General features: G+C 33.0%; 12 protein-coding genes, 4 long non-coding RNA genes and 2 other non-coding genes across 25 annotated transcripts in view; 13 read left to right on the top strand and 5 right to left on the bottom strand.

Annotated features, from left to right (window-relative positions):
• The first annotated feature begins 51,663 nt into the window (after positions 1 to 51,663).
• On the top strand, positions 51,664 to 51,770 carry LOC133035248 (small nucleolar RNA R71). Its single transcript, XR_009686525.1, has one exon. It is a non-coding gene; the product is annotated as a small nucleolar RNA R71 (small nucleolar RNA).
• A 5,995-nt stretch (positions 51,771 to 57,765) lies between these two features.
• On the top strand, positions 57,766 to 59,237 carry LOC115719329 (delta(12)-oleate desaturase). The gene has a single exon (XM_030648317.2). It carries the CDS (start codon positions 57,980 to 57,982, stop codon positions 59,111 to 59,113), a length of 1,134 nt encoding a protein of 377 aa, XP_030504177.2. The 5' UTR covers positions 57,766 to 57,979; the 3' UTR covers positions 59,114 to 59,237.
• Positions 59,238 to 65,837: 6,600 nt separating this feature from the next.
• On the bottom strand, positions 65,838 to 67,900 carry LOC133034992 (uncharacterized). Its single transcript, XR_009686277.1, has 2 exons — positions 67,140 to 67,900; positions 65,838 to 66,066 (listed from the first exon to the last, which is right to left on the bottom strand). It is a non-coding gene; the product is annotated as an uncharacterized LOC133034992 (long non-coding RNA).
• A 2,474-nt stretch (positions 67,901 to 70,374) lies between these two features.
• On the top strand, positions 70,375 to 71,831 carry LOC115719251 (bifunctional desaturase/conjugase FADX). Its single transcript, XM_030648212.2, has one exon. The coding sequence runs from the start codon at positions 70,476 to 70,478 to the stop codon at positions 71,607 to 71,609; it is 1,134 nt and encodes a 377-aa protein (XP_030504072.2). The 5' UTR covers positions 70,375 to 70,475; the 3' UTR covers positions 71,610 to 71,831.
• A 5,002-nt stretch (positions 71,832 to 76,833) lies between these two features.
• On the top strand, positions 76,834 to 76,906 carry TRNAR-CCU (transfer RNA arginine (anticodon CCU)). Its single transcript has one exon. It is a non-coding gene; the product is annotated as a tRNA-Arg (tRNA).
• A 461-nt stretch (positions 76,907 to 77,367) lies between these two features.
• Positions 77,368 to 79,573, top strand: LOC133033850 (uncharacterized). The gene is made up of 2 exons (XR_009685908.1): positions 77,368 to 77,986; positions 78,092 to 79,573. It is a non-coding gene; the product is annotated as an uncharacterized LOC133033850 (long non-coding RNA).
• Positions 78,682 to 83,114, bottom strand: LOC115721361 (protein NETWORKED 4A). Of its 6 annotated transcripts, none has more exons than XM_061108870.1 (5): positions 82,734 to 83,060; positions 82,064 to 82,318; positions 81,808 to 81,891; positions 81,200 to 81,311; positions 78,682 to 80,700 (listed from the first exon to the last, which is right to left on the bottom strand). In XM_061108870.1, exons 3-5 carry the CDS (start codon positions 81,820 to 81,822, stop codon positions 78,962 to 78,964), a joined length of 1,866 nt encoding a protein of 621 aa, XP_060964853.1. In that variant the 5' UTR covers positions 81,823 to 81,891; positions 82,064 to 82,318; positions 82,734 to 83,060; the 3' UTR covers positions 78,682 to 78,961. The 6 variants fall into 6 exon arrangements, with proteins under 6 accessions (XP_060964853.1, XP_030506505.1, XP_030506504.1 ...); XM_030650645.2 differs by having other exon boundaries at positions 82,064 to 82,156; XM_030650644.2 differs by having other exon boundaries at positions 82,064 to 82,152.
• Positions 83,115 to 92,448: 9,334 nt separating this feature from the next.
• On the top strand, positions 92,449 to 94,659 carry LOC133034356 (uncharacterized). Its single transcript, XM_061109424.1, has 2 exons — positions 92,449 to 92,948; positions 94,231 to 94,659. The coding sequence occupies exons 1-2, from the start codon at positions 92,841 to 92,843 to the stop codon at positions 94,657 to 94,659; spliced, it is 537 nt and encodes a 178-aa protein (XP_060965407.1). The 5' UTR covers positions 92,449 to 92,840.
• A 46-nt stretch (positions 94,660 to 94,705) lies between these two features.
• On the top strand, positions 94,706 to 96,040 carry LOC133034355 (uncharacterized). The gene is made up of 2 exons (XM_061109423.1): positions 94,706 to 95,130; positions 95,474 to 96,040. The coding sequence occupies exons 1-2, from the start codon at positions 94,759 to 94,761 to the stop codon at positions 96,038 to 96,040; spliced, it is 939 nt and encodes a 312-aa protein (XP_060965406.1). The 5' UTR covers positions 94,706 to 94,758.
• An 814-nt stretch (positions 96,041 to 96,854) lies between these two features.
• On the top strand, positions 96,855 to 97,638 carry LOC115725570 (uncharacterized). The gene is made up of 2 exons (XM_061109026.1): positions 96,855 to 97,265; positions 97,370 to 97,638. The coding sequence occupies exons 1-2, from the start codon at positions 96,859 to 96,861 to the stop codon at positions 97,509 to 97,511; spliced, it is 549 nt and encodes a 182-aa protein (XP_060965009.1). The 5' UTR covers positions 96,855 to 96,858; the 3' UTR covers positions 97,512 to 97,638.
• Positions 97,639 to 98,087: 449 nt separating this feature from the next.
• On the bottom strand, positions 98,088 to 99,662 carry LOC115713453 (uncharacterized). The gene is made up of 3 exons (XM_061109422.1): positions 99,390 to 99,662; positions 99,194 to 99,333; positions 98,088 to 99,111 (listed from the first exon to the last, which is right to left on the bottom strand). Exons 1-3 carry the CDS (start codon positions 99,660 to 99,662, stop codon positions 98,088 to 98,090), a joined length of 1,437 nt encoding a protein of 478 aa, XP_060965405.1.
• Positions 99,663 to 99,855: 193 nt separating this feature from the next.
• Positions 99,856 to 101,438, bottom strand: LOC133034354 (uncharacterized). Its single transcript, XM_061109421.1, has 3 exons — positions 101,099 to 101,438; positions 100,226 to 100,594; positions 99,856 to 100,118 (listed from the first exon to the last, which is right to left on the bottom strand). The coding sequence occupies exons 1-3, from the start codon at positions 101,100 to 101,102 to the stop codon at positions 99,856 to 99,858; spliced, it is 636 nt and encodes a 211-aa protein (XP_060965404.1). The 5' UTR covers positions 101,103 to 101,438.
• Positions 101,439 to 102,417: 979 nt separating this feature from the next.
• On the top strand, positions 102,418 to 110,516 carry LOC115718669 (methylesterase 17-like). The gene is made up of 4 exons (XM_030647492.2): positions 102,418 to 102,786; positions 103,003 to 103,143; positions 104,980 to 105,114; positions 110,024 to 110,516. Exons 1-4 carry the CDS (start codon positions 102,508 to 102,510, stop codon positions 110,294 to 110,296), a joined length of 828 nt encoding a protein of 275 aa, XP_030503352.2. The 5' UTR covers positions 102,418 to 102,507; the 3' UTR covers positions 110,297 to 110,516.
• Positions 110,517 to 117,264: 6,748 nt separating this feature from the next.
• Positions 117,265 to 118,415, bottom strand: LOC115718956 (uncharacterized). The gene is made up of 2 exons (XR_004012101.2): positions 117,561 to 118,415; positions 117,265 to 117,478 (listed from the first exon to the last, which is right to left on the bottom strand). It is a non-coding gene; the product is annotated as an uncharacterized LOC115718956 (long non-coding RNA).
• A 720-nt stretch (positions 118,416 to 119,135) lies between these two features.
• Positions 119,136 to 119,877, top strand: LOC133028963 (methylesterase 18-like). The gene is made up of 2 exons (XM_061108868.1): positions 119,136 to 119,539; positions 119,612 to 119,877. Exons 1-2 carry the CDS (start codon positions 119,261 to 119,263, stop codon positions 119,651 to 119,653), a joined length of 321 nt encoding a protein of 106 aa, XP_060964851.1. The 5' UTR covers positions 119,136 to 119,260; the 3' UTR covers positions 119,654 to 119,877.
• Positions 119,878 to 120,425: 548 nt separating this feature from the next.
• Positions 120,426 to 131,433, top strand: LOC115718955 (pheophorbidase). 3 transcript variants are annotated; one of them, XM_030647787.2, is made up of 4 exons: positions 120,426 to 120,890; positions 120,963 to 121,112; positions 121,927 to 122,046; positions 123,741 to 124,235. In XM_030647787.2, exons 1-4 carry the CDS (start codon positions 120,612 to 120,614, stop codon positions 124,020 to 124,022), a joined length of 831 nt encoding a protein of 276 aa, XP_030503647.2. In that variant the 5' UTR covers positions 120,426 to 120,611; the 3' UTR covers positions 124,023 to 124,235. The 3 variants fall into 3 exon arrangements, with proteins under 3 accessions (XP_030503647.2, XP_060964850.1, XP_030503644.2); XM_061108867.1 differs by lacking the exons at positions 120,963 to 121,112; positions 121,927 to 122,046; positions 123,741 to 124,235 and adding exons at positions 130,158 to 130,283; positions 130,513 to 130,632; positions 131,088 to 131,433 and having other exon boundaries at positions 120,506 to 120,890; XM_030647784.2 differs by lacking the exons at positions 120,426 to 120,890; positions 120,963 to 121,112; positions 121,927 to 122,046; positions 123,741 to 124,235 and adding exons at positions 129,581 to 129,981; positions 130,158 to 130,283; positions 130,513 to 130,632; positions 131,088 to 131,433.
• LOC115712347 (uncharacterized) lies at positions 125,599 to 127,512 on the top strand. Its single transcript, XR_009685978.1, has 3 exons — positions 125,599 to 125,937; positions 126,367 to 126,413; positions 127,221 to 127,512. It is a non-coding gene; the product is annotated as an uncharacterized LOC115712347 (long non-coding RNA).
• Positions 131,434 to 135,444: 4,011 nt separating the features above from the next.
• The window catches only part of LOC115718806 (methylesterase 18-like), an 8,867-nt gene continuing 132 nt past the window's right edge, over positions 135,445 to 144,179 (top strand). The window contains exons 1-5 of the mRNA XM_030647627.2: positions 135,445 to 135,878; positions 135,979 to 136,125; positions 143,250 to 143,378; positions 143,716 to 143,850; positions 143,939 to 144,179. The exon at positions 143,939 to 144,179 is cut by the window's right edge and continues 132 nt beyond it. Coding sequence (XP_030503487.2) covers positions 135,603 to 135,878; positions 135,979 to 136,125; positions 143,250 to 143,378; positions 143,716 to 143,850; positions 143,939 to 144,179 — 928 coding nt within the window. The 5' untranslated portion in view covers positions 135,445 to 135,602. The remainder of the gene's footprint in view (positions 135,879 to 135,978; positions 136,126 to 143,249; positions 143,379 to 143,715; positions 143,851 to 143,938) is intronic.

The following is a 144,179-nucleotide window of genomic DNA, read 5'->3' as shown; positions in this document are numbered from 1 at the left end:
ATGGCTTAAATGGATTGATTGGTACTACCTATGTCAACAAGGTGCATCTTGTTTTTCGGTAGCCCATCTCGAAAGAACTCCACAGTTAAGCGTGCTTGGCCTGGAGCAATTTCAAGGATGGGTGACCTCCTGGGAAGTTTTCCCAGGATGCGTGTGAGTGAGGACAAAGCACGCTGAAAACACTCGTGTTGGTCTGTAAGGTCAGTCATCAGTCCATGAAGCAGCCAGAGTGGCGTACTCGTGTATAAGAGCCATTAGTCTGTGGGTGTAAGGACCCAATGGAGGCTTGAAGCGGGGACGTTACAAATGGTATCAGATCTGCCAAAAGTTAAAGTTGTCAAGAGCTAAGAATTCAGACAAATATTTGAAACTTTCTCGACTTAGAGGGCTAGTAATGGAGTAATATCCTAGAGGAACATACTAAGATGGAATAAGACAATAGCCATTGTTTGGAAAATAACTAAAGTTTATCTAATTGGAAGTGAGGAACTTATAAGGAAAGAGAAAAGGATGTATATATTGATAACATGATTGCATTCAGATATGGAATGAAGATGCTTAAGTGAAGTATGGACTTATTTTTAAAGGTAGGTTAGGAAGTACGAGTCAAAGAGCCCTGGCTAAATAATTATAAAAAGTGAGTCTCTAGTAGCAAATCAGATACAAGTGGGGTGTAGGAGGTATAGTAACGATGAACAGAGTAAGGTCTGTTCAGCATGATTTGCCAATTATGTATATAGTATCCTTACCCCGACAACTTGGTTGATTGATATATTATGAGATTACATGATTAACCTATGGTTAAATAGTAAATGATAAATAAATAATTGGGCTACCTAACCTATGTTAAGGTTGAACTCGTTTTAAAGGGTTACTAATGCACTTACAATATTTTAGCATATATGATCTTACTTAACTAAAAGTAGATGGTCTGTACTCGAATGTAAGCTGGTTTTAGATTTTGGAGGTCTTAACAGTGCAATTAAGAAGTTGAGATTTATTTTGTGAACTATAGAGGTCTACAATATGTAAGACATAAATATGGTTAGAAAAATATATGGTAGTATAAATATGAAAGTGATGTGATACCCAAAAGGTTAGTATAATAGAAGAAACAATCATTGAACACAATTACACAAATCTATCAGCATTGCAGATTTAGACTTCATCAGTATAGCAATGGAACACCACCTGATGAAATGTGGAGGAAAGTAGGACAGATGGCCGATACTACTGGAAGGATTCCTCTTTGGATAATAGGTACTGTAACTGGTGTTCTGGTGATCGGTTTACTTGGTATTTTCTTTTATGGTTCATATTCTGGATTAGGTTCATCTCTTAGTTAATATTTAGTTAATAAATGATAAAATGAAATTTAGATGCTTATGGGCGATATCTAATAAAACTGTCGCTGGAATTGAGATCTCATTCAAAGAGAAGGATACAAAATATCTGGAGTTTCTTTTTGTATATTATATGGATGATCTGATCCGCGAGGACCATGATTGGGAATTGTTTGATCGTCTTTCTCTGAGGAAGAGGCGAAACATAATCAACTTGAGTTCGACATAGCTATTTGAAATCTTAGTGAAAGACTGAATTTGTTATCTCATGTTCGCCTAGCAGACAAAAGTTAATGGGGAAAACTAGATAATCTCATAATCAAGTCAACTTGATTGAAAGGAGTAATGGAGGACCAAGCACCATAGGAGAGATTAGCGAAGAAAATACAATAGAGTGATACAAGAAAGTGACTACAAAAGAAACCAACAGCAGTTACCTAGGAAAATGGGAAGGCGTGACAAGTGCAATGAATACATGGATAAAGGATATCAAGAAGTGAATGTTAGACAAAAAAGTGGTCGAAATGGATCATTAAAATATTTATATATAGAAGACTTTTTTTAAGAGCTTACATGTTTATTTCCAAGTGTCATGGAACAAGTGTTTATCGATGAGTGAGTAACATCTATGAAATTGAAAGAATGACACTGTAGCCTTACAGTAGAAAATCAAGTAGAGAAGTAAGATTTTTTATACGTAATAACATTTAACTAAAGAGTGGGAATGATTAAAGAGAAGTTTGCATAAGGTCTTCTACCCTACTCCTTGTGTTTATTATTTTGTATTGTATAATGTGTTCTCAAGTGACATGTAAGGATGTTCATTTAGAGAATAAATAGTTTTACTCTTAATGGCATGTAAGGATGCTCATAGAAGAATAAATAGTTTCACTCTTAATGTCATGTAAGGATGGTCATAAGAGAAGAATTTTTTTTATATATTACGAGCATGCTATTGCAAAACTTATATATTTAAAGCATGTATATGTAATTTATTATGATAGAGTACGTTTTGATATTTAAGTAATGTATAGAGAAATAATAATGCTTAATTAATAAGTTATTTGTATTATATGTGTTATCGATTGATCGACAAGATATAGGTTAAATGCATATTTGTTGGCTCCATATAGTAGATAAGGAGGTAATGCGGTAAGTGGTGAAAGACATGAAGACTCAACACCCCGAGTGTTGGTAAGTTAAATTTCGAGGACGAAATTTCTTTTAAGGAGGGTAGAATGTAATATCCAGTTTAAAATAGTATTTAATTTTTCGTTTGGATATTAATTGTGCGAGGATAATTAATTCATTTATTTGTGTTGTTACTGAGTTGATATTATTGCTTAGAGTAGTTGTACCATTTTTTTTTAAAGAAAGTTAAAGTTGTATTAACTACGAAAGTAAGATATTATGATATTTTCATAAGTAGGTAATCGTTTAATTAAAGCCCGATATGAAAGTCCATTAGGTTTTTATAATATATTTATTAGATTTAATTAATTGTATAAGTGGTATTAAATAATATTATTATTTGATTAATGTTAGAAAAATCGTAAGTTTAGAGAAATTCGCAGGTTTAGAAACTGTTTTACAAAAATGACCATATCTGGAGTTTTATAACTCCGATTGAGGTGATTCCTGTAAAGTTCTTTTTTGGCAAGTTAGGTGACAAAATAATTTTTCCTTTTTATGGTAAGATTGCTATGCATTCATTTTCGAATTCTTACCTCTTTTATTCGGTTTTTAGTTGCCATTTTCCTTATTTGGAAAGTTGCACTTTCAGCTGAACTTTCCTTTGTTGAAAACTTCTCAAAAGAGAAGGAATTCTCTTTTGGAAAGTTGTCTTTTTTAGGGAAACTTTGTTTATTGCCTTTTCTTTATTGATTTCGATTGTATCTTGATACAATCAGAATATCTAATCTGTTTTTGGCAGGATTCAAGCATTAAAAGAAGATCGGACCCGATTTTAGTAAGTTTCCCGTTTCTGGGCAGATCTGCTGCGTTAGCATCCGAATCTGATGTAGCAGATCGTGTTTCTTTTGGAAAGTTTTTGTACAGCTGCTAATTCGAACTTGTGGTTGCCTCTTTGGTTTCTATGGTCTATAAATAGAGCCTAGAGAGCAACCATTCGAATTACCTCTTCCATTATTCATTTTCTACATTTATCTTTTGAGAGAAGAGAGTCTTTCTTTGTTTTGTGAGAGCCTAGTTGTTCACCTAGGTTCTTGTTGTTCTATTTCTGTTCTTACTCTATCCTAGAGGTTGTGAAGAACTACTTGACTGAACAAGAGATTGGTCTTCAGGAGAAGACTTGATAAAGCCTTACTTCGGGAAGAAGTAAGCACTTGGTCTTCGGGAGAAGACTTGTTAAAGCCTTACTTCAGGAGGAAGAAAGCACTCACGCTTCAAAGACGAAGGGAGTTCGGGCTTGAAGGTGTTTCAAGAAGTCAGATTCATAAAGTGGATTACAAAGGATTGCGGCAATACTTTAGAGGGAGTCTAAACTTGTTTAAGTCAATTGTCTTTGTAATTTTGATACTTTATTAATTGATTTCATTCTCTGGGCGTGGTCCCGTGGACTAGGAGTGTTCGGGAGAACACTGATACCATGTATAAATCTCTTGTGTCAAGTTATTTATTTTTCTGCAAATATTTTATATTCTGCCTGTTCAGTTTTGCTGTAGCAGAATTACTTTCTGCTGCTGCAAACGCGTACAGTTTTTATATCTTCTTATATACAACTAACATTTGCAAAAACACAGTTTTTCATTTGGTATCAGAGCGGGACACTAAACTCTTAGTGTGGTCCTATAACGTTTTTGTTAGAATGTCATTTTTTTACAGAAGGAAGTTCTATTTCTAGACCACCGTTGCTTAATGACTCTAACTATCCTTATTGAAAAGTTAGAATGAGGGCCTTCATCAAATCTCAAGATGAGAAGGCGTGGAGAATGGTTCTATCAGGTTGGTCTCCTCCAGTTGAGACAGATTCTTCAGGTAATACTACTATAAAATCTGAACTGGAATGGTCTATTGAAGATGATAAACTATCTGCCTACAATAGCAAAGCCTTGCATGCTATCTTTAATGGTGTAGGTGAGGGTTACATTAAACTTATATCATCTTGTGTTTCTGCTAAGGAAGCTTGGGAGATTCTTCAAACTCAGTTTGAAGGAACTTCTGATGTGAAAAGATCTAGATTTATCATGCTTCAAACTAAATTTGATGAGCTTAGAATGTCTGATAATGAAACTTTAACTGAATTCTATGAAAAATTATCTGACATTGCTAATGAATATTTTGCTCTTGGAGAAAAGCTTGATGATTCTGTTCTTGTGAGAAAAATTGTTAGAGTTCTTCCAGAAAGGTTTGATACTAAACTTTTGGCAATGGAGGAAGCTAAAGATTTTAGCACTATGAAAGTGGAAGAATTGATGGGTTCCTTACGTACTTTTGAATTAAATCAACAGATTAAACAAAAGGACAAACCCAAATCCATTGCTGATAAAGGTAAAAGTATTGCTTTGAAAGTTGCTGATAATGAAAATTCTGATAGTGAATGTGATGATGAGATTGCTTTATTAACTAAGAATTTTCAGAAATATATGAAAAAGATGGGAAATAAAAAGAATATTTCGAAAGGTTCAAAAGGTAATACTTTCATTAAACCATCTGTCTCTAACAAAAAGGGAATTCAGTGCAGGGAATGTGAAGGTTTTGGGCATATTCAAGCTGAGTGTGCAAACACTTTGAAAAAGAATAAGAAAAGTTTCAATGTCACTTGGAGTGATGATGAAACCGAAAGTGATGAAGATATTGCTGAAAATGTTGCCCTAACCTCTGTTATGACTAATGTGTTGTGTGATTCACAGGTGAAAGCTAGATTGGTATGTCTGAATAATACCACCAAACAAGAGGAATCAGATTCAGATGAGTCTGAAATCTGTGAAGAATCTCTTGCTGAATCATACAAAGTCATGTATGAAAAATGGATTCAGGTTGCTTCTGAAAATAGAGAGTTGAATAAATTGAATAAAAAATTGTCTCATCAGATTGAAATGTGTAATTTGAAAATAAAAGAATATGAGACAAGTTTTTGTGATAAAGATGAAAAAATCTCTCTATTAAAGAAGGAACTTGAAAACTTTAAGAAAAATGTTCAAATGCTTAATCCTGGATCTTCTATTTTTGAAAAAGCTCAGAATGCAGGTCAGAGAGGTTTCGCAGGCCTTGGTTCTAATGGAATGGAAAGTTCTGGAGTCACGAAGTTTGTAAAATCTAGTGTTCCAACGAATCACCTTGAGGCTACAAACTCTGCCGTAACAGTTTCACAGCCTGTTGCAGCAAGAACAGCTTCTGATGCTGCAAAATCTCCAGGATTTTCGAAAAGGGTAAGATCTCAGGTAAAAAGATTTGTTCCCATTTGTCATTTTTGTGGTAGAAAAGGACATATCAGACCTAAATGTTTCACGTTGAACAATCTGTTTAAAACAAATTATTTTGATAATTTGAAAAAATCTCAAAAGAAACATAAAGGTTTGAAACAAATATGGGTGAAAAAGAAGTGTCTAGCTGGTTTTTCTGATAAAACTGTTGTATCTCAAATGTGGTATTTTGACAGTGGTTGCTCTAGACATATGACAGGTGACAAGGATTTTTTGACTAACACTCGGCCTATGCAATGTGGAGAAGTCACTTTTGGTAATGGCCTATCTGGAAAAGTTGTTGGTATGGGAACTCTAAATTTTGAAGGGTTACTGGGCGAAAAATGTGATGTTAGTTGAAGGAGCGAGGGCTAATTTACTTAGCATCGGTCAAATCCGTGATCAAGGGTTCTTGTTTCTTTTGATAGTGATCATTGTTATGTTCTGAATAATGTCAATGAATGTATCTTGCAAGGATTTCGATCCAATGATAACTGTTACACTCTAACCCCTGTGTTTACTTGTCATTCAGCTATCAACAACACCACAGATCTGTGGCATGCCAAGCTTGGGCATATTAATTTTAAAAACCTGAAAAAATTATCAAATGCAGGTATTGTTCGAGGTCTTCCCAAGCTTGGTAAGGAAAGTGAAGGTAAGTGTGAACCGTGTCAACTTGGGAAGTAATTAAAAATCACTCACAAGCTCAGAAACCGATATCAATACCTCAAAGGTATTGGAATTGCTTCACATGGATCTTATGGGTCCAATCCAAGTTGAAAGTTTGAATGGTAAACGATATATCTTTGTGTGTGTTGATGATTTCTCTCGTTTTACTTGGGTAGATTTCTTAAGAGAAAAATCTGACACTTTTGATGCCTTTAAAACTCTTTGTCTGAGATTAAGAGTTGAGAAAGGTTGTAATATTGGGAAAATTGTTCGAATTCGAAGTGATCATGGTAAGGAGTTTGAAAATTCTGTGTATGATGATTTTTGCAAGTCTACATGTATAACTCATGAATTTTCAGCTCCCAAAACTCCTCAACAAAATGGAGTTGTTGAGAGGAAGAATCGAACTTTGCAGGAAATGGCAAGAGTGATGTTAAATAGCAAGAAGTTGACAAAGCGCTTATGGGCTGAAGCTATTAACACAGCTTGTTACATAATAAACAGAGTGTTTATTCGTCCAGGTACCTCAAAAACATCTTATGAAATCTGGAAAGGTAAGCGCCCCAATGTAAGTCATTTTCATGTTTTTAGATGTGTGTGTTATGTCTATAGAGATCGTGAGCATATTGGTAAATTTGATGCTAAAAGTGATGTTGGTGTGTTTATTGGATATTCCTTAAACAGTAGAGCTTATCGTGTTTATAACATGAGAACTCAAACTGTTTTGGAATCAGCTAATGTGGTTGTTGATGATTTTAGAGATTTTTCAGAGTTTTCCACAGAAGCCAAGATAGATAGTCTCATGGATACTCCTTCAGAAGTTGTAACAGCAGATCCTGATGCAGCAGAACCCATTGCTGATGCTGCAAATGACGAATCTGCTGCTGCAACTGAAACTGGAGAACCAGAACCGTCTATCTTGACTCATCCAAACATCATCACTGACTCTATTCAGAAAGAACCAAGCACCAGAGTCAAACTGAATCATCCAAAAGATCTCATCCTTGGAAATCCTGAAGAAAGCATGGTAACTCGCAGAAGGTATATTAATTTAATCAGCTTTCTTTGCTTTGTTTCCCAATATGAACCGAAAAATGTGAAGGAAGCCATGACCTTTAAGGAATGGCTCAATGCAATGCAAGAGGAACTCAACCAATTTGTTCGCAACAAGGTATAGATTTTGGTCCGAAGACCAAAAGGTATAAATGTTATTGGAACAAAGTGGTTGTTTAAAAATAAAAGTGATGAGTTCGGTACAATTGTGAGAAACAAGGCTCGTTTGGTGGCACAAGGGTACACACAGGTAGAAGGTATTGATTTTGATGAAACTTTTGCTCCTGTTGCAAGATTAGAATCAATTCGTTTACTTTTGTGTATTGCTTGTATTCTGAATATTAAATTGTTTCAAATGGATGTGAAATCTGCCTTCCTAAATGGTATTTTGAATGAGGAAGTTTATGTTGAGCAACCAAAAGGATTCGAAGATCCTCAATTTCCAGACCATGTATACAAACTTGAAAAAGCTTTCTATGGTCTGAAACAAGCTCCTCGAGCTTGGTATGAAAGGTTGACTCAATTTTTACTTTCTCATGGCTATCACAGAGGTAGTGTGGATAAAACTCTTTTCATCAAACGTATAAAATCTGATTTTATCATTGCTCAAATTTATGTTGATGATATAGTTTTTGGTTCTACATCTAACCATGAAGTGCAGGTATTTGTTGATCAAATGAAAAGTGAATTTGAAATGAGCATGATTGGCGAGCTTAATTTCTTTCTGGGTCTTCAAGTGAGACAAATGGAAGGAGGTACATTTGTATCTCAAAGCAAGTATGTTAAGAACCTTGTCAAGAAATTTGGCCTTGAATCGGCTAAGCAGGTAAGTACTCCTATGAGCACCACACTGAAATTAACAAAAGATGAGAATGGAGTAAAGGTAGACACTACACTCTATCGTAGCATGATTGGAAGTCTTTTGTATTTAACTGCTAGTCGTCCTGATATCTGTTACAGTGTGGGAGTGTGTGCTAGATATCAAAGTAATCCTATGGAATCTCCTGTATCAGCTGTAAAAAGGATTATTAGATATGTTAATAGCACTCCTGATTATGGAATTGGGTACTCGAAAGATACCAATTCAAATCTTGCTTGTTTTAGTGATGCAGATTGGGCAGGAAATGCTGATGATCGAAAGAGCACAAGTGGAGGATGTTTCTTTCTTGGGAATAATCTAGTATCTTGGCATAGCAAGAAACAGAATTCCATCTCCTTATCCACTGCCGAAGCTGAGTACATCGCAGCTGGCAGTTGTTGTACTCAACTATTGTGGTTGAAACAAATGTTGATTGATTATGGGTTTGAATTGGGTGTTTTGACTATTTTTTGTGACAATACTAATGCCATAAATATTTCCAAAAATCCTGTTCAACATTCTAGAACAAAGCACATTGACATAAGACACCACTTTATCAGGGAACTTGTTGAAAATAAATCATTGCAATTAGAATATGTTGATACTGAAAAACAATTAGCTGATATTTTCACAAAGGCCCTAGATGCAAGTCGCTTTGACTCCATCAGAAAGTCTTTGGGAGTTTGCATTGTTTAATTTTATTTGTTCATAATTCTTGTACAATAGTGTTATGTGATTCATCTCTAGCTCTTAATCTTTCATCATTGTATTTTGACAAATCATGTTTATGCTTTTGGAATATAATTAGTTAGGATCTCAGTCTGATCATACTTTGTGATGTTGTGTTAAAAGGTTCATGTTACTCTTTATTTGTGTCTAGGATTAAATAATGTTCTTATACAGAGTTGAGCAATTTTTGTTTCAGTCTTGTCAGACCTCTTGCTGGAATAGAGCTACCCATACTGAGGTGTGAAAGCCATCTGATGAGTAAGCTGGAACATTGTAATTAGCAACTATGATGAGGATGCACTACCATAGAAAAGGGCTACCTTCAGTATGGTGTGAAAGCATCCAGTTGCGGGATCAAATTGAAAAAGGCGAAAATGAAAAATCTTGCCAATGACAATGATCCTATTTTCACTGCAGACACTTATGTCTGACAAGTGTGTTCAAATCTGTAAGTCTCCTCTATTAAAATTAAATTGATAATCCTGGTTCACAATTTTCAGTAACATGCATATCTTTTTCCTCAACATCAATTAAGTATGATTATTTCATGAGATACCAATTAGTTATTTTCTTTAAAAGCATAACATGTATTTTATTTTGTCAATTGTCAATGATATTCGATTTCTTTGCTTGATTCGAATCACATATATTTATTGTGCACATTGTATTTTATTTTCGGTTTTAATTTATAAAAAAAATAAAAATAAAAAAAGGGAGGCGTGTAACTTGCTTCATGGGTTAAGAAAATCTTGTGCATAAATGGTAAGTATCAACATTCATTCTTCTTTGATTTATTTTGATATTTTTTCCAAGTAAAGATTAATCTTTATATGATAATGTGCATTTATTCTTGAAAGATTGATATATTTTTGGAAAAAGTTTTGGCTTTTCTAGTTTCCTTTTATTTTTTTTAAAAAAAAGGAAAGGGGAAAGGAGTTGAGAAGTGGGCGGTTTCCTCTTTTGGTTCATGGGCTGGCGGTTACCATTTGAACTTTCAAAATTGGTTTCCTTTTTCTTGTTTTGATTCCAAGGTTATATAAACCAAATTTTGACACTTATTTCACCACCTACCCGAACCCTCTTTCTTGTTTCTTTGTCTGTCACTATTCATCTTCTCTTTCAGTTCCAAAATGGTGAGAACCAAGAATCTAGGGCACACTAAAAAGTTAGAAGAAACCGTTCCAACTCCTTCTAGTGCACCCCCTGCTGCCTCAGTTCCTCCCCCTGCTGTTGCAAAGCCTGGAGATTCATCGCTTCCCCAGCGTGAATCTCAAACCGAGAAACCAAAACGTCCACCCAATCAAGTTGCTCGCGAATCGGTAAGGCCCTATCGCACCTGGACTTCCTCATCTGAATCCTCTAAGGAATCTCCACCTCCATTGGCTGTTCCACCTCCTACTGCATCAATGGTTGGCACCACTCCAACAGGCCCTTCCACTCGAACTCGAGCCCAGCAAGCCTCGGCTGAGAAAGAACTTCGAGCCTCTCAATCTCGAGAGAAGTCTGTCCCTCCAGCCAAGAAGAAACTCAAGACTAATCCTCCTTCGGCTTCATCGAGTTCCAGTTCAGAAGAAGAGGATCCAATGGAAGTGTCTTTAGACAAATCAGTATCTCTGCATACTGAGAAGGACAGTGAAGACACAGAACTCGAGCCAGAGCCTCCTCGTTCAAAAACTGCTTCTGCAGCAAAGGCCTCTGCTGCTGCCAAAGGCAAGCAGCCCATGGAAGATCCTACATCTGGTAATATCCCTTCCTCTCTTTCTGGGTGTCCTACTTTTTATTATCGAGACAATGAGCGTGACTGGAATCTATATGCAACCCGTAAGTTTGAAAGTGAGAGGAATTATGATTTGCATGCCCATCGTGTTTATGGTATTGTAAAGTACATTCAATTTCATCAATGGGAAAAAACTCTTACTGGTTTCATTGGATTCATTGCAAACATTATTAAGGAGTTTTATGCTAATCTTAGTGATGATTTCCTTGATGAGAACTCTAGACTTTATCGGAGAGTTTATGTTAGGGGTCATTGGTTCTCGTTTTCTGAAAAGGACATTGCTCAGGCTCTGCAATTGCCTGAGAATGTATCCAATGTTGTGATGTCCATGGATCGTGAGTTGATGCACTCTGAACTCACTGGTGCTCGTTCAGAATTGAAACCAGGGGAGAGTCTTCGAATCACTCACCTCACTTTTGCTCATGCTTCCCTTATGCGGTTTGCACTAAGCAATTGGGTTCCAAATTCTAACAAGACCGTGGTGTCTCAAGAAGTGGCTACACTCCTATACCGCATCACTTCTGGAACTTCCATTGATCTAGCCTCACATATTCTAAACCAGATTGTCTCCTTCCAAAGAGGTAAAAAGCCAACCTTCAAACTTGTATTTCCAAATCTAATCTATAAGGTTTTATCTTCTCAGAAGAATGTGGCCCAAGCACATGAAACACTTGAGCCTCCCATCACTGGTCCTACATTCAAACCCTCTGAATACTTTGATGGTGTGTTTCAAAAACGGCCAAAGGCTGGTGCTGCTGCTGCTTTTGCTGGTGCAAGTTCAGGCTCTGCTGCAGCAGAACTCCTGGAGGTCAAGTCTGAACTTCAGAATGTGTATACTCGTCTTGAAGCAATGGCAGATGTCCAGCATAGCATGTCCAGGCAACTGTCCACTTTGGTTAAACTTGTAACGTCCCCGCTTCAAGCCTCCATTGGGCCCTTACACCCACGGACTAATGGCTCTTATACACGAGTACGTCACTCTGGCTGCTTCCCGGATTGATGGCTGACCCTACAAACCAACACGAGTGTTTTCAGCGTGCTTTGTCCTCACTTGCACGCATCCTGGGAAAACTTCCCAGGAGGTCACCCATCCTTGAAATTGCTCCCAAGCCAAGCACGCTTAACTGTGGAGTTCTTTCGTGATGGGCTACCGAAAAACAAGATGCACCTTGTTTTTCGGTAGCCCATCACGAAAGAACTCCACAGTTAAGCGAGCTTGACCTGGGAGTAATTTCAGGATGGGTGACCTCCTGGGAAGTTTTCCCAGGAAGCGTGCGAGTGAGGACAAAGCATGCTGAAAACACTCGGGTTGGTCTGGAGGGTCAGTCATCAATCCAGGAAGCAGCCAGAGTGGCGTACTCGTGTATAAGAGCCATTAGTCCGTGGGTGTAAGGGCCCAATGGAGGCTTGAAGCGGGGACGTTACAATAGGTATCAGAGCCATCTTGTTTTTCGGTAGCCCATCACGAAAGAACTCCACAGTTAAGCGTGCTTGGCTTGGGAGCAATTTCAAGGATGGGTGACCTCCTGGGAAGTTTTCCCAGGATGCGTGCAAGTGAGGACAAAGCACGCTGAAAACACTCGTGTTGGTTTGTAGGGTCAGTCATCAATCCGGGAAGCAGCCAGAGTGACGTACTCGTGTATAAGAGCCATTAGTCCGTGGGTGTAAGGGCCCAATGGAGGCTTGAAGCGGGGACGTTACAAAACTCTACAAAGATTAAAGTGTTTTTCGTTTGTCCCTTTTTAATTAAACTTTAGTCTATTTTTTGTTCTTTGTTTACTTTGGCACTCCGATAAATAAAAAGGGGGAGAGATATTTATTTTGTGGTTTGTTAGTACTTGTGAACTTAATGTTTAAAGTTAGCATGTTCTTGGTTTTATTGTGATATTCAATTGTGTTACTCAGGGGGAGTAGTATCTTTTGCTCTTGCTAACTTTGCATTGCAGGTACTTTATGGTAAAAATTATTTTGTTCATCTAAAGTGCCAAAGGGGGAGATTGTAAAGTCCTTTTTTGGCAAGTTAGGTGACAAAATAATTTTTCCTTTTTATGGTAAGATTGCTATGCATTCATTTTCGAATTCTTACCTCTTTTATTCGGTTTTTAGTTGCCATTTTCCTTGTTTGGAAAGTTGCACTTTCAGCTGAACTTTCCTTTGTTGAAAACTTCTCAAAAGAGAATGAATTCTCTTTTGGAAAGTTGTCTTTTTTAGGGAAACTTTGTTTATTGCCTTTTCCTTATTGATTTCGATTGTATCTTGATACAATCAGAATATCTAATCTGTTTTTGGCAGGATTCAAGCATTGAAAGAAGATCGGACCCGATTTTAGTAAGTTTCCCGTTTCTGGGCAGATCTGCTGCGTCAGCATCTGAATCTGATGTAGCAGATCGTGTTTCTTTTGGAAAGTTTTTGTACAGCTGCTAATTCGAACTTGTGGTTGCCTCTTTGGTTTCTATAGTCTATAAATAGAGCCTAGAGAGCAACCATTCGAATTACCTCTTCCATTATTCATTTTCTACATTTATCTTTTGAGAGAAGAGAGTCTTTCTTTGTTTTGTGAGAGCCTAGTCGTTCACCTAGGTTCTAGTTGTTCTATTTCTGTTCTTACTCTATCCTAGAGGTTGTGAAGAACTACTTGACTGAACAAGAGATTGGTCTTCGGGAGAAGACTTGATAAAGCCTTACTTCGGGAGGAAGTAAGCACTTGGTCTTCGGGAGAAGACTTGTTAAAGCCTTACTTCAGGAGGAAGTAAGCACTCACGCTTCAAAGACGAAGGGAGTTCGGGCTTGAAGGTGTTTCAAGAAGTCAGATTCATAAAGTGGATTACAAAGGATTGCGGCAATACTTTAGAGGGAGTCTAAACTTGTTTAAGTCAATTGTCTTTGTAATTTTGATACTTTATTAATTGATTTCATTCTCTGGGCGTGGCCCCGTGGACTAGGAGTGTTCGGGAGAACACTGATACCACGTATAAATCTCTTGTGTCAAGTTATTTATTTTTCTGCAAATATTTTATATTCTGCCTGTTCAGTTTTGCTGTAGCAGAATTACTTTCTGCTGCTGCAAACGCGTACAGTTTTTATATCTTCTTATATACAACTGACATTTGCAAAAACTCGGTTTTTCAATTCCAGTGGCGTTGGAAAGATAATTCAAAGATCTATAAATTTTGTAGAAATAACCATATCATAATTCGTAATTTTTTTAGGTGAAAACTAAGCCCTAAAGTTACGAGATTTAGAGGTTACAATTTAAATTTAAAAGCAAGATATTTGTTTATTTAATAATTTATTTATTGTTATTATGTTAATATTATTATTATTCATAAAACTAAACCTAATAAGAGTCAGAATAGTATAGGTTTCATTAACCCTAAAATTATATCGTTCTATTCTTCCCACCTATCTGAGCAAGACTAACCCTAAAATTTTCAAATCATCTTTCCATTACATCCTTAGCCAAATCTATACTACTCTTCACTCTCATCTTTGATCACCATCATCTTATGTCTATCGATCCAGGCAGCTCGATGTATTTGAGGTAAGAAACTCTACATTTACTTATTTATTGATCACAATAGGAGAATATTCGTAGGTCTCCTTTTCTTATTTTTCAGAATGAAACATGTCTCAGTAAAACTGTCATATCTCTTTAAATACTCATCCGATTCTCGCAATCTTGGTGCCTATAGAAAGCTTATTGAATTTCCCATAATTATTATGAAGAAAGGTTTTACTGAATCGAAATTTATCTATGTCAAAAATTAGTATTTTGTAAAATAAGGTAAAATATTGGGGCGTTACAGATTCTATGGACTCCGGTACGCTTCCGCTAATCTATATTCTATTGTTTGATTCTCATGAATTAATTAGAGCTATATTCAGAGTTTACAGTATTCTAACATGTGGTATCAAGAGCCTCCCTAAATTAATTCTTGAGAATATATGGTAGTGTTGGTCTTCCATTAAATGATTGTTTTTGCACTGGAATATTTGGTTAATTATTATACCGTTTTTGCACTGGAATATTTGGTTAATTATTATACCGCATATGTATATGTGCCACCGCTGGAAATTTATTCTTGTTTGAATTGTTTGTATATATATAGCATGCGATTGAAGTTTTTCAATTTAATGTAATATATATAAAGTGTAAAGTAATTTATTGTTGCTGCGATCATATACGTGATGCATGTATATTGTTTCTTTTTTATTTTACTGATGCGAGAATGCATCACATGCTAAATGGTCAACGTTCTGATTTTTTTCAATCAATCGCATATAAGAATTTACAGTATTTTTATTTATACATATGCGATTATTTATATATGTTTGTCCTTTGGTCTGTTATTAGAGAATGCAATGCATTCTGTTCAATTTTCTTTCCTTTTGTTTTTTTATTATTATTATTATTATTATTATTATTATTATTTTTATTTTGTTAAAATATATAATAGTTTAAAATAATAATAATAAAAATAATTCAGTGACAATTAAATTTAAATTTTGGTTTAAAGTTTATTAAGGATATCTAATATTTAATTAAATTAATTGAAACAAAATATCACCAAAGTGATCTATTTTTTGTAGATTAATTTTATGAAAATATTATGATAATTGTGTGTATGTGATTCATAAATTTATTAACTAACCCAAAGGTGAGTTAATATTTGGTTGAATTTCATGCATGTTTGTGGTGATAAATGTGTGACAATTATGAAAAACCGTATTTTTGCAAATGTCAGTTGTATATAAGAAAATATAAAAACTGTAAGCGTTTGTAGCAGCAGAAAGTAATTCTGCTACAGCAAAACTGAACAGGCAGAATATAAAATATTTGCAGAAAAATAAATAACTTGACACAAGAGATTTATACGTGGTATCAGTGTTCTCACGAACACTCCTAGTCCACGGGGCCACGCCCAGAGAATGAAATCAATTAATAAAGTATCAAAATTACAAAGACAATTGACTTAAACAAGTTTAGACTCCCTCTAAAGTATTGTCGCAATCCTTTGTAATCCACTTTATGAATCTGACTTCTTGAAACACCTTCAAGCCCGAACTCCCTTCGTCTTTGAAGTGTGAGTGCTTACTTCCTCCCGAAGTAAGACTTCAACAAGTCTTCTCCCGAAGACCAAGTGCTTACTTCCTCCCGAAGTAAGGCTTTATCAAGTCTTCTCCCGAAGTAAGGCTTTATCAAGTCTTCTCCCGAAGACCAATCTCTTGTTCAGTCAAGTAGTTCTTTAAAACCTCTAGGACAGAGTAAGAACAGAAATAGAACAACTAGAACCTAGATGAACAACTAGGCTCTCACAAAACAAAGAAACACTCTCTTCTCTCAAAAGATAAATGTAAAAAATGAATAATGGAAGAGGTAATTCGAATGGTTGCTCTCTAGGCTCTATTTATAGAACATAGAAACCAAAGAGGCAGCAACAAGTTCGAATCTACAGCTGTACAAAAACTTTCCAAAGAAAACACGATCTGCAGCATCAGATTCGGATGCTGACGCAGCAGATCAGACCAGAAACGGGAAACTTGCTATAATCGGGTCCGATCCTCTATTAATGCTTGATTCCTGCCAAAAACAGATTAGATATTCTGATTGTATCAAGATACAATCGAAATCAATAAGGAAAAGGCAATAATCAAAGTTTCCCTAAAAAAGACAACTTTCCAAAAGAGAATTGCTTCTCTTTTAAGAAGTTTCCAAATAAAAGAAAGTCCAGCTGAAAAGTGCAACTTTCCTAACAAGGAAAAGAGCAACTACAATCCGAATAAATAAGGTAAGAAATCGGTTTTGAATGCACAGGAATCGTACCATAAAAGAAAAAATATTTTGTCAACTAACTTGCCAAAAAAAGACTTTACAATCTCCCCATTTGGCACTTTAGATGAACAAAATATTTTTTAACACAAAGTACCTGCAAATTAAAGTTAGCAAGAACAAATAACAACTCCCCCTGAGTAACACACTCGAAATTGTAAAACAACAAAACAACATGCTAACTTTTAATCCAAATAAGTTCACAAGTACCAAACACAACTCCCCCTGGAAAAATGGTCTAGAGTTGATAAAAACAAATTGAATGCTCAATAAAATGCACATTAATTAAAAAATATTTTGACAACTAAATTGCCAAAAAAGAATCTCCCCCTTTGGCACTTTAGATAATCAAAATATTATTAATTAAAAAAACCTGCTAAACAAAGTTAGCGAAACAAACATAAAAACTCCCCATAAGAAGCACAACATTAAACCAAAATAAAAAGCTAACTTTGACCAAAGACAAAGACAAAGACAAACACAAACCTCAACTCCCCCTAGACAGTTGAGTATACAATTAAAAACCCAATTACTCCCCCTTTTTGTTTAACTATAAGAGCCAAAGACAAAAAGAAATAAAAATATAGAAACATGTCCAACAAAAACAAAAAAAAAGAAAACTTATGCCCCATAAAGCTTGATCAATGAGGACAGCTGCTTGGACATCTCTTGCTGAACCTCCTCCATGGCAGCAAGAAGATTGGAGCAGCAAGAAGAGCATTTGAGGGGGCTTGTTCGGATTCCACCAACATTTTGGGATGCCCTAGGTTCTTTGTTCTCACCATTTTGATCTAAAAGAGACAATGAACAGCAACAAGCAAGAGAGACAAATAAATAGAATCGGGTAGGTGGTGAGAGTAAATGACAAAAATTGGATTAAATAAACATGGGAGAGTTGAGCAAAAAGGAAACCAATTTCAAAATATTTGAGAAACCACCAGCCCACGACTACAAAAGGAAACCGCCCACTCCTTGCAACTTCTTTCCCCTTTTTTTTGTTTTTTGTTTTTTTTTTAAAAAGGAATAAAAGGAAACTAGAATTACCAACAATATTTCCAAAAATAAGTCAATCTTTCAAGATTAAAGACACATTACCATATAAAAGATCAATCTTTAAATGAAAACATATCAAAAATAAATCAAGGAAGAATAAATGTTGATACTTACCATTTAAGCACAAAATTTCCTTAGCCCATGAATCAAGACACACGACTCCCTCTCTCTCTTTTTTTTTTTTTTTTAATATTTTTAAGAAACCGAAAATAAAATAAAATGTGTACAATACATATATGAAATTCTAAACAAGCAATGTAATCAAATATCATTGAAAAATGACAAAATAAAATACATGTTATGCTTTTAAAGAAAATAACTAATCAGTATCTCAGGAACAAATCATACTTAATTGATGTTGAGGAAAAAGATATGCATGTTACTAAAGATTGTGACCAAGGATTATCAATTTAATTTAGTAGAGGAGACTTACAAATTTGAACACACTTGTCAGACATAAGTGTGTGCAGTGAAAATAGGATCATTGTCCTTGGCAAGATTTTTCATTTTCGCCTTTTTCAATTTGATCTCGCAACTGGATGCTATCACACCATACTGAAGGTAGCCCTTTTCTATGGTAGTGCATCCTCATCATAGTTGCTAATTACAATGTTCCAGCTTACTCAAAAGATGGCTTTCACACCTCAGTATGGGTAGCTCTATTCCAGCAAGGGGCCTGCTCAACTCTGTATAAGTACATTAGTTAATCCTAGACACAAATAAAGAGTAACATGAACCTTTTAACAACATCACAAAGTATGATAAGAATGAGATCCTAACTAATTATAATCCAAAAGCATAAACATGATTTGTCAAAATACAATGAAAGAAGATTAAAAGCTAGAGAAGAATCACATAACAATATTGTACAAAAATATGAACAAGAGAGATTTAGACAATGCAAACTCCCAAAGACTTTCTGAGGGAGTCAAAGCGACTTGAATCTAGGGCCTTTGTGAAAATATCTGCTAATTGTTTTTCAGTATCAACATATTCTAATTGCAAAGATTTATTTTCAACAAGTTCCCTGATAAAGTGATGCCTTATATCAATGTGCTTTGTTCTAGAATGTTGAACAGGATTTTTGGAAATATTTATGGCACTAGTGTTATCACAAAAGATAGTTAAAACACCCAATTTAAATCCATAATCAATCAACATTTGTTTCAACCACAATAGTTGAGTACAACAACTGCCAGCAGCTATGTACTCAGCTTCGGCAGTGGACAAGGAGATGGAATTCTGTTTCTTGCTATGCCAAGATACTAGATTATTCCCAAGAAAGAAACACCCTCCACTTGTGCTCTTTCGATCATCAGCATTGCCTGCCCAATCTGCATCACTAAAACAAGCAAGATTTGAATTAGTATCTTTCGAGTACCAAATTCCATAATCAGGGGTGCTATTAACATATCTAATAATCCTTTTTACAGCTGATACATGAGATTCCATAGGATTACTTTGATATCTAGCACACACTCCCACACTGTAACAGATATCAGGACGACTAGCAGTTAAATACAAAAGACTTCCAATCATGCTACGATAGAGTGTAGTGTCTACCTTTACTCCATTCTCATCTTTTGTTAATTTCAGTGTGGTGCTCATTGGAGTACTTACCTGCTTAGCCGATTCAAGGCCAAATTTCTTGACAAGGTTCTTAGCATACTTACTTTGAGATACAAATGTACCTCATTCCATTTGTCTCACTTGAAGACCTAAAAAGAAATTAAGCTCACCAACCATGCTCATTTCAAATTCACTTTTCATTTGATCAACAAATACCTGCACTTCATGGTTAGATGTAGAACCCAAAACTATATCATCAACATAAATTTGAGCAATGATAAAATCAGATTTTATATGCTTGATGAAAAGAGTTTTATCCACACTACCTCAGTGATAGTCATGAGAAAGTAAAAATTGAGTCAACCTTTCATACCAAGCTCGAGGAGCTTGTTTCAGACCATACAAAGCTTTTTCAAGCTTGTATACATGGTCTGGAAATTGAGGATCTTCGAATCCATTTGGTTGCTCAACATAAACTTCCTCATTCAAAATACCATTTAGGAAGGCAGATTTCACATCCATTTGAAACAATTTAATATTCAAAATACAAGCAATACACAAAAGTAAACGAATTGATTCTAATCTTGCAACAGGAGCAAAAGTTTCATCAAAATCAATACCTTCTACCTGTGTGTACCCTTGTGCCACCAAACGAGCCTTGTTTCTCACAATTGTACCGAACTCATCACTTTTATTTTTAAATAACCACTTTGTTCCAATTACATTTATACCTTTTGGTCTTCGGACCAAAATCCATACCTTGTTGCGAACAAATTGGTTGAGTTCCTCTTGCATTGCATTGAGCCATTCCTCAAAGGTCATGGCTTCCTTCACATTTTTCGGTTCATATTGAGAAACAAAACAAAGAAAGCTGATTAAATTAACATACCTTCTGCGAGTTACCATGCTTTCTTCAGGATTTCCAAGAATGAGATCTTTTGGATGATTCAATTTGACTCTGGTGCTTCGTTCTTTCTGAATAGAATCAGTGATGATGTTTGGATGAGTCAAGATAGACGGTTCTGGGTCTCCAGTTTCAGTTGCAGTAGCAGATTCGTCATTTGCAGCATCAGAAATGGGTTCTGCTGCATCAGGATCTGCTTTTGCTGCTTCTGGAGGAGCATCCATGAGACTATCTATCTTGGCTTCTGTGGAAAACTCTGAAAAATCTCTAAAATCATCAACAACCACATTAGCTGATTCCAAAACAGTTTGAGTTCTCATGTTATAAACACGATAAGCTCTACTGTTTAAGGAATATCCAATAAACACACCAACATCACTTTTAGCATCAAATTTACCAATATACTCACGATCTCTATAGACATAACACACACATCCAAAAACATGAAAATGACTTACATTGGGGCGCTTACCTTTCCAGATTTCATAAGATGTTTTTGAGGTACCTGGACGAATAAACACTCTGTTTATTATGTAGCAAGCTGTGTTAATAGCTTTAGCCCATAAACGCTTTGTCAACTTCTTGCTATTTAACATCACTCTTGCCATTTCCTGCAATGTTCGATTCTTCCTCTCAACAACTCCATTTTGTTGAGGAGTTTTGGGAGCTGAAAATTCATGAGTTATACCTGTAGACTTGCAAAAATCATCATACACAGAATTTTCAAACTCCTTACCATGATCACTTCGAATTCGAACAATTTTCCCAATATTACAACCTTTCTCAACTCTTAATCTCAAACAAAGAGTTTTAAAGGCATCAAAAGTGTCAGATTTTTCTCTTAAGAAATCTACCCAAGTAAAACGAGAGAAATCATCAACACACACAAACATATATCGTTTACCATTCAAACTTTCAACTTGGATTGGACCCATAAGATCCATGTGAAGAAATTCCAATACTTTTGAGGTATTGATATCAGACACAGGCTTGTGAGTGATTTTTAATTGCTTCCCAAGTTGACACGGTTCACACTTACCTTCACTTTCCTTACCAAGCTTGGGAAGTCCTCGAACAATACCTGCATTTGACAATTTTTTCAGGTTTTTAAAATTAATATGCCCAAGCTTGGCATGCCACAGATCTGTGGTGTTGTTGATAGCTGAATGACAAGTAAGGACAGGGGTTAGAGTGTAACAGTTATCATTGGATCGAAATCCTTGCAAGATACATTCATTGTCATCATTCAGAACATAACAATGATCACTATCAAAAGAAACAGTAAACCCTTGATCACAAATTTGACTGATGCTAAGTAAATTAGCCCTCAGTCCTTCAACTAACATCACATTTTTCAGTCTAGGTAACCCTTCAAAATTTAGAGTTCCCATACCAACAACTTTTCCAGATAGGCCATTACCAAAAGTGACTTCTCCACATTGCATAGGCCGAATGTTAGTCAAAAAGTCATTGTCACCTGTCATATGTCTAGAGCAACCACTGTCAAAATACCACATTTGAGATGCAGCAGTTTTATCAGAAAAACCAGCTAGACAATTCTTTTTCACCCATATTTGTTTCAAACCTTTATGTTTCTTTTGAGATTTTTCCAAATTATCAAAATAATTTGTTTTAAACAGATTTTTCAACGTGAAACATTTAGGTCTGAGATGTCTTTTTCTACCACAAAAATGACAAGTGGGAACAAATCTTTTACCTGAGATCTTACTCTTTTCGATAATCCTGGAGATTTTGCAGCATCAGAAACTGCTCTTGCTGTAACAGACTGTGAAATTGTTACAGCAGACTTTGTAGGCTCAAAGTGATTCGTTGGAACACTAGATTTTACAAACTTCGTGACTCCAAAACTTTCCATTCCACTTGAACCAAGGCCTGCGAACCCTCTTTGACCTGCATTCTGAGCTTTTTCAAAAATAGAAGATCCAGGGTTAAGCATTTGAACATTTTTCTTAAAATTTTCAAGTTCCTTCTTTAAGAGAGTGATTTTTTCATTTTTATCACAAAAACTTGTCTCATACTCTTTTATTTTCAAATCACACATTTCAATCTGATGAGACAATTTTTTATTCAATTTATTCAACTCTCTATTTTCAGAAGCAACCTGAATCCATTTTTCATACATGACTTTGTATGATTCAGCAAGAGACTCTTCACAGATTTCAGACTCATCTGAATCTGATTCCTCTTGTTCGGTGGTATTATTCAGACATACCAATCTAGCTTTCACCTGTGAATCACACAACACATTAGACATAACAGAGGTTAGGGCAACATTTTCAGAATTATCTTCATCACTTTCGGTTTCATCATCACTCCAAGTGACATTGAAACTTTTCTTATTCTTTTTCAAAGTGTTTGCACACTCAGCTTGAATATGCCCAAAACCTTCACATTCCCTGCACTGAATTCCCTTTTTGTTAGAAACAGATGGTTTAATAAAAGTATTACCTTTTGAACCTTTCGAAATATTCTTTTTATTTCCCATCTTTTTCATATATTTCTGAAAATTCTTAGTTAATAAAGCAATCTCATCATCACATTCACTATCAGAATTTTCATTATCAGCAACTTTCAAAGCAATACTTTTACCTTTATCAGCAATGGATTTGGGTTTGTCCTTTTGCTTAATCTGTTGATTTAATTCAAAAGTACGTAAGGAACCCATCAATTCTTCCACCTTCATAGTGCTAAAATCTTTAGCTTCCTCCATTGCCAAAAGTTTAGTATCAAACCTTTCTGGAAGTACTCTAACAATTTTTCTCACAAGAACAGAATCATCAAGCTTTTCTCCAAGAGCAAAATATTCATTAGAAATGTCAGATAATTTTTCATAAAATTCAGTTAAAGTTTCATTATCAGACATTCTAAGCTCATCAAATTTAGTTTGAAGCATGATAAATCTAGATCTTTTCACATCAGAAGTTCCTTCAAACTGAGTTTGAAGGATCTCCCAAGCTTCCTTAGCAGAAACACAAGATGATATAAGTTTAATGTAACCCTCACCTACACCATTAAAGATAGCATGCAAGGCTTTGCTATTGTAGGCAGAAAGTTTATCATCTTCAATAGACCATTCCAGTTCAGATTTTATAGTAGTATTACCTGACGAATCTGTCTCAACTGGAAGAGACCAACCTGAAAGAACCATTCTCCAAGCTTTCTCATCTTGAGATTTGATGAAGGCCCTCATTCTAACTTTCCAATAAGGATAGTTAGAGTCATTAAGCAACGGTGGTCTAGAAATAGAACTTCCTTCTGCAAAAAAATGACATTTTAACACAAAAACGTTATAGGACCACACTAAGAGTTTAGTGTCCCGCTCTGATACCAATTGAAAAACCGTGTTTTTGCAAATGTCAGTTGTATATAAGAAAATATAAAAACTGTAAGCGTTTGTAGCAGCAGAAAGTAATTCTGCTACAGCAAAACTGAACAGGCAGAATATAAAATATTTGCAGAAAAATATATAACTTGACACAAGAGATTTATACGTGGTATCAGTGTTCTCACGAACACTCCTAGTCCACGGGGCCACGCCCAGAGAATGAAATCAATTAATAAAGTATCAAAATTACAAAGACAATTGACTTAAACAAGTTTAGACTCCCTCTAAAGTATTGCCGCAATCCTTTGTAATCCACTTTATGAATCTGACTTCTTGAAACACCTTCAAGCCCGAACTCCCTTCGTCTTTGAAGTGTGAGTGCTTACTTCCTCCCGAAGTAAGGCTTCAACAAGTCTTCTCCCGAAGACCAAGTGCTTACTTCCTCCCGAAGTAAGGCTTTATCAAGTCTTCTCCCGAAGACCAATCTCTTGTTCAGTCAAGTAGTTCTTTACAACCTCTAGGACAGAGTAAGAACAGAAATAGAACAACTAGAACCTAGATGAACAACTAGGCTCTCACAAAACAAAGAAACACTCTCTTCTCTCAAAAGATAAATGTAAAAAATGAATAATGGAAGAGGTAATTCGAATGGTTGCTCTCTAGGCTCTATTTATAGAACATAGAAACCAAAGAGGCAACCACAAGTTCGAATCTACAGCTGTACAAAAACTTTCCAAAGAAAACACGATCTGCAGCATCAGATTCGGATGCTGACGCAGCAGATCAGACCAGAAACGGGAAACTTGCTATAATCGGGTCCGATCCTCTATTAATGCTTGATTCCTGCCAAAAACAGATTAGATATTCTGATTGTATCAAGATACAATCGAAATCAATAAGGAAAAGGCAATAATCAAAGTTTCCCTAAAAAAGATAACTTTCCAAAAGAGAATTGCTTCTCTTTTAAGAAGTTTCCAAATAAAAGAAAGTCCAGCTGAAAAGTGCAACTTTCCTAACAAGGAAAAGAGCAACTACAATCCGAATAAATAAGGTAAGAAATCGGTTTTGAATGCACAGGAATCTTACCATAAAAGAAAAAATATTTTGTCAACTAACTTGCCAAAAAAAGACTTTACAAATTATAAGGTATTTTGTGTGAGCAATGTGTTAGTCCAAAGATTGCATATTGTTTGACATAATTTATTGTCAATGTTTGATCACTACAATAAGAGTACCACTTACAATTAATATTACTGTCCAAAGACTTAATATTAATGTTGTGTTTGGTATCTTGAGATAAGATTAACCAATATTTGAATTTATTGTTTTATTTGGATTCTTATATGAGCATGTTATTTATGTAATTGTATTGTTCTTTTCAGCTGTTGCTAGTGTATCTGCTAACCTTAATTCGGTACCAGTCCTTAATGGTAATAACTTTAAGGACTCAAAAGAGAACATTTTTATTGTTCTTGGCTGCATGGATCTTGACCTTGCATTAAGGATGGATCGTCCTGCTCCTCTTACGGATACTAGTACCTCCGAGCAACGGAGGATATATGAAAAGTGGGACCGTTCAAACTGCATGAGTCTTATGATCATTAAGCGCGGCATACCTGAGGCTTTTAGGGGTGCGGTGTCCGAGGAGGTCACCGATGCCACAACTTTCCTTGCTGAAATTGAGAAACGCTTTGCAAAAAGCGATAAGGCGGAAACAAGTACTCTTTTAAAGAAACTTATTTCCATGAAGTTTAAGGGCAAGGAAAATATAAGGGAGTACATTATGGAAATGTCTCACCTTGCTTCAAAGTTGAAGGCACTAAAGCTTGAGCTTTCGAATGACTTGCTTGTGCATTTAGTGCTTATCTCTCTTCCTTCACAATTCAGTCAATTCAAGGTCAGTTACAACTGCCAAAGGGAGAAATGGACTCTTAATGAGCTCATTTCATTTTGTGTTCAAGAGGAAGAAAGATTGAAGCAAGAAAAGACTGAAAGTGCTCATTTGGCAAGCACCTCTAAAGATAAGGGCAAGAAAAGAACAAATGAGGCTGCTAAGGATAAAGGTCCTGCACATAAGAAACAAACTCAAGCTAGCAATGGTGATGCTTGTTTCTTTTGCAACATGAAAGGACACATGAAGAAGGAATGTGCTAAGTATATTGCATGGCGAGCAAAGAAAGGTACATTTCTTACTTTGGTCTGTTCTGAGGTAAATTTAGCTTCAGTACCAAGAAACACTTGGTGGTTAGATTTCGGTGCTACTACTAACATCAGTGTTTCTATGCAGGGTTGCCTGAGTTACTGAAAGCCAAATGATGCTGAAAGAGCATTTATGTGGGAGATGGGAAGTCGGTAAATGTGGAAGCAATAAGGCATTTTAGGTTGTTGTTAAGTACTGGTTACTATTTGGACTTAATAGATACTTTTGTTGTACCGTCATTTAGACGGAATTTGGTTTCTGTTTCTTGTTTGGACAAATTGGGTTATTGTTGTTCATTTGGAAACAACTGTTTCAGTTTATCTATTAATTCAAATACTGTTGGAACTGGTTCACTTATGGTTTATGACAACTTATATTTGCTTGACACTGTTGCTTCTTATAATGAAACCTTGAATGTGGAATCACGTGGTACTAAGCGTAAAATGGATAATGAAAAATCAAGTTCCTTATGGCACAAACGGTTAGGTCACATCTCTAGAAATAGAGTTGAGCGACTTGTGTCTGATGGAATTTTAGATTCAATTAATTTTTCAGACTTTGATGTTTGAATTGAATGCATCAAAGGCAAATAGACCAAAACAAAGAAATTGGGTGCGAAAAGAGCTATAGATGTCTTAGAGTTGATACATACAGATATTTGTGGGCCATTTCCTACACCTTCTTGGAATGGTCAACGATATTTTGTATCATTCATAGATGATTACTCAAGATATGCGTACCTATTTCTACTTCATGAAAAGTCTCAAGTCTTGGATGTGTTCAAATCTTTTAGGGCATGATTGTCATGATTTTAATATGTGGATACCAATTAGACAATTTCTATTTTGATGAGGGGCCAAATAGAAATAGTCAATAAATATTACCAACAGGTTTGTCTGTTGGTAATATAACGGGTAATGGTCCCCATTTGCATCGTATCTTTTCACTCTTGTATCCCCATCACCAAGAGAAAAACTACAGAGAAAGGTTTTGATGCAAATTGGAAGATCATACCAATTAAAGGTCATTACAAAATCGATTCTATGGACTCCGGTACGCTTCCGCTAATCTATATTCTATTGTTTAATTCTCATGAATTAATTAGGGCTATATTCAGAGTTTCCAGTATTCTAACAGTGTATAGTCACCCTTCATTTGAGCATATTCTAGATTCAACTTTCCTAAGGTAACCAGTAACCACATCATTTACACTAGGAATTTTTTTATTATATAAAAATTCATTTCAAGGTCACCAAATAATCCAACAAATCACCTCTACCATAACTTGTTGTTCTTTACCCACCTAAGCTCCCACCTATTAGCGCTGGCCAAAGATTGGGCATCAAACAAACAGAGAATTAGTGCATGTTTGGCAATGTTTTCTGTTTTTGTTTTTAAAATTTTGTTCTCAAAACAGAAAATAAAAACAGTTTTCTGTAGTTTTTAAAAAGTGGAGTTGTTTGGCTAATGTTTTTAAATACAGTTTTCCAAAAACAAAACACAAAAATCATGTTTGGATGATGTAAAATAATTTGTTTTTTGAAAACAATTTTTTAATTTTAATTTTATTAGGTTTTTTTTTTATATAATAGCGTTCTAAAATATTTTTTTATTATTCAATTTTATATAATTAAAAAAATAAACATATCCTTACAAAAAAAAAATAACATCTATATAGTTTTAATTTTTTTTAAAAAAAACAATAGTTAATCTAAAATTGTCATTAAGTACAACATGTCTAAAACGATAATTTTAATACTAAAATTATTCTCCCATATTGAAATATAGTAAACTAATTTCTGTTTGTATAAGCACTCCACATAGCTTGAGCAATACGATCCCGACAGCGTGCCATAGTTGCAGCAGATTCATCTGATAAATTCACTTCAGATCTTGATACACTGGTGCTAGCTCTTTCGGTGTTGTCTTCTTCCTCAAATTCCTTTTCTTTCCATTCTCTAAACATATGATCATGATGTGTTCGTTGACAAATAAAATTATGAAGAGCGCAACAAGCAATAACTATCAAAGTTTGTCGACTCAATTTGTAACGTGGCATCATCTTCAGTATAGGAAAACGTGCTTTCAACACACCAAAACATCGTTCAATCACATTCCTTAATGAAGAATGTGTTGGGTTTTATGCCCTAAATAAAACTCATTTCAATATAATCAGATTTGCTTATTAATATAGATCAGAAATAACATTTAATGTTGCATGGTTCACATGATTTATTTCATGATTATATGTACATAATGTATAAATTCATCTGAAACCCTTTTCACATACTTGATCCTGTTTATTGTGCCGTCAACACATTGGAAAGTAAACATGACTATGTGAATAAAGTTTCCTAGATTTATCAGACACAGGGATTTACTGATATGATAATCTACAACAAGAGTTTACTTGTATTTGGAGAAATACTATGTTCTTTCCAGAACATTGGTTAAAGTAAAGCTCAGGTTGGATGCATGGAGTATGCATCGAAAGGGACTGATATTGAACTTTGACTTAGATTTAATTAAACTTACCGTAAAATCTATTCAAGTCAATATCGCCTTGTTGATCCTAGATCAAATGATCTTAATCCTGATATGATTAGGCTCAATCTCGAGAGGCTATTCGTGTTCTTTGATTTGTTAGTTAAGCCTACTTTTAGGTCAGGGTGATACGTACATTTTGGGAACACGGTAGTGCAATTGAGTTGGAGCGCTAGCATAAACATGGAATCTATAGCTTCTATCTGGCAAATAGTAAGCAAAGGATGATCTCCTTCGAGCTTGACCAAACGAACATAAATGGTGGAGTACTCATTTCACATAAGCTGAAATATCATTTATACGGGGTCAAGTGTTTTAAGGAATAAATACATTGTAGGGTGTAACGGTAATTTAATCCCTTTACAGTGTAGATCATTCATATAGAGGATCATTGATCACATTAGGATTATAACAATGGATAACTAATGATGTGTCTATATGGTGGAACATATAGAGCATTCTATATACTGAGAGTGCAATTCTAAGTTCTATGCGTGGATTCAATGAAGAATTAATAAGTTAGTGAATTTTAGTGCTAAATTCTTGATCTACTTATTGGAAGCTCGGTTATATAGACCCATGGTCCCCCCACTAGTTGAGATAATATTGCTTGTAAGACTCATGTAATTGGTTTTGATTAATCAATTATAATTCACGAATTAGACTATGTCTATTTGTGAAATTTTCACTAAGTAAGGGCGAAATTGTAAAGAAAGAGTTTATAGGGGCATATTTGTTAATTATGATACTTTGTATGGTTCAATTAATAAATATGATAAATGACAATATTATTTAATAATTATTTATAGTTATTAAATAGTTAGAATTGGCATTTAAATGGTTGAATTAGGAAATTGGCATTTTTGAGAAAATCAGATACAAAAGGTGTTAAAATTGCAAAATTGCAAAAAGCAAGGCCCAATCCATTAGTGTATGGCCGGCCACCTTTGTAGCTATTTTAAGTTGATTTTTTCATTATTTTAATGTCATATAATTCAAATCTAACCCTAGTGGAATGCTATAAATAGATAGTGAAGGCTTCAGAAAAATAAGACTTTTCTTCTGACTTCTTCTGATTCAGAAAACCTGAGCTTTCTCTCTCCCTATCTTTAGCTGACCACTCCCTCTCTTCTTCTTCAATATTTCGAAATCCTTAGTGATTAGAGTAGTGCCCACACACATCAAGTGATACCTCAATCATAGTGAGGAAGATCGTGAAGAAAGATCATCAGCAAAGGAGATTCAGCATCAAGGATTCAGAGAAAGAGATCCAGGTTCAGATATTGATAATTCTCTGCTACAGAAAGGAGTCAAGGGCTAGATATCTGAACGGAAGGAGTCATTATATTCCGCTGCACCCAATGTAAGGTTTCTTTAACTTTATATGTGTTTATTTCATCGTTTTAGAAAGTTCATATTTAGGATGTTAATAAACATACTTGTGAGTAGATCTAAGATCCTGGTAAAATAATTTCCAACAACTGGCCTCAGAGCCATGGTAATTGATTTACTTGCAAGAAATTTGGTCTTTAAAACGATTGTTTGTATGTTCTTTGGATGGTATCATGTTGTATTGAGTGTTATTTGATGATTGATTGATGTTTGTAAAATTTTCGTGAAAAATAATTGCGATTTTATCTCTGGAATTATTTTTATTGGATAGTATGGAAAAAATTAAGCAAGTTAGCCTTTTACAGAACTTAATTTGGATTTTATTTGAATTAGTTATGATTTTTTGAAGATTTGAAAAATATCGGGGCTGTGCTGATATTTTCCTGCGATCGCAAATCTGTTTTCGAAATTTTTTGTTTTTTTTCAATTTTTCATGCTTTTTCATGGAATTAACTTCCAATTTTTTTTTATAGTTTTGTATTTATACTATTACTATTCCTAATTCAATTATAATTATCATTTTGAATTAATTTAATATTTTTTAAATTTAATTCAAGATATTAGTGTAATTTGAATTTGAATAGAATTAGTATCTATCTTCTTGCTTAAAAATCTATCTTATTTTTAAATTTGATTATATCTTATTTTTTTAAAATTTAAGGTCAGATTTTATAAGATATTTATAAAATCTTTTAAGATATTTTTAAGATATCTTATCTTTTAAGATATTTTTAATTATATCTTATCTTTTAAGATTTTTTTTTAAATCTTTTTAGATATTTTGACCTTATTTAAATTTAAAATAAAATATTTATAATCATGTAATTTTAAATAGATGTAAGATATTTTGCTAACTTTTAAATTTTGTTATTTTATTTATTTAAATTAAATTTAAAATCTGAAAAGATATTTCATTTATCTTTTCTAATTTTTATTTAATTTTTATTTATAAAATAACATTTAAAATTTAAAAGTAGTTAGCAATTTTTTTTGAAATGAAATTTAGGTTGGTTGAAACTTATTTTTTCAAAAATTGTAGGTTTAATTTTAAATTTAAATTTTTTGAATTTTCGAATTTTTTTTTATTATTATATTTTTTAATTTTCAAAAAATAAATATTTTATTTATTTAATTAATTATTTCGAAATTAATTATTTAATTTAAAATTAAATAAATCCTACATCCAACTATCCAGCTAACCTTGTTGCAGGAGTATGTGTTTTAGCTTATGTGTAAGTTTTTAAAACCTATTATTACTTGATTGCAAATAGCCATGGTTACCTTTTGCCAGATCTAATGATCTGATGGCTCCCTTGGTCAAGATAATAATTTGTAACAGGTATATTTACAATCTTCTTTCATCTGTGTATGACCTAGCAACATGATAGGACCCATCCAAAGTGTGTCTGTGTGAGCCTATGTGTTTAATTTGATTATAGATACATATAGGTTGTTGTTGCTAAAATAAATTATCATAGTTATTGATAGAATTTATTTAGGCCCATTTAGTTTTTGGGCCTATTCAATTAATAACAGTTGTTCTTATTAAGGTTAAATTCCTCTCTTTTGGGCCTTGTGTGAGAGTTGGGAGCCATAGAAGTGGGTACGACATACTGAACCCAGCACCCTCTCACACAAACCACGCCAATTGTGAAGGCCCATTTGCCTGATTTGAACAACTGTACTAGGTTAATTACACTAGTTTAACCTAATAAAATTGATTAGCAACATAATTAATTTCATTTATTTTGAAATTAATTTAAGAAAATTATAGTTTAAAGAATTCTTTATTCTAAGCTAAACTATATGTATTTTCTTGTATTTAATTAAATATAGAATTATAACCATCTAGATTCTTTCTGGAACTTAATTTAAATTTTTCATTAAATATTCCTATTTAAGTTGATATTTAGTTATCTTCAACTAACCAACTTAAATCTGAATATCTTTTGAATTTCAAATTTCAAAATTAAGTTGAGGAATTTTAGGCATTGGTTATTAAGATTCTTTAGATATTTTTTAAGTTAATATCTTTTCGAATATTAACTTAAAATGGAATATTTTTAAATTAAGTGGTTACAACTTAATTTTTGATATTTAATTAAATTTAAATTTGAAAAATATTTAAGTTCTAGATTTTTTCTAATACAACTTAAATTAGATATTTATTTTCAAATTTTGTGGAAAAGATACTTAGTCAAATAAGATATTTTCTAGATAGTTATTTCTAGACTACTTATTATTTCTAATATTAAATAGGAAAATATTATAAATTGTGAAATTAATTATTTAATTAATTTTGGTACAATTTATTTTAAGTATATTTTTCCTAGTATTAAACTAGAAATTAATAATTAAGCCTTCTCTACACTTAATTATTTATTTCTTGAATTTAATACATTTAATTAATTTGAAAATTAAATATCTAAGTTGATTTTTATCATCATACTTAAATATTTCTTTTTCATGACATTTAATTAAATAGAAAATTATTTTTAGTTGAAATTTATTTTTTCAACTAAATTTAAATAATTTTCAAAATATATTTTTTTCTTTATTTTATTAATCAATTTTCGAAATTGCATTTCTTAAATGCTAGAATTTCGAATTTTATCTTGAAAAATAGATTAAGTTGTAAATTAATTATTTATTTTAATTAATTCTTGGATCAACTTAAATCAATGATTTTTTCATTTATTGATTAATTTAAAATAAATTGAATTAAAGTATATTATTAGAAATTGAATTAATTAGTCAAAGAAAAATCTAGATAGATGATATTTTTGCTTGAAGTATTTTTCTAGTGTATTTAATTAAATAGAAAATTAATATTTAAGTTGATTTTCATCATCATACTTAAATATTTGAAATTTTTCTTATATATTTAATTAAATAGGAAAATTATATTTTTTGTTGTAAATTAATTTTATTAATTAATTTTGGGCCAACATTAAATTAGAATAATTTTTTCAGGATTAATTTTTTATTTTAACATGCATTTTCGAAAATTGTATTCTTAAATACTTTAATTTTTCGAAATGCAATATATATTTATAGAAAATTAAATTTGAGTTGTAAATTAATTTATATTAATTTTGTAACAACTTAAATTGAATATTTTTCTAAATATTTATTGGAAATTATTACTAAGATGGAAATAATTCATGTTATTTTCATATCCATCTAAGTAAAATTTATAAATATTAAATTAAAATTTATATTTAGAATTTTTCATTCTAAATTGGAAATTTTAAATAAATATATATTTAAAATAAATAAATTAAATAAAGAGAATCAAAGAAAATACAACTCACTTTAAATAATGAGCTTGATTATTATTAAGATATTCGATCTCCATTGTTGGTCTTACAAAAGTTAAATGTTTTAAATATAACCTCGAGACGCTAGACTTCGTCCCCCTATGGATGGTTATTCGTTGAACGCATTTAACACCGTAAGATTTCATTCGATAAGTGTTTTGTAAGTTTTCGTCTCTATTAGACTCTCCCCTACGGTGACTACTTAGAGATAAACTTATGAAACATGAAACAATGGTAGAGGCTCATGAAATGAGAATAACCTTGACTCTCGCCTACCGGGACAACGTTGGATTCTTATTTTGATCGAATAAAAGGTTGCTAGAAGGGTTTCTATTTTAGATGAGCTGACAACTCTATTCAATAAATGATGCTTTGACTCTCGCCTCTTAGGGACCTTTGTATCAGTTTGTTGAAAACCTTGGAAATTATTAAGGATTGTATGTTTTAGTATTTTCACTAGTCATTCCTACTTGCTATATGTTTATAATTTCTGAATTGTGTATGAATTTATATTGAACCATGTTATTTTCATTTATTAAGTTGTAGTTTAATTTCGAATCTTCATTGTTGGTCTAACATGTTTGTTTTTCTAATGAGATAAATCCCTAATGGATTTTTACCATTAGACATACATAATAGTGTAAGATCTCGAAAGATAAGTATTGTATATGCGACATCTAGCTGTTCATCAATTGATGACACCTTAGACTAGTATTTTTACAATATGAAACAAGAAGATTACATAAATAAGATTACTTTGTCTTTCGCTAATCGAAGCATCGTTGGATTCTTATTTATAAACGAAATTATCCTAATTCCTCTTAGCTTATTCATTTCGAATTAGCTTCAAAACATATCATTGGATGAATGGTCTATAAATCATTTCATGTCATTATATTTTCTCTTAAGAAATTAAATGACGCATATGATTATAATCCCGAAATTCTATTCCCAATTGATATAAATCCTCAATCTTAGAAATCTCCTACTTGTATGGGCAAATCTGACTTAGAGTTTGTATTAGTAGTGGTGGTCCAAGAAAGAATTACTCATTATATTTGGTTGAATTTAAGTCTTTGACTTTAATTTTAGAATCCAAACAGAAATTTTCTTATATTTCTAATTCCAGATACAATACAGTTACACTTTCTCAAGTGTTTAAATATCCATCTTTTATTAATGGATTCAAACTGTATGGAATATGAGTTAGGTATTCTGTGACCAGGATCCACTTGCACTATTCTAAGAACTCTTTGATGTAACTAAACCTATGTCATCAAAAGACACTACCACATTTTTTTTAATCTATGGCATTTGTATCTTGTTCATAGTGAATTTGACATGATCAATCTCTGCAAAGAGATAATATGCCTATATCCACTGAAAGTAGTTCATCTCATTCGCAGATGGATGTACATTCAGGGGTGGATATGAGTTTTTCGTTGTATTCTTAAAACGATAACTCTAGATTATACCTTTTAGCAAAGAAATTTGAAATGTTTGAAAAATTTCATTAATTTCTAGCAATGGTTAAAACCATTAAGGTAAGTGGTTAAAGATCTTGCGAACTGATAGGGGTGGAGAAATAGTTAGTAGATATGCAGTTCAAAGATCATTAAATTGATTTTTGAATTATATCCAAACTTACCTCCCCAGAAATTTCGAGTTGCATGTTGATGATTAGTTACTAGTCGTTGCCTAATTCCTTCTATGGTAATACAATTTCAGAATGATGTAATGGTTGTATACTTAATGTAAATCATTACTAGATTCATGGATGACCTAATCAAAATCTTAAGAAAAGCTAGAACCATTAACCATGGTTTGTTAGCTATTCTAAGTGATTAGGGGTGGACCATCCCATTGTCAATAGATAAGAAAGTGTTTGTTCAAACAAATACTACTTTTCTAAGATAATGACTAAGTCTGAAAACAAGTAGCAAATAAAGGAGATATTTAATTCTTGATTCCAAAAGTGTTCTATCATCTTATATAACATATGATGATCCCACTGCCTCTGTTGTCTTGTCACAACCGAAGAGATCAATACCATTTAGTTTTCTTAGACATAATTCACGGTGCCTTGTCGTAGTGGGAGAGTTTCTAGGAACTCACCTTCTTATGACTTGGGAGACACTAGTGATTTAAATCCATTGTGAGTTTAAACAAGTAATGGATTGTCAAGATAAGAAACTAAGAAGAAAGCCAATAGAACTATGGTTTAATCCATTCACATGGAATAACCTAAAGTTTTCTATTACAAGGACATAAAAGGAAATTTTAGTTAATAAGTCTATTCTATAGACTTAACAAAACTTCCTGTTCCTAGTATTATAGGTTTGAGTTTATCTAAACCTATGGCTTGTGGTATACCTGGTAATTACTTACTCTAATGCAAGCAACTTACTTTAGTAAGATGCTGAAGCATTTTCTTTCTAATGGCAATCTATAGAAGCTTCACAACTTCTTAGGTATAGATTTTATTTATCTAAGGAAAAGTCTTAACTATTCCAGAAAAGATAAAGCCATGAAAGAATTTCTTATATCAACAGTGAGAGGTCTTAGATATGCTTTTGTATGCCTTAGACCAGACACCTGCTGTTGAGTGGGAGTAATGAGTAGATATCATATTAATCTAGGAGAAGAACATTGGAAGACAATCAAGTAAATCTTAAGATAAAGAAGAGGAACTATATGTTAGTCTATAAGGGTGTGTTTAAAACTCTTAGACTGCACCATATCAGATTTCGAAATTTGCCTTTGTGCTAGTAAATCTTTCTGATAAGATGGTGATTACTCTGGGGGTGGAATAGTGATTTTGGAGAAGTGTAAAAACCTATCTGAAGTCTCTAGGTCTACCAGAGAGGGACTGAATGTTAAGGTTGCAGGAAAGGTACTTATTCAGTCTAAGGAAAGTTCTATACATTTTTGGCATCATTCCAAATTGCCTTAAACTACTAGTGTTAATTTCCTGATTAACCAAAAGTAGTTGCCAAAGATATAGAATCCAGTATCCCAAGAGAGTAAACATATAGAGAGGAATTTCACATTATCAATGATTTTGTGATTAAGGAAGAGTAATAGTGGAGAAAAGGTTGTGGTTAATTCAACCTTTCAGATCCTATTACGAGGAGTTTACTACTACTACACTTGATTTGCATATCAAGGTGTTGAGATTATTTGAAACGCACTTTTTGTTTTATATTAGTGCAAGTGGGAGTTTGTTGGGTTTTATGCCCTAAATAAAACTCATTTCAATATAATCAGATTTGCTTATTAATATAGATCAGAAATAACATTTAATGTTGCATGGTTCACATGATTTATTTCATAATTATATGTAAATAATGTATAAATTCATCTGAAACCCTTTTCACATACTTGATCCTATTTATTGTGCCGTCAACACATTGGAAAGTAAACATGACTATGTGAATAAAGTTTCCTAGATTTATCAGACACATGGATTTACTGATATGATAATCTACAACAAGAGTTTACTTGTATTTGGAGAAATACTATGTTCTTTCCAGAACATTGGTTAAAGTAAAGCTCAGGTTGGATGCATGGAGTATGCATCGGAAGGGACCGATATTGAACTTTGACTTAGATTTAATTAAACTTACCGTAAAATCTATTCAAGTCAATATCGCCTTGTTGATCCTAGATCAAATGATCTTAATCCTGATATGATTAGGCTCAATCTCGAGAGGCTATTCGTGTTCTTTGATTTGTTAGTTAAGCCTACTTTTAGGTCGGGGTGATACATACATTTTGGGAACACGGTAGTGCAATTGAGTGGGAGCGCTAGCATAAACATGGAATCTATAGCTTCTATCTGGCAAGTAGTAAGCAAAGGATGATCTCCTTCGAGCTTGACCAAACGAACATAAATGGTGGAGTACTCATTTCACATAAGCTGAAATATCATTTATACGGGGTCAAGTGTTTTAAGGAATAAATACATTGTAGGGTGTAACGGTAATTTAATCCCTTTACAGTGTAGATCATTCATATAGAGGATCATTGATCACATTAGGATTATAACAATGGATAACTAATGATGTGTCTATATGGTGGAACATATAGAGCATTCTATATATTGAGAGTGCAATTCTAAGTTCTATGCGTGGATTCAACGAAGAATTAATAAGTTAGTGAATTTTAGTGCTAAATTCTTGATCTACTTATTGGAAGCTCGGTTATATAGACCCATGGTCCCCCCACTAGTTGAGATAATATTGCTTGTAAGACTCATGTAATTGGTTTTGATTAATCAATTATAATTCACGAATTAGACTATGTCTATTTGTGAAATTTTCACTAAGTAAGGGCGAAATTGTAAAGAAAGAATTTATAGGGGCATATTTGTTAATTATGATACTTTGTATGGTTCAATTAATAAATATGATAAATGACAATATTATTTAATAATTATTTATAGTTATTAAATAGTTAGAATTGACATTTAAATGGTTGAATTAGGAAATTGGCATTTTTGAGAAAATCAGATACAAAAGGTGTTAAAATTGCAAAATTGCAAAAAGCAAGGCCCAATCCATTAGTGTATGGCCGGCCACCTTTGTAGCTATTTTAAGTTGATTTTTTCATTATTTTAATGCCATATAATTCAAATCTAACCCTAGTGGAATGCTATAAATAGATAGTGAAGGCTTCAGAAAAATAAGACTTTTCTTCTGACTTCTTCTGATTCAGAAAACCTGAGCTTTCTCTCTTCCTATCTTTAGCTGACCACTCCCTCTCTTCTTCTTCAATATTTCGAAATCCTTAGTGATTAGAGTAGTGCCCACACACATCAAGTGATACCTCAATCATAGTAAGGAAGATCGTGAAGAAAGATCATCAGCAAAGGAAATTCAGCATCAAGGATTCAGAGAAAGAGATCCAGGTTCAGATATTGATAATGCTCTGCTACAGAAAGGAATCAAGGGCTAGATATCTGAACGGAAGGAGTCATTATATTCCGCTGCACCCAATGTAAGGTTTCTTTAACTTTATATGTGTTTATTTCATCGTTTTAGAAAGTTCATATTTAGGATGTTAATAAACATACTTGTGAGTAGATCTAAGATCCTGGTAAAATAATTTCCAACAGAATGCCTATAATTGAACAGTTCCTTCTTACCACGTGGTCGATTACCTCCATTATTATATTCTTGCAAGTGATATCTTTTGCCACGATATGGTGGAAGAAAACCTTTTGTACATGGGAATCCAGAATCCACAACGTAATATTCACCTAATATGCCAAAAAGAATAATTAGTATATGCATCATCACATAAAAAAAAAATCTATATTAGGCTTTCAATACCTTCTTTGGGCAGTGGAAATCTGTATTCTAGTTTTGTAATTGCATCTATAAATATGCTGGAGTCATTTGCGGTACCTTCCCAACCGACAGATACAAAAGTAAAAAACATGTCAAAATTACAAGCACACAAGACATTTTGTGTTACTACACCTTTCCGACCTCTATAGCTGACTTGCTTATCTTGAGGGACACATGCACTCACATGAGTTCCATCAATTGCACCAATACAATTCTGACAATACAAAGCTATTAATTACCGATAAATATTTATACACAAATAATATAAGAAAATGTGAAGGTATATTATAATGAATTTAGTGAATTACCTGGAACCATGGATAATATTTTGAAGAATTGATAATACGTGAAGAAAGAGGAGTTTGAGTTGGGCGAATGATATCCTTTCCTAATTTACATATTGCCTTCAATATTGAATGGAAGTGCCTATCAATAGTTTCAAGTGAATGTTGAAATCGGTCAGCTATAAATCTCATGCCCATATTTTGCCCAACAATTATAAAAAAGATAGCCATTGCCTCTTCAACTTTAATCTCTCGCGTGTCTTTAATGTAATTTTTCTGTTTTAGACAAGTACACAATTCATTAAATACATTTTTATCCATCCGCAATAATTCATAACATGTTCTCTCGTGACCACCTAATAACTCTTTGACAAAATCTTCACCACTTAACACAGATGTTCTTTGAGGCACTTTTTCATTAAATGTCTCATTGTAATCATTTAAAAAGTAAAACATTAAGAAATCTGTGAAGTCATCAAAATCGCTATCTGAAGAAGAAGATGAGCTAGAGTCATCCATTTGATTGGTCCTGCAAAAATTATATTGACATACATAATTACTTAGAAAAACGAAGAAGAACTTATATATGAAAATTATAACAAAGTCTTTACTAGATTATCTTGGTATAACATATTGAAATAATATCAATCACACATAAAACTAGAACGAACTCAACTCCATTATCAAATATCCTATTATGAATTATTAAACTAATCTATCTAGCCAAGCTCTCCTTCTAAGAGTAGACATATTAATAAAGGTCTCTCTCCAAACAGAATTCTGCAACTTTTCCACAGCTTTCATGTAGACATCATCACTAACTCCCTCTATTCCTTCAAGTACTTGCATACATTTGGTGACAGAAAATTCATCATTTCCACTTCCCCCTTCAATTGCATTTTTATTTTTTTCAGCTTTAGCTAAAGTTGTCTCAACTCTTACTTTAGCTACTTCCGTCCAAGCAGCAATTGCAGCACTCATTTGTTCTGATCTTTGTCTTTTAGCTTTTCGCTCTATACTTGTTACAGAAGTTTTTGCTTCACTTCTAAAAACTTCATCAACAAGCCAAGTGCCCATACAACTAGCACTATCATCAATGTCATTCAGGCCTATGCGCTCAGAGTCATTTTCAATTTCTTTTTCATCATCGGTGTTTGGTGGACCTAAAGCAGCAGACCGATGGAATTTACCACTAGCAGTAGACTTACTAAAAATTAGTTCCAACAATACATAATGATCACATCCTTTCTTGCGATAGATTGCCGCCTTTGGCTGTGCCTATAATAAAAAAAACTATTTTTATCAACTTTATTTAAGACTAATTTCTAAATAAAAAATTAACTAAATTAATTCTTACCCTCAAATAATTCTCCCATATTTCATCTAGAGCAACCACAGTTTGTGTTGGACCATCCCATCCAAATCTGGTGTGTTTTCGTAGCTCATTAAACTCGCGATACTTAGTACGTAACCTATTAAACTTTTGCTTAACTTGTTTCATTGAGTAATTCCGCTTACTTTTGCATTGCAAGTCCTCAAGAATTTTCTTCCATAAATTTGAGCTAAATTGACCATTTTTCATATTCCCTTTATTCACTTCATCAACCATAATATCTATAAAAATCTTTTCTATAGTTGATCCCCATAAACAAGCATCATCAATCTCTACACTTTCACTGGCCATATTTCAAATCTAGCACAAAATTAAATGACCCTTTTATTTTTTCTATAACTAGATTATCATAATTGCATCAAATAACTTTTTAACATCAAACCATAACATGTAAAAGTAACTGAATTAATTTAAAAAAAAACACGTCATTGGTAAGAAATCTATGAACCAAGAGAAACCACTTAATACAATAATATATAAGAAATTATCAAAGCACATGTCAAAGAAAAAAGAAACGATTAAGGGCTCGTTTGGAACGCCGTATTAGGTCGTATTGTATTGTATTGTATTATATTGAATTGGATTATATATCATATTTTTATATAATACTATGTTAAACTTTAATTTATACTAAAATATTATGTATTTAGGTGTCCATAAAAGTTATTACCACATATAGTTTTACATAAAAATATTTTATAAAATACAATTCAATATAATACAATACAATACAATACGACCTAATACGGCGTTCCAAACGAGCCCTAAAAAAGTTACTAAGGAAAATCATAAGAAAAGAGAGTTGTTTTGAAGTAAAATTTAGACCAGAGTTGTTGTATAATCGTTTAAGAGCTTGAGACCGTCTATGTCGAACGCAATACCAAACGAAGCTCTATCAAATAAATCAAACCCTAACAATAGTTCAGATTCAAGGGAGAAAGAAAAACAATGAAAAGCAAAGAATGCAAGGAAGGAAGAAATACGAACCTGGCTCAATCTTCAATGTAGCAGCCGAAACCCTAGCCGCCCAATAGGTAGCCGCTCAATGTTCTCTGCATCTTCCTTTGAAAGAGAAAAGTAGAAAATAAAAACAAAAAACGAAAAATTGTTTTCTAAAAACAAGTTAGGGGTGTTTTTATAATTTTTGTTTTTTTTAACTCTGTTTTCAAAAAATTGATTTTAAAATTTTTGGCCAAACATGTATCTTGTTTTTAAAAATAGTTTTTTGTTTTAAAACACAAAAAACTGTTTTTTAGTATGCATGCCAAACATGCTCTTAGGCTATGAACAATAGTCTCATTATAACGCAATTAAAGAGAATAGATATTTTTTTTTTCTTATTTTCAATTAACTATCTAAATTTGTTAGATATTGGAATGAATGTGAGTGTATGGTAAAGTGCAAAGAGTAATATCTCAAAACTAATTGGTAATGAGAAGAATAACTCACAAATCTTATTATATTTCCACACATTATTAATGTGAGACGATTTTTAATAAAACTAATCATAGAAACTCAAATTTCTATTTTATTAATTACCATTGGATCAAAATCTAATAGCTAATATTTATAGCATTTATAATGGAATATTAGCGGTAACACTTCCTAAACTTTATGGTTTGTAATCCTTAACCTTTAAATTCATTTTTTGACGGTAAAATCTACTGAACTGTCATTTTATTTTGGTTTTTACACTTCCATCTAAAAACTTCTATCAGGTGTCATAGTAGACTGTCAACGTGTAAATTTTTAGTGGTGTAAATATTATTAATTATTAAAATATTATAAAAAATCAATAATATTTTTTTCTTGGCTAATTAGGATTTTTGCCCCCTAAACTTTGACATGTACCAAATCATGCCCCCTAAACTTTTAAGGCTATTGAAAATGTCCCCTGAACTATTGAGATTGTTGGATTTAAGGACTTTTGTCTAATTTTATTCAATTTTACTATTTCAATGATTGTTTATGTACTAAACCATGTTCCCCAGACTTTGATATCTACAAAATCATACCCTTCGAACTTTGACATGTACTAAGTTATGCCCCCTGAACTTTCATCCATGTTAGACTTTTTTACTAAAATTAGAAAAAAGTCCTTGAATCCAACAATCTCAATAGTTCAGGGGGCATTTTCAATGACCTTAAAAGTTCAGGGGGCATGATTTGGTACATGTCAAAGTTCAGGGGCAAAAATCCTAATTAGCCTTTTTTTCTTTTCTAAAAAATATTTTAAATTAAAAGAAAAAAGTTATTTTTCCCTCAACTTCTTCACTCCCTCTTTTTTCTGTTACACCACAACCATTACACGATCACCATAAAACTACCCTCACCAAAACCACACCACTGAAATCACATCACCACCACAATGACAAGACCACCACCATTGCATGCACCACCATTATATTTTCCACATTCAAATCAACACTTACAAAATACAAAATAAAAATAATATTAAAAAAATTACAAATCAGATCTATCAAACAAATAATGAACAAACCAGAGAGAGATTTTGAATTTCCTAATGATGATTTGAAGGTCTTGAACAAAATCTAGAAACTCAAAATAGAGCATTTTCGTTGAACCACCACGTAAGGTGACTGTCCAAGTTTAACAGTGACGAAACAGGTTTTGGATCATGGGATCGAGAAGCCCATGCCAAGAAGAACACAGATCTGGAGACTATTTGTCGAAAGGAGGTTCAGAGGCCACCAGATCGGAGTCAGACATCTCAAAACTTCATGGATTCTGGCAAACATCAACACCCAATTTCGACGATATTTCAAGCCTAGTACATTAAGGAATTTTGCTCTCCTATACCTCCCGAGTTTAACTGTACAATTCACTGTCCAAAATGGTGTCGAGATCTCAGCGAAAAATTGATTGAAGGTTTTAGGGACCGCGACTTGAACCGAATCGTTCTCCTCGTTGGTGTCTCCAGTCAGGCAGGGCTTGCACAGGTGGAGGTTTCAAAGGATGGTTGTTCTCTTTGTACATGCAATGCGTGTCACTAGTCGGTGATGGAAGACCGACGTCGGGTCTGGAGGATAAACCACCGAGAGTGAAAAGGGTGAGAGGAGAGAGAAGGTCTGAATAATTTTTGAGGTTAATAATTATTTATTAGTTTATTTTTTTATTTTAAAAAATTATTTATTTATGTTTTGAAATAAGTATATTACATTTTAAAATGAGTAATTTGCGGCATAATCTTCTTTTTGGTGGTAAAACCTCCTAAATCCAGTTCTGTTAGCACTTACTCCTTTTCGTCCATTTTTTTTTTTTGGTGTTGTTAGGCTATTTTTAGCCTATGTTTTGGATCCAATTTATGTGCATTCTTAGCTGTGTTGGGACGGAATTACGCTTGTTTTCTATGTTTTCAGGTTCTTTGGAGTAAAAGAGGTCTCGGGTGCAGAAATCACTGAAAGACGTGCTGAGCCGAAGAAAAAATGAAGTTTTTCTTCTCGGCCAAAGACGTCTTTCGTGATTTCTCGCACCCGAGACCTCTTTTACTCCAAAGAACCTGAAAACATAGAAAACAAGCGTAATTCCGTCCCAACACAGCTAAGAATGCACATAAATTGGATCCAAAACATAGGCTAAAAATAGCCTAACAAACTCCCCCAAACTGACTCTTTACTCGTCCCCGAGTAAACTAAGACTAAACTAAAAAAAAAAACTAAAAATGATAGCTGAACTTTCCAACAATTAAATTGTTACCACCACCTGCACAACTTCAATCCCTCAATAACCAGAATTTCAACGTGCCAACTCTAAGAACTAAGTTGAATGTGCAGTTTACAAGTAAGTAATTCATACAAACATAAAGCATCGCAATTCCCATCAATATCACAACTGTTCTAACTTTCCAACATCCCACTAACACATGATCAATAAGTTTGAATGACATACCTCTCTCCACTAATGTTGACAAATTTCTATCTGGAATCAATAGGTCTTTTTCGGTTAAAATCACATGGCTTAGGTACATGGGTAGATGAGAAGTCATTTAGGCTATACTATACCATAAGCACTATTAACCAAGCAAGCCTAGACATTTATTTTGCTTTCTTTCCATATATCCAAAAAAACAGAAATAAGAGATTGTAATTTGTTCTTGTGTGTGCACCTCATAATTTTCTTAACTTTTTTTTTTTTCAAGAAGACACATTTTTTTCTTTTTTTTTTTTTTTTTTTTTTCATAGGCACAACACACAATATTCTTATTATTTTTTTCAATCTCTCATTCCTACAATTTATATTTTTTTTCACTTACAGCACTTTTTCCCCCCCCAAACTTGCTTTAAGGCTCATGGCATAACACAATATGTTCAGGGTGAAAAGAGTTTAGAATAACGAATTCAGCTCCGTGAAGTAGTGAAAAATTTTAAAACAGGCTAAGGCTCAACTTTGGGTATACTAAGGAAAATTTTTTTTCAGGTAGGCTTGAAAGGCTCAATCGATCCAAAGAAAATTTGCCTAAATCATTTTCCAAACAAAAATCATCAAGGATTTCGCTTCAAGAGAGTATGTCAAACAAATTCTATTTCATGTTCAATCAATCATTCCACAATCCAAATAGAACACAAGTGATATGTGAGAATAGCAAATGTTTTAAACCTACATGAATCACTTCCTAGCACACATCCAATTTAATTCAAACAGTTGCAAGTCAAGCACACAGTTATGTTTCAATCCATTGCACAAGTGAATAACAACAATTCAATCCATTTTTCAATTTAGCTATCACGCAAGACTAAAAAAAACTAAACTAAAACAAATAAGCGCTAAAAAATAAATTAAGTTTCCCCCCCCAAACTAAAATACACATTGTCCCCAATGTGTGACAATAAACCAGGGTGAGAGAAACTTACCTGAGCCCCTTAAAAGGGGTTTGGCGGCGGTGGCTGGTCATACGGGTTGAAACGGGGTGGCATGGGAAAATAGTTTGGATCATCCACACCGATGTTCATCCTCGTGACAAGGGTGTTCAATTGAGCCACCTGCTGCTCATCGAAGATACTCCTCTGGGCCATGTAATTTTGCATATGAATGTTCTGCTGAATCAGATAATTCAGCTGATTGTGAGTGTATTGCATGGCAGGGTCAAGAGGCCCGACAAGACGTGGTGGTTCGATGTCCTCACGTTCTTCTTCTTCTCTTGCCGGAGGAACTCCTTGAACTGGCGGTTGACCATGAGGATGAGGAGGTTTGAAGCGCAGAACAGTCGCCAAAGTAATAGGGCGTTGGGGCGGTACCTTTGTATCATATGAGTACTGTGGTACTCCATGTTTCTCACAGAGGTCAGTGATTATTCCAGCCAACCCCAGTCCTCCACCGGAAGATCCCTCAACCATAATATCAAAGGTTGTTCGAACAATATCCCCCACATTCAGATTATACCCTTTCATAATACCGTAAACCCATTTAAGTCTGTCCATTTGAGCATCAGAAAAATGCTTGTTGGGGAGCATCCTTGCACTAACAAAGTATAGCCAAGCCTTGGCCACTGGATTGAGTTCACATCGGTACAATTGGTATGGTACTCCACTAAGCTCATGGAACCTAAGGCCAGGATACCCTAGAGTCTCAGCCATATCCACATAATTCGTACTTCTATTATAGAATTGTTGTTTCAATTGTTGTTCTTCATAAGTGAAAGTTCGGAGATCATAAAGGGCATGAATAGCGTCTACGGTAGCAGGCACTCTAACCCCCCTAACTCTAACTTTGCCCTCTTCTCTTTCAGGCCAGTTGGCTAAAAACTCCAAAGCTAGAGTTTGATTACCACGCTCAGTGACATCGACGAACTTAGTCCACTGCCTCTGTAGGATTTGATCCCTAATAGATGCAAAAGCAGGGGGAATATTGGCAGTTTGGCTTAGGTTGACTATGTCTATCCCTCTATCTTCAATGAACGCCCTATCTTTCAATTTTAAAAACCTCTCTTGAGCCTCCACGTTAGCAAACCTAACTCTATCAAGGTTAGGGCGTCCCCTAGATGGGTTGGATGATGAAGCTCCCTCTTCATTGACCCTTGACCTCTTTGGACCCATGACTCCCAAATTTTTTTCTAACTTTCAAGATTTTTCAAAATTTTGACAGCACTTCCCCTTAAAAATTGACTTCCCGGGATTAAAATCCCTTTCAATTTAACCCAATTCTATTCACACACTCAATTTCAACAATGTATATAGCAAAAATCCCAAATATCCACCAAATAATTCAAAACTATCCAACAAATTCAGAAATTTTTCAATAAAAATTGGAATGGAAGTCTTAGAATCAATACCTCAATGAAAATCACTCTTTAGTCAACCTCCATTGATGAGAACCTTGAAGCTTTAGGGAAGAAGAAGATGAATAGTGATTTTTCTGAAATTTGGGTGAGGTTTAGGGATTTTGGAATGGATTTTTAAGTGGGAAATAGTGTTTAATGTGAGAAAGAAGGGTTTAGGATGATTGTTGATGAAAGTTTATGGTTAGATTTGATGAAAAAGGAGTTTGAATGGGATTAGATGAAGAAAAAATGGTGAGGAATGATGTTTTCGGCTGGGAGAAGTTAGGGTTTGAGTGTGGGGTTTGATTTGAAATGTTAGGAAATTGGGGTTTAAAAAGGCCATCTGACCATTCTCGCCGCGGCGACCATGTAGCCTCGCCGCGGCGAGAATCCGTGAATTTATGGGTCATTCTGGAAGTCTTATCTCGCCGCGGCGACCTGTAGCCTCGCCGCGGCGAGAATCCTCCAAAATACTCTTCTTTCTGTAAAACAATTCTGGCCGCGGCCAGACATTTCATGGCCGCGGCCACTGACCAAAAACCAAAAAAAATAATTTTTTTTTTTTTTTTTTTTTTTTTTTTTCAGTAACGAAACAGAATGAACATTAAGAAAAATAAAAGTAAACTTAAAGAGAGTTCAACTAAATCAAAAGAACACTTGGGTTGCCTCCCAATTAGCGCTAACTTTATCGTCGCTCAGCTAGACGTTGATTAAGATCTTCAAAGTGGCGCCAGAATCATGGCGGACTTGGTTTGATCAAATTGACCTCCCAAGTAGAGCTTTAATCGTTGTCCATTCACCTTGAAAGTATTAGGACTTTCACCTTTTAGTTCCACTGCTCCGTAGGGAAACACTTTGATCACCGTAAATGGCCCTGACCACCTTGATTTTAATTTACCAGGAAACAACTTTAGCCTTGAGTTAAAGAGTAGAACTTGTTGACCAGGTTGAAACTCTTTTCTGACTAGATTTCTGTCATGCCATCTCTTAGTTCTTTCCTTGTAAATCTTGGCGTTCTCATATGCTTCATTTCGAAATTCTTCCAACTCATCCAACTGTAGTAGTCTTTTCTGCCCAGCAGCTTTTAAGTCCATGTTCAGAGTTCTCATTGCCCAATACGCCTTGTGTTCTAGCTCTACCGGTAGATGACAAGCCTTTCCAAACACCAACCGATATGGTGACATCCCGATTGGCGTCTTGAACGCTGTTCTATAAGCCCACAATGCGTCATCCAACTTTCTTGACCAATCTTTCCTTGATCTCTGCACCGTTTTCTCCAGAATCATCTTTATTTCCCTGTTAGAAATCTCAGCTTGGCCATTACTTTGCGGATGATAAGGTAGAGCTGTTCTATGACGAACACCATATCTCGAAAGGAGTGCTTCGAATTGTTTGTTGCAAAAGTGACTCCCTTCATCGCTTATGATTGCTCGGGGAGTTCCAAACCGAGTGAATATGTTCTTTTGAAGGAACCGAAGGACTGTTTTACCATCATTAGCTGGTGTGGCTGCAGCTTCCACCCATTTTGACACATAATCCACAGCTAATAGGATGTATAAATTGCTAAACGATGAAGGAAAAGGACCCATAAAATCTATCCCCCATACATCAAACAATTCTACTTCCAAGATTCCTGTCAAAGGCATTTCGTTTCTCCTTGAGATGTTTCCTGTACGCTGACAACGATCACATGCCTTCACAAAAGTACTAGCATCTTTGAAAAGCGTTGGCCAAAAGAATCCACTTTGCAACACCTTGGCGGTACATTCTAGTTCCACTGAAGTGTCCCCCACATGGTAAAGCATGACAGTGATTAAGAATAGAGTACATCTCCTCTTCAGGCACACACCTTCTTATTATCTGATCTGCACAGTGCTTGTAGAGGATTGGCTCTTCCCAATAATAATGTTTCACCTCCGAAAAGAACTTCTTTAGTTGTTGACGAGATAGCTCAGGAGGAGTGATATTGGCAGCCAAGAAGTTAACATAATCAGCATACCATGGTACCATCAGACTTTCCCTCACACTAAAGAGTTGTTCATCGGGAAATTGTTCATTTATTTGTACCTCTTTTGTATTCTGACTTTCTTCCAGCTCTAGTCTTGACAAGTGATCTGCCACCAAGTTCTCAGTACCCTTCTTGTCTTTTATATCTAGATCAAATTCTTGCAAAAGAAGAACCCATCGAATCAGTCGTGGTTTGGCATCCTTCTTAGTCATCAAGTATTTGATTGCTGAATGATCTGTATACACTATCACTTTATTACCAATTAAGTAGGGTCGAAATTTGTCACATGCAAATACTATGGCCAGCATCTCTTTTTCTGTAGTAGCGTAATTTAGTTGGGCATCATTCAAGGTTTTGCTTGCATAATAAATGGTTCTGAATACCTTGTCAACCCGTTGTCCCAAGACTGCTCCAATAGCATAATCACTTGCATCGCACATGATTTCAAAAGGTAATTCCCAGTTTGGTGTAGTCACAATCGGTGCTGAGATTAACTTCTCCTTGAGAATTTGGAATGCTTCAAGACAATCTTTTCCAAATTCAAAAGGAACTCCACTAGCAAGAAGATTGGATAGCGGTTTGGCCACTTTGGAGAAATCTTTGATAAATCTTCTATAAAACCCGGCATGACCCAAAAAGCTTCGGACTCCCTTCACTGAGTTTGGAGGAGGCAAGTTCTCAATTGTAGATACTTTGGCTCTGTCAACCTCAATACCTTCTTTTGAGATTTTATGTCCCAGCACTATTCCTTCTGTAACCATGAAATGGCACTTTTCCCAGTTCAGCACCAAATTAGAGTCTTCACATCTTGCTAAAACCAACTCCAAGTTACTCAGACATTGGTCAAACGATGAGCCAAACACTGAAAAATCATCCATGAACACCTCGATGCACTTTTCTATCAAATCAGAAAATATAGCCATCATACACCTCTGAAATGTTGCTGGAGCATTACATAGCCCAAATGGCATTCGTCGAAAAGCAAAAGTACCATATGGACATGTGAATGTTGTTTTCTCTTGATCCTCACTAAGTGCTATAGCTATTTGGTGATACCCTGAGTACCCATCAAGGAAACAATAGTACTCTTGTCCTGCCAACTTGTCTAACATCTGATCAATGAATGGGAGTGGAAAGTGATCTTTTCTTGTGGCCTTGTTGAGTTTTCGGTAGTCAATGCAAATTCTCCATCCCGTGACAGTTCTAGTTGGGATGAGTTCATTCTTCTCATTCTTCACCACCGTCATCCCTCCTTTCTTTGGAACAACTTGGACTGGGCTCACCCATTTACTGTCTGAAATAGGATACGCTACCCCTGCATCTAACCACTTCAAAACTTCTTTTCTGACAACCTCCTTCATTGGTGGATTTAATCTACGTTGTGCATCAATGGTTGGTTTCACTCCTTCCTCCATTAAGATTCTATGCATTACAGTTGAAGGGCTGATCCCTTTAATATCTGCTAAAGTCCATCCAATGGCTTTTGAATGCTTCCTTAGAACCCGTAATAGCTTATCTGTCTCTACAGAAGATAGGGAAGAAGCCACAATAACAGGAAGTGTCTTATTTTCACCCAAATATTCATACCTGAGATGCTCTGGTAGGACTTTTAACTCTAGTTGAGGAGGCTTTTCAGTAGATGGGGTAGGCTTTGTTGGTATGACTCCTAACTCTTCATAATACTTTCTATTCAGCGGTCCATAAGAATCGAGCCACATAGCATATTCAAAAGCTTCCTTACCATCTTGTTCTACCACCTCTTCTTGTACCAAAGTCAGATTAAGAGGATCTTCAGCATGTGTCTTTGTCTCCACCAACTGATCCACCACATCAATTGCAAAACAGTTGTCACTAGCTGTAGGATAGGTCATTGCTTTGAGTACATTAAATACAACTTCATCTCCTTGTACCCTTAGCTTTAACTCTCCTTTACGAACATCAATTAGTGCTTTCCACTGTTGCCAAGAAAGGTCTCCCCGAATGATAGGAACATTCCTGTCTTCTTCCATATCCAGAACAATGAAATCACTCGGGAAGATGAACTTGTCCACCTTTACTAACACATCCTCAATGACTCCTCTAGGGTGAGCTCGCGATCGATACGCCAATTGAAGAGTTACAGTAGTTGGCTTTGCTTCACCTAGCTGCAATCTTTTGAACACTGACAAGGGCATTAAGTTAATACTGGCTCCCAAATCACATAGTGCATTTATCCCTTCAATTTTACCAATAGTACAAGGAATAGTGAAACTCCCTGGATCTCTGAGTTTTGGAGGGAGTTTCTTCTGTAGAATAGCGCTACACTCTTCAGTTAGAGCCACTGTCTCATAGTCTTCCATCTTCCTCTTCTTTGACAAAATTTCCTTCATAAACTTCACATAACTTGGCATCTGCTCTAGAGCTTCAGCAAAAGGAATGTTAATGTGAAGTCTTTTGAAGACTTCTAGAAACTTGGTGAACTGCTTGTCTAAGCTTGACTTTCTCAGCCTCTGAGGATATGGTATCTTTACATGATGATCAATACTAATCGGTGGAGACTGTTGTGGTGGTGTTGGGCTATCAGTAGCCTTCTCTGCTGTCGGTGTTGGTACTGGTTGAGCATTTATTTCTACATCTACCTCAACTGGTTGTGGTAACTCAGGCCCATTATACTTCTTACCGCTCCTCAGGGTAATTGCCTTGCAGTTTTCTTTAGGATTAACTTCAGTGGTGCTAGGCAAATTTCCTTGAGGGCGGGTTGCTACCTGAGTTGCTACCGGCCCATCCGAGTCCGCAGGTCTTTAATTGAAGATCTAGTTTCGGTCATGAATTGGAGCAAGAATCTGTCCGCAAACTAGAACTTCCACCGCAGGATTGTTGCCGATTAAACTGTTGGTTCTGATTTCTTTGTTGATAGAACCCACTATTTCTTCGGTTGTTATTCTGGTTGAACCCATAATTGTTGTTGTTGTTGTTCTGTGAAAAATTCCCAATGGCCTTAGCTTCATCCATTGGCAAATCATCCACATCTGCTTGGCACTCCGAAAAGTGATGACTTCCTCCACATAACTCACAAACAATTTGGGCTTGCTTAGCTTGCCCTGCAATGATTTTAGTCAATGCCTCAACTCCGAGCCGTTAACTTTGTGATGGCATCGACTTCTAACACACCAGCTACTTTCTTGGATTGACTCCTTTCAGTTGGCCACTGCTGGTTGTTTAGAGCCATCTCCTCCAATAGATCATATGCCTCATTAGCACTCTTTCTCATAAAAGCTCCACCAGCTGCTGCATCTATTAGAGTTCTAGTATTACCAACCAACCCGTTGTAGAAGTTGTGAACCAGCATCCACTTCTCTATACCATGATGGGGACACCTCCTGATCAGATCTTTAAACCTCTCCCAAGCCTCATGGAGAGATTCATTATCTTGTTGGCAGAAATTATTAATTTCTCCTCTTAGCTTTGCAGACTTCGCTGGAGGAAAGAACTTTGACAAGAATTTTGTTGCCAGATCATTCCATGTAGCAATAGAATTTGGTGGCAAAGAATTCAACCAACTCTTGGCTCGTTCTCTGAGAGAGAATGGAAACAACCTCAATCTAATGGCATCGTCGCTAACTCCATTAACTTTAAAAGTTTCACAAAGTTCCATGAAGTTAGAGAGATGCAAATTAGGATCTTCGAAGGGAGACCACCAACCGAATCGAAGACTGCACCATTTGAAGGATGGCAGGTTTGATCTCGAAGTTGTTTGCATCCACTGCCGGTGGCCTAATACATGACTGCACTCCCGTCAGAGTAGGGAGAATGTAATCTCTCAAGCTTCGGCCATTAGCTTGATCTTCCACAGCGCCTCCATTATTACCATTATTACGCCCATTGTTCCCAACATTATTGTTCACATTGGCAGCCATGATTTCTGATGTTTCAGCAGTTGCTGAAACTCTTTCTTGCCTCTTGTTCTTTCGATTCTTCCTGCAGGTTTTCTCAATTTCAGGATCAACTGGTAATATGACTGATTGTCCTTGACGGCGCATGCACTTAGGATTCCTGAAATAAATAAAGAAAATATTGCAAGAAAAAGGTTAGAAAAATCAGCAAGAGAAAATATACCAAAGTAGAAGTTAGTATAATTTTATGTAATATTAATCTTTAAACAACTCCCCGGCAACGGCGCCAAAAACTTGTTGCTATATTTTTAAACGCTACGCAAGTATACGCAATCAAGTAGTAAAATCTCACACAGGTGAGGTCGATCCCACAGGGAATTGGATTAAGTACCACTAAATTATACTTATGATTCTATTCGGTAAATCAAAAGTAATTATGGTTTAAAAACAGTAAAATTTGAAAGAAATTCAGAAAACTTAATAACACAGTTTAAAGTTGAGCAAGATGAGACAATAGGGAGGAGAATCCTGTTGTTGTTTACCCAAATTGTTAATGATTAATTACTATCCTATTCTTGGGGTGAATGACAGATTATAAAATAACCTAGCTCCTTTCAGATCTTCTAGATTCTAAATCACATGTTATCTAATTAATTCCTTAATTAAACTAACATGAAATCAGCATTAAGCAATAATCTACTCGTCACATAAGTCATGTAAATACTTTCGTTTCACATAGAACATCGATTATCTTAATTTTAGCATTCTCAATTCTCACTTTTCAGATTTTGAATTGAGATCATAGAGCATGCACAAGGTGATCAATCTTAAACATGAAATTAAACACAAATTAAGATAATTTCACACACACAAGAATTGAGGAATGGTAATTAAACATTAACTAGGAAAACATTAAACAACAATCATCATCCTCCCTAAATGGGAAATTTAGTTCAGAAACAAATCCATAACCATTCCTATAGCAATATTCAACATTAATAAATTAAAGAGGAATAAAGAAAAGAACTGTTTAAGGGTGAATTCGGATCTTCACTTGAATCTCTACGCTCTTCTGCCGCTCTCGGTGTGTTTTAGGGTTCCAAATCGCTCTCGACTTCCAATCGCAGTTTTCTATTTATACTTGAAATTTAGGGTTCGATGGACGAAATTACCCCCGTCCGTACGGGATCTCGCCGCGGCCACACTTCCTCTCGCCGCGGCGAGATCCCGTACGGACCGGGGGTAATTTCGTCCATCGAACCCTAAATTTCAAGTATAAATAGAAAACTCGCGATTGGAAGTCGTGAGAGCGATTTGGAACCCTAAAACACGCTCGAGAGCGGCGGAAGAGCGTAGAGATTCAAGTGAAGATCAATTCACCCTTAAACAGTTCTTTTCTTTATTCCTCTTTAATTTATTAATGTTGAATATTGCTATAGGAATGGTTATGGATTTGTTTCTGAACTAAATTTCCCATTTAGGGAGGATGATGATTGTTGTTTAATGTTTTCCTAGTTAATGTTTAATTACCATTCCTCAATTCTTGTGTGTGTGAAATTATCTTAATTTGTGTTTAATTTCATGTTTAAGATTGATCACCTTGTGCATGCTCTATGATCTCAATTCAAAATCTGAAAAGTGAGAATTGAGAATGCTAAAATTAAGATAATCGATGTTCTATGTGAAACGAAAGTATTTACATGACTTATGTGACGAGTAGATTATTGCTTAATGCTGATTTCATGTTAGTTTAATTAAGGAATTAATTAGATAACATGTGATTTAGAATCTAGAAGATCTGAAAGGAGCTAGGTTATTTTATAATCTGTCATTCACCCCAAGAATAGGATAGTAATTAATCATTAACAATTTGGGTAAACAACAACAGGATTCTCCTCCCTATTGTCTCATCTTGCTCAACTTTAAACTGTGTTATTAAGTTTTCTGAATTTCTTTCAAATTTTACTGTTTTTAAACCATAATTACTTTTGATTTACCGAATAGAATCATAAGTATAATTTAGTGGTACTTAATCCAATTCCCTGTGGGATCGACCTCACCTGTGTGAGATTTTACTACTTGATTGCGTATACTTGCGTAGCGTTTAAAAATATAGCAACAGGTGTTAACTGCCAGGTTGGAATATCTACGTGTACACGTGACACAGCTTAATTAGTCCACGTAATAAATATTTAAAATTAAAATAAAAAAAAATTATTTTAAAAATAAAAAAAAATTCTTTTTCTTTAAAAATTAAAAAAAAAATTAAAATTCAAAAATTTATTTTAATATTTTTTTCTTTTCTTTTTTTTTTTTTCTCTTTTCTTTCTTCTTCTTCTTCTATCCTCACGCCTCCTTCTTCTTCTCTCTCTAACTTCATTTTTGAAACCCTAGCCCCCAAAATTAGCCCCATCATTGTCCCCATCTTCACTTGACCTGAGCCCACAGCCCCATCATCGTATCACGAGCTATAAGAAGGTGAGCTCAGCGACAACGAAGACTACGGCAAAAACAACATCGTCAAGATCAACGACGTTGTCGACGCCTTCCACACCGACACCAAAGTCTTCGTCTGCCTCATATAGTCTCCTCCTTCGCCACTCGGTACGAAGACCTCCGCGCGTCGATCATACTCGCGCTGTTTCACAAGAACCAAAGGATCGATGGGAAGATGGAGAGTGGGAAGGAGGGTGTGAGGACCACGAACCAGAAGATACTTCGTCACTTCTGGATTCGACAGCGGTTCAGCAAGTAGCGACGCTGTTCTTCGGTGGGCCTGATGATCGAGAGGCGATCGCGTGGACTAAGAGGATCGCGTCGTATCAAAAGATTAATCTAACAGTTATTAGGTTTCTGTCGTTTGAATCGTCTCGGTCAAGGAGTGAGAGATTGGATGATCGTGATGATGTGGTGGTTTTCATGTCGTTGGCAAGTTTGGAGACTAGGAAGGATATTGATAATGGGGACGATGATGGGGCTGATTTTGGGGGCTAGGGTTTCAAAGATGAAGAAGTTAGAGAGAGAAGAAAAAAGAGGCGTGAAGATAGAAGAAGAAGAAGAAGAAAGAAAAGAAAAAAAATATAAAAAATAATTTTTTTAATTTTTAAAGAAAAATAATTTTTTTTTATTTTAAAAATAATTAATTTTTTTTATTTTAATTTTAAATATTTATTACGTGGACTAATTAAACTGTGCCACGTGTACATTGTGTACACTGTCTACACGTAGACATTCTAACCAGTCACTTAACACCAAAAAATTGATGGAAATGGCTAATTGCTAACCGAACTTGGGTTTAGGAGGTTTTACCACCAAAATTTTAGAATTTGGGGTTATTTGTAAAAATTTCGCCACTTAAAGAAGTTATGTCGTAAATTACTCTTTTAAAAATATATTTTTTTTATTATTGTTTTATTTTTATAACTTTTAAATTATTTTTTTTATAATATTTTAATAATTAATAATATCTGGAGCATTAAAAATTTGTGTGGGTATTGGGTAGTCTATCATGGTACTTAATAAAATTTTTTGGATGGAAGTGTAAAAATTAAAACAAAATGGGAGTTCAATAAATTTTATTGTCAAAAGATGAAATTTATGGGGTTAAGTGTTACAAACTATAAAATTTAAATAACTTTACCACTAATACCCCCTATATAATATATCTTGTTTGCAATTTTTATTTGCGTTGTTATGGCTCCCATATTCAACTCTAATCTTCACCGTAATAAAGTTACTAAAAGTTGATTGGTTTAGTATTAGAAAATAATTTTATATTTTTAAAAACTTAAAAAAAATGGGTTCTACATAAAAACATAGTGTTCTGCATTCTGTTCTGTTAGGTAAGAAGTAGGGATAGGTAGATGGAAAGAGGGAGGGAGAGAGTTTAGAAGAGGTAGAATCCTTTGTTTGGTAGGAGAGGAGAGGTTCAAGGAGACGAACTCCCTCTAAATTATAAATATCTAATCCTCCATTTTAGGACAAATTTGAGAAATAATACACTAAATATAAAAATTATTCTTTTAAAAAATAACAAATATTTATACTAACAAAGATATTATGATAATTTTAATGACTAATTTTCTCTCTATCCTTCATCCTTTACTCCTAATTTCAAAAATCGTGAGAATAACTATCATCTCTATCCTTTATAGATTCTTCATCCTTACTTTCCTTCTATTTCACTCTTCTTCATTCCTACCAAACATAATTAAGATAACATTTTTTTTTTATATTTTCTTGAATTAAAAAAAGAATTATTACATAAAAAATATAAATAATTGACACTTTATTTACAAAAATACCCCCATAAGGTGTGGACAATATTTATACTTTTTATGTGATTTTAATTACCAAAATATCACTTACAGTCTTACACTATCATTTACACAATCAAACGATGGTTGCAGAATGGTTGCTGCGTGGTTGTGCGGTGGTTGCATTAGACGAAGGTTTCAATCAGACGATGGTTGCAGGGTGGTTGGCCGAAGGTTGCATCAGACGAAAGTTTTTAGGTGGTTGCTGGATGGTTAGCCGAAGGTTGCATCAGACGAAATAACTGTTAGCAAAATATTTATGCAACTGTAATGCAACTATATAATGTAACTGTTGTGAAACATTAAAAATCAGAACAATGTTTTCACGTACGTAACTCTATCTACATGTCTCTTTATGATTTAATATGAACAAATTCACCATTAGAAATGTGGAAAACAACGAAAGTACACCAGGATAAATATTTTACTATAGTATTGGTGTACTTTTTTTTGGATTATACTTGAGTTGGATTATTTGGGAACTCCAGTTCAACTTTTTGAGATTTGCCTTTCATGGATTTAAAAACTGAAGTCAGGACATTAGTTTTATCCAAGTTAAACTGAATTTTCGGTTGAATTTTAGTTTCGTAATAGTTTTTTTACACTTTTTTTATGAATTCAAAACAACCAATGTTTTGATTGGTTTTGGTCATCTTCTTAGGTGAAGTCGCCGGAATTAATGGTGGTTCTCTTTCTGGTTGAATTTTTGTTTCGGTCGCGTTGAATTGTTATATGGTTGCGCAATAGTTGCCCGGGAAGCATGGATCCTGGGTTGAAGGTGTGTGTAAGTGGTATTTGTGTACGTAATTTTTTTATTTGGGTTGTATATTTGTTTATTTGGCCAGCTATAAGTATTTTTATAATATTATTACTTTTTTTTTGATAAAACTGAAAAAAGAAAACCTTAAAAAAACTCTCTAAATATTCTCTTCCCTTTTATTTTTGAGATTTCCAACCACAAATTCAAATTTTTTTAAAACTCAAAAATATTAGAGCATGTTTGGTATTATTTTCTGTTTTTTGTTTTCAAAAAATTGTTTTTAGAAATGAGAACAAAAAATAGTTTTTGGAGTTTTTAAAAACAAGTCATGTTTGGTTAGTGTTTTTTAAAAACAATATTGACCAAAAGTGAATTGGTTTTTAAAACAGAAAATAACATTTTATTGTTTTCAAAATTCTTATTTTTTGTAACTTTATTTTCTGAAAACTGTTTTCAAAAAACAAAGTCAAACAAGCCAAACATACCCTTAGGTTTCCAAAATGGACATTACAATATTAGGCGGGTTCAATAATTGATGCATTTAATTCACATTTCTCTTGTCTCTAATTTATGAAATTTGTCTACCACTTTGTGCGGTGCCAATTTCATAGCTGCTAATTCTTATATACTATATATAATACATGTTTAGCTCAAAAATTGATATTGCATATTGTTTTTTTTTTCTTAATCTTTTTGAAGAAACAAAATGGGAGCCGGTGGCAGAAATAGTAGACTTGAGCGAGCACCACACACCACACCACCATTCACACTAAGCCAACTCAAGAAAGTCATTCCACCCCATTGCTTCAACCGTTCTCTTCTTCGTTCCTTCTCTTATGTCCTTCAAGACCTTTTTTTCGCTTTTTTGTTCTACTATATAGCAACCTCTTACTTCCAACTTCTCCCACACCCGCTCCAATACTTAGCTTGGCCACTTTATTGGATCTTCCAAGGCAGCATTTTTGCTGGTATTTGGGTCCTTGGTCATGATTGTGGTCACCAAGCTTTCAGTGACCACCAATGGGTGGATGACACTATTGGCTTTGTCCTCCACTCCGCTCTTCTCTTCCCATACTTCTCTTTTAAGTATAGTCATCGTCGCCATCATTCAAACATCGGCTCCCTTGAACATGATCAATTGTTTGTTCCAGTCCCCGAATCTCAAATCGCATGGCTCTACAAACGTTACTTGGACAATCCACTAGGAAGAGCCCTAAAGCTTTCCACTATAGTGTTCCTTGGTTCTCCTTTGTACTTAGGTTTCAATCTTACAGGCAAACCATATGATCGTTCTGCATGTCATTATGATCCTTACTCTCCACTCTACTCAAAAAGTGAAAGGCTTCATATATTGATTTCAGATATCGGTGTTTTCATCACCACATTAGTGTTATACCAGCTTGGCTCGACTAAAGGGTTGAGTTGGCTTGTGTTCATGTACGGGGTGCCATTGTTTACAGGGAATAGCATCCTTGTGACAATCGCATACTTGAATCATACTCACCCTTCATTGCCTCATTATGACTCGTCAGAGTGGGATTGGTTGAAAGGAGCATTGTCAACAGTTGATCGAAACTATGGATCAATTCTCAATAGGGTTTTCCATCACCTTACAGACGCTCATGTAGCACACCATTTATTCGCAACAATACCTCATTACCATGCAAATGAAGCCACCAAAGCTATCAAACCCATATTGGGAGAGTACTACTCTTTTGATGATACTCCAATAATTAAAGCTCTTTGGAGAGAGACTAAGGAGTGTGTCTATATTGAGCCAAATCATGAATCTTCTCCTAATAATAACAAAAGTGTTTTCTGGTACAACAACAAATTCTGATGATCATCAAGTTAAATTATAAATCAACATATGTTTTATGTGTTTTATTAAAAGTGTATGTGTTATTATTGATAAGAATAAAATATTAAAAAGGTGAGAAAAGATATTTCTTGCCTTTGGAAAATGGAGCTAGAGAGTTAATATAAGTTGGGCATGTACTAAGTAGGTGTGTTAATTAAAGTGTGACTTTGAGCATATAATAATAATAATAATAATAATAATAATAATAATAATAATAATACTTTTAATAATAATTTTAAATATGTATGACAAAGGATCATCGATATTAAATTGAACCAACCAATATTAGTGATATAACATTTTATTAAAGGGCTAGACATTGTTTGATATTTTTCTTTATGTTGCATAAAGCTATTTTATTATCTCAAAGATTTTTTTTTTCAGTTAGTGTTAAGGTTTTAAACTGATAAAGTATCTTAATAATAGAACATTGGCTAAATAATAAAGGTGAATACATACGGCATATATGAGTTTAGTTTATGAATAATTAGGGTGAAACTAATTTTAATAAACGTATAAAAATTAAGGATTTTTTTTTTTATATATATATATATAAACACCCAAAAAAAGAGAATTATTACAAAAATAGTACAGCTTGTTTTAATATTTTTACGAATTTAAACTTTTATTTTTTTTCATTCTTTCTTTTTTTTTTTTTTTTTATCTTATAGAATTTTCTAAATTTTTCTATAAGTTTTCTATTTTTTTTATTTAATAATAACAAAAAAAAAAAATGTAACATCTTATCCTTATTTCTGATAATAATAGTAGTAATTATTACTACACATGCAAACTTTACATATCCCTATACTTAATTTTTAATAATCTAATGCAAAATATAATAACAGTGTTTTTCCCCTTTTGACCCTTTTTAATTGAGTTTAGCTATCATCTATATATATTATGTAGCTGCAATATAATTTAAAACATATTATATAGATAGGAATACGATTTTGTCCTGTGATGTACTTTCAAAGAATGTACTGTGGTACATTAGATGGGTCTCAGGGTACATTAAATGAGTGTCAGGGTACGTTTCTATTTTTTAACCCTAATTATCCCTAGATCAATATCAGCCGTCAGATTAAATAACTCCCTCATCTGACGGCTGTCGTACATTACGGATTACAATCCGTGAAAGTACAATAACGGGACAAAGTCATATCCCTATATATAGATAACAGTTAAACTGAATTTTAACATGTACCAAATTATGTTTTTTTTTTTTAACTTTAAAGATCGTTAAAAATTTCTCCTGAACTATTAAAATTGTTGGATTTTAGAATTTTTTCTAATTTTAGTAAAGAAAGTCTAAAATAGATGACACACTCGCAATGAGTTGAAATGATACGCACACGAGTTGGATCATCATGATGAAATATAGGAAGTACGTAACCCAACTACCTGTACAAAGGTTGGGACTCATGGATTAACCCATCAATTTTATCTAGGAAAAAGCTAAGTTTGTACGTTTCCCACATCATCATCTATTAGTTATCGAAACACTTATTGCCAACAAGGTAGTGCCCTGCATCGTGATAGATAATGGAAGCTCCGTAAAAATACTATTTGAGGAAGCATTCCTTGCCATTGAACTTATGAATCAAGAACTGTCTCCCAGTGGTTCTCACCCTCATTGGGTTCAACAAAGATTCGCTAATCCCCATGGGAAAAATTTGATTTCCAACACCTTGTGTCCTGATACTCCACAAAGTACCTTTAAGTATTGCACCTTCATTGCTATTGACTGTTTGACCGCGTACAATGATATTTTAGGACAGCTCGAGTTGGTGAAGTTTAGGGTCATAACCTCAGTTCAGCACCTATGTCTCAAGTTCCCAACTCAATCGGTAGGGTAAGAACCGTCTGCGAAAACCAAGCTAAAGCCAAAAAATGTTATAATGTAGCCTTAAAGCAGTCGGTCCTGGCAGTCGGGAACCACCCGGTCGAGGAAGACAAATTGGATCTGCATGTAGGTGCAAAAAAAGTACTAGAGCTAATGGAGGAAACAAAAAAAATTCAAATATGTAACACGGACCCGGTGAAGCTTGTTTATATAGGAAGAAATTTGAGGAAATTGTCAGCACTTTTTGAGAGTTCCCAGATGTATTTTCCTAGTGTCACAAAGATATGACGGTTATCGATCCAAATGAAATCTGCCACGTATCGAATGTGAATCTGGACATGCCCGTAATGCAGCAAAAAAAGACGTCTTTTGGATCCTATAAACTCGAAGTGGTACGCGAATCCAGTCTTAGTCCCAAAGCCCAACAGGATCTAGAAAATTTGCATAGATTTCACTGATTTGAATAAAGTGTGTTCAAAGATTGTTTTCCTTTGCCAAGAATAGACCAAATGGATGCCTACTCTGGATATAACCAGATTAAAATGCAAATTGCAGACCAAGAGTACACGAGCTTCCGTACCGACAATGGAGTACACTACTATTTTGTCATGCCATTCGAGCTAAAGAATGCCAGAGCTACATATTAGAGGTTAGTAAACCAGATGTTTCGGAATCTGTTAGGTCGCAACATGAAAGTCTACGTAGACGACATGTTGGTAAAGTCCAAGACTGCCAATGGTCACACAACTGACCTCAATGAGTGCTTTGAGGTCGTGCAAAAATACAGAATGAAGCTAAATCCAAAGAAGTGCACTTTTAGGCTAAAATATGGAAATTTTTGGGTTTTATTATCAACCAAAGAGGGATAGAAGCCAACCCAGGAAAGATACAAGCCTCGCTGGACATGTTGTCCCTGAAAAGACACAAGGATGTACAAAGCTTCACAGGAAAGATGGCTGCTCTAAGCCGCTTTATTTCTAAGTCTACTGAAATGTGCGTTCCATTCTTCAACATTAAGAGAAGATGCCGAAAATTTGAATGGACGGAAGAATTCGAGACTGCATTCATGAATCTAAAGGAGCACATTCACTGTCCAAAATGGTGTCGAGATCTCACCGAAAAATTGATTGAAGGTTTTAGGGACCGCGACTTTGACCGAATCGTTCTCCTCGTTGGTGTCTCGAGTCAGGCAGGGCTTGCACAGGTGGAGGTTTCAAAGGATGGTTGTTCTCTTTGTACATGCAATGCATGTCACCAGCCGGTGATGGAAGACCGACGTCGGGTCTGGAGGATAAACCACTGAGAGTGAAAAGGGTGAGAGGAGAGAGAAGGTCTAAATAATTTTTGAGGTTAATAATTAGGCTAATTAGTAATTTTTCTCCCCGAACTTTGATATGTACTAAATCGTGCCCCCTGAACTTTTTTGACCATTAGAAATTCCCCTCGAATTATTGAGATTGTTAAATTTAAGGACTTTTGTCTAATTTCATTCAATTTTACTGTTTCAGTGATTGTTTATGTACTAAACCATGCTCCTCAGACTTTGATATCTATCAAATCATGCTCCTCAAACTTTGATATGTACTAAATCATGCACATTGAACTTTCATACATGTTAGAATTTTTTTACTAAAATTAGACAAAAGGCCTTAAATTTAACAATCTAAATAGTTCGGGGAGAATTTTTAACGGCCAAAAAAGTTCAGGGGGCACGATTTAGTACATGTCAAAGTTCGGGGGGAAAAATTACTAATTAGCCTAATAATTATTTATTAGTTCATTTTTTTATTTTTAAAAATTATTTATTTATGTTTTGAAATAAGTATATTACATTTTAAAAAGAATAATTTGCGGCATAACCTCCTTAAGTGGCGAGGTTTTTGCAACTAACTCCCGATTCTAAAATTTTGGTGGTAAAACCTCCTAAACCCAAGTTCTGTTAGCACTTAGCCCTTTTCATCCATTTTTTGGTGTTAAGTGCCAGGTTGGAATATCTACGTGTACACAGTGTACACGTGACACAGTTTAATTAGTCCACGTAATAAATATTTAAAATTAAAATAAAAAAATTAATTATTTTAAAAATAAAAGATAAAAAATAAAAAAAAATTATTTTTCTTTAAAAATTTAAAAAATTAAAAATTAAAAAATTTATTTTAATATTTTTTTCTTTTCTTTTTCTTTTTCTTTTTTTTTTCTCTTTTCTTTCTTCTTGTTCTTCTTCTATCCTCACGCCTCCTTCTTCTCTCTCTAACTTCTTCATCTTTGAAACCCTAGCCCCCAAAATTAGCCCCATCATCGTCCCCATCTTCACTTAACCGGAGCCCACAGCCCCATCATCGTATCACGAGCTACAAGAAGGTGAGCTCAGCGACAACGAAGACTACGGCAGAAATGACATCGTCGAGATCAACGACGCCATCGACGCCTTCCACACCGACACCAAAATCTTCGTCTGCCTATCAAGGCAGTCTCCTCCTTCGCCACTCTGTACGAAGAACTACGCGCTTCGATCATACTCGCGCCGTTTCACAAGCACCAAAGGATCGATGGGAAGATGGAGAGTGGGAAGGAGGGTGTGAGGACCACGAACCAGAAGATACTCCGTCACTTTTGGATTCGACGACGGTTCAGCAAGTGGCGACGCTGTTCATTGGTGGGCCTGATGATGAAGAGACGATCGCGTGGAGTAAGAGGATCGCATCGCATCAAAAGATTAATCTGACGGTTGTTAGGTTTCTGTCGTTTGAATCATCTCGGTTAAGGAGTGAGAGATTGGATGATCGTGATGATGTGATGGTTTTCATGTCGTTGGCGAGTTTGGAGACTGGGAAGGATATTGATAATGGGGACGATGATGGGGCTGATTTTGGGGGCTAGGGTTTCAAAGATGAAGAAGTTAGAGAGAGAAGAAGAAGGAGGCGTGAAGATAGAAGAAGAAGAAAAAGAAAGAAAAGAGAAAGAAAAGAAAAAGAAAAAGAAAAGAAAAAAAATATAAAAATAATTTTTTTTAATTTTTAAAGAAAAAGAAATTTTTTTATTTTTTATTTTTAAAATAATTAATTTTTTTATTTTAATTTTAAATATGGGTTATTTGCGGCAAAACCCCCTAAAGTAGGGAGGTTTTGCAACTAACCCCCAATTCTAAAATTTTTGCGGTAAAATTCCCTAAACTCAAGTTCTGTTAGCGGTTAGCCATTTCTGTCCATTTTTGGCTGTTAACTGCCATGGTAAAATGTCCACGTGTACACAGTGTACACGTGGCACAGTTTTATTGGTCCACGTAAATAAATATTTAAAAATAATAATTATTATTTTAAAAATAAAAAATAAAAATATTATTTTTCTTTAAAAATTAAAAATACAATTTTATAAAAATAAAAATTAAAAAAAACCCTAACTCCCTTCTTCTTCTTCTTCTTCTTCTTCTTCTTCTTCTTCTTCTTCTTCTCTGCTAAAAACGACACACACACACTCCCTCTCACCAATTCAGTCCGCCCAGCCACACCTCACCGTCCTCATCCAAAGCCCTAAACCTAATCCACCATAACCCTAATCCACCATAACCCTAGAATCCCCAAATCCCCCAAACCCAGATAACCGAATCCCCCAAACCCAGATCCCCGAATCCCCCAAACCCTCGACGACCCAGAACCGGCTCCATCTCCTCGAACCAGCGAGAGCAATCTCCACCTCTCCGAGACCGAGGCTTTCATCGTCAGCATCTCCACTTCTGCCATCGCCGGTTGGGTGTTTGAAGTGGTTGATATTAGGGCTCCGATTTTGGAGGTCATGGATGGGTGTTTGAAGGAGATGAGGAAGACGAAGTGGTGGTGGAGATTGAGAAGGAGAAGAAGAGTGGGAATGGGGCGGCTTGACAGAGAGAGAACGAGAGGAAGAGTGGGAATGGGTTAGGGTTATTAGGGTTTATTTTTTTATTTTTTTAAAATTGTTTTTTTAATTTAAATTTTTTAATTTTTAAAGAAAAATAATTTTTTTTATTTTTATTTTTAAAATAATTTATTTTTTTTATTTTTTTAAATATTTATTTACGTGGACCAATAAAATTGTGCCATGTGTACACTGTGTACACGTGGACATTCCACCATGGCAGTTAACAGCCAAAAATGGACGGAAAGGGCTAACTGCTAACAGAACTTGAGTTTAGGAATTTTTACCGCAAAAATTTTAGAATTGGGGGTTAGTTGCAAAAAACCTCCCTACTTTAGGGGGTTTTGCCGCAAATAACCCTTTAAATATTTATTACGTGGACTAATTAAACTGTGCCACGTGTACACTGTATACACATAGACATTCTAACCTGGCATTTAACACCAAAAAATAGATGGAAAGGGCTAAGTGCTAACAGAACTTGGGTTTAGAAGGTTTTACCATCAAAATTTTAGAATTGGGGGTTAGTTGTAAAAACTTCTCCACTTATGGAGGTTATGCCACAAATTACTCTTTTAAAAATATATATTTTTTTATTATTATTTTATTTTTATAACTTTTAAATTATTTTTTTTATAATATTTTAATAAATAATAATATCTGGAGCACTAGAAATTTGTGTGTGTATTGGGTAGTCTACTATGGTACTTAATAAAAGTTTTTGGATGGAAGTGTAATAATTAAAACAAAATGGGAGTTCAATAAATTTTATTCTCAAAAGATGAATTTTTGGGGTTAAGTGTTACAAACCATAAAATTTAGATAATTTTACCACTAATACCCCATATATAATGTAACGCCCTAAATAATTAGGCACGCTGCCCAAAATACTTATGAAACCCTAATCCCCTAATCGGGATTACTAATTAAAATAGCGCAGAATTTAAACTTTTATATTAAACAGACTGAAAATAAACTTGTAATATATTTAAACTTTTCAAAATAGTTGGGATCCCAAAAATATTTACAAACTTATTACAAGTTCTTTCTTACTAGCCGACCTAAGCGGCAAAACAGAATACAAAAGTCAACACTGTTAGACCCTTAACCCGCTTGGTCTGATATGGCTTGAACATGTACATTCTTCATCTTGCTCCTCAAACTCATGGTTGATCAGCCACTGACTTACCCTTTCCTGCACAGTAGAGCACCCGTGAGCCAAGCCCAGTAAGACAGTATAAATCACAACAAACATAATATACTCATCATGCTATCTAAACATTAATGCAATTCATATACGTCTGTATGTCACAGACCTGCATGTCACACTCACATGCATATTTATGTCTACGTGGCGTAGGCCTATGTGTTGCGCTCACACATCTATATATATCTACGTGGCGTAGACCTACGTGTTGCTCTCACACGTCTAATTACAATAAGGCCTTAGAATAGCTCATCTCGGTTCTGGTTACCGAGTCCAACTTGATTATGCCTTGACGCATAACCCTTAATCTCAATATGTAACACATAATTATTGGTGCCACTGCAATATTTGTCTATTTGCTATAGGCCTGCATGTTACGCTCACATGCCTATTTATGTCTACGTGGCGTAGACCTACGTGTTGCACTCACACGTCTATATACAATAAGGCCTCAGTAGGGTTTACCTCGGTTCTGGTTACCGAGCCTAACCTGGTTATGTCTTGCTCGCATAATCCTATTCGTGAATATACGTAATCCATGTATTATGTTCTTTCAATGGTTTATCCTGGTGATATATACCAGGTCTAACCCAGTTATGTCTTATACACATAACTCTTAACATACATGCGTGTGTTCAATATTTACTACAACATATATAATCTTAGGGTAATAACCCTAACTTGCACACTATGTAATCACTCATATAATACATTTCTATATACTCAGATAACATTTACTAAGAGTGTTAACCCTAACTCATGCTTTCATTGGACTCACAATATTCTAGGGTAATAACCCTAGACCGCATTAAATAAACTCAAGGTACTAGCTTACTGAGTCTAGTTTAATTATGCCTTAAGCGCATAATTCATAATCCCAATATATAGATATATCCAACATGGCATAGTATTACACAGCATATATCACTAGGGTAATAATCCTAGGCTATTAAACCGCTCATGTTAGGGTAATAACCCTAATCCCGGTTGCAATTACTCACATATATCATATTCAACATAAGCGCCACCGCGCATACTCTACGTGCAAACTACTGTCTTACCTGTTGTCCCGCAATAAAGGAGATTCCAAACCCCTGGGTGCTCCTGATCAGGTGCCGGTAATCCTAGTCACACAATCCGGGATTTCACAAATAGGGTTAATCCCCAATTTCACTTTCACAAAATATAAACATGGCATTCAAAACACAGATAATCAAATAGAGCTCGGAACGAGCTTTCCAACGATATAAAGAACGTCCCAAACGGAGTCCCGAGTCAAAAGTTATGGCCAAAATAAAATTGGGAAAAACAGAATTTCTCACTGCCAAACCCAGTCGCGACGGCCAAAAACCCCGTCGCGACGACTGGGTTCAGAACACCTAAAAGCTCCATTTTTAAGGCCTAAACATGCCAATTTTTCCATAAATTCGAACCTCAATCATACCATACCCAAAATTAACTTCTTACAGATAAAAATCATCACAATAGAGAGCTAACAACTTCAATTCCAACATTAATCAACAAAATTCAAACTCACACCTTGAATCTTCAAATCCTAAAATACAACTCAACAAGCTCAAGAACTTGAGCTTAAATCCAATCCTTCCAAACAATTTTCCAGCAACAAAATTAACAAGTAAAGACTAAATTCAAGCATTAAAAACATCCTAAGATTTCATTCATAATTCAACCATAGGAACCACTACAATTCAAGAGATTAATTCTCAAATTCACAAGATTAAACACCCAAGTCAAGATCAAAACTACCCAAATCATGCTTTTACCCTAATAAATTCAGCAAGAATTCAACAATAGATTTCAAATAAACTCAGCAAGAAACTACCTCAATTCCTTGCACAAACTAACTCCAAGCCTTCAACACAATTTTCCCAACAAACAATCTTTAATTCAAGCTAATCTCTCATCAATTTCAAGTTGAAAATAAGAGAGGGTTAGAGAGAGAGAGGATCAGCCAAGAGGAAGCAAAAGCCAGCATTTTCTAATTTCATTCCCTCAAAAATCAATTTTATTAAAGTAAATCAATAAAGGTCAAAAGACCATTTTGCCCCTAGGGCCATACAATCATGCATAATCACTCATAAGGGCATAATTGTCATTTCATATACATTTCAAACCCAATTAATTTCAGATTATCACTATTAAATAAAAAATTCCAAATATTTCAATTCAAATTGCATTTCGGGCCCGAACCCAGTTCGGCCCGAAATACCCGGTTGTGACTATACCGCGCAAACCTGTCAGAACACACCTGAAAAGATAACACAAGCATACTATATAATAATATAGTTCTAGAAGCACGTAATTAAATTAATTTCATCAATTTACCCTTCTCGGGTCATAATTACCAAAATGCCCTTGGCTCACCAACGGGGTCTTAACATATTAAAATTCATATAATTTCACATATATTGAACTATATAATAATATAATTCCTCAATTATACATAATTATCAAGTTGGGGTTTTGCTAATCCTTTCTCATAATTCCGGGTATTACATATAATATATCTTGTTTGTAATTTTTATTTGGGTTGTTATGGCTCCCATATTCAATTCTAATTTCCACCGTAATAAAGTTACTAAAAGTTGATTTGTTTAGTATTAGAAAATAATTTTATATTTTTGAAAACTTAAAAAAATAGGTTCTACATAAAAATATAGTGTTATGCATTCTGTTGTGTTTGGTAAGAAGTAGGGATAGGTAGATGGAGAGAGGGAGGGAGAGAGTTTAGAAGAGGTAAAGTCCTTTGTTTGGTAGGAGAGGAGAGGTTCAAGGAGACTTTCTCCCTCTAAATTATAAATATCTAATCCTCCGTTTTAGGAAAAATTTGAGAAATAATACACTAAATATAAAAATTATTCTTTTAAAAAATAACAAATATTTATACTAACAAAGATATTATGATAATTTTAATGACTAATTTTCTCTCTATGCTTCATCCTTTACTCCTAATTTCAAAAATCATGAGAATAACTATCATCTCTATCCTTTATCCTTTGTAGATTCTTCATCCTTACTTTCCTTCTATTTTACTCTTCTTCTTTCCTACCAAACATAATTAAGATAACATTTTTTTTTATATATTTTCTATGTTTTGAATTAAAAAAAGGAATTATTACATAGAAAATATAAATTGACACTTTATTTACAAAAATATCTCCATAAGGTGTGGACAATATTTATACCTTTTATGTGATTTTAATTACCAAAATATCACTTATTATACTATCATTTACACAATCACACGATGATTGTAGAATGGTTGCTGCGTAGTTGTGCGGTAGTTGCATCAGACGAAGGTTTCAATCAGATCATGGTTGCAGGGTGGTTGACCGAAGGTTGCATCAGACAAAAATTTTTGGGTGGTTGCTGGATGGTTAGCCGAAAGTTGCATTAGAAGAAATAACTGCTAGCAAAATATTTATGCAACTATAATGTAACTGTTGTGAAACATTAAAAATCAGAACAATGTTTTCACGTACGTAACTCTATCTACATGTCTCTTTATGATTTAATATGAACAAATTCACCATTAGAAATGTGGAAAACATCGAAAGTACACCAGGATAAATATTTTACTGTAGTATTGATGTAATTTTTTTTGGATTATACTTGAGTTGGATTATTTGGGAGCTCCAGTTCAACTTTTTGAGATCTGCCTTTCATGGATCTACAAATTGAAGTCAAGACATTAGTTTTATGCAAATTAATTAAACTGAATTTTCGGTTGAATTTTAGTTTCGTAGTAGTTTTTCTACACTTTTTTTATGAATTCAAAACAACCAATGTTTTGATTGGTTCTGGTCATCTTCTCAGATGAAGTCGCCGGAATTAATGGTGGTTCTCTTTCTGGTTGATTTTTTGTTTCGGTTGCGTTAGATTGTTGCATGGTTGCACGATAGTTGCGCGATAATTTCCCAGGAAGCATGGATCCTGGGTTGAAGGTGTGTGTAAGTGATATTTGTGTACGTAATTTTTTTTATTTGGGCTGTATATTTGTTTATTTGGCCAGCTAGAAGTATTTTTGTAATATTGTTGCTTTTTTTTTAGTTAAAACCGAAAAAAACCCTTAAAAAAAGACTCTCTAAATATTCTCTTACCTTTTATTTTTGAGATTTCCAACCATAAATTCAAATTTTTTTTTGAAACTCAAAAATATTAGGTTTCCAAAATGGACATTACAATATTAGGCGAGTTCAATAATTGATGCATTTAATTCACATTTCTCTTGTCTCTAATTTATGAAATTTGTCTATCACTTTGTGTGGTGCCAATTTCATAGCTACCAATTCTTATATACTATATATATACATCCTTAGCTCAAAAACTAATATTGCATTATTATTTTTCTTTGTAATCTTTTTGAAGAAACAAAAATGGGAGCCGGTGGCAAAAATAGTAGACTTGAGCGAGCACCACACACCACACCACCATTCACACTAAGCCAACTCAAGAAAGCCATTCCACCCCATTGCTTCAACCGTTCTCTTCTTCGTTCCTTCTCTCATGTCCTTCAAGACCTTTTTTTCTCCTTTTTGTTCTACTACATAGCAACCTCTTACTTCCATCTTCTCCCACACCCGCTCCAATACTTAGCTTGGCCACTTTATTGGATCTTCCAAGGCAGCATTTTTGCTGGTATTTGGGTCCTTGGTCATGATTGTGGTCACCAAGCTTTCAGTGACCACCAATGGGTGGATGACACCGTTGGCTTTGTCCTCCACTCCGCTCTTCTCTTCCCATACTTCTCTTGTAAGTATAGTCATCGTCGCCATCATTCCAACATCGGCTCCCTTGAACATGATCAACTGTTTGTTCCAGTCCCAAAATCTCAAATAGCATGGCTCTACAAACACTACTTGGACAATCCACTAGGAAGAGCCCTGCAGCTTTCTATTATGGTGTTCCTTGGTTTTCCTTTGTACTTAGGTTTCAATCTTACAGGCAAATCATATGATCGTTCCGCATGTCATTATGATCCTTACTCTCCACTCTACTCAAAAAGTGAAAGGCTTCATATATTGATGTCAGATATTAGTATTTTCATCACTGCATTGATGTTATACCAGCTTGGCTCGGCCAAAGGGTTGAGTTGGATTATGTTCGTGTATGGGATGCCATTATTTATAGGGAATAGTATCATTGTGATAATCACATACCTGAATCATACTCACTCTTCATTGCCTCATTATGACTCGTCAGAGTGGGATTGGTTGAAAGGAGCATTGTCAACAGTTGATCGAAACTATGGATCAATTCTCAATAGGGTTTTCCATCACCTTACAGACGCTCATGTGGCACACCATTTATTCGCAACAATACCTCATTATCATGCAAATGAAGCCACCAAAGCTATCAAACCCATATTGGGAGAGTACTACTCTTTTGATGACACTCCAATAATTAAAGCTCTTTGGAGAGAGACTAAGGAGTGTGTCTATATTGAGCCAAATCATGAATCTTCTCCTAATAATAACAAAGGTGTTTTCTGGTACAACAACAAGTTCTGATGATCATCAAGTTAAATTATATATCAACATATGTTATATGTGTTTTATTAAAAGTGTATGTGTTATTATTGATAAGAATAAAATATTAAAAGGGTGAGAAAAATAGATTTCTTGCCTTTGGAAAATGGAGCTAGAGAGTTAATATAAGTTGGGCATGTACTAAGTAATAGGTGTGTTAATTAAAGTGTGACTTTGAACATATAATAATAATAATAATAATAATAATAATAATAATAATAATAATAATAATAATAATAATAATAATAATAATAATAATAGTAATAATTTTAAATATGTATGACAAAGGATCATCGATATTAAATTGAACCAACCAATATTAGTGATATAACATTTTATTAAAGGGCTAGACACTTGTTTGATATTTTTCTTTATGTTGCATAAAGCTATTTTATTATCTCAAAGATTTTTTTTTTTCAGTTAGTGTTAAGGTTTTAAACTGATAAAGTATCTTAATAATAGAACATTGGCTAAATAATAAAGGTGAATACATACGGCATATATGAGTTTAGTTTATGAATAATTAGGGTGAAGCTAATTTTAATCAACGTATAAACATTCAGGATTTTTTTTATATATAAATACCCAAAAAAAAGAGAATTATTACAAAAATAGCACAGCTTGTTTTAATATTTTTACGAATTTAAACTTTTTTTTTTTTCATTCTTTTTTTTTTTTTTTTTGTAGAATTTTCTAAATTTTTCTATTAGTTTTTCTATTTTTTTTATTTAATAATAACAAAAAAAATGTAACATCTTATCCTTAATTTCTAATAATAATAGTAGTAATTATTACTCCACATGCAAACTTTACATATCCCTATACTTAATTTTTAATAATCTAATGCAAAATATAATAACAGTATTTTTCCCTTTTGACCCTTTTAATTGAGTTTAGCTATCATCTATATATATATTCTGTAACTGCAATATAATTTGAAAACAAATTATATAGATAATAGTTAAATTGAATTTTAACACGTATCAAATTATATTTTTAATTTTGAACTTTTAAGATCGTTAAAAAAAATTTCTGAACTATTAAAATTGTTGGATTTTAGAATTTTTTTTCTAATTTTTAATAAAAGAAAGTCTAAAATAGATGACGCACCCGCAATGAGTTGAAATGATACCCACACGAGTTGGATCATCATGATGAAATATAGGAAGTACGTAACCCAACTATCTATACAAAGGTTGGGACTCATGGATTAACCCATCATTTTTATCGAGGAAAATGCTAAGTTTGTATGTTTCTCACATCATGATCTATTAGTTATCGAAGTACTTATTGCCAACAAGGTAGTATCCTGCATCATGATAGATAATGGAAGCTTCGTAAAAATATTATTTGAGGAAGCATTCCTTGCCATTGAACTTACGAAACAAGACCTGTCTCCCAGTGGTTCTGACCTCATTGGGTTCAACAAAGATTCGCTAATCCCCATGGGAAAAATTTGATTTCCAACACCTTGTGTCCTGATACTCCACAAAGTACCTTTAAGTATTGCACCTTCATTGTTATTGACTGTTCGACCGCCTACAATGATATTTTAGGACAGCTAGAGTTGGTGAAGTTTGGGGTCATAACCTCAATTCAGCACCTATGTCTCAAGTTCCCAACTCAGTCGGTAGGGTAAGAACTGTCTGCAAATACCAAGCTGAAGCCAAAAAATGTTATAATGTAGCCTTAAAGCAGTCGATCCTGGCAGTCGGGAACCACCCGGTCGAAGAAGACAAATTAGATCTGCATGTAGGTGCAAAAAAAGTACTAGAGCTAATGGAGGAAACAAAAGAAATTCAAATATGTGACACGGAGCTGGTGAAGCTTGTTTATATAGGAAGAAATTTGAGAAAATTGGCAGCACTCTTTGAGAGTTCCCAGATGTATTTTCCTAGTGTCACAAAGATATGGCAATTATCGATCCAAAAGAAATCTTCCACGTATTGAATATGAATCTGGACATCCCCGTAATGCAGCAAAAAAGACGTCTTTTGGATCCTATAAACTCGAAGTGGTACGTGAATCCAGTCTTAGTCCCAAAGCCAACCAGGAGCTAGAAAATTTGCATAGATTTCACTGATTTGAATAAAGTGTGTTCAAAGATTGTTTTCCTTTGTCAAGAATAGACCAAATGGATGCCTACTCTGTATATAACCAGATTAAAATGCACATTGCGTACCAAGAGTACACGAGCTTCCGTACCGACAATGGAGTATACTGGTATTTGGTCATGCCATTCGAGCTGAAGAATGCTAGAGCTACATACTAGAGGTTAGTAAACCAGATGTTTCGGAATCTGTTAGGTCGCAACATGAAAGTCTACGTAGACGACATGTTGGTAAAATTCAAGACTACCAAGGGTCACACAACTGACCTCAATGAATGCTTTGAGGTCATGCAAAAATACAGAATGAAGCTAAATCAAAAGAAGTGCAATTTTAGGCTGAAATATGGAAATTTTTGGGTTTTATTATCGACCAATGAGGGATAGAAACCTATGAAAGATACAAGCCTCGTTGGACATGTCGTCCCTGAAAAGACACAAGGATATACGATTTTATTTTGTTACGATTTAGGTTGCAGCGCTAGATGCAATAGGGATTTCTATGTAGAATTCTGTAAAAATGCAAAAAAAAAAAAAAAACGATTTTGAAGTATAAAAATGAAAAAGCTCCTAATTATAATAATAATAAGACTAATTAGGATTTTTGCCCCCTGAACTTTGACATATACCAAATCATGCCCCCTGAACTTTTAAGGCCATTGAAAATGCCCCTGAACTATTGAGATTGTTAGATTTAAGGACTTTTGTGTAATTTTATTCAATTTTACTATTTCAATGATTGTTTATGTACTAAACCATGTTCCCTAGATTTTGATATCTACCAAATCATGCCCTTCGAATTTTGACATGCACTAAATTATGCCTCATGAACTTTCATCCATGTTAGACTTTTTTACTAAAATTAGAAAAATATCCCTAAATCCAACAATCTCAATAGTTCAGGGGCATTTTCAATGACCTTAAAAGTTCAGAGGGCATGATTTGGTACATGTCAAAATTTAAGGGCTAAAAATCTTAATTAGCCTAATAATAATAATAATAATAATAATAATAATAATAATAGGATGAGGTAAAGGATAAAAGACCTTACCGTGCAAGTATGTAAGAATTTGCGATTTGGGAATTGTGCATCTGAGCTCCATTCCATCTCATAATTTCCTTCTGATTTTGTTTTTGTAAGGCGTTTGTGTTGATTCTGAAATGGCGGGTGGAGGGATTGCATCGGGATCCACAGTATTCACCAAGTTTCTCCGGCCTCAGTCCACACAATTTCAGTCAGCCGCCATGTGGGGTGTTGCCGCCACCACCGGCGCACTTTGGCTCGTCCAGGTTTCCCACTCTCTCTCTGTTTTCCCACTTCATGTCAAACCTAAATTTTAATTTTCTTGACCACCAAACACAAAACTACGCGTTACCAAATTGTGCAATTTAATTCTTGGTTTTCCCTTCACAAACCCAATAAACCTGATTTTGATTTGTTTCTTAGCAAAAGCTTGGTGAAAGAAAAGAATGGTTTTTTAAAAATTTATATTAGTGGAATTCTTAATTTGATTTTGTAACCGTAAATGGATTATTGAGACCTCAAAATTAGAAACGTTAAGCTTTCAATCTTAGGTACGTGGCTTGATAATTAATTTTTGTTATTATGGATTTTAGATTTTAATGAATTTCACCACTAAAATTGTGTATATAAGCTAATTAGATTTAATATAGAACTTGTGCTTCAAACTAATTACTAGATTCTTTTTATCATCTGGGTTCTAAACTTACCAATTGTTATAATTGTTTGGTTCCATACATTGCCAGGATAGACAGAGATCCTATTATCTGAAAAAGAATAAATAATGAACCACTTAACCATCATTTCAAATTTTCAATTCTTGTCCAAGCTTGGTAATAGTTATATTCATGGAAGATCTTAATTTTCTCATGGTAAAATAATCAATTATAAGAAGTTTAGTATACTCTTAGAACCTGCATTAGTTTTGTTTAGTATTTCTGAATCGTGCCTTTTCTTCTTGGATTCTTATTTAGTTTGAACAAAATGAGATTTTTCTATGTATAACATTTTCCCAATTTTTGCACATGAATTTGCTTCTTTTTTTTTTTTTTTCCATTTTAGCTGTTTCTTTTTTTATGCTGACCTTTTTGTCTTAATTACTTATCCTAATTCTTTTTAATAACATGTAACAGCCATTTGATTGGTTGAAGAAGACATTTTTTGAGAAAACTGCAACTGAAGGCCAGTGATTTAGATCCAACTATAGAGACTATTACAGTCATGATAAGGTTCATTCTGTTGACAGTGGAGATTTTTGTCTACTTCAATAAACATGTTATGCATTTCATTTTAATCCCTTATTGGACATTAAGTAGTTCAAGTAAGAATAATATGTTCATTGAACAAACACTTAGACATGTTTGCTGTGTCACATACATTAATATCATTCAAATCAATTGAGGTTATTGTTCTTTTTCAATATTCATGTCATATTGCAATTTTCTAGCATGGTTAGATCTATTCTTCAAAGCACATTACTAAAATCATAATTTTATTTTATTTTACATGTACCTTTTCTATTTGTCTTCGATTTTCTATTTTCTTTCTTTGTATTATATATACTATTTTATTTTTATTTATTTTTAAATATAAGCTAATGAGAAAAGAAGAAGAAAAAGAAGATAATGTGAGATTAGAAAGAGGTATCAAAATGTAGAAAATAAGAGTAATGATAATAAGGGCAAGTTACGGTTCTATTCTTTTTCTTTTTCTTTTCTAAATGAAAATATTTTGATTGGATAAGAGCTGACAATTGGTCATTTAAGCAATACTAAAAATGACTCCATTATTGATGCTCTAAAATATAGAAAAAAATTTCAATAAAAAAAAAATCATCTTTAGTTGAAAAACTTGTCATGTGTGGGATATGTTTAGTTTATATTTTGTGTGCACACAAGATTTTCTTTTTTAGCAATATATATGAAAAAAAAAAAAAATTGTTAAATGTAGTTATTTATAAAACCAAAGACTGAACAACCTCAAAAATCAAAATGAACCCCAAGGACACTATTTTGGATGACTCTATATTTTGAAAAATGGTTGAATTATTAGTACTTTGTAGTTAGTTTGATCAAGAAGCGCCTGTAGCTCAGTGGATAGAGCGTCTGTTTCCTAAGCAGAAAGTCGTAGGTTCGACCCCTACCTGGCGCGAATTTATAGTTTTTGTTACTTCATTTATATTTGTTTTGAGGTATTATTGAGGCCTTAAAATGTGAAAAGAGAAAGACAATAATGAAAGATTATTATTCAAAATAAAATGGAGAAATGGTAAAAGATACTCATGGTACCTGATATTATTATAAAAAAGGGTTATTTGCGGCAAAACCTCCTAAAGTGGACATGTTTTTGCAACTAACCCCCTAATCTAAAATTTTGGTGGTAAAACTACCTAAACCACTAGTCCGTTAGCAGTTAGCCCTTTCCATCCATTTTTGGCTGTTAACTGCCATGGTGGAATGTCCACGTGTACACAGTGTACACGTGGCACAATTTTATTGGTCCACGTAAATAAATATTTAAAAAAATAAAAATTAATTATTTTAAAAATAAAAAATAAAATAAATAAAAAATTTCTATTTATAAAAAATTAAAAAATAAAAAATAAAAATTAAGAAAAAAAACCCTCCTTAATCAAACCCATTTCTTTCACCCTCTCTCACGTTCTTCTTCTTCTTCTCCTAAAACACTGGTTCTTCTTTCCCTTCTTCTTCCTTAGTCAAACCCATCAACCCCATTTTGGTTTTACCGAAACTCACCACCACCACCACTTCTTCCCCTTCTTCCTCCTTAATCAAACCCACGAAGACCAACAATTTCGAAACCACCACCACCACCACCATTTTCTATTTTTCTTCTTCTTCATCTTCTTCATATAATCAGCATCCACCACCACCAACATCCTCCGAAAACCACCACTTCATCTTCTTCATTATTTTCTATTTTTGTTCTTCTTCATCTTCTTCATCTCTTTTTCTGTTCTTCTTCTTCTTCTCGCCCAGCCCGTCTAACTGTATTTGTTCTTCTTCTTCTTGCAGGTGGCTGTTGGATATGGGAAGATCTGGGTTGAGTCCGGTCAGATCTAGACTGGGGTCAGTCGGATCTGGGCCGGGTTCGCTGAATCTCTCCTTCTTCTCAAGCTGAGCTTCGACGGAAAGAGGCGGGATAGTGGTGGCCTTCGTTTTGATCGTCGGTGATGGGAGGCAGCGGTGTGGGTGGCTGGGGGAGAGAAAGGTAAATGAGGGATTAGAGTTTTATTTAGTTGATTTGAGTATTTTAGGTTAGATATGAAAATGAAATTGTTTTTTAATTTTATTTTGGTGTTGATTTGGATAAAAGGAATAGATTGTGGCTGTTGATCGATCATGGATGGTAATGGAGATGGGCAGTTGTAGTGATGATGGTGGTCTGTTGTGGATGATAATGCAAATGATAGTTATGGTGATGATGGTGGATGAACCAGAGAGATCCAAGAAGAAAAGAAAAAAAAAATAATAATAATAACTTATTTTATTTTATTTATTTTTAATTTTAAAAAAAATTGTAATATTTAATTATTATTTTATTTTATTTTTTTAAATAGTTTTGTAATTTTTTTTTTAAATATTTATTTATGTGGACCAATTAAATTGTGCCACGTGTACACTGGGTCCACGTAGACATTCCACCCTGGCAGTTAACAACCAAAAATGGATGGAAAGGGCTAACTGCTAACGGACTAGTGGTTTAGGTAGTTTTACCACCAAAATTTTAGATTAGGGGGTTAGTTGCAAAAACCTGTCCACTATAGGGGGTTTTGCCGCAAATAACCCTATAAAAAATCGCTAAGTATTTAATTTATAGAGTGCTTAATAGCAATACTCAGAAAAATTTGTTGGGTTGGGAGTTGGGAACTTATAGTAAACTGCAAACACAAGCACAATCACTGGTGCAGCTAATCAAACTTTTACATTTAGGCCAGGATTAAGGCATTAACAATTTAACTGAATAAATTACACAAGCTTTTCCTATCTTTGTTCTACACTTTCTCAGACTCAAAATCAAATGGTCCCCAAGAAGGGGGGTACTTTTACATCTTGCATACTATATTGACATATGCTTTAAGTAAAAGAAACCAAACGTTTATATTGGCACAAACGAGACTGTCTGTCATAAAGCTCAACCCGATAGCTAGGTAAGCACTCTCAAAAACTATATTGTACAAATGATTTACGATGCCAAAACACCGACTCGCTTGTGTCCTCCAAAAGCCTCCCGAAGCCTTTCGTATCCATTCCTGTAATGTTCGATACAGAAGCATAGCTGCCTTATGGCCTCTCTTTTTTCTTCTGCTCCTTCTGAAATTACCACCCTTTGCCTCTCAACTTCATCTTCTAGTTCCTGAGTTCTTGAATTCAGCTCCTTTACTAGTTTCTGTACTGCTTCAGCTTCGGCAATCAGCTCTCTTCGCTCGTTCTGTGATTCGACCAATTGTTTGTTCAATTGATCTACCTGATCATCTCTAGAGCTAACATCTGCTTTAAGTGTCAAAACTCTTGAATTTAAATCATCAGTTTCAACTTTCAGAGAATCAATGCTCTTATTCATAGTTTTAATGGTGTTATCTCTCTCTAACATTTCTGCCTTCAGCTTCTCAATTACACCATTTAGTCTCTCCTCCATTTCTGACTTCTCGGCCTTGATCTTTCTAATCTCCTCCTCTAAACACCGTCCTTGATTTTCTATATCCTTAAGCTGTTGTTCAAATCGAACACGTTCCTCAAGCAATTTAGATATTTCGGCCTTCACTTGTGCTTTTTCAGGAAAAATCTTCTGCTCAGCATCGGACACTGCTTGTTTCAAATCCCTAGCCTCATGATCACGGTCGGACAAACTACTCTTTAGCCTCGAAACTCTTTCCTTCAGCTTCAAAACCTCTCTTTTTTCAACGCTGAGTGTGGATTTCAATGTAGCGATATCTTTCTGGGCCAGTTGAAGCTGATTCTGCAAAATCTTTTCAGATGATTTATTTCTTTCAAGTTCATATCTCAAACTAGTGATTTCATTCTCTGAAACTTGAAGCTTGCTTTTTGTGATTCTCAGCTCTTTCTCCAAAGCCTGAATCTTGCTGTCTGAGCTAACATCTTCTTCCAAACCACTATTTTCTTCACACATCAATTCTTCTTGTTCCTCTAACTCCATCTCACGTGTTTCAACCTCTTTCTGTTCTGATGATTCGGGCAAAGATAAATCAATCTCAGATGACATGCACTTTTGGAGTTCAATCTTCAATCTAGAAATCTCTTCTTCTGAGTTATGTATTTTCTCATTTGCAAACCTCAACTCTTGCTCGTATCCAGCAATTCTAGCATATGAATCTTCAGAGTACTCACTTTTATATCCCCTTGATGAGCTGCTGCTATCTGCGTTGTCTTCCTCTTGGAGCCGGAGCTTCAGTTTCACTTCGCGAAGCTCATTTTCCAGCTCGAATATCCTTCTTTGAAGCACTTGATCACCACCAGCAACATTTCCAAAAAGTCCAGAATAATTGTTGACCGAGGAATCATCAGATTCTGCTTCAGAATCTGTCAAAGTAGATGATTCATCTCCTTCTCTCTGGTAATTATCAGAGTTTCCACCCGAACCAAGAAAGAAATCAAAACCAGCTGCTCGTGTAGTAGATTTTCGGCGTCCTACCTTTAAATCAGGAGAGGGCCAGGCAGCAGTCAGGTCAGTGCCATTATCAGACATTGTAGAGCTCTGGGATTGGAGATCAGAGGGAATGTTCTTCTTCAATTCTCCTGTCACATGATCATAACGTTCAGCTAGTGATCGGTACATGCGATAGAACTCCTCAACATGAGAAACTAATTCTGGCCGCTTTTGGTAATACATCTCAGCTTTCTTTGCAAATGAATCACCATCTTCCTCAATAAGCTTCAACATCCGTTTCACACTCTTGTCCATCTCTGAAATCAAGGATCGTACTGTCATTTTCTTGTTCATCATTTGGTGCAAAGAAATCATGACTCTCAACTTAAATATTTCTTTTATTATTTTAATTTTTGATTCAAATCAATGAATCAATCTATCAATCTTGCATGGTTTATTGTGTCCCAACATTTGGAAAGTGGGGAATTTAAAGCATCCTACATCACTAGATGATGAACAGAAGAAAGGCTAAAATTATCCAAAGATTAGACGTTTTGACATTTGCCTCATTTAGAATAAGAAACAAAGGCCTGTGTTACCGGAACAAAAAAAAAAACCTAGATTTTAGGGAACAATTAACAAATGTCGTTTTAGAATAAGTCTCTTATCGACAAGAATTGTTATCTCTCAAATGAAACAGCATTATAGGCAACAAAGCTATGTGACCCAAAAATTGCAATAGAAAACTAAAAGATAAATATATATGAGATACATTAGGTTAAAAAAACACTATTAGACATGTTCAGTTGTGCTCACCTTCAAGATTCTCAAAGAGCCATTTAGAATTTTTAGAATTAATGTGGCTATCCCACCACCAGGAATGGGACTTCTTTGATTCTAGCCTTTTCATGATTTTGTTGGAGTGAACCTGAAACAATAACCAAGCAACGCTATTAATAATTTTCCTACCCAACAGAGAAAAATTCTCAATTTCACATGCTCAACTGAAACACAAATAATTAAGGGAGGTGGAAAAGTACTTCTTTCAAGGAGCCCAGGTAAAACCTACTCATTCAACTGCATACATTGTTGGGTGTAAATTATTTTTAAAATTTAACTTCTCTGAGAGTTTTTCATGCTAGTATCTGAAAACTAATAATGAGTAACACATAACATATGGCATGCATGATTCATGTAATTTACAAAAAGACATCATAATAAAATATATGTAGTTACCACATAGACAGATCAAAATAAAATTGCACATGAAGAAAGAAAATACTATTATTTTCTTTTCACCAAAATAAAATGAAATAAAATAATGAACAAATATTCCTAACTTCCTCTGAAATCCCTAAGAAATCCATCAGCTGACCAATGGCTCATGCAAAAGCAAAAGTAAAAGGTGAGATGGCATTACTTACCAAGGAAGTAGCCATTTAGCTACTACTCTGGTTGAAATTGAAACTTTAATTGGAAATCCTCAACCTTGTAGTTAACAATATAATCTGCAATTCAATTACAATACATCATATAAGAATGACCCATGGAAATATTTTTTTTCTATCTTCCCCTTACGTTCTTATAACATAAAAAAGTTAAAACTCAACTGTATAAAGTCAGAACAAATTTTATCCATATAAGTACAATAAAACGAATCGATATGATGTTAGAATTTACATCTGACTTGCATGCACTGGCTGGTTCTCAGAGAAGTGAAACTGCCCCCATTGTACATTGAAGCTAATCAGGCCCAAAAATCCCTAGGCCTTTCTAGGCCCAAAAATTGACATAAATTAAAATAATCATAAAATGAGCGCGTGAATTACGTTGCACAAAATGATCTGTATGAATCAGAGGAAAATTGACTAAACCCAAATTTACAGACTGTCTCGTACAGAGGTCCAGCTATTCCAACCACCCCTTTTTAATCCTCTGTTCAAACTTAAAATAATCATACGTGAATTTTAATTTCTCCAAAAAATTTCTTCAAAAAAAAAAATCATACTACAGCTTCAAATCATGATATGGTCGAATCGATGAATATAAATAGTAATTATGGTTCGATCAAGAAAGAAGATCATTATGTGATATCATTAACCGTTAAGATGAGCTGATTTTTTAAAAACGAATTAACAGAAGAAAAACTTACGAAACAGATTTACGTTACTCAATTGACACGAAATGAAAGTTATACAAATCTTGGAATTGAATTTTGGTTATGGATAAGGAAAACATAAACGATTTCATCATAATATAAACTGGATATATAAATATAAGCATTAAGTCAAAATTCAAATACTGAAAGATGAAAGAGATTTTCATTTGAAGAACAGAAGAAAAAGCTTACAGGAGAGAAAGAGGAGTGGCTGATCCAACTGAGTGGAGAGAGCTGCGAATTTCTCAGTTACCAAACTGACGTTTTGTAGAGTTAGTGAAGTTTTTCCGGGAAAATATTTTGGAATTGTTGAAGGTAAAAGGTAAGTTAGTACGCTCCAAGCGAAGAATGGTTTCAAAAAAGTAACTTTGTTTTGTTTTTCTTCTCTTTTCTTTTCAATCCCTCGCTTTCTCATTAAATAGTTTAGTGCCTTAATATAATTCAACAAAGTCAAATACTAATAATTTTTTTAAAGGATTTTTTTTTAGGATTCTTATGAAATTTAAGAGATTTTTTTATTGAAAAAAATCCTTTAAAAAAATCTCCCTCTTTATATATATATGTTCATTAAAATATATATTTATTTGGAAAGGCAACTAATAGTCCGCGTTGGGGTTTAAAGCAATGAGTATGTCTCATATCGTAACATCCGCCGGTCCGTTTGAAATTATGTATGAAATTACTATGTTAACCCTGTGTTATTAATCATTCGGAGAAACTAATAGCATAAGCAAAAGGGTATATTTGTCCTAAACTTTTGTTAACTTTAAAGAATATGAGATGAAGAATCTTCCTACGGAAACAAATTTAGAAAAAGGTATGGTCTACTAGGTTCGTCTCATTATCCCAGTTACTACCAAAAATATTAGTTGGGCCCACTTGAAATTTAACTTGACGCGGCTAGAGATAGCGTAAGAGTATGGGCTGGCAATTAGAGGAACAGGGCCCACCATCACCGCTCCACGAAAAATGGGCACGATATATTTAATACTTGCACGTGGCACCAGCATATCGCGCGATATATTATATACTAGTCATTTTTATTTTAAATTTGTTGACTTATTTTAAATTAAAGAACTTTGATTTGGTCTTAAAAAAAAAAAAAAAAATTTGATTTGAACCTAAAAAATTTATAAAAATAACATATTTAACTGTCGGACTGAGAATTTCATTCACGTAAAGGTAAAAGAAAATATGTTCAAAAAAACAAAAGTAAAAGAAAATATTGAAACAATATAATATGAAAATGTAATTATATTTATTTATTTGGAAAGATTATATATGTATTTTTTTCTACATAATTAATTTTTATTTTAATTTTAGTTTACATTAAGAAAAGAAAAAAAAAATAAGCAAAACTTCCGTCCTTCTTTATTGGATCTACCATTACTCTATTTGAAGTAATAATATCCCAAAAATATTTTCAGCTATCCAAATAAATATACAACCCAAATAAAAAAAAATTACACAAATACCACCTACACACACTTTCAACCCAGGATTTATACTTTCTGAGCAACCATCGTGAAACCACGTAGCAATCCAACGCAATTAAAACGAAAATTCAACTAGAAAAAAAACTACCATTAATTCCGGCGACTTCACCTGAAAAGGCGACCAAAATCAATCAAAACAGGCACTGTTTTGAATTTATAAAAAAAAAAAAAAAATGTAGAAAAAATATTACGAAACTAAAATTCAACCGAAAATCCAGTTTAATTTACATAAAACTAATGTCTTGACTTTAATTTTTAGATCCATGAAATACAGATCTCAAAAAGTTGAAACAATCCAATTCAAGTATAATCAAAAAAAAAATTATATCAATACTATAATAAAATATTTATCCTGATGTATTTTTCGTTGTTTTCAAAATTTCTAATGGTGAACTTGTTCATATTAAATCATTAAGAGACATGTAGATAAAATTACGTACGTGGAAACACTGTTCTGATTTTTAATGTTTCATAACATTTGCATTATAGTTGCATAAATATTTTACCAACAGTTATTTCATCTAATGTAACCTTCGGCCAACCACTGAGCAACTTTCGTCTAATTGAAATCTTCGTTTGATGCAACCTTCGGCCAACTACCGAGCAACCTTCGTCAAATGCAACCTTCGGCCAACCACTCAGCAACCATCATTTGATTGCTTAAGTGATAGTGTCAAAAGTATTTTAGTTATTCAAAGCACATAAAATGTATAAATGTTGTCCACACTTTATGAATGTATTTTTATAAATAAAGTATCAATTTGTATTTTCCATGAAATAATTCTAATTATATATTTATTAAATTTAATACAAAATAATGTGAAAAAAAATAAACATTTTAAGAGTGCTTTTTAAAAATTAAAAGTTATTTTTTAAAAATATTAGAGTGTTACTTATAATTTTATGGGATCCAAATATAACATTCCTTAAATTAAATATAGAGAATTAACGAAAATGTAAGGAAAATAAACATAATTAACAAAAAGAATATTGACGGCAAAACCACCCGTTTATTTTTTTTAACACTTAACTACATAAATTGACTTTTTGACCGCAAAACTTACCAAACTCACATTCCATTTTGCTCTTTACACTTCCATTCAAAAATGTCAATTAAGTACCACGGTGGACTATCCACATGTACATAAGTGTACACATAAAAAATTTAGTGGTCCACGTAATTTTAATTTTAAATATAATAAAAGTTATTTTAAAATTTCACAAAAATAAAAAAAAGAAATAGAAAACATTTTTTTTCTTTTCTTTCCTTTTCTTTTTTCTTCTTCTTCTTTTGAAGTACCCAATTAATAACCCTAATCCTTCTTCATCCCACAACCACCACCACACCACCTCCATTAACACTACCACCATCATACCACCTCCATTAACACCACCACCATCACAACCATTATCATTGTCACCACTACCACCACACCACAATCACTACCATTACCACCACCACAAATATTTTCTCTAAACTACCATAACCACACCACCGAAAAATAAATCAAGGGCCATTGAAGAGAGATCTCGAAACAGCTGAAAAATAAAACAAAATAAATCTCAAATCTGATTTTTTTTTTTTTTTGTTGAATCTCAGATTTGAGATTTGAGATGTGCAATATTGTGATTAAGAGTGAGAGAACGTGATTTACCACAAGTTCGACTCAAAGTATCGTCAGAGCTAGGGAAGAAGCAGACATCGTCGAGGTTGGGGAAGAAGTGTGCATCATCGGGGTTGGGGAAGAAGCAGGCGTCACAGGTCTGGGAAGGGAGAGGACGTCGCATGTTTGGGGATCGAGCGGGCACTGTCGGGGTTGGGGAAGGATACTAGGCACTGTCGGGGCGGGAGGGGTGGGCACTGTCGGGGCTGGGGAAGGGGAAGAAGAAGAAGAAAATGTTTTCTATTTTTTTTTTTTATTTTTCTAAATTATTTGTTTGAAATTTTAAAATAATTTTTATTATATTTAAAATTAAAATTATATGCACCACTAAAAATTTTTCATGTGTACACGTGGGTAGTCTACCTTGGCACTTAACTGAGACTTTTGGATGAAAGTGTAAAGAGTAAAACGAAAGGTGGGTTTGGTAGGTTTTGCCGTCAACAAATCATTTTGTGTGGTTAAGTGTTAAAAAAATATAAAGTTCAGGTAGTTTTGCTGCCAATATTAAAAAAAAATAACGTCATAAAATATGATAATTTTATACAACAAAAATTAAATTAATGGGAATTTAAAATTTTGTCGGTATTTTGACCTAAATGACATGTGGCTTATTCTTGAAAATCCAACACGCAACATGCCCATCTAGAATGAAAATAGTTAAGTACAGTTCCAACCCGAACACCTTGTCTTGGAAGGTCAAGGCTAAGTCCACTCGAATGATGATGTTAATACGATTAAGCCTGAGAATCAACTCTTTCAAGAATAACAACAAAAAGTAACATAACCTCCCTCGAGGAAGATTATTATTGGCGTTAAAAGGTGGTCAAGACTCGCTTGCTAGATTCCAAGATGAAATAAGAGATGATTAGATTAAATAGAGAGACACATAATTTATAGTAGTTCACTCCCCTTGTCGCGATGGTAATGGAGCTACGCCTACTTCGAATTTTTATTTCGCACAAGAATTATAAGAGAATTGACTAAGTGTGAAATCTCTCAATTTTTAGAGAAGGAAAAACTCAGGGCAGGTCCTGAGTTGAAACGGGCCATAGGGAAAAAATTTGGCCTTTACTATAAACATAAATAGTACTTTTAAAAATGATTAAAAAATATAAAATATGTATATTTTTTAAAAGGTATATTTTATTTGGGCTCCTAAAATGAGTGGGTCCTAGGCGCAGGCCTAACCTGTCTTAGCCTAAGGCCGGCCTTGGAAAAACTAGAGAGAGATGCTCTAACCTTATGGGCACATTCTGAATGTGAAAAATGAGCTCAAGGAGCTCTCCTTTTATACGGAAGAATCTCCTATTAAAATAATAATAAAATATTTAAAAAATATGAAAAAATACATTTAAGCTATTTTTGACCAATGATGATGATCTAACGGTAGAATTGACTCTGGAGGTCGATCGTCAATTTTTGGAGCTTGAGTCGTGTCTGTGAAACCCGTTTTCAGGTAAGTTGTAGTTGAAATTCGTAACTCTCTTGAGGATGAGATTTGGACTTGATACCTTCAGAATTGCAATTGGACTACGAGACATGACTTGATATAGCATTAAAATAGCTTCAAAATGCAAGTTGAATCGCGTTAATCGAATCAATATTGAGTGAGTTATGACTATTTTACTGAAGGGTGCTTTGATACCAACGCGCAAATTGAAATCCATCGCCTAGGTTGGCATATGATGCCAACCTGGACACTAGGTGAGTGGAAAAACCTATTGGGGATGTATTTTTTTATGCCTAAGTGATATTATGACATCAATTAGTCAATTTCTTTATTCTAGTGAAGTCGTTCACCAATTCACGAAGATGGTGTTGATCTATTTCACCCCCCCGAAAGCACTTTTTTCCACGTTTTGGATGAGACAAAGAAAATTCTCAAGATATTTCTTCAGTTTTATGATTAGAAGCGCCCGAGGTTAACAATATGTCAACCTGGGCGTTGGGTGCCTAGGGCATCTAGTGCTTCGGGTGCTTAAAAATGAAAGTGCTCTAAATTTGACTCTGATGCCTCATATATGTTCGTGACATGTCTAATTCATGTCCCAGTACAAAGTTTGATCCATTTGCACTAAGACACTACCAGAAACTGAAACCCTAGTAGGAATGTCAACTTGGGCGCTAAGTGAAACCCTAGGCGCACGAGTTGACTTTTGGGATGCTATTTCGTGTATTTTCAACTTCTGAACCTTGGACTTGGATTCTTCATGTCTTCATGGTATAGAATACTGAAAGATAGTAAATTGGAAACAACTTGGCGGGATCCAAATATTGGTTTTATGGTACTAAATTTAGTACGTAGCGGAAGAATTCGTATTATCTGATTATCATTGTACCATAGCCCAATGAATCTCTAGATGTGTATACATTTAAACTAAACATAAAATACATGAAAATAATATATACATCTAAATGACTATCAGGGTATCCTCAAAACTTCTCGTAAGTTGCATCATTTTTGTTGATTAGAAACTCACACCGTAGTCTTCCAAATTGATCCACCACACGCAAGGAATAGTGTGGGCTATTAGGATAAAGTGTATAATATGTTCTTAATTAATTCTCAACAGAAGAGCAAGAACTATTTGAGAGAGAAAAACAATTTTCCTTTTCTCACAGTGAATTTCGAAAATTCTAGTATGAAAAGCTTCTTCTAATTTCTCAAATTAAGTTTCTATCTATAGTAGTTAAATCCCCATTAACTAAATCACATTTAATTATTTAAATAAATATCTGCAACGCTCTAATTGCTTAAGCACACTACAGTAATTTTTTACTTACTGTGCACGCCTTTTCTAATCAAAGAATTTTTCAAAAATTGTGTCAAATTTAAACTTTTTAATTAAACTTTAAACTTTTATAAATACATAAAATTAGGATCCCGTCTTTCAAATTTACAATCATATTCAAAATATATTTTATAAATATGTCGCTCCGCGACTACAAAATAAAGGTCTAAGTTGTCCCAAGATCGAACTCTCTAGATCTAACCATCTTGATACTGATATGTACAACCATTCTCGAGCTCTGGACACACTGGTGCTTAGCCTTCACCTTTCCTTTACCTACACATGCAAACTAGGGGTGTTCATAAAAACCGAAAAATTGAAACCGACCATCAAACCGACCAGACCGTAACCGAATTTTCGGTTCCACGTCATCACCGAATTTGGCGGTCGATTTCGGTTTCAGTTTTTTTGACATGGCGGTCGGTTTAGGTTTTTGTAATAAAAAAAAAAAATTGAACCAAAAAACCGTCAAAACTGCCAAAAACCGCCAAAAACTGCCAAATCGAAAATTGCCAAAAACTGTACGATCAGTTTTATACGGTTATAATTTCTAAACGGTCGGTTATAAAATTGTAAAAACCGACCATAACCGACCGATTTCACCCCTAATGCAAACATATTTATGAGTCAAAAAACTCAATAAGAAAAGCACAAAACGTATAACATAATACTGACTTGTATCTAAGCGCCCATACACCTATTTATAAGGCTTCAGATACATCAAGAATGTTCCTAACAAAAGTACGGTCCTTGTACCGCATGCACTAACTACTCGTCCCATAATAGTGTTGGTAGGGCTGAACCGTACCTCGAGTACCACTGAGTACTGTACCACATGCACTACGTACTCGTCTGGTACTAGTGTTGGTAACACTATGTCATACCCTTTGAACATCATATACTGTATCAATACACTCCGTACCACAACCGTACTAGTGTTAGTAGTATACAAATCATAAATACAAAATGCTTAATTATAATACACGTACACATATACATATACATATCTTATGCTAATTTTACATCATTTCCTAATTCAAGTATGTCGGTCAACTTGAATAGAAATTCATGCACTGAACGGAGGTCCTATGATATAATATGCAAAATAGGTAAACAACTTGCTAAAACTTTTTCGGGGACTAAAACCCAAAACTAGAAGTTTCCCTATCGATAAATAGCATGATAATACCCTAAATATCAAGGAACACACGAAAAAAAATGAGAATGCAAAATTTCTTGAAAAATGGTAGGCCGTTTCTCTAAAAACGACACACTATTTTTCTAGGTAATCTGCCAGTAAAAATACCGTTTTCTGCTGCAGGAAAATAAAAAGTCTCCATACAACCACAAATCGACCCCAAAATCTTTCAAAACTCTCAAGAACACTTAATAGAGGTCCAATAAACATATTCCAAGCAGTGAACACAATTATATAACTCAGAATTATAAAATCTACCATTGTTGAGTCAAGTTTGAGTTCTTGCTCAACACCTCCCACAACCATCAAAAACAACCCAATTAAGCTTCCAAAACTCAAAGAACAAGGGTTTCTAAGGCTTAACTTGATTCTAGTCTAACTCCATTGATTTCTTGCTGAATTCCTTGGGAATTAGGTGAAGAAACAAATGGCTGAGCTCCTTGGTTTCCTAGGGTCGAAAGAAAGAGAGAGAGAAAGGAAGTGGTTAATTGATTTTTCTTATTTTTTGGATGAGAAAATTATCTACTCCTTATTTGTCTTATTCAACTAATTGGGTTCAGAACTTAATAAATTATTCTACAAAAAATCCATCAAAATAAACTAAAAGCATATGGCAAAAATTTCATTTTTGCCCTTGCTTCACCCTTAAGCAAACTTAAAGTTTACGGGTAAAATGGTCCACTACCATAACCCTACTTAATCTCGGTATTACAAATATCACATATGATTATTCCACTAAAATAAAGGTTCTAAACTATTCCCGTGCGACTCTAATGGATAAATCGTCGCATTTTCTATCGTTACCGATCAAAAATCATAAAAATAGTAATTTTCACATATGTCATAAATAATAAACTTAGACTTTAATAAAATCTCTAGAATTGAGAAATTATAATTAGTGATTGGACATTCGATCAAATCTAACATTTTTCACTTAATCTAATCCAATCCAATTAGTAATTAGATTTGGAGAATCAATATCATTCGATCCAATCCAATTAAACCTCAAATTCAATCCAATCTAATTCAAGGGATAAGTTGAGAATTACTCTTTTTTATTACACATTAACCAAATATAACTACAAAATATTTTTAATTGATAGATACCCTCTTTTATAATTAAAGTACTAAATATAATCTCACATAACTTATTAAAATTAGTGTCGTTAATGTACATAATGAGAATATGACCTATAAAATTTGATATAAATTAAAGAATAATAAAACAAAGGTAAAAAATTAAAATAAAAAATAATAAAAATGGGTCTGGAGTGTAATTTTTTCTTAATTTAATTACTAACTGGATTGGATCAGTATTTTAATTGGATATCCAATTGCACACCTAATTTTTAATATTAACTTAGAAATATGAAAAAACATACCTAAAAACTATATGTTAACCTTCATTTAAGTTTAATACTACATAAAAATATCATCTTTACAAATTTAATACAACCAAAATTTTAAAATAATTAAAACAACAAAACTACCAACTAATAAAAGAATAAAACATCATGAAAATAAATATGTAAAACAACTAAGTATTACAAATTCAACAAAAGAAAAGTTAAAATCCTTTTTTTATTATTATATATAAATAAATATAAATATTTTTTTTAATATATATTAGATGTAATTGAATTGTAGATGTTTAATTGAATTTTAAGATTAGCATCTAATAACCGATCTAATCTAATTAAAATCTAACTTTCAACATTCAATCTAATCAAATTATAATTAAATATCTAATTTTTTATATGAGATAATTGTATAAAATAAATTAAATTGGATTAGATGTGTCCACTCTAGTTACTGGAGTGCTCATGGAATTTTCCTATTTTGCTATATTATTATATCAATTGAAAAATATAAATAATAAAAAATTAGGTTATGTTTCTATTTATGTATTCATACAAATTAAAGACATGTTGATACGTGTCTGATACTACGCATACATTTTCGCTATTTGGCCTGCAATTTGAGGGTTGGACAGCCACTTTTCTACATATTTTATTTTTTATTTGTTTGATTTTGAATAAACTATAAACTAAAATACTAAATGATCTCATTTAACACGGGACCCTGTAAATAGTATAATATCACAACTCATTAATGAAAGAAAACTTTGCACGTTATGATGACTTTCTCACTTCCCAAAAGAAACTGGAAAAGAACCCACTACCAATTTTTAATTATTTCAAATTAATCATTTTTATTATGTCAAAAAAAAAAAAACCATTTTTTAAAGTTAGTTTTTGTGTAGATTTGTATTTAATTTTTTTTTAAGAACTATTTATCAAAGGGAAATTTGATAATTTATGCTAAAAAATTAGATAGGGTGTTTAATTATACCCAATTATTACACATAAAAAAACTATACCTATCTTTTAATTATCTTCCAAAAATACCCCTGTCTTTTCAAACTTCTCACATTCCCTCTAACTCTATTCTCTCTCTTCTACCTTCTCTCTCTTCATTCCCTCTCCCCACCGACGCTGCAAACAACAACCACACCAGACGTAGTCGACCACCAAACAACCAAAATCGCAGTCGACCACCAAACAACCACCAGACGACCAGGAACCCACAAACCCACAAACCCACGAACCCACGACGACGACGACGAACCCACGGGCACGAACCGAACCCTTGAACCCAGACGAACCCTCGAACCCACTCCAATCGACCCCATCGACTGACGCCTGAGCGAACAAGGAGACCCAGTCGAATCCCACGAACATAGCAATCCAGGTTAGTTTTCGTGGAATTTTTCTTTGAATTTTCTTCTTTAAAATGCATACATTTGTGGTTGAATCTGGTATTGAATTGAAAGTTGTTATTTTGTATGTTTTTTGGGGATAATTTGTGCAATAAAACTGTGGGATGAATGTGGGTTTCGAACAGTAGATTTTTCTGGGTTTTTAGGTTATTGTGCGATTTTATGCGATTCTATGTGCGCTTTTGTGCGACGTGTCTGGAGTCTGTACATGTGTTTTTGTGTTTTTGCGACTTTTGTGCGATTTATGTGCGATCTTGTGCGATTAAGTTGTAGACTTTCTGTGTTGGGTATGTTAAGCGATATTATGCGATGTTGTGCGATTTTGAGCGATTTATAGAATGTGGTCAACGTCTTGAATTTTGGCGACATTATGCGATTTATTTGCGACTTATTGTGCGATTTTACTGACATCAGAAATTTCCAAGTGTTACCCACACGACCCACACGAGACCCACTCCAAGCACAATCCACGAACCAGGTATGGGCTAAACTTAACTTTTTTTTGCAATTTATCATATACATTGTGCATCTGTGATATAACTGAAATGTATTTGTTTAAATTTATCAATTTTAGAGTTTGGGGAAGAAACTGAGTTTAGGGAGATAAATTTTGGGGTTTTTTATGTTGTGCGATTTTTGTGCGATTATGTGCGATTTCAAAGCGACATGTAGGAAGAACTTTTATCAATTCTGGAAAAAATTGAAAAATAGCGACGTTTCACGATTAAGTTAGCGACATATAGCGACATTAATGAAACTTTTATTTATTCAGTGAAAAGTCGATATTTAGCGACGTTTAACGATTACATTTGCGACTCAAAGCGAAGTGTAGCCTTGCAATATTTGCATAGAGATCCAGGCTTCACCTGTTTACCATTTAGATAACCTAACTTGCAGCGACGGCAGCCTTCGGGGAACCCTGGTGGTGGAGCCGGCCATACACCTGTTTTGTTAAATTTTTTTTCAAGTTTTAGAAACCTCCACTCATTCATAAGCCGTTCATGTTCAAAACGTTTCATGTCGTCAATCACTTTTTGCATTTGAGGCGTAATTTCCCCACAATCAGGCTCCTGCTTGATCTCTTCAGGAGTAAGAATCGGATATTTGCCCTTGTTCCTTCTAGTAGACATTGCTAAGAGAATTATCTTAAGAGGAAAAAAATTAAGAAAATATGTGTAACTTATGAGATAGACAATTGGCTTTTATAGAGAAAACTAGTGGTTGGGAAGGTGGGATAATAAATGTAAAAATTGAATTACACAATTGTACACATGTTTGTCATGCAAAAAGCAATCTGGGCAATTTTCGCGACATGTAGCGATTTATGTGCGATATGTTAGCGACATAATCAAGTAGTTGGTTAGGCGGGATAATAAATGTCACATTAATTACCATTTAATGTGGAAACGTCTTTTTGTGCGATTATTGTCGATTTCTTGTGCGACTTTGTGCGATTTTATTTATAGCGATTGTGTTTGCAATTTTTATATTTGTGCGATTTTTGTCGATTTCTTCTGCGACTTTGTGCGATTTTATGGCTATTGTGTTTGCAATTTTATATTTGTGCGATTTTTAACGATTCCTTGTGCGATGGTGTGCGATTTATATTCAAATATGTTGCCAACCAGGATTATTCTGGTGTGCGATTAATGTGCGATTTATGTGCGAGTTTGTGCGATGTTGCATGTCATTCACTCGTTTGTTATGCGATTTCTATGCGATTTCTATGCGATTAATAATCTTCCTGTTTGTATTTGCAGATGGCTCCAGAACTCATTCTCCCCTTGGCTGAGCATTTTCCTGGGCGTATCACTTACCGAGGAAATGGGTACTTTGCTTCTATTAAAGCAAAGTTTGAAGCCTTTAACCTGACCGAGAGGGTGAAGGAAACTCCTTTTGGAGTTTTTTGGAATGCGAATGAACTGAAATTCTCCGGGGTGATTGTGCATCAACTACTGTTGAGGAAAATGAAAGTGAGTGAGGTAAAGAATGATGAAGTGTGGTTTTACGTGGGTAAAACCGAGGCCAGATTTGGAAGATCTGAGTTTGGATTGATTACGGGACTGAAGATGAGCGGTGGCCCCTCGACTGAAGAATTGAATACACTATGTGAGTACGATCGGATATTTCGGGACTACCTCACTAATGCCAAACGGGTCACTTTCAAAACCACTTTGGCTAGCTTTTGAGGCGTGCGATGTGGCCGACGACGTGTACAAGCTGGGCCGTGTGCATTTGTTGAAGGAGTGCTTCTATCTAGGGCTGAGGGTGTTTACATATGGTCGGATATGCTGAAGTTGGTAGAAAACGAGGAGAAGTTCTTCGAATATCCGTGGGGCCTTCTTTCATATCAGAAGTTGTTGTCATCCACAGCCAAAAGTATGACTGACCTGAGGAAGAACTACCTTGATAAATCTACTAAGGATAAGAAGAAAGGGAAGAAGGAGAAAAAAATTACTCAACCAGAGGCGAAGTACAATGTCTACGGATATGCACCGGCGCTACAATACTGGGCCTTTGAGGTGATGCAGGATTTGGGGAAGAAGTACGGGCAGTGCAGAGGGACTAGATTCCCTCGAATGTTGAATTGGAGCACCCCCAACACAGTTACGAAACATGATGTCAAGCAACCTGATGTCGCTACCCTATTCGAGAAGAGGGTATGCCAATCTGACTTTCTTTGTTGTTTTGGTATTTCTTTTGCTAAATTGTGCTTTACAACGATTTTATGCGATTTTAATGCGATTTTTGTGCGATTTAAACATGTTTTTCATTTGCCTCTGTTTCATTTAGCGACTTTATGCGATATCAATGCGATTTTTGTGCGAGTTAGACCTATTTCATTTGCAACTGTTTCATTTTGCGTGTTTATGCGATTTTCGTGCGATTTTTGTGCGATTTCACTATGCTGAATAGGATTCTGCTATTATTCTGCTATTTTATGCGATTTTATGCGACGTGTGTGCGATTTTTGTGCGATAATTAATATATATTTTTTTCCAGATGGTTGTTCTTCAAATTCTGTATCCTAGGAATTGGGAGGTGGACTATTGGAAGAGCAATTGTGAGGGTGAGGTCCCCACGGTGGAAATGGGGTTGGATGAGGTCGAAGAAACGCAAGTCGGGGCGCAAGATTCGACCGCATTCCAGACCCAAGCCGAACGGGTGGCGGATTATGTGAAAAAGTCCAAAATTATTCCACCATCCCCACCCAAAGAAGCACCAGACGCCTCCACATCTGCCACCGTGCCCCCAACGCCTGCCACTGTGCCCCCAAGCTCTGCTCCAGCCAATGACTCGAACTACCTCTTGTTGGCTAAGAGGTTGGAGAAGGTAGAAGCGCAACAAGTTGCGATTCTCACTGCCCAGACTGAGATGAAGGCTGACTTCAAGAGAAGTCAGAAAGAGATGAAGAATCTTATCATGGATCAAATTGCGACCGTGATAAGTTTGTTACAGAAGCAGCCTTCGGAGCCGACACAACCATCGTGGCGGCACGGCAATCGGACCCCACACCATCGGACACGGCGAGCCATTACGGACGGTACATCCATCACCGCCGACATATGATGATGATGATGATGTCTACCCGAAGATTGGCAACCTGACGCATGTGACGTTCCTTCTACTCCTGCAAACGCCATTGTCATTTCGCTGGGTGATACTGAATCTCAGGATGTGGAAGAGTTGCGGTGGGCCACCGGATGGAGTGGAGTTCTGTAGGCTTAGGCGAAAGCGCAAGCCGGTTTTCTTGAATGACTACACTGCTGGGAAGAAGAAACAACGACAAGGGCCCGTGGTAGTAGACACCCTGAAACCGGCGGACGCCCGGCTGTTAAAATTTTTCCAGAAGTGGATCACTTATGCTAGGGACAATGGCCGTCCTAGGGATGTTCACCTTTGGCGAAGCCACTAGATCGTGGTTCGTGAAGTTGATGGTGCTCAACGAATGGCTCGAAGATGCTGTAAGTTATTTCTTAACAGAATTAATTTATTGTGTTTTTTATTGTTTGTGCGACTTATATGCGACTTACATGCGATTTATATGCGATTTATACTCACTCTATATGTAATCTGGTTTATGCGACTTTATGCGATTTATGTGCGATGTACTTGCGATTATAAACTGATTATGTTGGTTCGCGATTACTGTGCGATTTTTGTGCGATTGTTGTGCGATTATTTGAAACAATTTTGGTAATTTGTTGTGCGATTTCCTGCGATTCGTTGTGCGACTTTTATGCGACTTCTTTCTAACTGTTTTCATTTGGAACACAGCAAATTGATGCCATGGCGCACTTATTGAGAAGAAGACGGACCCTGTACCCGGAAGTCTACACCCGAAAAGGTGTAGTTTTGGACACATCTCGCTCCACGAGTTCTTTTCCATGTTTTGGAATATGTGTGAGGGTGACAGGAGCAAGATCAAATGGGATGAGAGCGTCATGAGCTACGTGCAGGGGATACCGCACAGATACTTGCCATGTTGGGAGAAGCAGGAGTACATATACTTTGTGTTGCACCTTCCCAAAGAGCGCCACTGGGTGGCAGTTGAGGTGGATATCGAGAACTGGGAGATCATTGTATATGATTCCGATATCGGTGCCACCGTTGAGGCAGCCATGGAGTCATATTTGAAGCCTTACAGCGAGCTCTTTGCAAATCTAATTCGAGATAGCGGTTATTTCCAATACAACAATTATGTACATCCGGTGGAGTTGGGCGATCTCAGTCAGCTCCTACCCCTCCATTATAGACGAGCTACCTCGGAGGTTGTACCACAAACGAACGGCAGGTGAATCTCTTTTTCTTTAGTATATTTTGAGTAATTTATTTAATTTTGCACTCCATTATGAATTACTTAACTTAATTGTTGCTAATATTTAGTTTTTTTTTTAGTGGCAATTGTGGAGTGTATGCCATGGAGCACATTGAGCACTTGATGCTGGATCGTTCGTTGGAGCATGTGCATGATGATAACATGCTCACCTTTAGACATAGGTGGTGTGTGGACCTATTTTACCAGAACTTAACGTGGTAGTTTTTTGTAGGTTTTTGCAATGTTAATCTTGTACACATAAACTCCCCTTTTGTAATTGTATTATAATCTCACCAAATTTATATATAACAAGTAAATTTAAAGCTATTTAAATTGTTGCTTGTATCAATTTATTTCTTTTTTAAATTTTTCATAAATCCTGTGAGAAGATGACTTCTTGATAAATTATTTCACTAGGAATCGCATTAAAATCGCACATTCATCGTGCATAATATCGCCAAAATACACAAACTAACAAATCTAGATTACTTCACATCGCAGAAAAATCGCGACATAATCGCACAATGTCGCCAAAAATACAGAACCAAAGCAAACTCAAAAACAGGATCCTGTCAGTTAACATCGCACAAAAATCGCACAATAATCGCAGGATATCGCCAAAAAATACAAAACAAACTGCAAACTAGCTCCTGTCAGTTACAAATCGCACAGTAATCGCATAATGTCGCCTAAAATCGGTAAACAAACCAAAAAATTATTAATCTAGGAGAAAAAAGCACAATATCCAAATTATTAATCAGTTACAACACATATTCATTTAAAAATTGGAGAAATGGTTCAAACTCGAGCTTTGCATGTAGCTCTGTTGTGCCCTGAACCGTGACATAGCGAACAATGACGAGGTTCCACTACCACCTGACCACTAGACGGTCGACGCTTCGTCGGTCTTCTACCTGCATTGCTCTTCCTAGGCCGACCTACTGGTTTTTTCTCCACTGGTACCCCGATTCTTATGTTCTTGATATGTTCCGGTAGTACCCACTCATCCTCCTCGCCAACAATATTAATTGTGGCATCGTAGGTTTTCTTCCACGTTTCTTTAGTGTAATATGGAGAGCAAAGTGTGTACACGCTCACATTCTGACTAACTGCGGCACATGCATGTGGACAAGGGATTTTCAGCATTTGGAAAAGTCCGCAAGTGCATGTTCTCTCCACTAAGTTCACATCACCACCTCTCTCACCTTGAGGACTCGTACCAACGTTGAACAATTGGGCACCATTACGAAGGACACTCCTGAACATACCATCTTTGTGTTGATCCTTTAAATCATTTTCAAAAGTAGTAGCCAAAGGAGTAGCGCACTTACTAGCCTTTTCGAGACGAGAAGCAAACCAATTTTGAAGTGTGAACCTGATGAAGTCAACCAAAATAGTTACTGGATATTTTCTCGAATTCTTCGTCACCTTGTTGAAGCTTTCATAGCCGTTGCTTGTCATTATGTTGTACTGATCGCCTGGACAATAAGGACGAGCCCACTTTTCAAACCCTATTTGCTCGACGTATGTAGCAATGGCAGGGTCCATCTGTTTCAGCACCTCAAAATGCCTATCACATTCCGTCTTGTTCCATGCGTAAGCTGCAAGCCATATTTGCTTGTTGCATACATCAGTCTTAAACTTGTGATTGACATTCATAGTAATATGCTTGAAGCATGCACAGTGGCATGCTTCTGGGAAAACAACATCAACAGCATGTTCAATGCTTTGATGCCTATCCGATATGAACATAAGATTTTCAACCGGACCAATGGCTTCCTTCAACTTTCGCAAGAAATACTTCCAAGAGTCATGATTCTCACTGTCAACAATTGCAAAGGCTACCGGAAACAATTGGTTGTTTGCATCGTACGCAACAAAGAACTAACGGTGTTCCTCCATACTTCGTCTTCAAGAATGTTCCGTCGATACTAATCACAGGACGACAATACTTAAATCCCTTCCTACAAGCATCGAGTGACCAGAAACAGTACTTGAACCGGTTATCCTCGCTGACAATGTCAGTAATAGTGTCTGGATTATTCTGTTCCAGCATGTAGAAGTAACCATATAATTTCGTATAAGATTCTGCTGGAGTACCCCTCTTGTACATAACTGTCTCTCTCTACATCTCCAAGCTTTCTCATAACTCATCTTGATGCCATATTCATCAAACATATCCCTCTGTATGTCTTTTGCCTTGTAGTTAGATCCATCTGATGTGTACTTGTTCTTAATAATGTGACCAATGACCCACGGTGCTGCTTGCCGGTGATCAGAATGTCTAGAATCCAAGTTACATGTGTGTTCGTTGTGAAACACAGTAACCTCAAACATGTCACAAAGTGCCTTCTTCTTCCCCTTAATCTCCATTTACAATTTTCATCCTTACAAGTAACGTAAAACACATCAGTGCCAGACTTACTTACCATCCACTCAAAATTATTTTTCAGTGCATACCTACCAACTACATTCTTCAATTCTTCCTTGTTTTTGTACAACTTGCCAAGATATATCTCCCCTGAAGGCGTACCACTAAGAGATGTTGTATACACATTATTTTCCTCTATGTCTTCCTTGTCCACATAAGTGGTTTGAATTTAGTAGAAACTTCAAATTCAGATATAGGAGTACTATTAGAAGGACTTGGCCGATTGCTACTAGTTATTGGTGTTTGGTGATTCTCACTACGGTGGGGTCTTCTTTGTCGCTCTACTTGGGTTCTAGGAGTTAGTTCTATCCTCAGGGGAGGTACCTCTGTAGCCACATCATTATCCCCACCTAAATCAACCACACGATCATTGTTGTAAAAGGGAGCATCGAACTCATCTGAATGATCAAATGCGATACCCACTCTCTCATCATCTACATTAGTGCCAACTAGTTCGTCCAAACCAACCCCGAGATCGGTTGCGGGACAAAGGTCCCAACAACACTTCTAGGGGTTACATTCCGGGAAGTAGGCTCCAAATTCACATTCTTCTTCACCTTAGTCACAAATAGTGGCAACAAGTTGTCCACACTCATTTTTGCCTTCATGCTCAAGAACACTCGTAGTTGACTATCTTTCACTAAAACCTCAGGTGGAAACTTAGTGCCTTTCATGTACATGTAAAGAACTTCTAACTTCAATTCAAACACCAAGGGGTCCACCTCCAACTCCTCATGCAAAACTTCATGCAACTTTTTCAGTGTACAGTCAATGTCCAATATCAATGTCCTACTTTTTGAGGAATCAAATACCCAGTTCAAACCCTCCAAAGTCCAAACGCCATCATACAGTACAGGCACAAATACAGATGAATCTATCCCAAAGAAAAACAAACAAACTTACATTTAAAAATACCATACTATATCGCACACAGTATCGCACAATATCGTACAATAATCGCTTTACACAAATATGATATAAACCAGTTATGATGTCGCACAAACATCGCACAACAAAGGAAAGAAATCGCATAAAGTCGCACAATATCACATAGTCAACAAAATCGCATAACAATGCACAACATATCGCACACAAATCGCCAAACATCATTATCGCACATAACATCGTATAATAATCGTACAAAGTCGCCAAAATTAATCATGTCATCCCTAACCTCAGATTTCTCATGAAATCGCACAAAACATCGCATGATGTCGCATAAAATCGCAAAAAACAAAAAAACCCAGAAAACCACAGACTGTTAGCCACAAACTCTACCTCCATTTCAAGGACACAAAAGTCACATATTACAACTAACAATGTTCAGATCCATGCAATTCAACAAAAAACTAGACTATTTACTAAGAAAAACACTTACCCATTGCTTTGTTGAGTGAGGTGGAGGTTGAGGGTGAAAATGGTGGAGGTGGCAGTCGGCCGGGAGAGGGTCGATCGGCGGCAGTGACAAAAAGGGAGTGTGTGTGAAGAGAGAGAGAGAGTGCGTGAAGAGTGAGAGAGAGTGAAAGAGAGAGAGAGAGATCGTGAAGAGGAGAGAGAGAGTGCGTGAATGAAGATGAGAGGGAGAAGAGGCAAATTTTTTGGGTTAGAGGAGAGGGGTATTTTGGGGTCACTATTAAAAGATGAGAATAGTTATAAAATTTTTAAAAGGGTAGTATAATTAAACACCACCTCTAATCTTTAAGCATAATTTATCAAATTTCCCTTATCAAATTACTAAAAGTCAAGAGTTAAAACTTGATAGAACATCAATAAGAGATTAAAAATGAGATTTTTCTAGTTATAAAATAGGTATAGCTAGTGAAATTACACGTGTCAGCAACACTTAGAGTGATTGGTGATTTTTTTTTTTTTTTAAATAAAATAAAATGATCACGTTGAAATTTCATTAAAGTTAGAAAATCATTTGATGTGATAAAATTCCTCGTAAATAAATACCTCATATTCTATTTTTCAAAGAATAAAAAGAATGTTGAAAAAACTAACAAAGCAAGGGGGAGAATAGTTTGTTTATTATGGGACCGACCCAATTAAAATACTAACAATTACATCATTCATAGAATTTATACATTTTTTTTTTAAAATATAATTTTTAAAATATATGCTAAGTAGTTCTATTTGCACAACTACACCTTATTGTTAAAAAATTAAATAAAATTAAATAATTTTAAAGATTACGTTAATATTTTTTGAAAAATTTTCCTCACATTATTTTATCTTATTTGATTTTATTTTTATATTTTTTTAAACCATGTAATTTTTTTTTCAATTTTCTCAAAAATTTTCATATAATTTTTTATTTTAATTTTTTTATCATGATATTTAAAATATATTTCATAACTATATTTTTTAAGAATATAAATAGAAAGATTTTTTTTTAAAATTTATTACAATATTAATGTAAATTTTATATAAAATAAAATATTTTTTAAAATTTATTGAGTGTAAATAATTTTTTTTAAAAAAAAATATGCATAAAAATAAGAATTTCGCATTAAAATATTAGACGCAAATAAACGTGCAGAGTTGAGCCACGACTGCATGGGCATGTAACCCGATCCGTTAAGTAATTAGTGGTCCAATACGTGTGGGCCGATCCGTTTAACACATGTCACTTGGGCACACATATTGAGGTACTAGTTGTTTAAAAATGGCTTATGGCCGCGTCATGTATATAAATTTATTTATTACAAGTATCAATAAGTATCTACTGTCTAGGGTAGTACTAGTATAGTAGAATTGAGTAGTACAGGGTTGAAGAAGAAAATTATGGGTGAAAGGGAAGGAGAAAGTGAAAGTAATAATAATAATGATAATAATAATGGGAAGGGTTCAGGACTAGAATTTGTGCTAGTCCATGGATCAAGCCATGGAGGTTGGTGCTGGTACAAGATCCGGACTCTGCTTGAAACATCCGGTCACAAAGTCACATGCCTTGACCTTAAAGCCTCAGGCATAGACTCTTCTGATCCAAACACCATTTTAACTTTCGATCATTATAATCAGCCTCTCACCAATTTTATGGCCTCCTTACCACCCAACCAAAAGGTACACACAAATACTTATCTCTTGCTATTTATTAATAGGCTAATAATTAGAATATTTTAAACATACCTTAATAATATATTCATGAACTCAAAATTTAAATATACCTTAATAATATTATCCTACTCATGAATGGAAGCAAAAAATTTCCATATTAATTAAGAATTTGATGAATATATATTTATATATGTATATATATTATTTTGATTAATTTTGAAGGTAGTACTGGTGGGACATAGCGCTGGAGGGCTAAGCCTTACGGATGCAATACACAAATATGGTGAGAAAATTCATGTGGCTGTGTATGTTGCTGCCAACATGTTGAAGTACGGCTTTTCTACGGATCAAGATAGAAAGGACGTACGTACGTATAATTATATATATATATATAGAAAATTATAGGATGATTCTACAATGCACCCCTTAAAAAGGATGCACTGATGCACCTTTAACTTGTTTCGGCATTCAGAGAAATTTTTTAGTCTAATTTTTTTTCATATTTATGTACGTTATAGCTATTTAAGATATTCTACAAAATTTTGAAAAATTCGGAATAATTTACAATATAAAAAATAATATTCAAACAGTCTATTTTACACGCGTATAAAATAAAATAGTCACGCGTGTAACATACTATTTGAGCATAGTTTTCAGCGTGTTAAACTTTTTCGAATTTCTTAAAATTTTGCAGGATGTCTTAAATAACTATAACGTACATGATCATGAGAAAAAATTTAATTAAAAAATTATTTCAGATGCTAAAACAGATAGGGGTGCATCAATATATTCATTTTAAGGGGGCGCATTATAGAATTTTCCAAAATTATATGAGGCTAATTAATATCTATTTTTTCATTTTTTTTTTCGTTCTAAATTTTATTTTAGATTTATTACTTGAGCTAGCATTTGCAACTAAAAAGAAAAAGAAAAAGAGAAATGAGATTAATTCATGCCAAAAAGAAAATGATGTGGGCTTCCCCAAGTTCTTAGTTAGAATCGAGAGATGAAAAAAAATAACATATTATTATTGGTATAATTTAATATGGTATGTCACAAATTTAATATTTTTATTGACCGGCTAAACATTTTGAAAAAGTCTCAAATGTTGATAGAGTAAAATACATATAAAGAAGGGAACTTACATGTTACATTAATTATTAGTTAAGTATAATCTCGATGAATGTAGTGGTGCCCATGAGTAGTAGTGGGTAATAACATCGTTAATAACTAAAGAAAATAACGCACCACACCATCAATGCACACATAAATGTGTGTAGACTAATACATTGGTCAAAAGTGTTAGTTATATAACTTATATAATAGTACGTGTATTGTTGCTACACCGTATAATATAATATTTGTTCGATGTTAAAATTATATAAAGTTTATTATATCACTCAATTATAAATTGTTTAGATTTCACTGTATAAATATTTATCCACAAAGAGTATTATTATTTCACATCTTAAGATACTTTAACATTATATAGGGATGTGATACATTATAATTAATTATAATTGTTCTTCATATTATTTATTAACATTATTATTATTTTTTTTGTAATGTTTGACACTTTTAAAGTATAATAAATAAATATATGTATAGAGAAATGAATTGATGGTTGCATTGAATTTACTAATAATTTATTGACGTCAAAATAGTAAGTAGTTTGATCAAATATATTTATTTTTGATAGAGATCAAATATGTCTTGATAATTAGATAAATACTTACTATGGTTTATGGTTGATGTGATTTATAAAAAAAATCAGTTTTAATAAAATTTATTCGTTTTTAAGAAGTCAGTAAGTAGTTTGTTCCAAAAAAAAAAAAAAGTCAGCAAGTAATCTATTAAATTTAATAAAAAGTGGTCCTTACTAACTATTTATCAATGCAATCTACTAACATACTATATTTATTCTTTTTTGTCGTACCAAATCGGTATAAAATATGAATTTTCCCTTAAAAAAAACTATTAATTATTAAGTTTCGTCCGAAAATGAAATACTTATAATAACTTAATGCACCTTTCAAATTATTAACCGTCTTGTACTGCAAATGCACTTTATTGTATATAAATATGTATTAAATTTGACTAATTAGTTTGGTGAAACTAATATAAGTACATCATAGTTTGTATCTTGATAAATCACTGCTATTATTAGTAATTAATATTGTGAGTAATTGATTTGAGCAGGGGGAGCCTGATCTATCTGAATACGGAGATGTTAGTGAGCTCATATACGGGCTTGGGCCAGACCAAACTCCAACCAGTGTCATCATAAAGCCTCAATTTCAGAGTATGCTTATGTATAATACCAGCCCTATTGAGGTAACATCATCACAACTTAATTAATTAAAATATACATATACATAATATAATATCAGTAATAATTTGGAGCAGATAGTTGTGCATGTATTATATACTTTAGAAAATTATCAGATAAAAAAACTAATACATCATTGTATGTACAATTTGTCAATTTGTAGTTGTACCTAAAAAATCACCAAAAAAAAGTTTGCACTTAAAATGTGTCGAGCATATCACCTTTTTTGGGCTGGAGCTTCAGGCCCAATAAGTTAACTATGTCTTAGTGGCTGTCATGGACCAAGCCCACTTCTATAAGATGATCGTTATATTGAGGAAATTATACTCTATACCCTTTTTATATTGTCCTCTTTTTTAAAGTCTATCATTTTTATCTCTTTTTTTAAATATTGTACCAATTTTTCCCTTGTCACTTCACGATACTCTCCATGTGATTCTCTTATATCAGGGTATTTTGGGTACAATATATATAAAAAGAGGTATGTTTCAAATAAATATAAAATTAGAGGTAAATTTGATTAATTGATCAATAAAAGGGGCATTTTCCAACTTACCCCCGTTATATTCTTCTTTTTATTTTGTTCTTACAAAACTTTTTTTTTTTTTGGGGTAAGTTGAAAAATGCCTCTTTTATTCATCAATTAATCAAATTTACCTCTAATTTTATATTTATTTGAAACATACCTCTTTTTATATGTATTGTACCCAAAATACCCTTACATAAGAGAATCACATGGAGAGTATCTTGAAGTGACAGGGGCAAAATTGGTACAATGTTTAATAAAAGAGGTAAAAATGATAGATTTTAAAAAAGAAGGTAAAAATAAAATAGGACAATATAAAAAGGGTATAGAGTGTAATTTCCTCTTTTTTTTTTGTCATTTTTACATTTTTATTGTCTCACTTTTTTTTTTCTTACATTTTTACTTACCATGTTTTTAAAAATACTGTATTAAAGTTTTAAAATTACAAAAATACTTTATTTTAACAAAATAAAAAAATAACTTAAAAACAACTAAGACATTTAAAAAATAACTTTAGAACAACTTAACAAACAATAGGAAAACAACTATAAAACAAAAAAAGATAATTACAAAACAACAAAATAAACTTGAACCTAATTGCAATATACAAAATAATATCAACTCCTTAATAATATATTTTTGTAGTACAAATTTTTATTTTTATTTAATTTTGACAACTTGATTTATCTTTTTGTATTACTACGTTACTTTTTTTTTTTTATGAAATTTGTTGTTATAACTTCATACTTTTAACTTTTTTTTTTCTTTTCGTTTTTTAAGTTAGTGACAGTTAAAATAATAATTTATTTTTTAAAAGTTAAATAAAAAATTACATTAATAATAAAAATAATAAAATCTTATGGTTTCAAAATGAGGTATATAATATAATGGGAAATATATAATTAATATGTCAATATCTACTACTACTGCATATTGTGTTAATTAAAAAATAATAAAAAGAAATCGTATTATTGTATTTTAATAAAATATGTCAAAAAATAAACTAAAAATATGTATCTAAACTATAAAGCAACACACATATAACAAAAAGAAAATTATCAGGAGGAAACTAAAAATATACACTATAAAAAAAATACACATAAATAAAAAATAACTAATGTTGAACAAAAAAATATTTTGAAATCCACTTAAAAATAACTAAAAAAATATATAAAAATAATAAAACAAGTGTACATACTATGTGGAATAATATTTTGAAACAAATGCACCTTAAACCTAAACCCTACAACTAAAAAATTATGTGGAATAATTTAAGAATATATACTATAAAAAATGTACATAAACTAAACAATAATTGTAAAAAAAAACATAAAAATAAAAGAAAAATAATTATAAAACACCTAAACAAAAACTTAAAAATAACTATAAAATAATACAAAGACAACTATAATTCAATAGAAAAATAACAAGACATCAACCTTGTTAAAAAATACAAATTATTCATAAATCAACTCCGAATAAACTACAAAACATTAACAAAAAAATATTACTTTTATTAATCATGTAAAAAGAGAGAAAGATATAAAAGGAGTACTGTTCTCAATTTTTTTGTAAGAGAGAGAAAGAATGTTAAAAAATATGAGAAAAAGTGTAAAAGTAAAAGAATTATATTTTAGTAAAGATAAAAAGAAATTAATTAATATTTTTTTTTTATAAAATGTGATTAACTAAAGAAAAATAGTATGAAATAGTAAGAAAAGGTAAAAGTAAAAAAAAAAAAGAAATAGAATAAGTATTTTTTTTTAAAAAAAAACAATTTTTTGAGAGATTGAAAAAGTTTTAAAAAATATATATAAAAATGTACCCTTATTATATAATTTTTTATATATAAAGAGAGGGAGAAGGAGAGGAAGAGAAGTTAGCATGAACAAATAAATAAAGAGATATAAGTCTTTCAAAAAAAAAAAAATAAATAAAGAGATATAAGGAAGGATTTTTTTTGAAGCTTTATAAATAAAAAAACAGTAAAATAGAAAAAATAAGTAGGAAAATGTATAAATGTAAAGTTTGGACAAAAGTTAGTATTATGTGTAACTTTTTTTTTTTTTTTTTTGAATTTCAATTTGTATAAAAAATAGATTTTTTTTTTTACAATTTTTTTTTTTATGGGGAAAAATTCAAAAAAATACTACTAATTAATCTCATTAAGGGAAAAGCCTCATACCCACTTGATCATTAGACCACTAGCAACATTATCTTTTAAAATACATTATTAAAATTATACTTTTTTATTTTACAACGCACTTTTACATTACACTATACATCAATTTCCTTATATTTTTTTTACATCATTAAATTAATATTATTTTTATTTTTTAGACTATTAAAATAATAATTTTTAAACATATATACAATATACATAAATAAAATATTATTTATATATGATTAAAATAAATTTAGAAAATGCACTATTCATTCTCTACATGTAGAACAAATTGCATTATTTTGAGTGCATCTCTATTATACGATAGAAGCATTTTTTTATTACATTTAGCTAAAAATTTTAAAGAATCCTTATTATAAAGAGATTATTATGAGTGCTTTTATTATTCTTTTTAGGCTAATTAATAATTTTTTCTCTCGAACTTTGACATGTACTTAATCATGCCCCCTGAACTTTTTTGACCATTAGAAATTCCCCCCTAACTATTGAGATTGTTAAATTTAAGGACTTTTGTCTAATTTCATTCAATTTTACTGTTTCATTGATTGTTTATGTACTAAACCATGCTCCCCAGACTTTGATATCTACCAAATCATGCCCCTCAAACTTTGATATGTACTAAATCATGTCCCTTGAACTTTGATCCATGTTAGAATTTTTTACTAAAATTAGACAAAAGTCTTTAAATTTAACAATCTCAATAGTTCGAGGGGAATTTTTAACGGTCCAAAAAGTTCAGGGGACACGATTTAGTACATGTCAAAGTTCGGAAGGGAAAATTACTAATTAGCCTTCTTTTTATTACTGATTAATACAAACACTTTAGATAGAACTCATTAGCCAACTAATAATTATATACTATTAATTAATCTCATATTGATTAAATAAGATAATTGGTCAACCTAAATATTTTTCTTATATTTTTAGAAATTGCGCTCAAAAAAATAAAAATTCCCTTTTATTTTTAGAAATACCAATTAAGAGTTTGACCATTTATAAAGTGAGGTTTATTTAATTCTTGTGTGGTAGACTATAGAATGTTATACACCAAGGGCGGATTTATGTACAAGAGAGAGTCGGGATAATTGCTTTTTTGAAAAAAAAAAATTGAAAAAAAATTGTATATGCAATTATTTTTTTTTTAAAATAAATTGTATATACAATTTAATTAGTTATTATCTGTATTTTTACTAAAAAAATAATATTTTTAAATATAATATTAAAGGTAAATACTATTTTGGACCCTGTATTTTGCAAAAGTTACAGATTAGGCCCTGTGTTTTGTTAAATGATAAAATGGACCCTGTATTTTCTAAAATAGTAAAAATAGGACACTGAGCTTAATTTTTGACAACTTTTGTTTTAATACAACCAACTTGAAGATAATGCTTAATACGAACAGATACAAAAAATGTAAATAGTTTTGTCATAGCACTTTTAGATCGGATTATAATTAAACTTTATTTTGACAAAATACAGGGTCCATTTTGTCATTTAACAAAACACGGGGTCCAATTGGTAACTTTTGTAAAACAGAAGGTCCAATATAATAATTAAATATATTACTTGGGGTGGCAAAACGTGTCATCATGTCGTGTTCGTGTCATATTTTATGTGACCTGCTTTTATATTTCGTGTCAAGCGTGTCGACCCGTTTTTTGACTCGTGTCTAATTATCTCAACCCTAACCCGACCCGTAAAAAATCGTGTCGTATTCGTATCGACCCACTGTGACCCGTTTTGCTATTATTGAAGCTGGAATTGTAGAGAAAAATAATAGATTTAAGCTCCATTAGAAAACTTATATACATTTATGTATATATAGTTTGTTATATATATAAAAAATTAAAAAAATTTATATATTTTTAATTAAATTAAATTTAAAATTACATTGAATCACTAAATATATATTTTTGTATAATTATATTATTATTATAAATTTTTTATTTTAAAAAAATCGTGTTAAACGTATCACATTCATGTTAAGTGGGTCGTGTTGTATTTGATCCGTTTTTATTTCGTGTCGTCAACCCGTTTTCGACCCGCGTCTAATTTTCTCGACCCTAATCCAAAAAATTCGTGTCGTGTTCGTATACCGTGTCGAAACCTATTTTGCCACCCCTATATATTACATATGAAATAGAGGTTATCCCCACACTTTAAATCTTGGGAAAATGATTATATTGGTTAATATTACTATTAGGACTCGACATTGGCGAAAATGGTGGTAAGGCCAGCACCGTTGAGGGCTTTCCAAGATGCTACATTCGTGGAAGGGCCGTGCTCGGATAGCGTGAGACGAGTGTACATTAAGACATTGCAGGACCGAGTCATAAAGCAAGAGCAACAAGATGCTATGATCCGCCGATGGCCACCTTCCCAAATTTTTCTTTCTGATACTGATCATAGCCCTGCTTTCTCCAATCCTCGAGGACTTGTTCGTCTTTTACTTCAAGCAGCCAACGGTGTTAATTAGTAACTTATTCCACTTCCATCCTTTATCTACCTATTTTAGTGAGTTATTGCTATTCATTTCTATAAATAATTACTAATCTATATATCTATATATAAATATAAAGGAAAACACAAAGGAGTCTGGGTGGCATGCTAGATTTTTTTTAGTGTATTTTTAAAATTTTGTGATATTTTCATATTTTATTAAGAAATAAACTACTACACATATAAACTTATAGTCCCACATGGTTTAAAAACACCTAAGGTGTTATCCACGTAGGTTATAAATAACATTTTTCTTATGCAACTTTCCATATCCAATAAATATTTTCTTTATTGATTTATATCTTTTAATAAGTTTTAAATTTTTATTTAATATTAAAATTCTATATCCATATATAAATTTAATATATATATATATATAAATATAAAAAAAAAATTGTAACATTTTCATATTTTGTTTAAAAATAAACTACTATAAAATTACAAATACAAACTTAGGTGTTGATTAATGTGTTATCCAATAAATATTTTCTTTATTGATTTATGTCTTATTTAATAAGTTTTAAATTTTTATTTAATATTGAAATTCTATATCCATATATAAATTTAATATATATATATATATATTTAAATATAAAGAAAATTTTGTAACATTTTCATATTTTATTTAAAAATAAACTATTATAAAATTACAAATACAAACTTAGGTGTTGATTTATGTGTTACCCAATAAGTTTTAATTTTTTATTTAATATATAAAATCTATGTTTGTATATCTAAATATATATAAATATAAAGGAAAGCACAAAAGAGTTTAGGTGACATTTTCATATGTTTTTAGAAATAAACTACTACAAGTACAAATTTAAAGTCTTAATCCCTTTTTAATGATATTTATATCATTAGAAAGATAATAAAATTTTCTATAATTTTTATGAAGACAACCTTCACTGAATTAATGTAGTTGTTGGTCAAAATTTGTGATTTTTCTGCTGTAATGTAAGAGTACGAATTTTAGTATAAGGGCTTTGACCCATGTTTTATTATAGGTAGTAATGACGAGATGACAAGTCTTAAGTAGCGGGATTTTAGAAACACCTAATGTATTATCTATGTAGGTTATCAATAAAACTTTTATTATGCTACTTTCTATGTTCAACAAACATTTTTATTTTATGGGTATTGATTTATGTCTTACTGAATAAGTTTTAAATTTTTATTTAATATATAAATTAAATAATTTATCATTCATATTATAATAAATAATTATATATCATTAATATTAATTAAGTAATTTACAAATTATAGAAAGATTTTTCTTTGTTTATAATTTTTTTAAAAAAATAAAAAACACACATATATATAATAAAAATATAACTAATTCAATACTTTTTATACATGTAAATACGTTACTATTTTTAATATATTATTTACATAATTTTTTAAATTTACATATATATTAAAATTTGTAAATAAAAATATTCTTATTTACAAAAAAATATCACGTTGTTTAATTACTCTTTTAGGTGTTATACATGTATAGTATAAATAATATTTTTTTTTATTTTTTCACAATATTTTTTAATATATAGGAGATTGATTAATATCTTAACTATTTCTTTTAACAGAGAGTTTGGTGAAATCCTACATTTTTTCATTCTATTTTGAAAATTTTGTGAGCTTTTTTAATTTAAAAAACACACATATATATAATAAAAATATAACTAATTCAATACTTTTTATACATGTAAATACGTTACTATTTTTAATATATTATTTACATAATTTTTTAAATTTACATATATATATATATTAAAATTTGTAAATAAAAATATTTTTATTTACAAAAAAATATCACGTTGTTTAATTACTCTTTTAGGTGTTATACATGTATAGTATAAATAATATTTTTTATTTTTTCACAATATTTTTTAATATATAGGAGATTGATTAATATCTTAACTATTTCTTTTAACAGAGAGTTTGGTGAAATCCTACATTTTTTTCATTCTATTTTGAAAATTTTGTGAGCTTTTTTAATTTGTTTTAAAGAAAATTTTAGAAGTAATAATTTTTCTAAAATAATATCTACTTAGACTAAATTTTTTTATAAATAAATATTAATTATTTTCATTATTATTTATTTATAGATTAAATTCATTTTGAGATTATTTTTTTTTTTATTTTACATTTCTATATCTTTTTTAATTTCAAAAATTACAAACGATTTTTAAAAACTAAAATTTTTAAGTAAGTTTATATATGTATTTTTCTCTAAATTTTATTTGTCCAAAAGTTGAAAATAATTTTTTATTTTATTTATAAAAAGTAATCAGATAAAAAAAATAATTGAATGAATATATGTATATATATATATATATATATGAAGGTATAAGCTTATAGATTATTATATGACATACTAATATTTGAACATTATTTGAATCTTTGTTGTTTTTTTCTTCATTATTTGAATTTTATAGAATATAATATCACTATTTTTACAAATTTGTAGGTCTATTTAAATGTTTTTGTTATTATTTTGGTTTTTCATAAATTTAGTTTCAATTTTTTAAATAGTCAAAATCAGGGAATGAATTAAGTATTTTTTTGTACTTTAGAGATAAATTTTTTGTATTTTCATGTAATAAATTTATTATAAAAATATAAAATTTAAAATTACTAATAAAATTATTAAATCCTACCAAACTATCCATTGTTCATTACTACTTTAAAATTAACATAAAAGTTAATATATTTTATAATACAATAAAAAGATATTTGCAGCATAACATAATATAGTAACAGTAAATTATAAAATTTAAAAGAACTAAAAAATATTTATTAATTAGTGCGGTTATGTAGTTAATTAATAAGAAGAATCGTGTTGTTGGGGGCATAATAATATTCAAACAAATTCAGACAAACAAATAACGATTCATATTATTGTAACATGCGTATGTTTAACGTACGTGATATTACTACATGCATGTTTTGGGTTTTTGATGTGTTAGTGTGCATATATAAAAATTAACTATAAATATTTGAAATTAGATATCTATATCCCGTAAAAACAAAACTGTTAAAGATAAGTCTTAGCTAGAGCTTTATTACAATTTGGTACTTTGTTTGTTGTTAGGGGTAGGGGTGTTTATTAGACCACATCATACTTTTAAGTCTATTCAGATCTAATCTAATTATATATTGGATATTACATTTTACCATCTGATCTGATCCGATCCAATTAATTTCAGTCATCCAATCATAGACGTTGGATTGGATCGGTTCTATCCGTTAATATATTTTATATATATTTATTAGTTTAATTTGAGTTTATTCAATATTTTAGACCTAGTATTTTTTGAATTGAATCAAATCTATCTAATATTTTAGGTCCAGTATGTATTGGATTAGATTGGATGGAAAAAAAAGAGTAAAATTTTAATGTTAATTTTTATATATACATATATATTTTACGTATAACAATATAAAATCTAATTACTCATCTAAATTAAATAAAAATACTAATTAGTTCGATTGGATGTTAGATGTATTGGATTTTTGGACACCACATCCAACATTCGATCCGATCCAATTAGATATTCAAAAATAATGTCCAATCCGATCCGATTACAATTAGATTTCTAATGTTTGACGGTCGACTGTAATTGGATCGGTCAGTTGTCATTAGATTAGATGATTTATGCACACCACTAGTTAGGAGTGGACACGATTCAATAACTGAACCAATCTAATTACAACTGGATTGGATTAAATGTTAAAAGTTGAATTTTTATTGAATTGAATTGATAATTGGACATCGATCTCAAAATCTATTTAGAAACTGATCTAATCAAATTACAATGTTTTATTTTATTATGTGGCTGAACATTTAGACCCGAAAACCCGACCACCCGCCTCGACTTGCTGCCAAAAAAGTTGAAAAATTAAAAACCCGTAGGGTCAGGTCAGGTCCAACTCAAAAATGGGCCACACAGGTATCAGGTTCGGATTTTAAAAAACCACAACATAACAGTTGGGTTGTAATTCGAAACCTGAATAACTAAAATATTTATTTTCTTTTATTTTTATTACATTTAAAAACAATATTAAGGTATTTACTATTAACCCTAAAAGTGAATAGTATAATACTGCTCCTTTCGTTTTCTCTAAAACTTTAACCCGCCTCCTTTGCTTCATCTCATCTCCTCGCCAGTCCACCATCTCATATTCGTATCTCCTTCTTCTTCTTCGGCGGCCGACTCAGTCCAACGACGGAGAGGCTCTCCCTAACATCCAAATCCTCCCAGGCACTGACTCCTCCTCCAAGAAAGCTTCGCCCGTACCCGTCGCCCACTACTTGTCCCGTGCCCACCACTGCTGCCACTTTAACTTTTCCATGGTATGGTATCTTAAGCCTTTATTTGCATTATTTTCTCTTATTTTCTTTTCTGCACTTATCTCTCTATATGCCTAGAAAAATTGGCCACTTGTTTTATTGTTCAAATAGTATATATAGTGTAACAGTACATTGACATACACTAATCCAATTAATTTAATTTAGGCCCAAAAATGTTATAAAAAATGGTATTTTTAAAAATAAAATTTCATTTGAATCCAAAAATAAATCATTCGGACTTAGCCCAATAAAATCTGAACCCAACCACAACATACCCGCCAAACCCGACCACCCGAAAACCGAGTTTGGTTGCACATTTTAAACACCCAAAATTCAAAAACCCAAACCCGACCATCCGAAAACCTGAAAATTTGACGTGTAGCTTTATTTTATTAGTTGGTAGTGTTGTTGTTTTAGTTATTTCAAACTTTTGGTTGCATTAAACTTATAAGAATGATATATTTATGAAGTGTTAAACTTAAAATTAATGTTTATATATAATTTTTAGGTTTTTTTTCTTCATATTTTTAAGTTAATATTAAAAATTAGGTGTGTAATTGTATATTTAATTAAAAGATCGATCCAATCTAATAATTAAATGGATTGGACTGGTTTGGACCAGATGATGATTTTTTAAATCTAATTACTAATTAGATTGGATCAAATTAAGAGAAAAATATTAGATTGGACCGGATGTTCGACCCTAATTATATTCATTATCTCCTTTGTGATCTATTAAGTCATTATCTCTCTTATACATATATAAAGTCATTATATATTTCAAAATCATTGAAAAAGTTTATAGAAAAGTATTGTGTAATATAAGAGTAATTTGCGGCGTAAAGTTTATATATCTCATCAAATATTTAGAACTAGGTTTGAATATTTTTGCTTTGTTTGAAATAGTTTTTTTTTTATATTAGTCAACTCTCATGAGTTCGACCTCGTATTTACATGAACATTATATTCTAAAATAATTCGTGCATCTGCAAGTATAAATATTAAAATACTCACTTTTAGATACAACAATTATGTTATTTTCTTTTTATTTATTTTTTACATAGCATTTTTAATTTTAATTTTAGTATGCCTATTTTATTAATTTAATGCTTAAACATGCGGGATTAGCATGCACCTTGCTTGGTTGATTTGAGGTACGGTGGTTGTTGTGATGTGCCAATTTGTGTTGGATTTTATGCTTTTAGTTAGTAATGTTATGTCTTTTCGACATATGTCATTCCCTTATCAAATCACATAAGTCTTTTTTAAAAGTATATTTTGAGTTATTTTGTAATATAATTTAATATTATTTTATAAGTTCATCTTAATAATTGCGTGTTAATAGAATGTACTTATTATTGGGTGAATTTTTTTATTAGAAGTTAGTATAAGTCACAAAGTCGTCAAAGATAAAGTATAATTTACTAAAAATTTGAGCTATTGTTTTATTGCTAAATATTTTTAACTTTATCATTATCAATTATAGTGTGCTATTTTTGACTTTATATTAACATTGTTGTGGTTGTAGACATTTCATTATTTAATATTATCTGCCTTAGAAGAGAGATTCAAAAATTAGACTAAACATATCAGATTCTATAAAAAATGACACTATTTTATTTAATAAGTTTTCAAAGATAATTTTTTTTATTAAATTTTATTTCTTGCCAAAAAAGAAAATTAACTAATAAGCATTTTTTCTTATATAAAATTTCTTAATATTTTGTTTCTTTAGTGTACTAATTAACTTTCTACTTTATTTATTTATTTTGTAGGTTTGTTTAAACTGTTTATTTTATACAGATACTTTTTTGGGTGGTCTCTAGTTGTTTTGTCTAAATTTTCAAGGTAATTTGCTCTTATAAAAATCGCTTTGTTTTGTAACGATTTATATTTTGACTTTGTATACATTTTGACTAGTACAATTAGCTTGTTGGTGGGAAGTCTTTCTGTTAGTGACGGATCCAGGATTTAAACTAAGGGGGTGTAATTTTTTCTTTTGTAATTTACTCTACAAAAAGCATTAAATGTATTTTTAAAAAAAAAAATTAAATTGCATATATTTAAAAAAAAAATGACGAACTTAAATCCTTGCTCTTGACATAAATCTAAATTTAGACAACCACTACACCAAAAATCTAGTAACTTATTTTAATTTAGAGTAATTTGCGCCATAAATATTCAAGTTTTATGTCAGGTAGCAAATAAGTATCTAAGTCATATTTTCGGCGGTAAAAATGCCTTCCGTGACACTCCTGAAACTTTCGTAGGTACCTCTCCATTTTCTTCCAAATAAGTGTCCACGTGTCATTTATTAGTCCACATCATTAATTTTATTTTTTCATTTTAAAATTCATTTAAACTTATTTAAAAATCGCTTTAAAATAAAAATATATATTTAAAATGTATAAAAAATAAAAATATATTCTATTATTCTTACTTTTTCTTCAAAAAAAATATCATTTTACATAAAATTAAAAAAAAAAAATCATCACTATACTCATCATCCTCACTCATCATACTCATCATCCTCAACATATCCAAAACGACTGTTCATCATCTCAACATATCCAAAACTAGATTCGAGAAGAAAAAAAATCCAAAAAATTAATAGGTTGTTTCATGTTCTTGTTCCACAAACTTAGATTTGTACATATTGAAATGGTTTTCCCTAACATATACACAACACATATTATAATATCAAAGAATGAAACAAAATATACAGATATCGATTCTCAGAGTTGCACATCTCCAAATTACTTTCCCACCAGATCTATCTCTTTCATTCGATCTTCTCTTCCATTCCTTAAACAATCCATTCAAACAGATCCAAAAGTAAATATCGAACTTTTTATTCAAAGTAGAAAAAAGCCCAAAAATTAATTACCTGTTTGCCGAGAGAACGCATCCGATTCAACAACCTCAATCTGCCCAATCCTCAATCGTTAATGGTGTATTTCTCTAATCATTTGTATAACTTTCGTTTTTGATTGTCGAAAAGCTTCTTACAAGTTAATGTGTGCAGGTATGGTGGAGTTATGATTTTGGGTTTTTAATTTTACTAATAGATAGAAAAACAAAGTTATAATTTGCAATAGAGGGATTGAGAATGAGATTGATGGTAATAGAAAAAGAAAACCAGAGGGATGATAAATTTTACAGAGGGATTGATGATGAAGAAGAAGAAGAAGAAGAGAAGAGAGAGAAGAAACTCGTGGATGAGATTGAGAAGAGAATAGGGAAAAAATAATTTTTTAATTTTATGAGATATTTTATTAATTTTATTATGTATTTTTTTTTTAATTTTAAAATGCTTAAATGAATTTTTAAATAAGAGATAGAATTTAAATAATGTGGACTAATAAAAGGGTGACACATGGACACTTACCTGGAAGAAAATAAAGAAGTACTTACGGAGTTCGAAGAGTGTGACAAAATATATTTTTACCGCCAAAAATACGACTTAAGTATTTATCTGCTATCCGACATAAAACTTAAAGGGCCCGTTTGGTACGCAGGACTGGATTGGATTAGACATGTTAATTTGTCCAATCCAGTGTTTGGGCATGTTAGAAGTCTGGATAACTAATCCAGTTAACCTCATCTGTCTGGGATTATTTATCCCATCCAGCAGGGTGGGATAAATAATCCCATGCAGGTGAGATTTTTTTTTTTATCGTTTTTTTAATTTAAATTTTATTAATATATTTTAAATTTAATAAGAATTTAAAAGAAATAATTATCGCACATTTATTTATACATTTTTTTATCAAAAACTTATTCATTAAAATTAGTAAAAATGTATAATTTTGAATTATTATACATAAGTTTTTAAAATTTAGAATATTATTAATTAAATAATAGTTACTTAAATTGATTCTAAGAAAAAAATATGACAATAAAATTATATATTATTTTTAAATTACTAAAAAATTTATATAAATATTTTAAAAAATTAATATTTATATTAAATTAGTGTTTAAGATAAACAATTAAATATTATTCAAATATTTTTATTTTACTATTTTAATTATTTATTAAATAAAAAATATGACAAAATATTTTATTATATATTTATGATATATTCTTAATTATATATGATATATTATTTTTTTTGCTACGAATTATTTATTTATATTTATTTATTATTATATATTTTAATTTTAATTTATTATTATATATTTTTATTTAATTTAAGTTTTTTTTTTCTAAAAGGAAATAAATAAAATAGTCCAGTCCATTCTTAAACCAAACACAGGATTACTTTCAGCATAATCCAATCTTGTCCAGTCCAGTCCAATCCTTTTCAGTCCAATCTAGTCCAATCCAGCGTACCAAACGGGCCCAAAGTATTTATATCCTAAATTGCTTTTTAATTTAAAACACATACAATAATTAACTAAATTACCAATATATAATTCTCTTTTTTTATGGTTTAAGTTCAGCCACTCCTTTCTCCATGTGGGTCCGCCGGTGCTCCGAAGAATATCGGTACTGACATAATAAAAGTCATTACACAATTAGAGAAAATGACATAACAAATCATTTTCTTAAGTAAAGATAAGGCGTAGACGATTAGAAGTAGAGATGGAGATAAGGAAGATAATGAGTGGTTCAAATAGTAATGATAATAATAATAATAAGGAAGAGCAGCAATTTCATTTCGTGCTAGTCCATGGAGCTGGCCATGGAGGGTGGTGTTGGTACAAGATTCGGACTCTGCTTGAGGCTGCTGGGCACAAGGTCACATGCCTTGACCTTAAGTGCTCAGGCATCGATCCCACCGATTTCAATACTGTCTTCACTTTCGCCGATTATAATCAACCTCTTACCTCTTTCATCTCCTCTCTTCCCCCAAATCACAAGGTATAACTATTATCACCATTTTTTTATTTGTTAAATATTACATTTTTATTTGTTTACAATTTTATGTTGTAGGTAATAGTGGTGGGGACTATTGCCGCTATTTTTGGAGCTTGAGGACTAATCTGCATCAACGTGACCTTTTTGTGGACTTTTGCCGCAAATTTCCCTTTTAATATGGATTGATTTATCATTGTTCTTTCATATTATCTTTTTTCATTATATTGTGTGGTAATAAAGTTTATTTTTTTGTTATTTTGTGGAGGGCCTACAATAACAGGGAATTTACTCATAACTTTAATTTTATATATAATTTTTTGATTTTGATTTTCAACAATTTATATTTGGGTGTTAGTATGTTGTTACTAGCCAAAGGGTAATACCTTTGGCTAGTTATTATTAGTAATTTTGAGTGTTGAGCTAGTGAGTTGCGTGTTAATTTCTTAATTTGTATATTTATTTTTATTTTGAAGATTGTCATTCTAATATAGCTGTATTTTTGGTTTGGTGTTGCATTATTTTTTTAGTTTCGCTAGCTCTGGAGATAATTATTAATAATAGAGAGGTATTTTTCAATGTGATGTGGTGTTATTTTTGAAGACATAGCTTGATTGTCTAAATTTTCGGGGGCAGCTTTGTCCCATGTGGCGTGGGATAAAAATTCTGCAGCACATGGTTTGACAAAGCATGCCCTTCGGTTAGACGATGAGCAATCCTGGTTCGAGGAGTTGTCTCTGCCGATTGTGGATTGTTGCTTTGTTCAATCATGTGTGATTTTGATCACCGCGTCAAAAAAAAAATAAAAATAAAAAATAATTTGCATATATTTTTTTTTTAAAAAAATGGGGGACTTAAACCATTACTGTTGAGAGAAACCCAAGTTTAGACAACCACAACACCAAAAATCTAGTAACTCATTTTAATTTAAAACATATACAATAATATAATAAACTAAAATACCAATATAGCCTCTCCTTTCTCCATGTGGGTCCGCCAATGCTCCAAAGAATATTGGTAATCATAAAAGTCATTACTCAATTAGAGATAAGGCGTAGACGATCGATTAGAAGTAGAGATGGAGATAAGGAAGATAATGAGTGGTTCAAATAGTAATGATAATAATAATAATAAGGAAGAGCAGCAATTTCATTTCGTGCTAGTCCATGGAGCTGGTCACGGAGGGTGGTGTTGGTACAAGATTCGGACTCTGCTTGAGGCTGCTGGGCACAAGGTCACATGCCTTGACCTTAAGTGCTCAGGCATCGATCCCACCGATTTCAATACTGTCTTCACTTTCGCCGATTATAATCAACCTCTTACCTCTTTCATCTCCTCTCTTCCCCCAAATCACAAGGTATAACTATTATCACCATTTTTTTATTTGTTAAATATTACATTTTTATTTGTTTACAATTTTATGTTGTAGGTAATAGTGGTGGGGCATAGCGCTGGGGGTAAGTCTGTAACGGATGTCATACACAAATTTGCTGACAAAGTCCATATCGCCATATACGTGGCTGCTTTTATGATCAATATTGGTAATTCAGCTTCAACCAATGAACATTTATCAAAGCAAGTAAGATCATTTGCTCTGTTTACTTTATATGAATTTTCTTCATTCGTGTTACATGTTGTTCCTATTATCTAGGTTCGCGTATTGATTATAGTTATGTTACATTGATCAACATAATATCACATATTTAACTTTTATAAAAATAATTTATCACAAAATATCAATATAATTAATAAAATTCTTAATATCATATATAAATTATGTATCTAATTATATATTTTAAATTATTTTTTCATTCTAATTTATATATTTTTCTATGAAAATTAATAATATTTTAATTATAAATTAATAATTTTAATAATATCTTGAATATAAACAGGTAAATTTGTGTTGATTTCAAGTAAATAATAATCGTGCGTGTCATTCGAATTCGACCCAATTTCAATCTGCATCTATATTTTTTCATGACCTTAACTCGTAATAATTTGTATTAAGGTTGTATTGTATTATCGTATCATCAATTGAATGCAACCTTAGGGTTAATTACAGATCTTCCACGGTTTCTTTTTGAGAAATGGTTCATGCATTACTTTTTTTATGGTAACATATGTATTGGTTATATGAAGTAATTTTATAACAAAACATGAGCGTATAATTTTAACTATTTAATTGAAATAAACTGACACTGCTACAGTGATGAGATCTGGGAACCGACTTATTCTAAACCTATTGCTTCAGTTCACAAAACCTTAGGTGATAATTGATATCATGTGTAAGCCTAATTATATTGAATAATGAATTGTATGGTATTATTAATTACACATTAAATGTGAAGCTATAAAATTAACTAGTTAATTCAAATGTATCACTGTGATAGCTAGGAGATGCTAATGCATATGAGTTGATATATGGACTTGGATTGGACCAGCCTCCAACCGGGATCATAGTTAAGCCTGAACTTCGCCGCCAACTTCTATACAATGAGAGCCCTGTTGAGGTAATTAATTCATTATTAATTATAACAATTTTATTACATACTTTTTTGTCAATCTCTATTTATATACATATATAAATGTATATAAATTATGATAATATTGATTGTCTTTACTTACTGCTGACTGGTATTATATATATAAATATATGTAATTGAGTATTGCTATTGAATATTAGTGGTTTCTATATAAGTGGTGTTTACGATTGGTTAGCGATATTTGCTGAAAGTTATTTTCTTAAGTTATATAATTACACTAATAGTGGAATGACACTGAGAAAAGAGCTAAGCACCAATAATATTTTTTAGCAATTCTCTTTTTAGTATATGAGTGAGTTACAGTTTTATTATTTTTACATGACGATTGATAATGGAATATTATATAAATTTTTATTGTGATATTTATATTTAAACCTACATATTTACCAAGTTTTAGATTGATGATGTGGTTTTAGTAATTAAATAAAGGAATTATTTCACAAAAATATAAAAAATAAAAATAAAAAAATTACAAAAATACGGTTTCACGGAATTTTAAACATTTTTACGATTTTTTTGATTTTATTTACAGAAAATAAGGTTTTTTTATGTTGTAATCTTGTTAATTTGTTGTTGATTTTTCGTTATCTGTATGTTATTTTAATGTTATTTTTATGTAGTTTTCTTGTTGATTTTATGTTGTTTTCGTGTTATCTTTTGGAAAACCGTAAAATGTAAAAAAAAAATATAAATATTTTATAAAAAATAGTGCCTTATGTAATTATTTTTTAAATAAATATTATTAAATTTTTTTTAAAAAAAATTGTGCATGTATTTTGTTTCACATTAATTGTGCGCATATATGAGAGTGATTTATGAAATTATATTACATTCATAGCTACCAAGTTTTAATCTTAGGATTAAATTTTAGTAATTAAATAAATAGTATATTTGTGATTGAAATTTATAAAAAAAATAAAAAATTATTGAAATCATATACACATATATAAATATACAAAAGTCGTTTATGCAAAGTCGTATCAATCAACATCCTAATTTATTAGAATTTTCACATAATTTGTTGGAGATCTTCATTAATTATGTTATACAAGTATATATATGGTGCACTCTTACCTATGAATGGGTAAAATTAAAATTTTTTGAGTTTTTATGCTTAATTTTTTTATCTAATTAAAAAATTATTTCCTTTTTATTTCATATGGGCTGAGATTGTTCCATCAGTAACAAAAAATTTAAACAAAAAAGTTTTTTAGAAAGAAAAATAAGAAGAGAAATAGTTGAGTTTGAGTTATATATTTTTGTATAAACATATTTTTGATATAGTGTAAAAAGAGATATTTTTTGATATTTTTTTAATTAAGCATATAAATTTAAATTTGTGATTTCATTATTCGTTATTCGTTATATAATACTTCTTAATGGGTATTATCCATAAATGGTTACTACACAATATAGTTAATTAATTAGGTTAGGTGATGATATATATTAAGGATATTCAAAAAGTAAAAACATATTTGATCAGCAGCAATGGCTAAGTGTTTGGTAGGTGTTAATTAATAATTAGTTAAATAAATTTTCTCTGTTACTAATTCTAATTGTTGAAGGGCATTAGTAATTGGTTAATCACTATAATTATTTGGATGGCTTTAATTTCCAAGTATGTTGTATATGATTGATATCATTCATTGATGATGATATAGGATTTCACACTGGCATCAATGTTGCTGAGGCCATCACCAGCAAGGGCTTACATGGACGTAACCCAAGAGGGGAGTTGTGATGTAAACTCAGTGCCAAGAGTGTTTATAAGGACAATGAAAGATAACCTATTCAAGCAAGAGAATCAAGAGAAAATGATAAAGCAATGGCCACCATCCAAAGTGTTTGCTATTCATGAAAGTGATCACTGCCCTTTTTTCTCAACACCGGATGTGCTTTTTGCCCTTCTCCTTGAAGTAGCCAATTCCATCAAAAACCCATAATTAATATATATGACACATTTATATTATTATTCATAACCCATCTTCTTTGAGATGGATGTTATGTGTTGGTTATTAGTTTTGGTTTGGTTAATTTTATTGCAAAATTGTTGTGTACTGTTGAAATATTTTTTTTGAAAAGCTTCAATCTATTAAACTGCCAAATCGGCAAGAATAAGAGTTTGAAGAGCAGCAGGTGCTGTCCCTTCTACAAAATTACAACCTGACCAAAAACAAGAGTTGCGGGCAATGCAATGTGCAACTCTGTTAGCAGATCGCTTAACAAAACAAATTTTAACATTGACAAGAGAAAGTAAAATAGTTTGACACTCAACAACCATTAAACCAAACACCGAAGGCATTCGAATAGAACTTTCCAACGCTTGGATCGAAAGTAGGCTATCCGATTCAATGACAACATCTTGAATACCTTTCCTCTTGACCCAACTGAGTGCTTCCTTAATCCCCATTATCTCGGCCAATTCCGGTTGAGTACCCCCAGTTACATAGCTTGCAACAGCCTCAATCAACCGTCCACCATCATCATGAAAAACAATACCTGAACCATAAGTATTTTCAGCAGCAAACACGGCCCCGTCGACATTAATCTTAATTTGCTTCCGGTTTCGACCAACTCTTGCTTCCTTCAAAAGTACCAGCAGGCACATGAAGGGGATCAAATTTCCTTGATTGAGCGTACTTCCATTGAGCAAGAATTAATCTCGCGGTACACACTACATCAGCTGCAGAACAGTTTTTTTGGTTCCAAACGACATCGTTGCGGGTCTTCCAAATAGACCAACACATCATAACTCCCTCCTCAATTTCTGGTTTTTGCCGACTGACTAGAGCAGTAAACCAGTCCACAAAGCTGACATTCTGTGTTGGTGCACTTCCCCACCCAGACCGAATCCAACAGGAGGTACTGAAGTTGCAGAACAATAACACATGCTCAATTGTCTCTACTGCATTGTTACAAAAAGGACACTCCAGCCCCACGAAAACATGTTTGGATTGTAACTGTGTTTTAGTTGGTAAGCACCCAGAGAGAGCCTTCCAAATAAGGTGAAGAACCTTAGGTGGAACTTTGATTTTCCAAAGGGTCTTCCAAGCTAAGTCCTTAGCTTCCAATCCCCACGCACCTTTAATTTCCTATAAGTACTGGTATGCACTCTTGACAGTATAGAAACCATTGGCATTCTTCTTCCAATACCATGTATACACTACAAGAAATCTGATCTTTACCTACAAATATTTTACCTACAATTAAATATTTGTATATAAAAGGTATATTTAGCTACTAGTATTTAATGGTACTAATTATTGGTTGGCATATATAAGTCAAATCTCATTAAACTTTCCGAATATATTGCTACAAATAAATTGTGTAGGTGTAGAGTTTTACAAACATATATTTTATGGAGAAAGTCTCGTTTCCCACTTTTATTTCATTTTATAATTTTATTAAAAATTAAATGATGATGTGTATGCGTATGTGTCAAAATTTATCCAAATGTCAATATGTAAACCCTACATACATGGAAAATTTTACTTAATATTATATTGATAAAATAAAGGATACAAAAAATACCTAGGGTTTTTTAACATCATCACTAACACTCAGCCGCCTCTATCTCTATGTTTCTCACATTTGCAACTTTCCCCTTCTTCGTGTCTATCAAGTAGCAGCTCCCTTCTTTCTCTTCGTTCTCTCTATTGTTGGTAAGCTTTGTTAATTTTAAACTTCTTAATTGGTTTCAGTTTGATTTTTTAGATATTCTAAACCTTGAACCCACGACTCTTTGTTCATCATCGACGAGACCTCCATTGAAAAGATCTTAAGTCTCTGCCTATATTTCGCTGCAGCAAGCCTCTCTCTTCACATTAGTTTAAGCTCAATTCGATTTCCCTCTCTTCAGTAAGGCTCTCTCTCTCTCTCTCTCTCTCTCTCTCTCTCTCTCTCTGTTTGTTTCTCTCTATTTTCCTGTGTCTTTCCCTTTATCTTGAGTCAGATCATCCTTTAAACCATCTTTCAATTTTTCTTTCGATTTCAATATATATATATAATATTTCTATTTTATTTGCTCTATGTTTCGATCAACGAACTTTAAAGTCTCTTCTATTTTATTAATTTTATCAGAATGTATTATATATTGTCTCAGAGTTTTGTATATAATTCATTGAATCTTGTAAAAACTTTATTGAATTTTTGTAATCTTTTATGTGTAACTAGTAATGCTGGAGATGCTTGAGCCTCTTTTGTCTCTAATATTTGTTATATACTATTATATATTTGATGATCTTGTGAATAATTGCTCAATGCATTTTCCTTTTGTATTCATTTTAGGCCCCAATGATTTTGGAAAAAATGAAGAACAACCTATCTACACACAGGTTAATTTTATAATACAAATTGGTATATATATAATATTCTTTTTGCGATAGGGTTTGATTAGTTACTTAGATAATTTAATTTGTATTGAAGATGAACTAATTATGGTTGATGAGGCATAAAGTATAATGTCCAAACAACGATTTGTATAGGTACCTATAACATTGAATTGAATAATGAATAAATATTCTGAAGAACTTGAGAAATTTTGGCAATCATTAACCAAGGTTGAAATGCTATTTTGTCAACTTTTCTGTCTCAAGTTAGCTAATTTCCCTAATGTTGTTATTAATTAAATTGTATATAAATAAAAATATTGGCTGTTTGACTTGCTTCCATTTTGAAATTTTGGAATTCTATGATTGTAAATCATAGCATTACAATATATATTTAAAATTCCTACTATGCTACTTGTACACTTTTCTTAACATAGTTTTGGCACATTATTGCTTGCCATCATATTGCAAGTATACAAACTAGAATTATTATCCAAATTTATATGCCATGGATACATGACTTTAATTGTAAGAAATTGTGATATCACCCTTATTGTTTTTAATTAATTGCTACAAAAATTACTACTCCAATATATTCTAGTTTTAGTTGTGGGACGATTATTTAATGAAATTGGTAATATAATTTTGATCAACTCATACTACCCAATCTTATGTTTTTTTTTCAAGAGACAACCCAATCTTTGAACAAAGCGAGAACAGTTGCTACCATATTTTACTATTAATGTCATATTTTTTGTAATTTTATTGACTTTAAGATATGTCTAAATAATTTTTCTTGTCTTATACTTTTAGCACTTGCCATATGGAACAACTCTTGAAGACATCAAGAAAATGATTTAATTAGAAGGCTCTTCGCCAAAACCATCATCAAGATTGTTCTTCAGCTTTATGTTGCAATCATGTCTTTCATCAAGCAATCAAGCATTTCAAGATAGGAGGAGACAATTTAGATATGAAAAAAAGAAAAAGAAGGGAAAGAAATTTTTTTCTTCCCAAAATGTGTTTCAGTTTTGTAAAATAGAGTTATGTTAGGATATTAATCAATATTGGTGTCAGATTTGTAATTGAAATTACATTGAAATAAATTAATGTATATTTTATAATTAAATTTGGTCTGCTTTATTTTTTTTTTTTTAAAAAAATGATATTATATAATTTTAAAAAATTTATTAAAATAATAAGATACTAGCAAACTTGTTATGTGAACCATTCAATGGGTGACACGTGGTAAAATTATTAAATCCCATATTGGTTGGCCAAATAAATTTGACACGTGGACAAGTAAAAATGTTTCATGTTTTGTCCTATGTGGCTGCCACATAAGATGACATGTGATTGTATACATCATTTGCTTAATCATCATTGTAGGGTCCACCATATAAGTTACCTACAAATAAGAATAATTGTAGGTATAGATCTTTCTCCACAATCTTTTACCTACAATTATAAATTATTTGTTTATTTGTAGGTAAAGTTGCTTACCTACAATTAGATAATTTTTACCTACAATTACAGTATGTAGGTAAAGAACCTATTTTCTTGTAGTGTATCCTCCTCAGCGTTGTTACTAAGAGGGACACTCAAGATAAGGGCCTGATCCCTGGTATCAAAGAGATCCGAGACAACCTCCAAGTCCCACTCACGGCTAGTAATTTGCATCAAGCTTTGAACCTTAAAATTATTCAAACCCGGGTGTGTAGAAGCCACATACGGATTTGAGTCATGAGATAGCCAGGGAGTATGCAAAATATCAGTCTTCAAACCATTTCCAATACAAATCCGAGATCCAGCTTTAATCAAACTTTGTGTCTCAAAAATACTTCGCCAAATAAAGCTCAGATTATTCCCCAACTTAGCATTAAGGAAAGTACTATGCGGATAGTACCTTGCCTTGTAGATTTGACCCACCAGGGATTTCTCAAAAGTAAGTAACCTCCAGGCTTGTTTCCCAAGCAAAGAAAGATTATAATCACGGATGCTCCGAAAGCCTAGCCCTCCAACACTTTTATGTTTGCATAAACGTGACCAACTAACCCAAGTTACTCCACGAGTTTTCTTTGAATTCGAGTGCCACCAATACTTGGCCATCATTTGCTCCAAATGACTACAAGTTTTTAGAGATAATAAGAAAATAGACATAACATAACTAGGAATAGCCTGAGCCACAGTCTTCAGTAACACTTCTTTTCCTGCCTTTGACAAAAATCGACCCTCCCAACTTTGGATCCTCTTCTGCATTTTGTCTTTTAAGAACCCCAGAACCGCATCTTTATTTCTCCCCATCGTACAAGGAAGCCCCAAGTACGTGCTATTTTCGTTTGCTTCCGTCATACCAAGGATACCACACAGTCTCAACCGAGTAGCTATAGGAGTGTTTGTGCTAAAAAAGATGGATGACTTCAAGAAATTAACTTTCTGCCCCGAAGCCATTTCAAAAATATTCAACAAGCTCAACACACTAGTAGCCTCTCTCTCATTTGCACGGCAGTAAATGTAACTGTCGTCCGCGAAAAACATATGCGAAATAATAGGAGCTCCATTCGCTACTTTGCAACCCTTCAATCGGCCTTGTCTTTCAAATTGTCGTGTACTGTTGAAATATTGATTGGATTGATTATTAAATATTGAGTATTGTTAAATATAGTGTGGAGGAGAAAGTAGAAGAAAGCGATGTGTACGTTAAGTTTTCATGCATTTTTTAACATCCTTTCAAGATAGTATAGTTATTTTTTGCACACTAATCTTAAACGGCTTCATCAGAAGCATAACAATTTTTTTGGCTCACTATATAGTACATAGTTTAAATATATTGTTAATTTATATATTAAGTGTGTGATTGAATTATTTATTTATTATTAGTAGTAGTATTTTATATGATTTATAGGTATAGAATGATTTTTTTGTGTACGTGTAGGATTTTGTAATATTAATAAGAAGTAAAAGGATGGTCTAAATAACTGATTTGTTGGCGGGCAGTCTCTCTATACAAAAAAAATATTAAATAGGTTTTTTAAAAATAAGTTGCATATATTTTTTTTTAAAAAAATGACGTACTTAAACCACTACTGTTGACATAAACCTAAGTTTAGACAACCACTACACCAAAAATCTAGTAACTAATAATTTTAATTTAAAACATATACAATAATAAACTAAAATACCAATATATAGCCTCTCCTTTCTCCATGTGGGTCCGCCAATGCTCCAAAGAATATTGGTAATCATAAAAGTCATTACTCAATTAGAGATAAGGCATAGGCGATTAGAAGTAGACATGGAGATAAGGAAGATAATGAGTGATTCAAATAGTTATGATAATAATAATAATAAGGAAGAGCAGCAATTTCATTTCGTGCTAGTCCATGGAGCTGGCCATGGAGGGTGGTGTTGGTACAAGATTCGGACTCTGCTTGAGGCTGCTGGGCACAAGGTCACATGCCTTGACCTTAAGTGCTCAGGCATCGATCCCACCGATTTCAATACTGTCTTCACTTTCGCCGATTATAATCAGCCTCTTACCTCTTTCATGTCCTCTCTCCCCCCAAATCACAAGGTATAACTATTATTACTTAATCAATCTCTATATCTCTTCACATAAACTAAATATTATATATATAATCTCATTATTCGTTATTAATTATAATAGTTTATTTAGCTAACTTTTTTTTTTTTTATGTTAAAATATAGATTTTTATTTATTTTACTTTTATGTACAATTTTATGTTGTAGGTGATAGTGGTGGGTCATAGCGCTGGGGGTAAATCTGTCACGGATGTCATACACAAATTTGCTGACAAAGTCCACATCGCCATATACGTGGCTGCTGTTATGGTCAATACAATTTCAACCAAGCAAGTAAGATCATTTGCTTATACATGTCGTGTATGAGAAAAAATACTGATATTCCAAACCTGAATAGGGTAGATCACTTGGCTTTCGACAAAAGGCACGATCACAGTCTCTCTCTCTCTCTTATAGTATTATTACACATTAATTAAATGTCAAGCTATAAAATTAACTCCTTAATTAAAATGTATTATAAGGTGGCTGATGATTATTTTTGGTAAAATGTACTGTGAGCTAGCTTGAAAACGCTGATTCAGTTGAGTTCATATATGGACTTGGACTGGACCAACCTCCAACTGGGTTCATGGTTAAGCCTGAATTTCGATGCCAACTTCTGTACAATGAGAGCCCCCTAGAGGTAATTAATTAATTATAGGGTCAATTTTTTTTTATACATTTTCGGGTTATACCAATAAATTGCAACTTTAGTCTAAAAGAAATATTTATAATTTTCAGTATATGAATAAATTGCAACTTCATTACTTTTATATGACCATATATAATGTAGTTAAACGGATTCTTCCACAAATTTTAGAAACTTTGGAATAATTTAAAATACTGCTGAAATTATGATTTAAACAATTTGTACACATATAAATATCTAAATAATTGCGGATACACCTAGTTGTTTTATTTTCTGTTTCGATATTTTAAATTATTTAGAATAAATTTGGTTGGTTTTTTCTAATATATAAATTCTCTGTTATACTATTGCTGTTTGTTGAAGGCTTATTAGCGATTGATTAATCACTTTAATTATTTGGGTGGTTTTAATTTTCTAAGTACGTTGATATCAATGTTGGTCATGATCAGGATTTCACACTGGCATCAATGTTGCTGAGGCCATCACCAGCAAGGCCTTTGATAAAAGTAGTGGAAGAGGGGAGTTGTGATGAAAATGCAGTAGTGGTGCCTAGAGTGTTTATAAAGACAATGAAAGACAAAATATTCAAGCAAGAGGATCAAGAGGAAATGATAAGGCAATGGCCACCCTCCAAAGTGTTTGCTATTCATGAAAGTGATCACTCACCATTTTTCTCAACCCCAGATGTGCTTTTCTCCCTTCTCCTTGAAGCAGCCACTTCCATCAAAATCCCATAATTAATTTATGAGACATGCATATTATTTAATATTTATAACCCATATGCTTTGAGTTTGAGATGGATGTTATATCTTATATCATAGCAAATATTATGCCAAATTTACATCACTTTTTTATGAATCGAATACTTATATTGGTAAACAAACCACTATTTACAAAGCAGGAAAAAAATTGAATGTATTTAATAATGAATAATTTTATTATTATACTTACAAATTTACTATATATAGTTTTCTTATATTTACAAATATAATTATTTTTAAATGATTAAAAATAATATACCATAATTTTAGTACACTTTTTATTTTTTTTTTAAAAAAATAATTTTAGTATACTTATAAATATACCATATGGTCAATTTGGGAGTTCATCTCAGCACCCGATGATGTTTGGGGGTTCAATGCAGCAACCTTCTCCGGGTCAATTTTTCGCCACAACAACCACAGACTCGTCAATTTGTGGAGATTTTATCTTCCCAGCAACCATATTACCATTCACCGCGCCAGTATCGCAAGCTCAGCACAATGCACAAACAACCCATCTAAACTTGAACACCGCCAGTTTAGATTTTTTAGATAATGTGCTTGATGAAGACAATAATAATTAGTTTAAGTTAATTTAAGTTATGTGTGGATTTATTTAAGTTTTTAATTATATGTGGATGATAATTATTTAATTTTAATGTTGGACAATTTTTAATATTCTGTGTTTAGTAATTACTTTATTGTTAATATAATTTTAATATTTATGATTAATATTTTTGTAAATTATATATTCTTATGTGTGTAATAAAATCTGATTATTATTATTTTATAAAAAAATCTGATTATTGTTTTAAATATTTAATATATATTATTATTAATGTAAAATATATATTTATAAATATAATTTATGTTATTTTTTTTTTATTTTAAATCACATTACCAGCGGGACCCGCCGCTAATAGCCCGCCAGTATTAATCATTAATACCGGGAGATGTGTCAGTCCACCGGTATTAATGAGTAATACTGACCAGGTATTACCGGCCGGACAATACAAGCGGAACCCCGCCAGTAATACCAAATACCGACGAATTTTGCTATAAATACCGGCGGACTCTTCCGCCACTGTTTCTTGGTATTGTTGTAGTGTCAAGCACTTCCAAGCTACGCCATGAGCGTCTTTCTTAGGAAATGATGTCGAAGTTTTGGTAAAAGTCCCAATCTAATTCAATAAGTAATTACTTTTGCTGGATGAGTTGGATGAGTTGGAAGAGACTTTGTCGTCACAAGGATATTGGAGGAATTGGTTTCTGTGACCTTCGTGATTATAATCTCTCCTTTATTGGAAAATAAGGTTGGCGATTAATGACTAAGAGAAGTACTTTGGCGGTCAAAATTTATAATGTTAGGTACTATCCTAATTGTAATTTTTTTATCTGCAATAGTTTAGGTAGGGGCCAAGAAATCTATTGGTTGTGGTAGGGATGTTAATGTACTTCTTGTCCATGGTTCCCTGATGTGCTAAATTCGTATGTTACTTCCCTTCATCCTGGTCTTATAGGCCAAAATTTTGCAAGCTTAATGTGTGTTGATGCTAATAATTGGGATGTGGAGGTTGTTTCAAATATGTTCAATGTAAGAGACAAGAAACTTATTCTCTCCATTCGGCTTGATAGATATGGATGCTTGGGATTCAGATAAGGAGGTATCTGGGCTCTGTTCAATAAAGAGTGCTTATAAATTTTTGCAATACCAAAAGGGTGAATGGCATTCCTCAAGAAGGAAATAGCTGGAAAAAATTATGGCAAATTGCAGTACCTACAAAGGTTCTTCATTTTCTATGGAGAGCTATTTCAGGTTGTCTTCCAACTAAGGTAAAATTTTCCGCAAGTGCTAAGTTGGATAAAGCGTAAGAGCTTGTCGGAGGTGGTGATTGAATCAGATGCTTTAGTTGTGGTTCAAGCTGTCAATAGCTCGGTCCCCATGACCTCACAGTTTGGATTTTCAGTTCAAGATTGTCGATTATTACTCTCTTCTCTAAACTATATTTCTGTTTGTTTTGTTAAATGATCTACAAATAAGGCCTTTCATTGTGTTGCTAGAGAGTCTTGTTTCATGTCAGATTATATTTTTAATTAGCATACTGCTCCTGCATCCTTAATGGACATTGTAATGGTTAAACGTTATTGAATAAAATTTCTCACCATTGTTCAAAAAAAAAAAAAAAAACTAATCAATTACAAGTTAATCACTTACAAAGTATTAAACCACACATTTTCCTCTATTGAAATTGTTTTTACATCCAAACTTTTGATTCTATGCTTTACATTTTCTTTCACTTGTTGAACACAACTTTTAATTGTTTTCATCTTGTCATTTAAAAGGCAATCATCATTTCGGTTCATCCATATTTGATACACCAAGCTCGTTATTCCTACAATTATCATTTTGTTCTTAAACTTAGAGAGCTTAGCCTGAAAGATCTGTTTGAGCCGTTGATGACTTCACATTCGTACACTTATTTTTAGTCAATTATTAGATAAATAAGTATTTATGTATAGATTTGATGTGTTTTCTCCAAGTGTAGTTTTGTGCTTAAAAGACAATTCTGTAATAGATCTTTGAACCAATTTTCTCAAAGAGCTTATGAAATCTAAAATGATATTGCTCGCTCTCAGTTTTTCAAAACATGTTAAATCATCTCATTTGAAGTTTGAATGTGAAAGTTATGCATGATTTACTGAGCAAGGTCGAAGTAGTAAAAAAGCGACGAAAAATGAGCTATCGTGCCAAAAGTGTGGTGCTATAGAGCTAATTTTGAAAAAAAAATGTTTTTTGCGCTAAAACAAAACCTCGGGGACTACCATACGTGTATTTTTGAATTTAAATCCTAATTCTAAATGGATTCTTTCTATCGCTTTTGGGCCTATATAAAGAATGATGTAATTTGACTTTTGGGGCGGCGGAGAGAGATAGAAACAACCAATTTTGAGATTAGAAAATAGATTAAAGAGCAAGAGAGAAGATAATTCAAGCAATCATCATCAATTATCATTATTAGAGTTATTTTCTTCTTCTTTTTTGTTTTTTTTCTTGCTTAGTTATTTAATTATGGATATGATTATTGTGGTTATTATATTTGTGATTATGAACTAAATACTCTTTCTAGAGTGTTGATGGAACTATTTTAGATTATGAATTAAAGTTTTGAGATTATTTCCATATCTATTCTTGCTATTTGTTGATACAATTTTGTGTTAATTATCATCTTTTTAATGTTTGATTCCTATTAATTAGTATATAGATTTTAGATTTTACACTTGAGAGAGATAATTTAAAATTAGACTTAGAGCTGCATGACATAGAAAAAATGTGAGATTAAGATATTCCATTAATTCTATAAGTTTCATTTAAAGAGAATCATATTGTTGTATTATTGCTTAATTGATTAACATTAAATAGAGCTATATTGTTAATTAATTAAGTTAATTCTGTCATCACTCAAGAGAAATAATAGATTACATTAAGATTCTTAAAACTATAAATTATAGAATAAATTAAAATAATCATTCATATTTCTTAAACACCAATAAAAAAATTTATTTTATATTATTCTTTATATATAAATATAGAGATTGCATGAAGTAGAGCTCCCTATTGTAAATTCTAAATTTCTAATTATTAGGTTTTTTTGACACCCACTAAAATTTCAGTCCCAAGAATGAAAAATATCGATCTTATAGATGTTTCATATTATTATGTGTTATTTATGTGTGAATGATTTGTAGACTTTATATTACATTTAGTAGCTATTAAAAACTTAATAATATTTTAATAATTAAATAAATATTATTTTATTGTGATTAATTAAATCATTTAAAAAGCAAATTGCATAAAATTTACAATGTTGTTTGTACAGGTCTTGTTTTCTTTTATTTATTTTCAAGATGGATCTTTTGACAAAAATATTAGATGCTCTCACACGTTTTTTTAATTATAATAATTAAAACCCACAAAATAACAGAGTTAGGTGGCAGTGGGGGGCCTCCAAAGGCTCGGCCACATTTGGAAGCTTTAATGTGCCAAATTGAAACCATGATGATCATCAGCGACCACTTAGTTGGATATGCATACATAGTTATAGACCACTAGAAAATGTATGAAGATAAGGTAATGCAACTAGTTAAAGCTATACATATATAGCTAGCTAATAAGTCAATAATAAACATATAATCTAAGAATTAATGAAGAAGAAGAAAGTAGTTGAAATGGGGAGAAGTGAAGAAAGTGGGTCAAATAATAATGGTGAGGTGCACTTTGTGCTAGTCCATGGGGCTGGGCATGGAAGTTGGTGTTGGTACAAAATACGTGTTCTTCTACAAAGTTGTGGATACAAGGTCACCTGCATCGACCTCAAATGCTCTGGCATCGATCCCACTGATTACAATACCATATTCACTTTCCAAGATTACAATGAGCCTCTTACCACTTTCATATCCAACCTTCCACCCAATGAAAAGGTCATAATTATATTTACATATAATAATTAAGACTTACTTACTACCCATTTCGTTATAACAGAGCTAACTTGGTGCATACATTTTGTTTGTGGGGAAGCAGATAATTCTGGTGGGTCACAGCATAGGGGGTCGTAACGTAACGGAAGCCTTACATCAGTTTCCAAACAAAATCAATATGGTCATTTATGTTGCAGCAATGATGGTCAACCTTCCCTTCAATTTTAGGATAAATGCCTCTCAACATAACGTAAGAACTCATTTATTTTTAGATTGTGTGCAGTTATTTCTAGTTATAATAAAGCAATACTCAAAATATTTGTTGGTGTTTTCATATCCAAATTGTTTTAATCTTATCACTTTTATTTATGATAGTATAAATCACATTTATATAAGAAATCATATAATTTTTCAAAAAATTCAAAATAATTTAACATTTCGAAAATAGATTTTTTTATTTTATATGTGTGAACTAAACCTACCTTTTGTATTTTAAATTATTTTAAATTTCTAAAAAAAATTATAGAACATTTTAAATAACTATCATATGCATCATCATATAAAAAATTACAAAAATACATAGATATCAAAAATACAAAAGAGATGTATAACTACAGTACCCATATTTGAGAGTGTCATCTTAAGTTGTCCCGAAAGTTAAACATTTTGCATATGCAAACTCTTAATCTTATTAAAGTACCAAATATATAATCAATCGTCTAACCGACGGATATGTTTTGCTAAATTATGAGCTGCAGAAATCATATCGAGAGCCACATGGGACAAAACTGCCCTTGAAAATTTAAACATTAAAATTATAACATCCTCAAACAACACTCCCAGCTCTTTAAAAAATATTCTTCCTTTGCTGATAGCAAAAGAGCCAAAGTTTCGACTTGTAATACTTAAATACTATCTGAAAAAATAAATAACAGGTATCAGAAGAGACAATCTTTGAATTAAATACCATTATATTAATTTGAATAATATTTTTAAATTAATAAATAAATTTAAATACCATTAATATTATAATTTATTATAAACAAAATATTATAATATATATATTTAGTCTGTAAGATAGGTTTTTCTATAACTGATTTATTTTTATGTTATTAGCAATAATATATATATGCATTATACATAAATTTTATGAGAATAGTGTACATAAATCACATAGCGAACAAAAATAAATAACATAGTGATATATAGAAATATTCATTTTAATTAATAAAAAATACAATAAAATTTAATATTTTCTAATTAATATAATAAATAATTATTTTATTTTTATGTATAATTAACATTATATAGATGCAATAAAAAAATATTTTAATTTTAATTTTTAAAATAATATATAAGATTCCTGTACTCAACCAAACAGTATAATTCAATTAACGAGAATATGATTACATATTACCCTACACAGCCAAACACAGTTTATATATTTTTCTATAATCATATTCTCCTTCATAATATTCCCTATAATCATATTATTTTGAACAACTCATACCAAACGCCCCACACAGCTAAACACAATTTAATCATTTATGTAGAAGCCATGAGCACAAAATTAATCACTTCTCTTTTCTATGGACTGTACCACTAAATTATCCTAAACAATTTAGAGCAAGCCATAATACAAAGGCCGTAAAAGATACAAAAGTCATAAAAGGCACCAAAATAATCGTAGAAGGCATAAAAAAAAAATATTAAGTTATTATAAAGATTTTTAAAAGAGAAATTATTAACAAAATAAAAAAAATATAAATATATACTTTAATATATGATTGTAAAATAAGATAAAAAATCAATATGCTTTATAAAAATTTGTATGACCTTATTTATAATTACAGAAAAACAAAAATAAAAATAGCATAAATATATAGAAAAAGACTCAAAAACAGTAAATACATATATTCAAAGATAACAAAAGAACGTAAGGATGAAAAAATCTCCCTCATGTCTCCATCGGATAATCTGATGGCAAGGACACTATATCACAAACTCAAAAGATTTTTTTTTTTCTTTATTCAATAAAATAAACAAATAATATATATATATATTTATATATATACAAATTTATAAACTCGACATATTTTGTTCTCTATTCCTTTTGCTTTGTCCTATTCCTCTCGTCCCACACTACAAAACCATTACACACAGAGAGAAACAAAATTTGGCTAGATTCTCCACAATGGACCCCATTATTATTATCATTTTTGCCCCGATCTAAATGGTCCCAAATCATCCCAAAAAGAATAGTTATCAGGATAATGTTGTAAATGAATTTCAAATTTTCGAGCTATGGTAATGGTCATTTTCAAACTTCTGTATGGTAGTTATAATATCATGAAAATTTTGATGTACTAATTAAGTATATAACACATATATACATCGGTATACATCAAATATGTTAGCCTCACAATATAAGAAAAAAGATATTACGTACTAATAAATAAAGAAACATATACAACCATTTTACTATAGTTTTGTTTTTTTAGGAGAGAGCAAGAGAGACCATTATCTCTAAATTTGTTTGTGTGAGATAGTTGCCATTTATTGTTGGCGGTTGACAGTTAATTCTTAACTGTCTAGGTGTCATAAGAGTTAGTTAGCTTTCTAATTGTTGTAACTAACTACTATCGTGTATATAAGGCATTAGTTAATCCTAGTTTTAGTTAGCCTATTCTTATCAAGACACTTGTATATATATGTAAATACAAACTTGATTCATTCAATAAGATTCAATACACTTTTACAAGTTATTGTTTGGTTACTCTGTTTCTTGGTTGATTGGTTACTGAGTTAGAGTTCTGTCCAAGAACTCAGGTTGCATGAGGCAACAAATCGAAGCTGCATTCCTAACAGTTTGGTATTAGAGCTGGACGGGTTCTTAGGCTTGATTCAAGGAAGGCCAAGCGTGACAAGGCGTGAAGAACATCCAGGGAAATTATGGGAAGTGCCAAGTTTGATTTGGAGAAATTCACAGGGAAGAACGACTTCGGATTTTGGAGGGTGAAGATGAGAGCATTACTGGTACAATAGGGAATTCAAGATGCTCTTCTTGGAGTTGAGAAGATCAGAGACAAGACTGAGAAAGAAAAGATCGAGATCATGGAGAAAGCACACAGTGCAATAATCTTGAGTCTTGGTGACAAAGTCTTAAGGGAAGTTTCAAAGGAAACTACAGCTGCTGGTCTTTGGACAAAACTCGAAGGTCTGTACATGACCAAATCCCTCGCAAATCGATTGTTCTTGAAACAAAAGTTGTATTCTTTTAAGATGCAACCTGGAAAGGGAATTGAAGATCACCTCGATGATTTCAATAAAATCATTCTTGATTTGGAAAATATTGATACCAGTATAGAGGATGAAGATCAAGCAATCATTGTTCTTAACTCACTTCCCATGGAAAGCTATGAACACTTCATAGATACTATGATGTATGGGAGGGATTCTTTGACTTTGGAATAGGTTCAAAGCGCTCTTATGTCAAAAGAATTAAAAAGAAAATCTGAGTTAAGAGAAGAACAACCTGGAGAAGTATTGTTGATTGTTCGAGGAAGAATTGATCAAAGGGAAAACCAGTACAATCAAAACCAAAAGAAAGGGAAACAGAAAGGAAAGTACAAAAAGAAATGCTACATTCGTCACAAGACTACTCATTTTAAGAAAGATTGTCCTGCACTCAAGAACCTGAATATGAATCAAAGAAACAACCATCACCCGAAACATGGAAGTGCTGATGTAGTTGGTGTTTGGGATGACAGTGATGGATACGAAAGCGCAGGGGTATTGGTTGTCACAAATGAAGATTCTGGAGTGGATTGGATCATTGATTCTGGTTGTTCATTTCATGTTTGTCCAAATAGAAACCAATTCTTTAACTACAGAAAGATCGATGGAGGAACAGTGAGATTGGGAGATAACAGATCCTGTGCTATAGTTGGAATTGGATCTGTAAAGGTTCAGTCTTCAGGTGGAATCGAAAATGAGTTGTTACAAGTCAGACATGTACCAGAAATAAAGAAGAATCTCATTTCAGTGGCTATGCTAGACAAAGATGGATGCTCAATCAAGGTGGAAAATGGTGTTCTTAATGTCAAAAGAGATGAAAAGATCATCATGAAAAGATCATCATGGTGTCTACATCTTAAAAGGTAATTCTTCCTCAAATCTGATTTCTGTTGATTCTAGAGAAATGCAAAATTCCTTTACACTTTGGCATAAAAGACTTGGTCATGTAAGTAAAAAGGGGTTAGAAGTTCTAAGCAATAGAGGTTTACTTGGAAAGAATGTAATCAAAGACTTAGATTTTTGTGAGCAATGTGTCTATGGTAAATCTACTAAGATTAAGTTTGGAATTGGTTTACATAACACAAAATCTACTCTAGCTTACATCCATTCAGATTTGTGGGGACCCTCAAGAACAATGTCTAGGGGAGGAGCTAGATATTTCTTGACCTTTATTGATGATCATTCTAGGTATGTTTGGGTTCATATACTGAAAAATAAGAATGATGCTTTCAATACCTTTAAAGATTGGAGAACTTTACTTGAAACACAAACTGGAAGAAAAATTAAGAAATTAAGAACTGACAATGGCTTAGAGTTTTGTGCAGATGGTTTCACTAATTTTTGCAGAAAGAATGGAATAGCAAGGCATAAAACTGTTCCTAGAAACCCTCAACAGAATGGTCTTGCTGAGAGGATGAACAGGACCATTCTAGAGAGGGTTAGATGTTTGCTAATTCAATCTGGTTTACCAAAGGATTTCTGGGCAGAGGCAGTCATGACAGCTTGCCATTTGATCAATAGGTGTCCATCATCTGCAATAGATTTCAAGACACCATTTGAGGTGTGGACAGGGCATACTGCTAACTACAATCACTTGAAAACCTTTGGATGCATAGCATATGCTCACATCAGACTTGACAAGTTGGAACAAAGAGCCAGAAAGTGTGTTTTCTTGGGCTCTCCAGAGGGTGTTAAGGGATATAAGATGTGGAGCATTGAACCAGGTAATCATTAGAGACATTTTGTCAGTAGGGATGTTGTGTTTGATGAAAGTTCTGTTTACAAGGATACACTGAAATCTGCAACAAAATCTAGGAATGAGAATTGTTCAGAGAGATCCAGATTTGAGGTGGAACTTGGTTCAAGTTCTCAACAACAAGATCATCAGTCTGAGATAGAAGATGATGATGAATCGGGTACATAATTGGATGAACAGGTTGAAGAAATCGAAACAGATGCTGACACAGGGCTGTAGCATTACCAGTTGGCTAGGGATAGAGCCAAAAGAACTTCAAAGGCTCCTACCAGATTTGGTTATGCAAGCATTGTTCATTTTGCCTTAAATGTTGCAGAGATGAGTGAAAATGAACCAAGATCTTACAAGGAAGCCATGAGTTGTGCAAATAGCAGGAAATGGGGTACTGCAATGGATAATGAAATGGATTCATTAGTAAAGAACAGGACATGGATTTTGGTAAGAAGACCAAAAGATGGGAGAATTATCAGCTGCAAATGGGTTTACAGGCATAAAGACATGATTCCAGGGTGTGACTCAGCCAGATTTAAGGCTAGACTGGTAGCAAGAGGATTTGCACAAAGAGAGGGTATAGATTATACTGAGATATTCTCACCAGTGATAAAGCACACATCAATTCGAATGTTATTAGCTTTGACAGCTATAGATGACTTAGAATTGGAGCAAATGGATGTAAAAATAGCCTTTTTGCCTGGAGAATTAGATGAGGAAATTCACATGAAGCAGCCTGAGGGTTATGAAGTAAAAGGGAAGGAAGACTATGTCTGTCTACTCAAGAAATCACTCTATGGTCTCAAGCAGTCTCCTAGACAATGGTATAAAAGATTTGATGAATATATCACCAAATCTGGCTTTAAGAAAAGTGTCTATGATTGCTGTGTATATGTCAAGAGTGCAGGTGTTAGATCTGTGGTGTTTCTCTTGCTGTTGTGGACGACATGCTAATAGCAAGCAAGAGCAGTGAAGAGATTAAGAAAGTAAAAGGATTGCTGAGTTCTGAGTTTGATATGAAAGATCTTGGCCCTGCCAAGAAAATTCTTGGGATTGAAATACTAAGAGATAGAAATAATAAGAGTCTAATTCTATCTCAAAGTGACTATATCTCAAAAGTGTTGCACCGATTTGTGTTTTCTGATGCTAAACCTGTCGGTGCACCCTTGGCACAACACTTCAAACTTTCACAAACTCAATCACCTACCACAGATGAGGAGCAGAAACAGATGGAATCAATTCCATACACTAATCTAGTGGGAAGTCAAATGTACATTATGGTATGTACTAGGCCTGACCTTTGTCACAGCTTAAGTGTGATCAGTAGGTTCATGGGAAATCCAGGTCTTGAGCACTGGAATGCAGTTAAATGGGTTATGAGATATCTCAGGGGAACTTCAAGCATGGGACTCAAGTACAAGTCAGTGTCACTCAAGCAAGAAGTGCAAGGTTTTGTCGACTCTGATTATGCAGGAGATACAGACACTCGAAGGTCACAAACTGGTTACATTTTTACCCTAAACCAGTGTGCTATAAGCTGGAAAGCCAACCAATCTATAGTTGCATTGTCAACTACTGAAGCAGAATATATTGCTTGTACAGAAGCTATAAAAGAAGCAATTTGGCTTAAAGGCTTGAGCAGGGAGATGAATATTGATCAAAGATGTATCACAGTCTCGTGTGACAGTCAAAGTGCTTTACACTTAAGTAAGAACCAGATGTATCACGAGAGGACCAAGCACATTGATGTTCAGCTACACTTCATTAGAGATATACTTGCAGAAGGCAGAGTAAGGCTCGAGAAGATAGCATCTGAGGATAATCCATCAGACATACTTACAAAGGTAGTGACTACAGCAAAGTTCAACAAATTTCGAGATCAACTTGTAATTTCTGAGCCAGCTTAATCACTACCGTGAGGCCAACTTTAAATGACAACTAAGGTGGAAATCTGTGAGATAGTTGCCATTTACTGTTGGCGGTTGACAGTTAATTCTTAACTGTCTAGGTGTCATAGGAGTTAGTTAACTTTCTAACTGTTGTAACTAACTAACTGCCGTGTATATAGGAGTTAGCCTACTCTTATCAAGACACTTGTATATATGCAATTTGATTCATTCAATAAGATTCAATACACTTTTACAAGTTATTGTTTTGGTTACCCTGTTTTCTGGTTGATTGGCTACTGAGTTAGAGTTCTGTCCAAGAACTCAGGTTGCATGAGGCAACAAATCGAAGCTGCATTCCTAACAGTTTGCAATTAATAATGTGGCTGTGTATATTTGTAATTGATTAAGCTTATTATTATTTGTGTGTGTTTTGGTTTTAAGATGGATGTGGGAGACAAGTGCATTGGTGATAAGGGAGCAATGGAAGATATCTTATTCCCAACAATTACTAAGGAGACTCAACTACTTCAGCGCAAGCGCAAATCTATGTCCGATCTCAACCCAACTCAGGTAACATTAATTTCTCATTTCAATATTCACTATTTATTTATATAAATTGTTCTAAAAAAAAATTGACATTTTGGCTTTAACAAAAAAAAAAAAAAAGAAGCCATTTTGGTAAGATAAGTTTTTTTTTTTTTTTGAAAATTTATTAACAAAACACAGTCAAAAAGTATTTTTATGAAATGAACTTAATACCACGTAAAATGTATATATTGTTAAAATGGTAGCAATTTTTTGAGAACTGGCTTCGACATAATAACAACAATGTATATATATAATGATCATGATTGTATTTGTTAATTGTAATTAAAAGTACATTTTTATTAATATTTAATTTTGTAAGTTGGTGCGTGCCCTTCCGGGAGTAAATTCCTCGTACGAGTTTATAATGGGAACGAAAGGTCTTCCCGTTCCAACCGGCATCATGGTTAAGCCTGAACTTCAAAACCAAGTTTTGTACAATTTGAGCCCTATTGAGGTAATAATATTATTAATAACTAATCCATCGATCATTAATTAAGTTAATTAATTAATATGATGATGATATGGATGATGATGATGATCAGGACTCGACAATGGCGTCGATGCTGTTGAGACCTAGCCCTGTTTGGAGTCTCCTAGATCTTAACTTTGGGAAAGGTGGTGAAGGAGCGGAGAGCGTGGCGAGAGTGTACATAAAGACACTCAAGGACGAACTGTGCAGCACATTGATGCAAGAACTTATGATATCGATGTGGCCACCCACCCAAGTCTTCACTATTGAAAGCGATCACTCCCCTTTTTTTTCCAAGCCTGATCAGCTCTTTA

Source organism: Cannabis sativa, chromosome 2 (genome assembly GCF_029168945.1).
Source record: "Cannabis sativa cultivar Pink pepper isolate KNU-18-1 chromosome 2, ASM2916894v1, whole genome shotgun sequence".
Classification (NCBI taxonomy): Eukaryota; Viridiplantae; Streptophyta; class Magnoliopsida; order Rosales; family Cannabaceae; genus Cannabis; species Cannabis sativa.
This window is presented reverse-complemented; position numbering and strand designations above follow the sequence as displayed.

Coding starts and splice junctions, on each gene's coding strand:
- LOC115719329 (XM_030648317.2), top strand. CDS start 57,980: ATGGGAGCCGGTGGCAGAAATAGTAGACTTGAGCGAGCACCACACACC.
- LOC115719251 (XM_030648212.2), top strand. CDS start 70,476: ATGGGAGCCGGTGGCAAAAATAGTAGACTTGAGCGAGCACCACACACC.
- LOC115721361 (XM_061108869.1), bottom strand. CDS start 81,456: ATGAGTAGGTTTTACCTGGGCTCCTTGAAAGAA. Junction 81,312..81,423: donor ACCTGGGCTCCTTGAAAGAA/GTACTTTTCCAC, acceptor TTATTGTTTCAG/GTTCACTCCAACAAAATCAT. Junction 80,701..81,199: donor GCTCTTTGAGAATCTTGAAG/GTGAGCACAACT, acceptor CCTTGATTTCAG/AGATGGACAAGAGTGTGAAA.
- LOC133034356 (XM_061109424.1), top strand. CDS start 92,841: ATGCGATTTATTTGCGACTTATTGTGCGATTTTACTGACATCAGAAAT. Junction 92,949..94,230: donor AAGCACAATCCACGAACCAG/GTATGGGCTAAA, acceptor TTGTATTTGCAG/ATGGCTCCAGAACTCATTCT.
- LOC133034355 (XM_061109423.1), top strand. CDS start 94,759: ATGCTGAAGTTGGTAGAAAACGAGGAGAAGTTCTTCGAATATCCGTGG. Junction 95,131..95,473: donor CTACCCTATTCGAGAAGAGG/GTATGCCAATCT, acceptor ATTTTTTTCCAG/ATGGTTGTTCTTCAAATTCT.
- LOC115725570 (XM_061109026.1), top strand. CDS start 96,859: ATGTTTTGGAATATGTGTGAGGGTGACAGGAGCAAGATCAAATGGGAT. Junction 97,266..97,369: donor GTACCACAAACGAACGGCAG/GTGAATCTCTTT, acceptor TTTTTTTTTTAG/TGGCAATTGTGGAGTGTATG.
- LOC115713453 (XM_061109422.1), bottom strand. CDS start 99,662: ATGGAGATTAAGGGGAAGAAGAAGGCACTTTGTGACATGTTTGAGGTT. Junction 99,334..99,389: donor GACAGTTATGTACAAGAGGG/GTACTCCAGCAG, acceptor ATGCTGGAACAG/AATAATCCAGACACTATTAC. Junction 99,112..99,193: donor GGAACATTCTTGAAGACGAA/GTATGGAGGAAC, acceptor AATTGTTGACAG/TGAGAATCATGACTCTTGGA.
- LOC133034354 (XM_061109421.1), bottom strand. Junction 100,119..100,225: donor CCGGAATGTAACCCCTAGAA/GTGTTGTTGGGA, acceptor TTGATCATTCAG/ATGAGTTCGATGCTCCCTTT.
- LOC115718669 (XM_030647492.2), top strand. CDS start 102,508: ATGGGTGAAAGGGAAGGAGAAAGTGAAAGTAATAATAATAATGATAAT. Junction 103,144..104,979: donor CGGATCAAGATAGAAAGGAC/GTACGTACGTAT, acceptor TGATTTGAGCAG/GGGGAGCCTGATCTATCTGA. Junction 105,115..110,023: donor ATAATACCAGCCCTATTGAG/GTAACATCATCA, acceptor TATTACTATTAG/GACTCGACATTGGCGAAAAT.
- LOC133028963 (XM_061108868.1), top strand. CDS start 119,261: ATGGAGATAAGGAAGATAATGAGTGGTTCAAATAGTAATGATAATAAT. Junction 119,540..119,611: donor CTCTTCCCCCAAATCACAAG/GTATAACTATTA, acceptor TTTATGTTGTAG/GTAATAGTGGTGGGGACTAT.
- LOC115718955 (XM_030647784.2), top strand. CDS start 129,628: ATGCTCCAAAGAATATTGGTAATCATAAAAGTCATTACTCAATTAGAG. Junction 129,982..130,157: donor CTCTCCCCCCAAATCACAAG/GTATAACTATTA, acceptor TTTATGTTGTAG/GTGATAGTGGTGGGTCATAG. Junction 130,633..131,087: donor ACAATGAGAGCCCCCTAGAG/GTAATTAATTAA, acceptor GGTCATGATCAG/GATTTCACACTGGCATCAAT.